This window comes from Oncorhynchus mykiss, chromosome 3, assembly GCF_057628025.1.
Source record: "Oncorhynchus mykiss isolate SJ-2025 chromosome 3, ASM5762802v1, whole genome shotgun sequence".
In the NCBI taxonomy this organism is placed as follows: Eukaryota; Metazoa; Chordata; class Actinopteri; order Salmoniformes; family Salmonidae; genus Oncorhynchus; species Oncorhynchus mykiss.
The window spans coordinates 69,280,886-69,425,064 of NC_143024.1; the positions used below are offsets into that span (position 1 = coordinate 69,280,886).

Here is a 144,179-nt window from a genome sequence, read left to right on the forward strand (position 1 = left end):
GTAGAATTTAACGTCTCTTTTCTAGATTTAGATCATTAGTGGGTATCGGCTTAATTCTTCTGCATGCATTATTTGGTCATTTACATTGTACGCAGAGGATATTTTGCAGAATTCTGCATGCAGTCTCAATTTGGTGTCTCATTTTGTGAATTCTTGGTTGGTGAGTGGACCCCAGACCTCCCAACCATAAAGGGCAATGAGTTCTATAACTGATTCAAGTATTTTTTGCCAGATCCTAATTGGTATGTCAGATTTTATGTTCCTTTTGATGATGGCATAGAAGGCCCTTCTTGCCTTGTCCCTCAGATCGTTCACAGCTCTGTGGAAGTTAACTGTGGCACTGATGTTTAGGCCGAGGTATGTATAGTTTTTTTTCTGTGCTCTAGAGCAACGGTGTCTAGATTTAATTTGTATTTGTGGACCTGGCAACTGGACCTTTTCTGGAACACCATTACTTTTGTCTTACTGAGATTTACTGTCAGGGCCCAGATCTGGCTGACTCTATGCAGAAGATCTAGGTGCTGCTGTAGGCCCTCCTTGGTTGGTGACAGAAGTAACAGATCATCATCAAACAGTAGACATTTGACTTCAGATTCTAGTAGGATGAGGCCGGGTGCTGCAGACTGTTCTAGTGCCCTTGCCAATTTGTTGATATACATGTTGAAGAGGGTGGGGCTTAAGCTGCATCCCTGTTTCACCCCACGGCCCTGTGGAAAGAAATGTGTGTTTTGCCCATTTTAACCCCACACTTGTTGTACATGGATTTTACAATATGTTTTCCCCCAACACCACTTTCCATCCATTTTTATAGCAGACCCTCATGCCATATTGAGTCAAAAGCTTTTTTGAAGTCAACAATGCATGAGCAGACTTTTCCTTTGTTTTGGCTGGTTTGTCAATTAGGGTGTGCAGGGTGAATATGTGGTCTGTTGTACGGTAATTTGGTTAAAGCCAATTTGACATTTGCTCAGTATTCAGACCCTTTACTCAGTACTTTGGCTGCTGGGCCCTCAGGTAATTTGTGCCTAATGTGAATTATAATGTACCTGGGGGGACCCTTGTCTGTCCTCTGACAACAGCTCCAGGGCATGCCTAGTGTTTGGGCACCAGTGTTCTAGCCACTTTGTGTTGGGGAAAATGTTTATGCTCTTGAATGTATTTGGCATTTGAGTTAATGAGGAGCACACTTTCTGCTTTTGTGTGTCCCCAGTGGATGTGTGGGGGTTGTCAGGAAAGCTATCGGGGGAGCTGACAGGGGGTCTGTTCGGTTGGTGGGTCCTGTACTGTCTGTCCCATTGTGGTGTTGAGGTTGTGGTTGTGGTCGAGGTCTGAGGTGGGCTGTTCTGCTGGCTTTTCAATCTCACAGGCACAAACATGACTCGAGTCACGTGACCACAGTAACCTCCCACTTTTAATGAAAGTGGCAGATTAATATTTTTTTCTCATCTGATATTTCGCTTAAAAGACTCACGTCACAAAAAATGAAATTTAACAATATACCACATGACTTCTTACTAGTAATACATTTATTGTTATAGAAATGTTACAAAGCATGCTCATCTGTTTTTTTTTTTTTGTGTGTCTAATTTGAGCAACAACAACAAATATTTTGGCTGGTAAAAAGAAAATCTGAGTGGCTGGTACTGTAGATTTATTTATCTAACTGCCACAGTGGCTGGTGGACCAAAAAGTTCATTTTATGCCCTGCTCACAGCTTTACCATAAAGTGAAGTGAATTCTCAACAACAAAGGATCATAATTACTTGTGTCCTGCCTGAGGCGGCTCAGATGTGAGCCACACATTTTTGTAAATATAACAAACCATGAGAAAATACCCATTCTCAATATTGATCATGTCGCATTTGACATTACATGGACTCTAGCCATGCTGACTAAAATTGTAATTATTTTTTAAGTCCGTATGGAAACTTGGACTCATGCTTCTCTTATCCATCTGCAGTTATGCTTGATAAGGTTTATTTGTCAATGTGCTTTGATATTTTGGGTTGTGAAATAAATATGGTAACATCAAAATGTATTTGTTGCATACACAGTATAGCAGATGTTATAGCAGGCGCAGCAAAATGCTTATGTTACTAGCTCCAAACAATGCAGTAAAATGTCAAACAAGTACACACATTTTTTTTTAGGCTATATATTTTTTTACAAGAAATATCAGAACTAATCCAATTAACAACCAAAATAGCACTGTAACAGTAAACCAGATGCAATCTTTACACTAGATATACTAAGAATATGTACAGCAGTAGATACTGTATATTTGTGAGCTTTGTCAAGAATCCAGTATATAAATAAATATGTGGTGTGTATAAAGTGTAACTAAAATGCAATGTCGAATGCGGTGTTTAAATACACGGTACAAAACCCCATTTCAAATGGATAGGATTGTAGGAAATTAGCATCCGGAATATAAATATTTGTGAATGTTGTGTAGACAGTATGTGAAAAGAAAAGTTATGTACAGCAGTAGTTATAGGATAAGCCTTGAATAGAATACTGTATATAAACTCAGCAAAAAAAGAAATGTCCCTTTTTCAGTACCCTGTCTTTGAAAAATAATTCGTACAAATCCAAATAAATTCAGATCTTCATTGTAAAGGGTTTTAACACTGTTTCCCATGCTTGTTCAATGAATCATAAACAATTAATGAACATGCCCCTGTGGAATGATCATTAAGACACTAACAGCTTACAGATGGTAGGCAATTAAGGTCACAGTTATGAAAACTTAGGACACTAAAGAGGCCTTTCCACTGACTCTGAAAAACACCAAAAGAAAGATGCCCAGTGTCCCTGCTCAGCTGCGTGAACGTGCCTTAGGCATGCTGCAAGGAGGCATGAGGACGGCAGATGTGGCCAGGGCAATAAATTGCATTGTCCACACTGTGAGACGCCTTTGACAGCGCTACAGGGAGACAGGACGGACAGCTGAGTGCCCTCGCAGTGGCAGACCATGTGTAACAACACCTGCACAGGATCGGTACATCCGAACATCATACCTGCAGGACAGGTACAGGATGCCAACAACAACTGCCCGAGTTACACCAGGAACGCACAATCCCTCCAGTGCTCAGACTGTCCGCAATAGGCTGAGAGCCTGGATTGAGGGCTTGTAGGCCTGTTGTAAGGCAGGTCCTCACCAGACAACACCGGCAACAAGGTCGCCTATGGGCACAAACCCACCGTCGCTGGACCAGACAGACAGGACTGGCAAAAAGTGCTCTTCATCTGACGAGTCGCGGTTTTGTCTCACCAGGTGTGATGGTCGGATTCGCGTTTATCGTCGAAGGAATGCTTCTACACCTGCATTGCTTGCTGTTTGGGGTTTTAGGCTGGGTTTCTGTACAGCACTTTGAGATATCAGCTGATGTACGAAGGGCTATATAAATACATTTGATTTTGATTTGATTTGAATGAGCGTTACACCGAGGCCTGTACTCTGGAGCGGGATCGATTTGGAGGTGTAGGGTCCGTCATGGTCTGGGGCGGTGTGTCACAGCATCATCGGACTGAGCTTGTTGTCATTGCAGGCAATCTCAACGCTGTGCGTTACAGGGAAGACATCCTCCTCCCTCATGTGGTACCCTTCCTGCAGGCTCATCCTGACATGACCCTCCAGCATGACAATGCCACCAGCCATACTGCTCGTTCTGTGCGTGATTAGGCATGCAAGACAGGAATGTGACAGTGTTCTGCCATGGCCAGCGAAGAGCCCGGATCTCAATCCCATTGAGCACATCTGGGACCTGTTGAATTGGAGGGTGAGGGCTAGGGCCATTCCCCCCAGAAATGTCTAGGAACTTGCAGGTGCCTTGGCAGAAGAGAGGGGTAACATCTCACAGCAAGAACTGGAAAATCTGGTGCAGTCCATGAGGGGATGCACTGCAGTACTTAATGCAGCCGGTTTGCCACACCAGACACTGACTGTTACTTTTGAGTTTGACCCCCCTTTGTTCAGGGACACATTATTCCATTTCTGTTAGTCACATGTCTGTGGAACTTGTTCAGTTTACAGTATGTCTCAGTTGTTGAATCTTGTAATGTTGATACAAATATTTACAAGTTAAGTGTGCTGAAAATATACGCAGTTGACAGTGAGAGGAAGTTTACATATAAAGTGTCCAGAGTTGAATTATTATTATTTATTTTATTTAACCTTTTATTTAATTAGGCAAATCAATTAATAACAAATTCTTATTTACAATGACGGCCTACCCCCTAACCCGGACGACGCTGGGTCAATTGTGCGCCACCCCTATGGGACTCCCTATCATGGCCGGTTGTGATATAGCCTGGAATCAAACCAGGGTCTGCAGTGATGCCTCTAGCACTGAGACGCAGTGCCTTAGACCGTTGCACCACTCGGGAGCCCCAATGACTATGTACAGCCGTCTCTAAGGTTCAGGACAGGGTACTACTGGTATGCTAGTGGTGACTGTTTAAGAGTGATGGCCTGGAGACAGAAGCTGTTTATCAGTCTCGGTCCCAGCTTTGCTGTATCTGTAATGTCTCTGTCTTCTAGATATAGCTGGGTGAACAGCCTGTGGCTCAGGTCCTTGATGATCTCCTTGGCCTTCCTGTTACACAGGGTGCTGTAGATATCCTGGAGGGCAGGCAGTGTGCCCGGGATGATGTGGTGGAAAAAGTACTCAGTTGTTATACTTGAGTAAAAGTATAGATACCTTAATAGGTTACTCAAGTAAAAGTGAAAGTTACCCAGTAAAATTCTAAAAGTATTTGGTTATAAATATACTTAAGTATCAAAAGTTAATGTAATTGCTCAAATATTTGTATTTTATATTATTTCACCATTATTTAACCAGGTAGGCAAGTTGAGAACAAGTTCTCATTTACAATTGTGACCTGGCCAAGATAAAGCAAAGCAGTTCGACACATACAACAACACAGTTACACATGGAGTAAAACAAACATGCAATCAATAATACAGTAGAAAAATAAGTCTATATACGATGTGAGCAAATGAGGTGAGATAAGGGAGGTAAAGGCAAAAAAAAGGCCATGGTGGCAAAGTAAATACAATATAGCAAGTAAAACACTGGAATGGTAGATTTGCAGTGGAAGAATGTGTGAAGTAGAAATATAAATAATGGGGTGCAAAGGAGCAAAAATAAATAAATACAGTAGGGGAAGAGGTAGTTGTTTGGGCTAAGTTATAGATTGGCTATGTACAGGTACAGTAATCTGTGAGCTGCTCTGACAGCTGGTGCTTAAAGCTAGTGAGGGAGATAAGTGTTTCCAGTTTCAGAGATTTTTGTAGTTCGTTCCAGTCAGTGGCAGCAGAGAACTGGAAGGAGAGGCGGCCAAAGGAAGAATTGGTATACTTAAGTATCAAAAGTAAACATAGCAAATTCCTTATATTAAGCAAAGTAGATGGCACCATTTGCTTGTTTTAAAAATGTACAGATAGCCAAAGGCACACACTCAGACATCTATACTTTTATAAACGATGCATTTGTATTTAGTGAGTCCGCCAGATCAGAGGCAGTAGGGATGGCCATGTGTTCTCTTGATGAGTGAGTGAATTCGTCCATTTTCCTGTCCTGTTAAGCATTCAAAATAGTACTTTTGGGTGTCAGGGAAAACGTATGGAGTAAAAAGTACATTCTTTTCTTTAGGAATGTAGTAAAGTAAAAGTTAAGATTCCCCCCAAAACTACTTTAGTAGTACTTTAAAGTATTTATACTTAAGTACTGGGGCTGATCTCGCCAACCTCTGGAGAGCCCTGCAGTTGCGGGCAGTGCTGTTGCCGTATCATGCGGCGTTACAGCATTTAGAAGTTTGTGAGGGTCTTAGGGGCGTTGGTCCTCAGTGATGTGCACGCCTAGGAACTGTAAGCTTTTTAGCCTCTCCATAGCGGCCCATTCGATGTGGATGGGCGATCTGTATTTAACATATGATCTGTAATACATATAATATATCTTATTCAATTAAATTTCAATTTGACACCATTGACACCAAATGTAAAACTGTTCTCTGTTTAGGCCACACGATGTCACTAAAGACTCGTGGCACTGGCTTGACAGGTTTCAGAGCATCGGAATGGGAGTCAAATGGGTGGCACAATTTCGCCTCCCTTTAGTTCTAAAGGTTCTGAGTTGCTGTAGCACTCTCTTCAAATTAAGAAACGGTGCATTCACGGAAGTACTGGTTACATAGATGGCCATATGATCCAGGAAATGAAATATATTTATCTAGTAGAGTGAAGTAGTGAACAACAGAAATGTGCATGCGTCAATTTCCAAGTGCCAAAATCCCCAGATTGACGCGTGCGCACGACAATCCCATTCTTTGTCCACCAAACGGCATTCCGGGGTGGAGACTGAGGTGCCTCGATGCTACTGTCATAACCCGACAATATTTACGAAGCTGTCAGACTTCAGATGTTTGTGTTGCTCTTTCTGAACAGGGTATGGTAAGTACGATATTAACCTATTCAAATGTATTCATTCATGCTTTCATTCAGAGTAGATGCTCACATTGTGTGTTCTGGCAGCTACACTAGCTGTGTGTGATCGGACGTTTAGCTAGCTAATCAATGAAAAAGGGTTAGCGCCATCTAGCTTGCTTGCTAGCTAGCTAGTTCGTTCAAATACAGGGTTTCTACTGTAGCGGTTGACTATGATCCATAGGAACACTCGTCAAAATATGCAATTGTTTTTATTGTGTTTCCACTGAACTACTGCATTTTTGGTTTATTTGAACCAGATAGCGCCTGACTAAGTAATAACGGTTTAGCAATATGAGTGAGACGAATGGATACGGCTGCTGTTGCTTTTAGTTATCTGTCAACCACAAGCAAATACAAAAACTAACTAGGTAATGTTAGCTACAGTACTAGGCTACTGTACAAAGATTCAAACACAAGGATGTTGGTCAGAATTATATCTGTTCATTCATTTTAGCTAAACGTTTGGTTTCTCTGACGTACATTCAGACAGTGTAAATAACAAAACAAAAGAATGGTGTCTTACAAGTCCTACGTTTGTTGTATGACTGCTTAGTTTGTGGGTAGCTTTAGGACACTGCATCCGGAGTCTGTGTATTGATTGGACACCAACCAATTAAGACTCACGATGATGTGTCCCAGAGCTAGGTTGTGGGTCTGAAAGTCTTTGTTTGAATAATCCTTTGTGAGTGTGCTGTGTCTATTCATGCAATCTGACAGTACCCACAAACTGAGAACCATGCTAATAAAACCGTACAGTTGACATGAAATTAGATGATATAACCTGGTCCCAAAACTCACATGGCATAACAACTACCATGGGAGTTAGTAAAACAACACAGACTTAGGCCAGGGTATATCACTGCTGCATTTACAGTTATTTATTTGACAGATATTTCATATAAGATATACTTCATGGTTCTTAGTATGTGGGTAATGTCAGAATTTCTCGCAGTGCAAATCTCTAGCCCTTTACCAGTTTGGCATATCTGACCAAACACTTTGACTACAAATGTATTGTCCAGACAGAGACATGTTCTACGTACTTAGGAGAAGTAGGCATTGCTCGCTGGCAGGTCACTTCATACACAAACAAAGCCATCTTATTTGCAGTGAACAAGCTGTCAGCATGTCAAAGAGAGAGAGAGCAAGTGGTATGAATGTGTTTGAAATGGCATGTGTCAACGCTGCAGTAACACACTGGGTTTGGGGGCTCCTGTGAATTCTTCACTGACCCCAGTTGCCATGGCGGCAGGTTGTTGAGCATTTACTATTTGAAGAGAGGAGGGTGGGATTGTGTTAACTGTCTCCCCTTCTCTATCCTTGACCCCGGTAGGGCTTCCTGGGAACCAGGGACCACTAAGTTATGAAGCTCTTTCCTTCCAGACCTTCCCTGTACTCCAGTTACTGTCACAGCCTAATCTTTACCCGCTGCTGCTCTCCCAACCACCATCTCTGCTGTCCCAACCACCATCTCTGCTCAGCCTGGTACTAGCAGCTTGACTCACTTCATCACAAAGAAGAAAAAAAAGGAAAGAGAGAGGGAGAAGAGATCCCTCCCCAGCTGCCATCCAGACACACATGGTGCATAGCTGCCATTCTCTAGGCTCCATCTATCCCCATGACCTGGCCTCCAGCTAGCTCCTGGCACACATGACATAGCCTAGCCTAGCCCAGGGCCTGCCCAAGGGATATAAATAGGCAGCATCCAGCTAGTGTGTGGAGTGTGCACTTGTTTCCTTTTTTTCCCGGGTCATACACACGCCTAGTAGGGGTCACACCCATTTGTTTTCTGTCTTCCCTCTGCCTGGAGCAGTGGTAATTAGTGGTGGGACCGAGGAGAGAGTGACGAGGCAGAGACCATGGAGGTCAATATGGAGTATTGTCTGGCCCAGGTGGTGCAGAAAGACCTGGGGCGGAAGGTGCAGGTGGGACAGGAGCTCATAGATTACATCGCGGATAAGGAGAAGTCCCAGGACCTGGAGCAAGACCAGACAGCTCTGGACAGGATGGTGGACGGCATCGCTACCACCTGGGTCAACTCCTCCAATTTCAAGGTAAGGAGGGTATTCATACCCCTTGATGTATTCCTTATTTTGTTGTGTTACAGCCTGAAATGAAAATGTGTTAAATAAAAAAAATTCTGTAACTAGGACACTCAAAAACACTCAATGTCGTATTGGTAAGCAACTGCAGTGTATATTTGGCTTTGTGTTTTAGGTTAATGTCCTGCTGAAAGGTGAATTTGTCTCCCAATGTCTGTTTGATAGCAGACTGAATCAGGGTTATGCCAGTGCTTACCTCTATTCTGTTTCTTTTTATCCTGAAACTCCCTAGTCCTTGCCGATGACAAGCGTACCCATAAAATGATGCAGCCACCATTGTGCTTGAAAATATGGAGAGTGGAACTCAGTAATATGTTGTATTGGATTTGCCCCCAACATAACACTTTGTATTCAGGACATAAAGTTAATTTCTTTGCCATGTTTTTTGCAGTTTTACTTTTGTGCCTTATTTCAATCAGGAGGCATGTATAATACTATTTTTATTCTGTACAGTCTTCCTTCTTTTCACTCTATAATTTAGGTTAGTTTTGTGGAGTAACTATAATGTTGTTGATCCATCCTTTTCTCCTATCACAGCCATTAAACTCTGTAACTGTTTTAAAGTCACCATTGGCCTCATGGAGAAATTCCTGAGCAGTGTCTTCCTTTCCGGCAACTGAATTAGTAAGGACGCCTGTATCTTTGTAGTGATTGGGTGTATCGATACTTTGAACTTCAAAAGTGTAGTTGATAACTTAACCATGTTCAAAGGGCTATTAATGTCTGCTTTTTTTTATTGCTACCCATCTACCAATAGGTTCCCTTCTTTGCAAGGCATTGGAAAACCTCCCTGGTCTTTGGTTGAATCAGTGTTTGAAATTCACTGCTTTACTGAGGGACCTTACAGATAATTGTATGTTTGGGGTACAGAAATCAGGTAATCATTCAAAAATCATGTTAAACACTATTATTGTAGGGGCCTCCCGAGTGGTGCAGGGGGGGGGGCTTTACTTGTCCTATCGCGCTCTAGCGGCGGGCCGGGTGCCTACAGGCTGACTTCGGTCGTCAGCGAATGGTGTTTCCTTCGACACATTGGTGCGGCTGGCTTCTGGATTAAGCAGGCGGTGTTAATAAAAAGAGCAGTTTGGCGGTTCATGTTTTAGAGGACGCATGACTAGACCTTTGCCTCTCCTGAGCCCGTTGGGGAGTTGCAGCGATTTTTTTATTTTTTATTTTTTTATTTTTTTTATTTCACCTTTATTTAACCAGGTAGGCTAGTTGAGAACAAGTTCTCATTTACAACTGCGACCTGGCCAAGATAAAGCATAGCAGTGTGAACAGACAACAGAGTTACACATGGAGTAAACAATAAACAAGTCAATAACACAGTAGGAAAAAAAAAGAGTATATACAGTGGGGCAAAAAAGTATTTAGTCAGCCACCAATTGTGCAAGTTCTCCCACTCAAAAAGATGAGAGGCCTGTAATTTGTCATAGGTACACTTCAACTATGACAGACAAAATGAGAAAAGAAATCCAGAAAATCACATTGTAGGATTTTTAATGAATTTATCTGCAAATTATGGTGGAAAATAAGTATTTGGTCAATAACAAAAGTTTATCTCAATACTTTGTTATATACCCTTTGTTGCTGGTATTTTGGCCCATTCCTCCATGCAGATCTCCTCTAGAGCAGTGATGTTTTGGGGCTGTTGCTGGGCAACACGGACTTTCAACTCCCTTCAAAGATTTTCTATGGGGTTGAGATCTGGAGACTGGCTAGGCCACTCCAGGACCTTGAAATGCTTCCTACAAAGCCACTCCTTCGTTGCCCGGGCGGTGTGTTTGGGATCATTGTCATGCTGAAAGACCCAGCCAAGTTTCATCTTCAATGCCCTTGCTGCTGGAAGGAGGTTTTCACTCAATCTCACGATACATGGCCCCATTCATTCTTTCCTTTACACGGATCGGTCGTCCTGGTCCCTTTGCAGAAAGACAGCCCCAAAGCATGATGTTTGCACCCCCATGCTTCACAGTAGGTATGGTGTTCTTTGGATGCAACTCAGCATTCTTTGTCCTCCAAACACGACGAGTTGAGTTTTTACCAAAAAGTTATATTTTGGTTATCATATGGTCAGATGAATTCTCCCAATCTTCTTCTGGATCATCCAAATGCTCTCTAGCAAACTTCAGACGGGCCTGGACATGTACTGGCTTAAGCAGGGGGACACGTCTGGCACTGCAGGATTTGAGTCCCTGGCGGCGTAGTGTGTTACTGATGGTAGGCTTTGTTACTTTGGTCCCAGCTCTCTGCAGGTCATTCACTAGGTCGCCCCGTGTGGTTCTGGGATTTTTGCTCACCGTTCTTGTGATCATTTTGACCCCACGGGGTGAGATCTTGCGTGGAGCCCCAGATCGAGGGAGATTATCAGTGGTCTTGCATGTCTTCCATTTCCTAATAATTGCTCCCACAGTTGATTTCTTCAAACCAAGCTGCTTACCTATTGCAGATTCAGTCTTCCCAGCCTGGTGCAGGTCTACAATTTTGTTTCTGGTGTCCTTTGACAACTCTTTGGTCTTGGCTATAGTGGAGTTTGGAGTGTGACTGTTTGAGGTTGTGGACAGGTGTCTTTTATACTGATAACAAGTTCAAACAGGTGCCATTAATACAGGTAACGAGTGGAGGACAGAGGAGCCTCTTAAAGAGGAAGTTACAGGTCTGTGAGAGCCAGAAATCTTGCTTGTTTGTAGGTGACCAAATACTTATTTTCCACCATAATTTGCAAATAAATTCATTAAAAATCCTACAATGTGATTTTCTGGATTTTTTTTCTAATTTTGTCTGTCATAGTTGAAGTGTACCTATGACAAATTACAGGCCTCTCTCATCTTTTTAAGTGGGAGAACTTGCGCAATTGGTGGCTGACTAAATACTTTTTTGCCCCACTGTACATTGTGTGCAAAAGGCATGAGGAGGTTGGCGAATAATTACAATTAGCACATTAACACTGGAGTGATAAATCATCAGATGGTCATGTGCAGGTAGAGATACTGGTGTGCAAAAGAGCAGAAAAGTAAATAAATAAAAACAGTATGGGGATGAGGTAGGTAGATTGGGTGGGCTATTTACAGATGAACCATGTACAGCTGCAGCGATCGGTTAGCTGCTCAGATAGCAGATGTTTGAAGTTGGTGAGGGAGATAAAAGTCTCCAACTTCAACGATTTTTGCAATTCGTTCCAGTCACAGGCAGCAGAGAACTGGAAGGAAAGGTGGTCAAATGAGGTGTTGGCTTTAGGGATGATCAGTGATATACACCTGCTGGAGCGAGTGCTACGGGTGGGTGTTGCCATCGTGACCAGTGAACTGAGATAAAGCGGAGCTTTACCTAGCATGGACTTGTAGATGACCTGGAGCCAGTGGTTCTGGCGACGAATATGGGAGGGAGGGCCAGCCGACTAGAGCATACAGGTCGCAGTGGTGGGTGGTATAAGGTGCTTTAGTGACAAAACAGATGGCACTGTGATAAACTGCATCCAGTTTGCTGAGTAGAGTATTGGAAGCTATTTTGTAGATGACATCGCCGAAGTCGAGGATCGGTAGGATAGTCAGTTTTACTAGGGTAAGTTTGGCGGCGTGAGACAAACTCGCAATTGGATATCACCCCTTTGTTAAATTGGGGAGAAAAGGGGGGGGGGGGGTAGTAGAGTGAGTCCATGTGACCTGTTAAGCACATTACACTTGAACTAATTTAGGCTTGCCATAGCACTTAATACTTATTGACTCAAGACATTTCAGCGTTTCATTTTTAATTCATTTGTAAAAAATAAACACAATTCCACTTTGACATTATGGGGTATTGTGTGTAGGTCAGTGACACAAAATCTCAATTGAATCCATTTTAAATTCAGGCTGTAACACAACAGAATGTGGAAAAATTCAAGCGGTGTGAATACTTTCTGAATGCACTGTACAGTTAGAGAGAAGCTAGATAGCTCCATGTCTGTCATCACGTAGAGATATGAAGGATTTCATGAGTGTAGCTAGCTACATGTCATCGTTCAATAGAGAGAGATATCAGTCACTGGAGATATTGAGAGTAGAGTATTGATATTGACTATTGGATGTTCTTATAGGCACTATAGTATTGCCAGCCTAATCTCGGGAGTTGATAGGCTTGAAGTCATAAACAGCGCAATGCTTGAAGCATTGCGAAGAGCTGCTGGCAAACGCAGGGAAGTGCTGTTTGAATGAATGCTTACGAGCCTGCTGCTGCGTACCATCGCTCTGTCAGACTGCTCTATCAAATATCAAATCATAGACTTAATTATAATATAATAAACACACAGAAATACGAGCCTTAGGTCATTAATATGGTCAAATCCGGAAACTTTTATTTAGAAAACAAAATGTTTATTCTTTCAGTGAAATACGGAACCGTTACGTATTTTATAGAAAGGGTGGCAACCCTAAGTCTAAATATTGCTGTTACATTGTACAACCTTCAATGTTATGTCATAATTACGTAAAATTCTGGCACATTAATTACAGTCTTTGTCAGGAAGAAATGGTCTTCACACAGTTCGCAACGAGCCAGGCTGCCCAATCTGCTGCATATTACCTGACGTGAATGTGCTTTTGTTAAATCATCACCCGTTTGGCGAAGTAGGCTGTCATTCAATGATAAATTAACAGGCACCACATTGATTATATTCAACGCAGGACAAGCTAGTTAAACTAGTAATATCATCAACCATGTGTAGTTAACTAGTGTTTATGTTAAGATTGATTGTTTTTTACAAGATATGTGTAATGCTAGCTAGCAACTTACCTTGGCTCCTTGCTGCACTCGCATAACAGGTGATCAGCCTGCTACGCAGTTTCCTCGTGGATTGCAATGTAATTGGCCATAATCGTCGTCCAAAAAGGCAGATTTACCGATTGTTATAACTTGAAATCGGCCCTAATTAATTGGCCATGCCGATTAATCGGTCGACCTCTAATTGAGAGTAGGGCTGTTGCGTTGACGGTATTACTGCCACGCTGACGGTCACGAGTCATGAAAGCAGTCAAATTAGGCTTTTCCAAGCGCTGATGCTGCTCATGGGCATTCGTAGCCTACCAAACTTGCTAACTGCCTCGTTCTCTACATTCTATTGTCCCTCTAATCACTCTGACATCAATGCAAATGTGTTCAAAAATCGAATCAAACACTCCATGAGCGCAACATTTCTATAGGCTATGCAATTGTGTGAGAGAACTGAGTGATGGCCTCTACTAAAAAGAGGATCCCATCAGCTTTCTATTGGCTAGGCCTACTTTTCAGCTTTCCTAATATTAAGCACATTTTTAATCTTTACAACTGGAGTATAGCCTACTAGGCTGGCATGAAAATGAAAATAGTCGTTGATTCGCTAATTAAAGTGCATAAATGCCATGTAAAATAAAAAGTAATAATGCCACAAAATTCTAAGCAAATCTTGTCTGCTAAATTAACTAGTGTAGCCCAGATCAGGACCTAACATAAGGACAACTCAGAGTATGCTATTCTGTTCTTCTGAAATAGACGACATGCTTCTTTATACCTATCTAAAATAAATAATGGATTTATTGTGAAGGTGTTCCAAAGGTCTGCGTCAGTGGCTTGTAGGAGATGCTAAATGTGTTTGCTAATTAACGGTCAATTACCGGGAGGCCGACATTTATTAGCTTGACAATCACCAGCTGACTAAATTTTGTGACCGCCACAGCCCTATGTGAGAGCATCAAATGGATGCAGGCTGAAGGGCTTGCTTTCAAGAGATGATTCAGGGGAATTGGACAGTTAGAGCAAGGAAAATAAGTTAAGAGAGGTTTTACTGGTTGGTCAGACTGTCCAATATCCTTTGTCCTAAGGCTGTCGTGGAGCATGTTCAGTTGGTACAGAGTAGGCTAATGGCATCGATCCTGTGTTGGAATTCGAACATTGGCCTGTTGGTTTTCAGAGGTCAGAGTAAATTTGCCATGTCATCCGAGTAATTCAATAGTCACCAACATAATCACGCTTTTCAGATGAAAGATTGGAATGGACATCTTTTTTTGGGGGGGGGAAGCACACTTTCATTTCAGATAGTTGGACACATTTGATGATACTTTTATGTGCTCTGAGAACAATTTATGTTAGCATTAATGCTGATTTGTAAAGGAAGCATCTTCGATTAAGTGGTGTCATTAAGTTTAATGACATGAATCCACAAACATGATTAAAACATGAATGTCATATATTATGCTGCTGTCCCATAAGATATCCGCTCCAAAGCAGATCTTAACAGGGTAGTGGTTTAAAATCTCCTCCTTACCATGCATGTTTTTTTACAGCAATTAACTGGCCTATGTATGTAGCATATGTTATGTGCCTGGGACAAACGGACGAACTCCACTGAATTAGAATGGCAGTACGCACATTTTACCTGAATCCTTCCTTCCCAATTCTCGAAGAATCACTTCTCCTGAATAACGTGAGATGCATTGCACCTTAACATAAACTGAATCGTTCCCCTTCAAAAACAGATATTCATACAAAAATGATTACATAGGCCTATGACTTAACTATCACAATTGTGAGGACATCAACAGGCCAATTTATCAATGTGCCTTTTCTTTCCCATCTGTCTGTGTTGATATTTCCTGGTATTATTTACAAAGCTGGTGATTTCTTGTTGTGATACGTAGTTTATTGTATGCTGGTACCGCAGATCTCTATCTAAACAAAGCCATACTTGCCCTGGCCTACATAGTTTAGTTGGATTCAGACATTTGTGTCTGCCCTGTTTTGCACCCTTGCAGTCTCTGTGTTTAGCTGTTTCTGCCTCAGGCCCTCTGAGCTGGTAAACTAAGGCAGAGCACTAGAAGGTGGTCTTTAGGACCTGAAAGCTGTGTTGAAAAAGAGAGAGTCCTAATTGGAGATGCCCTGGCCTGGCTACTGCTAGGATGAAGGGGCTCCATAGAGGTTTAGTGATGACTAAGTGAGAGGGGTTCAGGCATGGGGCTCCACAGGTCCTAAGAGGGTTGTAATCACTTTTTAATTGCAGCCCAGACGTACCGCAATCCATATTGATCCTTCACAGTGATGACACTAGTGCAGTGTCACAGGTTAAAAGTTGGAAGTCTTCATTGTCTGGTAGTGTAATGATTTATCTGCTGTGCCTCTGAACAGCATGCCAGGCAGTGGCTGTGCTTCGGAGCGATGCTTGCCTGGATGCAGACTGCGGTTAATGGGCCCAGTAATGTGGAAAGTATTTGGGTAGAACCAGAGAGAGTCTGTGTATGGGGCATTCTCCATAAATGGAGAATTGGGGTAGATGCCTGAGAACATTTTAAGGTCAGACTAAGTAGTGCAGGCTTTATGGTCACTGACATCTCCCAATACATTGCCCTGTAGCCTAACCAAAGAATATCCACAGCTTTTCACTTTGAACACATTGACTGATCCTCAAACCTAGAACTAGGCCTATATCTGGTCCTGTCGTCACTACAGGCCTGTTGTGTTACGGTGCGTGAATGAGGACCCAAAAGCGAATTAACTTAAACAGAGCTTCTTTAATTACCAAACATAGGTAGGCTCAGACGGACCGGCAGATTCCGACAGGACAAGACAAGGTTACAGCAAACATGACGACAGTCTGGTTCAGGCATGAAACACAACAAACAAGAATCCGACAAGGACAGGAGCAGAAACAGAGAGAGATATAGGGACCTAATCAGAGGGAAAAAGGGAACAGGTGGGAAAAGGGGTGACGAGGTGGTTAGGAGGAGACAAGGCACAGCTGGGGGAAAGAGGGGGAGAAAAGGTAACCTAACAACGACCAGCAGAGGGAGACAGGGTGAAGGGAAAGGACAGAGACAAGACACAACATGACAGTACCCCCCCACTCACCGAGCGCCTCCTGGCGCACTCGAGGAGGAAACCTGGCGGCAACGGAGGAAATCCTCGATCAGCGCACGGTCCAGCACGTCCCGAGAGGGAATAGGAAGCGGCCTGAGACGGCCGGCAGGAGGAGAGTTACCGGACTTAGTCTGCGCGCAGACCGAACAAGCAGCCACGAAACGACGCGTGTCATGCTCCCGGGTGGGCCACCAAAAACGCTGGCGAATGGAAGCAAGCGTCCCCCGAACGCCAGGGTGGCCGGCTAACTTGGCAGAGTGAGCCCACTGAAGAACGGCCAGACGAGTAGGAACGGGAACGAAAAGAAGGTTCCTAGGACAAGCGCGCGGCGACGGAGTGTGAGTGAGCGCTTGCTTTACCTGCCTCTCAATTCCCCAGACAGTCAACCCGACAACACGCCCCTCAGGGAGAATCCCCTCGGGGTCAGTGGAGGCTACTGAAGAACTGAAGAGACGAGACAAAGCATCAGGCTTGGTGTTCTTAGAGCCCGGACGATAAGAAATCACGAACTCGAAACGAGCGAAAAACAGCGCCCAACGCGCCTGACGCGCATTAAGTCGTTTGGCAGAACGGATGTACTCAAGGTTCCTATGGTCAGTCCAAACGACAAAAGGAACGGTCGCCCCCTCCAACCACTGTCGCCATTCGCCTAGGGCTAACCGGATGGCGAGCAGTTCGCGGTTACCCACATCATAGTTACGTTCCGACGGCGACAGGCGATGAGAAAAATACGCGCATGGGTGGACCTTGTCGTCAGAGAGGGAGCGCTGAGAAAGAATGGCTCCCACGCCCACCTCTGACGCGTCAACCTCGACAACGAACTGTCTAGAGACGTCAGGTGTAACAAGGATAGGAGCGGATGTAAAACGATTCTTGAGGAGATCAAAAGCTCCCTGGGCGGAAACGGACCACTTAAAGCACGTCTTGACAGAAGTAAGGGCTGTGAGAGGAGCTGCCACCTGACCGAAATTACGGATGAAACGACGATAGAAGTTCGCGAAGCCGAGAAAGCGCTGCAGCTCGACGCGTGACTTAGGGACGGGCCAATCAATGACAGCTTGGACCTTAGCGGGATCCATCTTAATGCCTTCAGCGGAAATAACAGAACCGAGAAATGTGACGGAGGAGGCATGAAAAGTGCACTTCTCAGCCTTCACAAAAAGACAATTCTCTAAAAGGCGCTGGAGGACACGTCGAACGTGCTGAACATGAATCTGGAGTGACGGTGAAAAAATCAGGATATCGTCAAGGTAAACGAAAACAAAGATGTTCAGCATATCTCTCAGGACATCATTGACTAATGCCTGAAAGACAGCTGGAGCGTTAGCGAGGCCGAAAGGAAGAACCCGGTATTCAAAGTGCCCTAACGGAGTGTTAAACGCCGTCTTCCACTCGTCCCCCTCCCTGATGCGCACGAGATGGTAAGCGTTACGAAGGTCCAACTTAGTGAAAAACCTGGCTCCCTGCAGGATCTCGAAGGCTGAAGACATAAGAGGAAGCGGATAACGATTCTTCACTGTTATGTCATTCAGCCCTCGATAATCTATGCAGGGGCGCAGAGACCCGTCCTTCTTCTTGACAAAAAAAACCCCGCTCCGGCGGGAGAGGAGGAGGGGACTATGGTACCGGCGTCAAGAGCTACAGACAAATAATCTTCGAGAGCCTTACGTTCGGGAGCCGACAGAGAGTATAGTCTACCCCGGGGGGGGGGTGGTTCCCGGAAGGAGATCAATACTACAATCATACGACCGGTGTGGAGGAAGAGAGGTGGCCCTGGACCGACTGAACACCGTGCGCAGATCGTGATATTCCTCCGGCACCCCTGTCAAATCACCAGGCTCCTCCTGTGAAGAAGAGACAGAGGAAACAGGAGGGATAGCAGGCATTAAACATTTCACATGACAAGAGACGTTCCAGGAGAGGATAGAATTACTAGACCAATTAATGGAAGGATTATGACAAACTAGCCAGGGATGGCCCAAAACAACAGGTGTAAAAGGTGAACGAAAAATTAAAAAAGAAATGGTTTCACTATGATTACCAGAAACAGTGAGGGTTAAAGGTAGCGTCTCACGCTGAATCCTGGGGAGAGGACTACCATCCAGGGCGAACAAGGCCGTGGGCTCCTTTAACTGTCTGAGAGGAATGTCATGTTCCCGAGCCCAGGTCTCGTCCATAAAACAGCCCTCCGCCCCAGAGTCTATTAAGGCACTGCAGGAAGCTGACGAACCGGTCCAGCGTAGATGGACCGACAAGGTAGTGCAGGATCTTGAAGGAGAGACAGGAGTAGTAGCGCTCACCAGTAGCCCTCCGCTTACTGATGAGCTCTGGCCTTTTACTGGACATGAAGTGACAAAATGACCAGCGGAACCGCAATAGAGACAGAGGCGGTTGGTGATTCTCCGTTCCCTCTCCTTAGTCGAGATGCGGATACCTCCCAGCTGCATGGGCTCAGCACCCGAGCCGGCAGAGGAAGATGGTAGTGATGCGGAGAGGGGGGCAACGGAGAACGCGAGCTCCTTTCCACGAGCTCGGTGACGAAGATCAACCCGTCGCTCAATGCGAATAGCGAGTTCAATCAAGGAATCCACGCTGGAAGGAACCTCCCGGGAGAGAATCTCATCCTTTACCTCTGCGCGGAGACCCTCCAGAAAACGAGCGAGCAAAGCCGGCTCGTTCCAGCCACTGGAGGCAGCAAGAGTGCGAAACTCAATAGAGTAGTCTGTTATGGATCGATTACCTTGACATAGGGAAGACAGGGCCCTGGAAGCCTCCTCCCCAAAAACAGATCGATCAAAAACCCGTATCATCTCCTCCTTAAAGTCCTGATACTGGTTAGTACACTCAGCCCTTGCCTCCCAGATTGCCGTGCCCCACTCACGAGCCCGTCCAATAAGGAGAGATATGACGTAGGCGACACGAGCAGTGCTCCTGGAGAAAGTGTAGGGCTGGAGAGAAAACACAATATCACACTGGGTGAGGAACGAGCGGCATTCAGTGGGCTCCCCAGAGTAACACGGCGGGTTATTGATTCTGGGCTCCGGAGATTCGAAAGCCCTGGAAGTGGCCGGTGGATCGAGGCGGAGATGGTGAACCTGTTCTGTGAGGTTGGAGACTTGGGTGGCCAGGGTCTCAACGGCATGTCGAGCAGCAGACAATTCCTGCTCGTGTCTGCCTAGCATCGCTCCCTGGATCCCGACGGCTGAGTGGAGAGGATCCGAAGTCGCTGGGTCCATTCTTGGTCGGATTCTTCTGTTACGGTGCGTGAATGAGGACCCAAAAGCGAATTAACTTAAACAGAGCTTCTTTAATTACCAAACATAGGTAGGCTCAGACGGACCGGCAGATTCCGACAGGACAAGACAAGGTTACAGCAAACATGACGACAGTCTGGTTCAGGCATGAAACACAACAAACAAGAATCTGACAAGGACAGGAGCAGAAACAGAGAGAGATATAGGGACCTAATCAGAGGGAAAAAGGGAACAGGTGGGAAAAGGGGTGACGAGGTGGTTAGGAGGAGACAAGGCACAGCTGGGGGAAAGAGGGGGAGAAAAGGTAACCTAACAACGACCAGCAGAGGGAGACAGGGTGAAGGGAAAGGACAGAGACAAGACACAACATGACAGTACATGACATGTTGTTTGTCTCTGTTGAATGGATCAAGATAATATATAATGGAATGAACAAGTGGCATACTCTCCAATCCCTCATGGAAGAATAGTGAATCTCCTGCTCTTCTACATGTAGCCTAGTCCTAGCCCGCCTACGTAGTAACTGACACTGCACTAGCTTAGTGTGTGATGTGTGTGGAATTACTGTAGTAGTAGTACTGTAGTATTTAGTCAAAGATTTTTGTAACTAAACCAAGATAGACCACAGCTTGTCGTTTCCAATGGGAACAAATTAGTCATAGTGGGTATAACAAGCAAGGAGGTGGGCAGAGCCAAGCACGCGCTAGCGATTATCCTATTGGCTCGTTCTAGTATGCATCTGCATATTTCTGTTAGGGAACGCCTACTCTGTGAAGTGTGCATGTGCAATAACTCAATTCGCCTTTGCACTCCTAAACAGGGCAATTTTTAATAACTTTTGCAAAGGGTAAAGTCTACAAAATGTAGTCCACTTTGTTCATAGCAGATTTTAGTTTTGGGTACAGAAAACTGTATTGAGATCCAAATGTTTAATCGATGACAAAATGTCCAGAATGTCGGCCAAAATCCATCTCGTTCCATCTACTCCCACTGCCCGCCATATTTGGTAGTGAGTGGAAACGCCAACCGGATGCTTCACATTTATACATCCGCTGAAATATCTGTCTCATTGTTCGGTCTGTGATTTTAGTCCTTCATTTGGCAGACTGTCCCATTAAGACTTACAGGGAGGGCAGGGATAACAACAGTACATGTCTGTACTCTCAGCTCACAGTGGACATCATCATGATTTGTACATATGTAATGAGGACATACAGGCTAACAACCGAGGGAGAGCTGTGATCAGTGTGCTAGTAGTTGACATTTCCTTTCTCACAATGGTTTCTCTGCTGCAGTCTTTCTTTTCATGTCTCTGCCATACAAGGGTGTGTCTGTAGACCCATCAGCCTTGCCTCACTTCAACTCTAAAACAACATTTAACATGTAATGGCAGACCTAATGATAGTTTAATGATGCAGGTGTGTCTGATGTTGAATACATATCACAAAAATGGGAGCAGTATTTTTCAAAGGCATATTACACTGCCATTATAGCAGCTAATCCTGAGGTTTCTCCAGGCAAGATGAATGTGTGTCTAATGTCTGTGCACTGTGGCCTGTCAGAACATAGGCCTGCTTGCGGTACTGTGTGTTTATGTTTGGTACAGTGCTTGCTGGCCCTGCTCTCCTGCTTGTCTGGCGCTGCAGTATCCCTTGAGGCATCCAGACTCAGGATCACGTCTTCTGCAGCAATCGCCATCTGATTCTGCCCTGCTCCAATCCACCAAAGCACACTAAACCCCTCCACCAAAACACACTAAACCCCTCCACCAAAACACACCAAACTCCTGTAGCTCTATTTAAATCTGTTTTGTTACCCAAAGCAGCAGCTTACGCAGATTCTATAGCTCAGGAAATAATACTCAACCCCAAGCTCAGCAAAATAGAACCTAAGCTCTTGCCTTTGTCTCACATTTTTGCCACTTCTAAATCTGAGCAGGATAGGGCTACTCTCTCTCTCTTACTTCTCTCAGCCATCAATCTGCCACTCACACTGTAGCACACCGTAACCCTGGGAAACCAGGTAAGCTGGGCCGTCTCTCTGACCAAATCAATGACCTCACAGAATCAGCTGTTTTGATGAGGCTTGAAGAAACCAGTTAGACAACTCCGCCTCAATGTCTCCACACAGCCTTCTTAACTCTCCTACCCTCCCCATGTCTCAGTAGATGGTTCAATGGTCCTCTTTCTCTAGCCTCACTCCCTCTCTCTCCCTCTTTCCCAATAACTATTTTTCTTTACCTTTCTTTTTCTCCCTCTCTCTCTCTTTCTCTGCCTTTGTCACTCCCTTTCTCTTTCTCCCATGACTCGCTCTTTCCCTATACCTCTCTCTCTCTTTCTGTCTGGTTCAGAGACACCCCAGCAAGAACCCTGTCTCTCTAGATTGGGCTGAAGCCTTGTCACCCTGTGCCAGGGTGTTTGTGAAGTCTCTGTCTGCACCGAGGCACAGAGCCTTGTGACACTGAGGTGCCCTATAGGCCCTGGTCAAAAGTAGTGCACAGCAGGGAATATGATGCCATTTGGGACAAATGCCCTGTTTCTTACAGGCTGCAGCAGCGAGAGAGAGGTTGTCTCACTAGCTGGTGTAGTCCTGTCCTCTGGCTGGAGGAGTCCTGTGTGTCGCCCCCACTGTCCCTCTCTCCTCTGAGGATGATGGCCATCTGCCAGAAGAGAAGAGGACAGAGGGCACAAATCTCACAAAACCATTATAGTGGCTGGCTGATATTGGCTTTGTTGCTGTACTGACATGATATACAGTATGCAGTGTCAAAATCAGGATAAGCCAATAAGCCCTGTGGCTACATTGAAGGTGTATTAGCATTAAGTTGTCACTGAAGAGGTCACCTAAATCATACAAACCTGAGGCAAACTGGCACTGGTCCAACGCATCCTCAAACCATATTCTATGTATACAACTAGTTCCTCAATAATATGTTCTGCTAATTGCGCAATGCTGCTTGTCCAATGTAGCCTCAAACCATATTCTATGTTCTACATACTTCCTCTGTCAGTATATTCTGCATTGCTAATCCAGTACTGCTACTTGTCTTTCCCCTGGGGATGTTCTTTTATGATAGATGGCATTTGTCATGGAAAGCTGCTCCTTCGTTTAGCTCAGCTGCCCCACTTGTCTTCAGGTGGTGAGAGGCAAGGAGATGAACATGTCCCTTGTTTGAGTGATGGGAGCAGTAAATCCAGTCCAGTAAGCCTCGACCCTTTCCCCAAAGCCTGTGCTAATGCTCTGGTCTTAATTCACCTTGTATGATATGTACTGTACAGAGCAACACAGAACTATGTGTGGCGTACTGGCTTGTTTGTCACTGTAATATGATGCACTCTGTACAGCACAGCAGCAAGCCCAGCCTTTTCTTCTTGGAAACCTGACTGACTGACTAGCTGACTGACTGACTGTTGAAGCTAGCACTACTGTGGGACAGGTATGACTGTAGGGTTCAGTACTGAAACATCTCAGGGGTCATGTCAACCCACTGAGGAGGACTTTGTGCCGGTAGAACCAAGACAAACACAAGCCTGTGTTAAACGTTAATCCAAAATATTTCCTTGTTATGTTTTGCGAAGCCTTAGGAATGCACAGAGCCCCAGTGTAAGGATTAGGCAGAGGAAGTCTGAGTGGACAGTCTCTCTCCGTGTTCTTCTTGTAATGTAGTGTAGCTATTTATTTGGTGCAAACAGCCGTTAGACTGTAAACACTGATGTGCGGTTGGAGGGAGCACAAGGCTGCAGTCAGTGATGTTTACAGGGGGGGGTTAGGTGTTCTATCTTAGCTTCCTGTCCTCTGCTCTGGGCCTCCACACGACCTCCACACACTGTCTGTCTTTCTGTCGTCCCCCCCCCCCCCATCTGAGCCAATGCACTATTGGAAGACTGCCATCTACCTCCTTGTTCTCTTGTGAGATTCCTCTTAACCCTGTCTGAGACTAGCCCCCATATGGCAGTCCTTCTGCATCGTATTTCATTTCTTTAGCTAGCTACATTCTGTCCTTGTTCTCTGAACTGAAGTCATTGGATGGATGATCATATTGTATCTTGCTCCAGCGTGTTTGTGTCTGCATCCATGATCATATGTGTGTGTGTGTGTGTGAGTGTGCAGTTAACCTAAGTGCCTGTTCGTGTGCTGTGCAGCAGGTTTTAATGCCGGTGCTGCTGCGGTAGTGGTGTTTTTAAGGCGGCAGCGCTGTACTGTGGTGATGTGGAGCGCCAGCGAGAGCACTTCCGGGCTGGCAGCAGGGCAGCTCCATGATGGGGTTGACACAGAGGGGAGGAGAATGGGATAGCATGGGGAGAAAGGGGACTGGAGTATGTCTTAATGAACTGATACTGGACTGCTAGTGTGTGTGTGTGTGTCTTCTCCTCTCTTTGGCTGCCTGCCAGCTCCCCTTTTCTCTCCCTCCCCTCTGTCTTCTCTTGTTAACCCTGTCAAGGCATCATCTCTAGGCTAAACACAACCCAGAGTCATGACAAGCTCTTTGTTGTCAGTGTCCCTGCTGCAGTCTCATCTGTGTCCTGTTGGGCTGCATCTCTGCTTTGTCTGTCACTCTTTGTACTGTTGATATTTCATTTGGGCTGTTATTTAATCTGTGGGGTAGTTTATTTGTCGAGTTAGGCAGCATTGCACATCTCAATCCCAGGCATGCTTACATTTTCCTTATACGTTGCATTTTTTCTGTGTATTCGGTGGTTGTGTCAAAGCATTATGCTGGAGGGAAAGAAAACCAATTTTGAAAAGTAAGCAAACATTCAATGTTATCACTCTTAAAATTCTTAACCTAGTTCACCAGCAGGTGAAATATGGGATCTCTGTGGCAACCAGACAAAAGAGATGGGAAAGGATAGGCATTAACTCACTCAGTCCTGCCCTCAGATGCTCATTAGAGCCCTTTCAGAGATGATTGGGGAACATTTGATCATATTATTCATCAGGCCAATTAGAGAAAGGTTTGGTTTCCTGTGAGATTTATCTAAGATGATAGGCCTATTTCTCTAATTAAAGGTAGGTAGGATATATGTAACATATGGATTTTCATTAGTATACACACAAAGTCCCAATGCAAAGTTAGACCTGACTTTACTTTCTCAAGTTGTTACATAAAAACGATCAGAATGCCAGAAAGTGTTTTTGCAGCGTTTGACATAATATGGAGTACCCGGAAACGTCAAATACAGTGCATTCGGAAGTATTCAGACCCTTTTTGACTTTTTCCACATTTTGTTACGCTACAGCCTTATTCTAAAATGGATTAAATCATTCCCCCCCCCCCCCCCCCCCCCCCATCAATCTACACACAATACCCTATAATGACAAAGTAAAAAAAGGTTGTTAAACATTTTAGCAAAATTATTAAAAATAGAAAACTGATATCACATTTACATAAGTATTCAGAACCTTTAATCAGTACTTTGTTGAAGCACCTTTGGCAGTGATTACAGCCTCGTCTTCTTGGGTATGACGCTACAAGCTTGGCACACCTGTATTTGTGAAGTTTCTCTCATTGTTCTCTGCAGATCCTCTCAAGCTCTGTCAGGTTGGATGGGGAGTGTCGCTGCACAGCTATTTTAGTATTTAAATTACTATTATTATTATTATTATTATTATTAAAATGTAGAGCATTTGATTGCTAAATCTGGGAGTGAGTGAAGTGATAGTAATGGGAAACTGGTTGAATTTCCAATGTGTTTTGTTTTGAGTCAGTGAGGCTTCTGACCATGCTGTACAGTTCTCCATCAGGCCCTTTGTTGAGCGGAGAGAGAACCTTTGAGTGTAGCTGCTGTCCATAGTGCTGCAGTCCGTCAAGACTCAATATGACTCAAGCACAGCTGAAGGTGCCCGTTGACCATCTAATAGTATTTTCGACCCCTCTGTATCAGAGACTTCTAAATTCTGACACTGTACAATATAATCCCTGTTTATATGAGAAATGTACTGTACCTTCTGTTTTATAATACTGTCTGGTCTTGGTCAGTATCCGTGCTGCAGAATTCTGTATGTTTTGCAGTTGACCAATGGCTTTCTTGGGTAGACCAAACGAAGAGCATTACAGTAGGGAAGCCTTCTTGTAATCAAAGCATGGATGAGTCTCTCTGTAATCAGCCTGAGAGAGAAACGGCCGCATCATGACAATGTTCCTCAGGTGGTAAAAAGCTATTTTGGTCACATTCCTAATGTGTGTGTGATGAAATTTAATTCAGAATCTAAAATAACAACTAGGTTTTTTGCCTGGTGAATTGCCTGTGAATTCAAATGTGTGGCTAGATAAATAAATAAATAAAACATTCTCTCTGTGCTTTGGCTCCAACAATAAGTACCTCGATCTTGTCTTGATTTAGCTGGAGGAAGTTGTGAGCCATCCAAGTATTTAAATCACTAATACGGTTTATTAATTTATCCGTAGAGCTAAAATCCTCTGGTGACACAGAAATATAAAGTTGTGTATCGTCTCTGTAGCAGTGAAAATCAATGCTGTGCTTTCTGATAACGCTGCCAAGGGGTAACATATAAACTGAACAGTGCCGGACGCAAAATCGAACTTTGGAACGCCAGGTGATATGTATTTTCTCTGAGTTATGTTCACCAAGGGTGACAAACTCTTGACCGATTTAAATAGGTCCTAAACCAATTTAGAACTTGACCGGGTAGGCCACCCACCTGTCCAGTCTGAGTACAAGGACAGAGAGCTGTTTGGCATCTGTGTTGGTCCTAAGATAATTTACCACTTTAACTAAGGCTGTCTCTGTAGTGTGGTGGGCACAAAAATCTGATTGGAATTGTAAAAAAATACAGTTGGCATTTAAAACATTTAGCTGTTGCTAGCGTCCCACCTGGCCATCATCCGGGGAAATTGCAGAGCGCCAAATTCAAAAACAGAAATAATCATAATAAAAATTCAAAAAACATACAAGTGTTATACATCGGCTTAAATATGAACTTCTTGTTAATCCAACTGTTGTGTCAGATTTCAAAAAGGCTTTACGGCAAAAGCATACCATACGATTATCTGAGGACAGCGCCCAGCACACACAACATTACAAACAGTTACCAGCCAAGTACAGGAGTAACAACAGTCGAAAATGGCGACAAAGTTAATAACTTACCTTTGATGATCTTCAGATGGTTGCACTCACATGACTCCCAGTTACCCAATAAATGTTTATTCTGTTCGATAAAGTCCCTCTTTATATCCAAAAACCTCTGTTTTATTTGGTGCGTTTTGTTCAGTAATCCAATGGCTCCAAGGCGGTCACAACAGGCAGGTGAAAAATCCCCAAAGTATCAGTTAAGGTCGTAGAAACATGTCAAACGATGTTTATAATCAATCCTCAGGTTGTTTTTAGTCATAATAATCAATAATATTTCAACCGGACAATAGCTTTGTCAATATAAATGAAAAACAAGAAAGGTGCGCTCTCGGTCGCACGTAGTAAACAGCTCTGGGACACTGCAGGGTCCACTCATTCAAAGTGGTCTTACTCTCTCATTTTTCAGAATACAAGCCTGAAACAATTTCTAAAGACTGTTGACATCTAGTGGAAGCCATAGGAAGTGAATTTGAGTCCTAAGTCAATGGATACTGTAATGGCATTCAATAGAAAACTACAAACATAAAAAAAATACCACTTCCTGGATGGATTTTTCTCAGGTTTTCGCCTGCCATATCAGTTCTGTTGTACTCACAGACATTATTTTAACAGTTTTGGAAACTTTAGTGTTTTCTATTCAAACCTATATGCATATCCTAGCTTCTGAGGCTGAGTAGCAGGCAGTTTACTTTGGGCACACTTTTCATCCGGAGGTGAAAATAGTGCCCCCTACCCTAGTGAGGTTAAGAATGGAAGGTTGGAGATTGGCCAAAAATTGCTGAACGCTGAAGAATCAAGATTACTTTTCTTCAGAGGGGGTTTCACCATAGCTGGGGGTTTTTGCAGTGGAGAAAGTGCCTTTGAACACTAACAATAGCTTTCACTTCTTCAGATATGCAATTCATTTTTTTTATAAGAAGGTGGTGAGGATAGGATCCAGAAGGCAGGTAGAAGGCTTAAGTTGTGATATCACTTTCCTGAGCATGTCTGTGTCAACCAGGGAAAATAAATCTGTAGTCTGCTCTGCCTTTCTGCAATTTCTCTTTAATTGATTAGTTTCCTCACTCATCCAAGGGGCTCTCCCCTTTTGGATGTGGCCTTTTTCAACTTTACTGGAGCCATGGCATCAATGCTTGCCCTTTAATTTGCTATTAAAGTTATCAACTAAATCAACACGAGGAAGGCAAAATAGGGGATGGAGTATTGTTCATACACTCAGTAAAATCTGTAGCAACTTCAGAGGTAAGATAGCGTTTCTTAATAATGCGTTCAGTATTACCCTGTGCTATGGGCAACATGGTAGTACAAAATACACAGTGGTGATCAGATAAAGCAACATCAACAATAGAGGATATGTCAATAGAAAGCCCCTTGGTAATAACCAGGTCCAAAGTAATGCCGCGGTTATGGGTTGGCCCAGTAACATGTTGGGAGAAAGTCCATAGTAGAGGTCGACCGATTATGATTTTTCAATGCCGATACCGATTATTGGAGGACCAAAAAAGCCGATACCGATTAATCGGACATTTAAAAAAAAAAAGTTTATTTATTTGTAATAATGACAATTACAACAATACTGAATTAATACTTATTTTAACTTAATATAATACATCAGTAAAATCAATTTAGCCTCAAATAAATAATGAAACACGTTCAATTTGGTTTAAATAATGCAAAAACAAAGTGTTGAAGAAGAAAGTAAAAGTGCAATATGTGCCATGTAAGAAAGAAAACATTTAAGTTCCTTGCTCAGAACATGAGAACATATGAAAGCTGGTGGTTCCTTTTAACATGAGTCTACAATATTCCCAGGTAAGAGGTTTTAGGTTGTAGTTATTATAGGAATTATAGGACTATTTCCCTCTATACCATTTGTATTTCATTAACCTTTGACTATTGAATGTTCTTATAGGCACTTTAGTATTGCCAGTGTAACAGTATAGCCTCCGTCCCTCTCCTCGCTCCTCCCTGGGCTCGAACCAGCAACACAATGACAATTAGTGAGCGCTAACTAGTTAGCCATTTCACTTCGGTTACACAAGCCTCATCTCGGGAGTTGATAGGCTTGAAGTCATTAACAGCGCAATGCTTGACGCACAAGAGCTGCTGGCAAAATGCACGAAAGTGCTGTTTGAATGAATGTTTACGCGCCTGCTTCTGCCTACCACCGCTCAGTCAGATACTTAGATACTTGTATGCTTGTATGCTCAGTCAGATTATATGCAATGCAGGACATAATATCTAGTAATATCATCAACCATGTGTAGTTAACTAGTGATTATGATTGATTGTTTTTTTTATAAGATAAGTTTAATGCTAGCTAGCAACTTACCTTGGCTTACTGCATTCGTGTAACAGGCAGTCTCCTTGTGGAGTGCAACGAGAGAGAGGCAGGTCGTTATTGCGTTGGACTAGTTAACTGTAAGGTTGCAAGATTGGATCCCCCGAGCTGACAAGGTGAAAATTTGTCGTTCTGCCCCTGAACGAGGCAGTTAACCCACTGTTCCTAGGCCGTCATTGAAAATAAGAATGTGTTCTGAACTGACTTGCCTAGTTAAATAAAGGTATAAAAATATCGGCAAATCCACGCCCAAAAATACCGATTTCCGATTGTTATGAAAACTTGAAATCGGCCCTAATTAATCAGTCATTCTGATTAATCGGTCGACCTCTAGTCCATAGAGCTCAAAAGATTAATAAATTCAATGGGCTTTGTCGACAAATATTTAAATCGCCCCACACAATGATTTTATCAAGGACAATAGACAATAGTTCATCTAAATCAGTAAAGAAAGTGGGGTAGTACCTGGTGACCTATACAGGGTTATGGCCAGCACTGGTGGCCGACATTTAAACAGTATAGCATAATTCTCAAAATACCCAAAGACGCCGATTGAAATGTCCTTACAGCTGAGAGCATTATTAACAATAGAGGCTGTCCCCCCGCCTTTTTCCCTTTTCTGATAGAGTATGAGAAGCTGTAGTCCGGGGGAGGCTTCAATAAGAGAAGCACTACAGTCTGAAGACAGCCATGTTTCAGTGAGAAACATGCAATCAACTTTGTGCTCAGGAATGAGGTAATTCACGAGAAAGGTTTTACTTGTGATTGCTCGAACATTTAAAAGAGCCATATTCAATGAGTGTGGGCTACTCTGCCCCTGGGGCATCTGCCTCAAGGTAACGTATAGAATAGCTACCAAATTATTAACTTTACAAGCATTTTTTCTGACAGTCTCCAATCTTTCATAATGGTAACAGATGACAGTTTGTATAAACTTACTAGAAGGCTGCGTTAAAGGAACATAAATTAGGTTACTCATCATGTCTACAGGAGTTGATATGCTTTCCAAGTCCTCTGTTGCTTATTCTGACAGGGAGAACTGGAGCACTTCCAGACCCTGTCCGTCAGTCTCTAAAACAGTTTCGATGTTGCTGGAAATAATACTGGAACCCCTGCGGTTGGGGTGAATCCGGTCTCTTTTTTTAAGAAGTGCTGGTTGCTCCCACAGCAAATCAAAGTTGTCACAAAAAGAGACATTCCTGTCGTTGCAAACTTTCTTCAGTAAGTGTTCAGGGCAAAGAGTCGGCTGAAATGTTCCGAATCCCTTCGGCAGCCTGAAATAATTATTTTCTTCCCTGTGCTAGCGAGGGTGTTTAAAAAAAAAAAAAGTTTATAGTCTTCCCTCAGTTCCACAGATGACCTAAAACGTAGGTCGTTAACCTATGAGCGTGACGATAGTTTCAGTATTGGAGTAGTTGGCCAGAAACGTGGGCAAGTGGCTGTTGATGTCATGGACATGGGCTCCTGGATGACCGTGGACCTTGTTCGGTCCACAGATCGTAGGCAGGCCAAAATCTCTCACCTTCGAGCTTCCCACAATGATGGTGATCGTGCTGGAATCCGATGGGGAAGCAACCTTCTGAACTGCGGTGGGTGTGGGGGAGGGTGCCACTGGGAGGCCGCCGGCTGTTGGTATACACCAAGGATCTGTGCTGACTCCCGGAGCTGGTAGGTCCATCTCAAGCGGGGCAAAGCTGTTTGATAGCTGGATCGGATCTTCTCAGGTAGGCCGCGGAGTTGATTTTGAACATCTGTCTGTTAGATTGGGACAGATCAACGCCGCCTGACTTATTGACAGCTTTGCTACAGGAGGCATTTAAAACTGAGATTGGGTTTGCCTGGGTTACAGCAAGGTCGGTGTACTTAGAAAGCAGGTCATCTTTTTCTCCCAGCCGAGCTAACAGCCGGAGGATCTCTTTCCTAAACTGCTTGATGGTGGTGCATTTAGGGCAGACAAATCCCTGTCCATCCAGTTCCACCTTCATCTTGATCTTGTGATTGTGTGGAAATCCTCTCCCACCTGAAGTATTTCTGCCCAGACGTGGATAACACCGGTGGGCTAGCGCTGCTAGCATTAGCCTGCTCCGTTTTGAGGATGACAAGTAGCAGTTAGCTGCTAAACAGGAATCCGGGACACAAACTTGCTGACCGCGTCGCGGAATCTGTAGCAGTACGAACTTTAGCTATGATTTAAAAACTATTTCATAAAAATAAAACATACTGAGTGTAGACAGTACACTGTTCTGTTCTGTGCTTTGATGATGTCTGAAGGTTATCTTGGGTATATCTTGTCTAAGTCATCGGTATTCAAACTTTGCTACAGGACAGGTGACACTCTCCCTGACATTCTGCTTCTCTGTCGATGTTTGAGTGACGAGGATCTGTCAGTGTCAATCAATCACTCCAGCCAGACTTTGATGTTTTCTTTTCTCTCTGTCCTCTCTTCTTGTGATGAACAATACATCTGTCTGACTTGTGTGCTCAGCACACTCCAATGTGTTTTCTTAGGCTTTGTGGCAGCCTCTCCTTTAGCAATTGGATTACCACAGCATTGCATAGGGCTAGGCTGGTCTGCTTTGAAGTAGAAACCAGGCCCTAACAGACTCAATAAGCAGACTGGCTGTCTCTGAACCTGCTCTGTCACCGATAAACAGGATTATAGTGGAGAAGGGCCTGTCAAGGCTGCACTTCCTGAGATACTGATTCTTCTGAAGACCCCTTGGGCATAGATCCATGCAAATTGTTATTGACCCTTTGTGCAGATTAGATGTTTCTATTCAAATGGTTTTTAGGAGAACAGCTTCTGTTAATCCTCTGGATTCTGCCCTATCATTTTCCTGTGTATCTATTCTATCTATATCACATTGTCAGAATTGTTCCGTTTTGCCCAGTCAGCCTTACTGAGGAAGTGAGTACAGGTTAGGCTAGAGCTGCTGTGTCATGGCAGCTCTACATAGCTAGCACCACTGTTCTGCTGATCGACAACAATATGATACTGTAACTGTACCACCATTCTACTGATCAACTCACATCTACATCCTTATAGGGTTATAGGTGAAGGGAAGTGTGCTGGAGGTTCTGCAGCACCCCTGATAAATGGAAATGCATTTTGCCGAAGTTATAGAATTACTATTGTCAGTTCAGAAAAATGAAATAGTTCAGGATACAGCAGGAGTAGGCCTATAATTTATCCACAGATGATCAATAGCTTGTTTTTTGTAAATTGCCTAGCTGTGGATTGTGTGTAGCCCAATCACAAGGCATATAGGCTGAGAACTTGCGGCAAATCTGTCAGTAAACAGCATGCTGCCAAAACAGGCCAAATCTGTCAGTAAACCTTCATGCTGCCAAAACAGGCCAAATCTGTCAGTAAACCTTCATGCTGCCAAAACAGGCCAAATATGTCAGTAAACAGCATGCTGTCAAAACAGGCCAAATCTGTCAGTAAACAGCATGCTGCCAAAACAGGCCAAATCTGTCAGTAAACAGCATGCTGTCAAAACAGGCCAAATCTGTCAGTAAACAGCATGCTGCCAAAACAGGCCAAATCTGTCAGTAAACAGCATGCTGCCAAAACAGGCCAGATCTGTCAGTAAACAGCATGCTGCCAAAACAGGCCAGATCTGTCAGTAAACAGCATGCTGCCAAAACAGGCCAAATCTGCCAGTAAACAGCATGCTGCCAAAACAGGCCAGATCTGTCAGTAAACAGCATGCTGCCAAAACAGGCCAAATCTGTCAGTAAACAGCATGCTGCCAAAACAGGCCAGATCTGTCAGTAAACAGCATGCTGCCAAAACAGGCCAAATCTGTCAGTAAACAGCATGCTGCCAAAACAGGCCAAATCTGTGGGAAAACACAGATTGGAAAGCAAATGGCTCCTGCTGAAAATAGAAGACAAACATACCAAATATGTTATCAACTTCCAAATAGGCCTATTGAGCGAACAGCATTGTTTTACAAAGTTAAACGAGAGAGAGGCTTTTTACACACAGGCTGAGTGAGCCTTGCATCCTTGGGTGAATCAGAGGAACTGGAAAGCTTTTTGAGGACTAATTTCTTCCTCATATTGTCCAGTATGTGTGTCTCCACACACCTAGGCCTAGGCTATTTATGGATTCAAGACAGGGTTGTTGTTATTGATCTCAGATTCTCAAAATGAAATGCGTTCATAAAAAGCCAACTTTTTCCCGGACCCGAGGCTACAAAAAAATTCCCCATGTGTGCAACTTCTGCAAGTGTCTCTACGCAAAAGTGATGATAGTGTGCCATGCAATGCTTTATTATAAAGGTGGGGGTGTTTTCAGGCATTCCGGTACCTCCCAACTTACAAGCACTGGAGAGAATGCAACACCTTAGCAAGCACCTACACCAATTAATATATGTCTGAGGAACACATCTCAAACACTCTTCATGTGTTAGAAACACAAAAGTGAAGATGGTGACCGGTCTCCTCTCCCTGACCCATGCTCTGTAATCCAATCATTCAGAGTGATGACTTTACATGGGTTGCACAGGCCCATAGCCTCTCTTGAAGATGGAATACGTTCTCTTAAATGAGTACTACAGTATGCATTATGCTTATCTGGACCTGATGGACAGGCTGAGTGTTATTTACACTGAATTCATGGTTTAAGTTACATAACAGTATGAGTGTGTACTGTAGCTCCTAGCTAGCATATTTGCAATTGTTTCAACGGCTCTGGTTAAATGAGCTGGTGCTCCATGTGCAAACAGTTATGCCTAAATCCTTTATGAGTGACCTTTAACCCTGAGGTCAGTGGCTATCAGCGTGCAAATTGATTTAACAACTCATGGTGTAATTGTAACAACATACAAGAACTCAAAGTCCTTTTCTTCACCTGACCTAGAATTCCTTACAATCAAATGCCGACCGTATTATCTCCCAAGAGAACTCTCCTCGCTTATCGTCACAGCCGTGTTTATCCCCCCACAAGCGGATACCAAAACGGCCATCAAGGAACTACACTGGACTTCATGCAAACTGGAAACCATATATCCTGAGGATGCATTTATTGTAGCTGGGGATTTTAACAAAATTCTATCAGCATATCGAATCCAGTACACGAGTGAGTAACACACTCAACCACTGTTACTCTAACTTCCGCGATCTGACACATCTGACCATGACTCCATCTTGTTGCTCCCCTCCTATAGGCAGAAACTAAAACAGGAAGCGCCCGTGCTTAGGTTTATCCAACGCTGGTCTGGCCAATCGGATTCCACGCTTCAAGATTGCTTCGATCACGTGGACTGGGATATGTTCCGGGTAGCCTCAGACAATAACGTTGATGTATACGCTGACTCAGTGAGCGAATTTATAAGGAAAAGTATAGGAGATGTTGTACCCACTGTGACTATTAAAACCTTCCCTAACCAGAAACCATGGATACATGGCAGCATTTGCGCAAAACTGAAAGCGTGTACCATCGCATTTAATCATGGCAAGGCAACTGGAAACATGGCCAAATACAAACAGTGTAGTTATTCTCTGCGTAAGGCAATCAAACAAGCAAAGCGTCATTATAGAGACAAAGTGAAGTTGCAATTTAATGGCTCAAACACGAGACGTATGTGGCAGGGTCTACAGACAATCACGGATTACAAAAATAAAACCAGCCCTGTCGCAGACATCGTCTTCCTCCGAGACAAATTAAACAACTTCTTTGAGGACAATACAGTGCCATCGACACGGCCCGCTACCAAAGACTGTGGGCTCTCCTTCTCTGTAGCCGATGTGAGTAAAACATTTAAACGTGTTAACCCTCGCAAGGCTGCCGGCCCAGACGGCATCCCTAGCCGCGTCCTCACAGCATGCGTAGACTTGCTGGCTGGTGTGTTTACGGACATATTCAATCAATCCCTATCCCAGTCTGCTGTTCCCACATGCTTCAAGATGGCCACCATTGTTCCTGTTCCCAAGAAAGCTAAGGTAACTGAACTAAATTACTATTGTCCCGTAGCACTCACTTCTGTCATCATGAAGTGCTTTGAGAGACTAGTCAAGGATCATATCACCTCCACCTTACCTGTCACCCTAGACTCCAATTTGCTTACCGCCCCAATAGGTCCACAGACGATGCAATCGCCATCACACTGCACACTGCCCTATCCCATCTAAACAAATACAAATAAATACAGTGCCTTGCGAAAGTATTCGGCCCCCTTGAACTTTGCGACCTTTTGCCACATTTCAGGCTTCAAATATAAAGATATAAAACTGTATTTTTTTGTGAAGAATCAACAACAAGTGGGACACAATCATGAAGTTGAACAACATTTATTGGATATTTCAAACTTTTTTAACAAATCAAAAACTGAAAAATTGGGCGTGCAAAATTATTCAGCCCCCTTAAGTTAATACTTTGTAGCGCCACCCTTTGCTGCGATTACAGCTGTAAGTCGCTTGGGGTATGTCTCTATCAGTTTTGCACATCGAGAGACATTCCATTCCTCCTTGCAAAACAGCTCGAGCTCAGTGAGGTTGGATGGAGAGCATTTGTGAACAGCAGTTTTCAGTTCTTTCCACAGATTCTCGATTGGATTCAGGTCTGGACGTTGACTTGGCCATTCTAACACCTGGATATGTTTATTTTTGAACCATTCCATTGTAGATTTGGCTTTATGTTTTGGATCATTGTCTTGTTGGAAGACAAATCTCCGTCCCAGTCTCAGGTCTTTTGCAGACTCCATCAGGTTTTCTTCCAGAATGGTCCTGTATTTGGCTCCATCCATCTTCCCATCAATTTTAACCATCTTCCCTGTCCCTGCTGAAGAAAAGCAGGCCCAAACCATGATGCTGCCACCACCATGTTTGACAGTGGGGATGGTGTGTTCAGGGTGATGAGCTGTGTTGCTTTTACGCCAAACATAACGTTTTGCATTGTTGCCAAAAAGTTCAATTTTGGTTTCATCTGACCAGAGCACCTTCTTCCACATGTTTGGTGTGTCTCCCAGGTGGCTTGTGGCAAACTTTAAACGACACTTTTTATGGATATCTTTAAGAAATGGCTTTCTTCTTGCCACTCTTCCATAAAGGCCAGATTTGTGCAATATACGACTGATTGTTGTCCTATGGACAGAGTCTCCCACCTCAGCTGTAGATCTCTGCAGTTCATCCAGAGTGATCATGGGCCTCTTGGCTGCATCTCTGATCAGTCTTCTCCTTGTATGAGCTGAAAGTTTAGAGGGACGGCCAGGTCTTGGTAGATTTGCAGTGGTCTGATACTCCTTCCATTTCAATATTATCGCTTGCACAGTGCTCCTTGGGATGTTTAAAGCTTGGGAAATATTTTTGTATCCAAATCCGGCTTTAAACTTCTTCACAACAGTATCTCGGACCTGCCTGGTGTGTTCCTTGTTCTTCATGATGCTCTCTGCGCTTTTAACGGACCTCTGAGACTATCACAGTGCAGGTGCGTTTATACGGAGACTTGATTACACACAGGTGGATTGTATTTATCATCATTAGTCATTTAGGTCAACATTGGATCATTCAGAGATCCTCACTGAACTTCTGGAGAGAGTTTGCTGCACTGAAAGTAAAGGGGCTGAATAATTTTGCACGCCCAATTTTTCAGTTTTTGATTTGTTAAAAAAGTTGGAAATATCCAATAAATGTCGTTCCACTTCATGATTGTGTCCCACTTGTTGTTGATTCTTCACAAAAAAATACAGTTTTATATCTTTGTTTGAAGCTTGAAATGTGGCAAAAGGTCGCAAAGTTCAAGGGGGCCGAATACTTTCGCAAGGCACTGTACCTATGTAAGAATGCTGTTCATTGACTACAGCTCAGCATTCAACACCATAGTACCCTCCAAACTCATAATTAAGCTTGAGACCCTGGGTCTCGATCCCACCCTGTGCAACTGGGTCCTGGACTTCATGACAGGCTACCCCCAGGTGGTGAAGGTAGGAAACAACTTCTCCACTCCGCTAGCACTGGGTCCCCACAAGGGTGCGTTCACAGCCCTCTCCTGTATTCCTTGTTCACCCACGACTGTGTGGCCATGCACGTTTTAAGTTCCTCGGTGTACATATCACCGACAAACTGAAATGGTCCACGCACAGACAGTGTGGTGAAGAAGGCTCAACAGATACTGCTGCACTGTTGGATCTAGAAGCATAAGCATTTCGCTACACTCGCAATAACATCTGCTAACCATGTGTATGTGACCAATAACATTTGATTTGATCTATTGATATTCAGAGTTGGGATTCCCCCAAATGTTTGCCCTTTACCACCTTATCCCACTGACCTCAGACATACAGTGGGGCAAAAAATATTTAGTCAGCCACCAATTGTGCAAGTTCTCCCACTTAAAAAGATGAGAGAGGCTTGTAATTTTCATCATAGGTACACTTCAACTATGACAGACAAAATGAGAAGAAAAATCCAGAAAATCACATTGTAGGATTTTTTATGAATTCATTTGCAAATTATGGTGGAAAATAAGTATTTGGTCACCTACAAACAAGCAAGATTTCTGGCTCTCACAGACCTGTAACTTCTTCTTTAAGAGGCTCCTCTGTCCTCCACTTACCTGTATTAATGGCACCTGTTTGAATTTGTTATCAGTATAAAAGACACCTGTCCACAACCTCAAACAGAAAATTACAGGCCTCATCTTTTTAAGTGGGAGAACTTGCACAATTGGTGGCTGACTAAATACTTTTTTGCCCCACTGTAAGTGAAACAGTTTCTTACAAGGCAGGGTATTTTGGCTATTTAGGGAAACACAGACGGGTGCCTGAGGTCCCTGTCCTTGTCTCTCTCAAAGTGAAAGCCCCCCGCTGCCGTGTGCCATTCTGACTTACAGAGACTACACACTGAGGAAACACACAAACACATGGACATACTTGACACACACACACACACACACACGGGTAAGTCTATGTCAGAGAAAAGGAAATGGCCTGCCTCCCCTATAAGGACGGGGTGTGGACGTTTGTGGTAATTCTGCCTGCCCCTCCTGTCTTCTGTTATGGGTTGGTCTTAGCTAGTCAGGGCTTCATTCCTGCCCTTCTGTCTCTACAGGTAGCCACAACCTCATTCTTTACCTTCTAATAGCATTCTGAAAGATAGCAATCTCAAAGGTTTCCCCTAGCTACTAACCACACGATACCAGCAAGACCCAAACAGTTAGGCTACAACAGTTAGCCCATCTTCTCCATGAAAGAGACTTCTTTGTTCAAGAACATGAATGGTGTTCGTTTGTGGAAGGTTGATCAAATATGTCCCCTGTTCTCTTCTTGTTTGTTTCCATGGGCTAGCCAATGCTTAGCCTATTTAATGGCTTGGGCCAAACTTGAGGGAGTCTCTTTTTTGACCCATTTTACCTGCAAAACTAGTCACTTTAAGACAAGTCCTCCCAGAGAAGAGGGAGTCCGATCAGGCTGTAGATCCCAGATTTCTGTCATGTAGTGTCAAACATCACAAATTAGCTGCTTCCTGTTTGTCATCATGTTGCAGACTGATGCCCTTTTCTATCCTGTAGGACAGGCCTGTCCCGTTACTGGCACTGTGCTTCCGCTGTCCGTGTGTGTGCGGGTGTGCGTTTGTGTATCTATCCCTGTGCATGTGTGTGGTCACTCTGTCCTCAGCCCACGTCGACCCAGCCTGGCCCTACCCTGCCCTGCCCCGTCTGGTGATGGTGTGTCATTTTCACTCACTGACTCTGCCTCTGCCCAAAGAATAGGCTTGGAGGGGGAGAAGACAAAGGGCTAGGGGAGGGCAAGCGGTGAACCTGCTGAGTAAAACATCAGCTGCCACTAGGGTTGCAAAGGGTCGTAAACTTTCCAGTAAATTTCCAGATTATCCCCCGGAATCTTTCATGGAAATGTTGCTTAAATTCATCAAAAAAGAGAGCTTATAACAGTGAACCTTTTTTGTGGGATACACATAAGGCAATTCTAGATCTTGTGGCATATTTTGGTTGAACTATCCCCAAACTATCCCCAATTCGATGGAATTGCAACCTTCTGCATGCACAGTGCATTCTTCCATCACTTGCTTCACATGTAAAGTTGATTCTCAAGATCTTGCATGCTAATGAGATGCTATTGAGCTCACACTACTACACTGTCTGAGCCAAGGACTATGTGCTTTCTGGTAAGTTTTGATTACAATACTGGATGGGGTGAATATAATTTATATAGTGAATAGTAGCCTACAGCAAAGTGTTTAAATCATTTCTAACTTGTTAACAATTTATGCTAGTTAGTTTTTTGCTACCATGTGGGTTTTAGCTTGCTTGAGCCTGCTAACTGAGGAGTGTTAATTCACCTGTTTCCATACTTGTTTAATTTTAAAACATTTTTCTTATTAAGGAGTTGTTTAATGTAACTACTTAACTATTTATCTGTACATGGAATTTTTATTTTTAGATTTAAAAAAATATATATTTTCTCATCTTTATAGGAAAATGCCACCGGCACTATCTGATGTGCGGAGACATTTCACTGCAGCTAATGTAGAAGGAAAAGCTGTGTACATTTGCAAATACTGTGCCAAATCATATGTGAAGAATGCAACAAAGATGCAGAATCATCTGGCCAAGTGCATAAAGTTCCCTCAGTGCTCACAACAAGCAATCTCTGACAAAAGCCCCTCTACTTCTATTCGAGGTGAAAATGGTAGCAACAGCTGATGGTCCTCCTGGAATCATGTTTTTTTTAACTCAATGGGGTCAAAGAAATGTCTCAGAGAAATGCTGGGACAACAGACACACCGGTCTCTACATTGCAGATGAGCTGAAGGCAGTCATCAATGACCTTGGACCACAGAAAGTATTTGCACTGGTGACAGACAATGCTGCGAACATGAAGGCTGCTTGGTCTGAAGTGGAGGAATCCTACCTTCACATCACACCCATTGGCTGTGCTGCTCATGCATTGAATCTGCTCTTCAAGGACATCATGGCACTGAAAACAATGGATACACTCTACAAGAGAGCCAAGGAAATGGTTCGGTATGTGAATGGTCATCAAGTTATGGCAGCAATCTACCTCACCAAGCAAAATTAGAAGATTAAGAGCACCACATTGAAGCTGCCCAGCAACACCCGTTTGGTGTTTGACAGTCTCCTGGAGGGGAAGGAGTCTCTCCAAGAAATGGTCATATCACAGTCTGCCGATATGAACAGCCCCATCAAGAGGATCCTCCTGGATGATGTATTTTGGGAGAGAGTGGTAAGCAGCCTGAAACTCCTGAAACCTATAGCAGTAGCCATTGCACGGATTGAGGGAGACAATGCCATTCTGTCTGATGTTCAGACTCTGCTTGCAGATGTAAGAGAAAAAAACCGTACTGCCCTCTTCACTGTTGCTCCAAGCAGAGGAAACTGCAGTTCTGAAATGCATCAAAAAGTGTAAAGACTTCTGCCTGAAGCCCATACACGCCACAGCAAACATGTTGGACCCCAAGTGTGTTGGCAAGAGCATCCTATCTGGTGCAGAGATCAACAAGGCCTATGGTGTCATCACTACTGTGTCTCGCCACCTTTGCCTGGATGAGGGCAAGGTTCTTGGCAGTCTGGCGAAGTACACTTCCAAGCAAGGGCTTTGGGATGGAGATGCAATATGGCAGTTGTGCCAACATATCTCATCAGCCACCTGGTGGAAGGGACTTTGTGGATCTGAGGCTCTTTCCCCTGTTGCCTCGATCATCTTCCAAATCCCACCAACATCAGCCGCCTCAGAGCGCAAGTGGTCTTTGTTTGGGAACACACACACCAAAGCACACAACAGGCTGACCAATACAAGGGTTGAAAAATTGGTGGCCATCCAGGCAATTTTGAGGCTTTTTTGAGCCTGACAACGAGCCACCCTCAACAAGGTTGGAAAGTGACAGTGAAGATGAGGTCTCAGTCTGATGTTCAAGAGGTGGACATTGAGGAGGTCCAGGGAGAAGACATGGAAGCCTGAGAGGAAGACAACCAAAGCTTTAGTTTCTAGACTATCATTTTACAGATGTTGAAAATGTATTTGGGAGATGCGATGGATCATTGGAATCATTCAATATTCCCTTTTGGTTCAGTGAAATCATAATTAGTTCAGTTCAATTCATAACTAAATAGTTTTTTTATTTCTATTGGAAGGATTTAATAATTTGCAATTGTCTACTTATGATAAGGTTTATGTTTCGGTCTTCATGTGATATGGTAAATATATCCAATGCAAAAAAACATCTACATTTAAATGGTATTAATGTTGCATATATTCCTGTTAATTCCCATGGAAGTTTTCCACCTCTGAATATTCCCCAAAATGTGCAACCCTAGCTGCCGTGTGTGTGTGAGTTGTGTTTGACGTGTTGTCAGAGGCTAGCCTTTAACTCAGCTTTTCATTTATCCTGCGCTCATACACCGACAGATTGTCATGGAGGAGCATAATACTTGTTACGCAATAATGTTCGCCTAACAAACCTGCAAATCCTCTCTATCGTCACTTCATCATAACGGTGTATTTTTTACATAGTGTCAGTATGTTGTGTGGTCACGTTGCTACGCATCCTGCCTGCAGTAACCGGTCCCATGCTCACCTCCAGAACATCAGAACACTGGTCCCTTACACACTGTTTGCCTAAAAACACCAGACTATCAGAACATTGATGTCCCATGGTTTGGGCCTAATACATAGAAATAGATGGAGTGTTTATATTCATCTCTATGGCCTCTCTCTTATAACTCTCTACCTATGCCTCCAGCACCCATCTCTATACTGAACTATGTGAGATGGAGGAGGTGTGGGGAATGTAACTCGTGGATGGTAGTGAGCTGTCTAACAGGCTAGTGTTAGTTCTGTAGGGATGGTTGTACAGCCTCAGGCAGGAGCAGCGATGTGGCCTTTACTAGATGCAGTAATGTGGAGGTGTGGAGACACACAGAGCCAGGGCTAAAGCCTCTGCACACACGCAGATACACACACCGCTTATCTGGAAGTCCTGTCCCATGTAGTATCTCATCTCGATCTGAGATGTGACCATAACACAGCACTAGGGAATGGCTGAGTCTAGTGAATATGCATATAGGGCCAAAGCATGAAGAATACACGTTGGAGCTTAAGTTCAGGCCGAACCGTCGGCCTTTAGACCCTAAGTCTACTATGTCCAGTAAACGATAAATACCAGAGCTATAGCCGTAGTACCTCCTGTAGTGCTGCATTCAGCAGAGAGAAGATATGATGGGTAGGCTACTCATCTCTATATAACTGGAGGAGGAGACTCTTATTTCACGGTTTTCACTTCAGGAATTCAAGCATTAACAGGGGTAGTCAGGGAGCATCATATGTGTAAAGTGGACTGGAAATACTGGTGTGTGTGTGTTTATGTTTCGTGTTTACTTGTTGTTGTTTTTTACCCTACTTTAGGACTGCTCTCCCTCAGGCTCCTGAGTACTGCCTGCTGACTAGAATACCTATTGCTGAGTCACTGTGCTAGGCTGCTGGGAACAACACACACAGTAGCTGTAGCATAATATTATCAGGATCACTCACTACCAGCCCCAAGCACTGGTCTAGGACCAGTCCAGTCAACCCCCAGTTCTGACTCCAACCATGGTAGTGCTAAGAACACAAAACTGATCCAGAATCAGCTGCTAAACCTTTGATATGAGGGAGGGAAGGAGGGTCAGGCATCCAGAGTAATGACAGGGTGCTATGTGTTAGGTAACTATGGTGTAGCTCTGCCTCTGGGCTCTGTCTGTCCGGACAGGGACAGGTTGTCTAACTGGCTGGCTGGCTGTCCTCTCCTCTCCTCCAGCCATTCAACCACTCAGCCCAGCTGTTCCCCTGACTCATGGAAAATCACTGCAGTGAGAGCCCACAGTGTGTGTGTGGGGGGTGGGGGTACGTGCATATGAATCTGCATTACATCCATTCCTGTCTGATCTAATATGTACTTCTACTGTCTCAGCAGACAAGGGAGGGAGGTCACTGTGTGTGTGTGTGTAGTTTGTCAAGCTACTGGAAGTAAAATAAAAGAGAATGGGCTTTGCCATGATTAAATCTAAGCCTGGTCAAGCCACATCAGAGGAGTGGGGAGAATCCTTCTTTTCCATGGCTCACAGGGATGAATAGCAAACATGTTTGAGTGAATGAGATGTCATTAAGTGTCCATTGTAATACAGATTGGCTGATGGATTTTGGCACGAGGAAACTGTCTATTAATGGAGAACACATATAGCTGGCTATACCGAGCTAGCCCTACTGGCTGGCTATACCGAGCTAGCCCTACTGGCTGGCTATACCGAGCTAGCCCTACTGGCTGGCTATACCGAGCTAGCCCTACTGGCTGGCTATACCGAGCTAGCCCTACTGGCTGGCTATACCGAGCTAGCCCTACTGGCTGGCTATACCGAGCTAGCCCTACTGGCTGGCTATACCGAGCTAGCCCTACTGGCTGGCTATACCGAGCTAGCCCTACTGGCTGGCTATACTGAGCTAGCCCTACTGGCTGGCTATACCGAGCTAGCCCTACTGGCTGGGGCCGCTTGCTTTGTGTGGCATGTCTTCATGCTAGTAGGATGGGCATGTACTCCTCTGATGTCCCCATCCTTGTTTATCTCTGACAGCCATTCAACCACTGTGTGTAGGACTGTAGGTGCTGTTTGTCATATAATTGTCTGAGTCATTTGTCCTCTTGGCAAGTGATGCCACTGTATGCTAGAGATGGCTACAGCATACAGTGCTGTAGAGAGAGCTGCAGGTTTAATGGGGACGTGGGTCCCACAGCGACTGAGCTGAGCTTATTTTTACCAGCGTGTCATCAGACAGGATGGCCACCAGCCTCAATATCCTGTAGCATATATCTCTGGGTGGGTATCCATACTCTGCTACTCGCTAGTTAGCCAAGGTGGGACAGACAGACAGGTCTGGGAATTGTCTAATTGTGTTGTAGGTCAGAATTGATTTGGGCTGGCGGGAGAGTGTACATTCTGCCTGTATTTATTCTTCATCACCACCTCCTGTGAACTTTTAAAACAAACAAGATAAAGAAAGTGTTGACTAAAAGTAGAACGGTAGACCCAGTCAGTCTGCCAGCTTGTCTCAGAACATCAACATTCCCCTGGTGAAAGTCACAGAGGGGAAATGACAGAGAAGGCCATGTTGAAATGAAGTGTAGAGTATTCATGATGATAGGACAAATCCCTACTATGTTTACCAGCCCTGAGCCAGGGGGAAACAGGAGGGGGTAGCCATCTGTCTGTCTGAAGGGACCAGGGAGCGGGAGGGGTCTGTCTCTCAGACTGGGGGTGGAGACTAGAGAGAGGATGCACACACACACACATACCCACACACACACTACCAACAGGCAGGAAGGGGGCACTGCAGCAGCCATCCTCCATCCGCCTCTCCCCCTGATGACCCTGCCTCCCGGTACTATTGGCCAACACCCAAGTCTGACATTGTGTGTGTCTGTGTGTAGATGAATACAGGGAGAGTGTGCATATGAGTGTAATCATACGCTTTTGACCGCAATGGGGTAAGCAGATTCTGGGGTGAGTAGTTTCTGTCCATAGAGGGAATCTAAATTCTGCTCTGAGAAGACACTAAATGTGGTTGAAATCAGAGCTGCAGTTTGGGGCTCTTTTTAAGGTCTGACTCACTGTACTGTTGTCCTCTCCTCTGGCCACCCAGTTTTAGTTCTCTCCTCCAGGCCTTTTGTTTCAGGCTTGTCATCAGTATAATTACTGTAATTCCCATTTGTCTGCGCCTGGGAACAAAGGATCAGGATTATACCCCCAGAGGAGACATGCCTGCTGCTGGTAGTGTTCAAGTAAACTTTAACCAGTCTGTAGCCTAAATTGAGGAAAGGATATTTTGTTAAAGTTGTGCAGTATAAGGAAGCTGACTGTTTACTGTTAAATTGGATAACATGGACCAGGGTTCCCCAATATTTATTCAGTTATTTATTTTATTAATGGACATAAGACTTAAAACACCAGCCAATCAGCACCAAATTATAAACTTTTTTCCCCCGAAATATTCCCGAACATAATAAAGGTTTAAAATTATTATTTTAGTCAAACGTTAAATCTATTTTTAGGTTTTTTGTGGTCAATTTACAGTCAGCTATTTTTTTGTAATTAAGTAATGGCCGCCTGACCATCGGCTGAAGAAAAAAATCGACCCGTGGCCGAATCAAGTTGATGATCCCTGAAGCTGTAATGATGTCTGGAAAATCCTGCATTTCTCACACAGACCAGTAGATGCCAGTATTCTTCAATGCAGCTGGGATCCTTGGTCAGTGTGGCATGTTATTTACAAGATTAGGTTCCAAAAATTGCACCATGGACTGAGCGAGCTCAGGTGATGCTTATGTGTCGTTATGGTGTTAGCAGGGCTACTCTCACTAGACGTTCATTGAGCAGCTCCCTCACCCCATGACAAGGAAAGTTGAATACATTGGGGGGGCAGTGCGCTTAGCTTACATCAGCCATGGTTTTTCCCATGGTGGGTGGCAATTCTTTAAATAATTTTTCTATGGCAGTGCTGTACTAAAGTTTAATAGGTCAACATTACGAAGGTTTCAGAGCAGCAGCATCAACCATTGTTCTGTTATGAGCAGATCAAGTGAGGATATTTCAGTTTACCCACAATCCTTTGCAAAAGTAATTTGCATACGGAACTCAATCTGAAGGTGGGGGAAATTGTTCGTTTTAGTATAATAATGTTGGTAAAAAAATGACATTATGATATTGTAATTTCTATGTGGCTTTTCATATTTTGTCATTTTGTATTTTTATATTTATTAAAAATGTCCCTCTTGTGTTTTCCAGGTGGCTTTGCTAGGTATAGACCTTTTATCTGCCTTAGTGACAAGGTTACAGGACCGATTTAGGAACCATGTGGGAACAGGTAAGATTGTCATTTTATTATTTAAAAAATATAACTTTCTTCATGGTTAAATTAGTTCAAATATAAATAGGTTTAGGTTTCTAGACAAAATGTCTGACTAAAAAAACTGTGTTGTATCCCTGCATAGACTAGACTATTGAGCTTCATTGGATTTTTAACTCTTTGTTCACACCTTTAGATAACAATGCTACCTCTTTCCCTGTCTGTTCTTCTCTTCTCTGTGTCTCCATCTCTCTCCTGTGTCTCTAGTACTGGCCAGTCTGATAGATCGTCTGGGTGATTCCAAAGACCAAGTCAGAGACCAAGATCAAATCCTGCTGCTGAAGATCATGGAGCAGGCTGCCTCCCCACAGGTACACACACACACACACACACACACACACACACACACACACACACACACACACACACACACACACACACACACACACACACACACACACACACACACACACACACACACACAGACACACACAGACACAGATGAGTTATTGACAAACCAGGATCATAGGATTCCCTGGCTTTCTCGTTGTGATACTACAGTACTATCAAAGGTCAATCTTACGATCTCAAATTGATAAATTCCAAGTTTATTGATTTCTGAATCCCTAGTACTCTTTGATTCCTGACTCGATTGTATGTTAATTTATATGACCCTGATCCATGATAACATTTTTAAAAAAGTGATTGATTGTTGACCTGGTACAAATATCCTGACCTCTCCTCCCTAGTATGTTTGGGACAGAATGCTGGGAGGCTTCAAACACAAGAACAACAGGACCAGAGAGGGAGCGTGCCTTTGTCTCATCTCAACTCTCAACATGTAAGACTGCCTGGCCTCTCAATCACCCATCTTTGAATCTGTTTTTCCTTCCTATACACCAGATGTGTATTACAGCTCTCAGCTGATTTATTTTAACATTGCTGATGTTTTTTGTCATTAGTGCGTAATGGACAGGGTATAAGTATCTGATAGCAATGGACATTTTGCTGACTGCCAAGAGTATGGATGAGCCTTGATTTAAAATGTGACAATATTATCTGATGTGTATCATAGAGAACTATACAATGATATTATGGTAAGGTCTTTATAGTCAGGAGTCTTTATTTTGTTGTGATGCTATAGCTAATGCTTACCTAATGATGTCATTGACATCCTCTGTCTTTGTTCTTCCAGGTACGGAGCCCAAGGCCTAACCCTCAGTAAAATAGTCCCTCACATATGTAATCTTCTAGGAGATCCCACCAGTCAGGTATGTACAGCCTATTTGTGTCCCAGTCTGTTTGCTGTGTCATGAATCAGTTTATTACATTGCTGGCCAGGGAGAGAGAGAGTTCTAGCACAGACAAAGGAGTCGACTGCAGCAGCATTTTACCATAGGGACATGGAGCCCCCTAGTGGCTATACAGAGATGTACAACCATACAACATGACAGTGCCATCTGCTGGTGGAGGCAGGTTAAATGTTTATCTACAGTTACTGTTTTAAGAGCATTAGACATATACTAGTGGGCGTATAAACATCTGTGGAACGTTTTCAAGTAATATGGTTGAAACAGGGTTTATATAAGTGAATGATAATTGCATTCTCCAGCTAGTTCTAACAGACAGTTGATCCAGTCTAAGAACGCTAAGATTGCCTTTTGAACCTTACCCCCGTTGTCCTCAGGTGAGAGACGCAGCTATGGGCTGCCTGGTGGAGATCTACAGACACGTGGGGGAGAGGGTGAGGATGGACCTTAGCAAGAAGGGCCTGCCACAGTCACGGTACGATGGACCTCCTGTCTCTGTGTGTGTGTGTGTGTGTGTGTGTCCGTCCTCTCTCTCGCTCACATTCCCCCTCATCACTATTCATACTTCTTTCTCCCTCTTCCACCCCTCTTACTGTACCGAGTGTGTAAATGGGTCAGGTATAGTGCTGATTCAGCAGCCTTCCCAGCACAAGGCGTTAGGGTGTTAGGTTGTGATCATAGTTAAAAACACAGAAGCAGAATAAAGTAATTTTATTTCTTAGGTGAAAAACAATGTGCATTGATCAGGTAAACACTTCCCAGAGTGGGAGGCGGTGTGTGTATGGAGGGTAGGACACACACCTCAGCCCCACCCCCAGGTTATTGTGCAAATACTGTAGCCAACAACAAAGGAAAAGAGGGGTGTGGTCTAATTTAAAGGCCTCTTCCATTTCATCTTAAAGTGCTTATTGTACACGTTCTCTGATCCTTTCAACAGCCTACAGAACACTGTAGACCAGAACACTGTCAAAACACTGTAGACCAGAACCCTGTAGACCAGAACACTGTCAAAACACTGTAGACCAGAACCCTGTAGACCAGAACACTGTAGACCAGAACACTGTCAAAATACTGTAGACCAGAACATTGTAGACCAGAACACTGTCAAGACACTGTAGACCAGAACCCAGTAGACCAGAACCCTGTCAAAACACTGTAGACCAGAACACTATCAAAACACTGTAGACCAGAACACTGTCAAAACACTGTAGACCAGAACCCTGTAGACCAGAACACTGTAGACCAGAACACTGTCAAAATACTGTAGACCAGAACATTGTAGACCAGAACACTGTCAAGACACTGTAGACCAGAACCCAGTAGACCAGAACACTGTCAAAACACTGTAGACCAGAACCCTGTCAAAACACTGTAGACCAGAACACTATCAAAACACTGTAGACCAGAACACTGTCAAAACACTGTAGACCAGAACACTGTCAAAACACTGTACACCAGAACACTGTAGACCAGAACACTATCAAAACACTGTAGACCAGAACACTGTAGACCAGAACACTATCAAAACACTGTAGACCAGAACACTGTAGACCAGAACACTATCAAAACACTGTAGACCAGAACACTGTCAAAACACTGTAGACCAGAACCCTGTAGACCAGAACACTGTCAAAACACTGTAGACCAGAACACTGTCAAAACACTGTAGACCAGAACACTGTAGACCAGAACACTGTCAAAACACTGTAGACCAGAACACTGTCAGAACACTGTAGAGCAGAACACTGTCAACACACTGTAGACCAGAACACTGTAGACCAGAACACTGTAGGCCAGAACACTGTAGACCAGAACACTGTCAAAACACTGTACACCAGAACACTGTAGACCAGAACACTGTCAAAACACTGTAGACCAGAACACTGTCAAAACACTGTAGACCAGAACACTGTCAAAACACTGTAGACCAGAACACTGTAGACCAGAACACTGTCAAAACACTGTAGACCAGAACACTGTCAAAACACTGTACACCAGAACACTGTAGACCAGAACACTGTCAAAACACTGTAGACCAGAACACTGTAGACCAGAACACTATCAAAACACTGTAGACCAGAACACTGTCAAAACACTGTAGACCAGAACACTGTCAAAACACTGTAGACCAGAACACTGTCAAAACACTGTAGACCAGAACACTGTAGACCAGAACACTATCAAAACACTGTAGACCAGAACACTGTCAAAACACTGTAGACCAGAACACTGTCAAAACACTGTAGACCAGAACTCTGTCAAAACACTGTAGACCAGAACACTGTCAAAACACTGTAGACCAGAACACTGTCAAAACACTGTAGACCAGAACACTGTCAAAACACTGTAGACCAGAACACTGTCAAAACACTGTAGACCAGAACCCTGTAGACCAGAACACTGTCAAAACACTGTAGACCAGAACCCTGTAGACCAGAACACTGTCAAAACACTGTAGACCAGAACACTGTCAAAACACTGTAGACCAGAACACTGTCAAAACACTGTAGACCAGAACACTGTCAAAACACTGTAGACCAGAACACTGTCAAAACACTGTAGACCAGAACACTGTCAAAACACTGTAGACCAGAACACTGTCAAAACACTGTAGACCAGAACATTGTCAAAACACTGTAGACCAGAACACTGTAGACCAGAACACTGTAGACCAGAACACTGTCAAAACACTGTAGACCAGAACACTGTCAAAACACTGTAGACCAGAACACTGTCAAAACACTGTAGACCAGAACACTGTAGACCAGAACACTGTCAGAACACTGTAGACCAGAACACTGTAGACCAGAACACTGTCAAATCACTGTAGACCAGAACACTGTCAAAACACTGTAGACCAGAACACTGTCAAAACACTGTAGACCAGAACACTATCAAAACACTGTAGACCAGAACACTGTAGACCAGAACACTGTAGACCAGAACACTGTAGACCAGAACCCTGTAGACCAGAACACTGTCAAAACACTGTAGACCAGAACACTGTTAAAAACACTGTAGACCAGAACACTGTCAAAACACTGTAGACCAGAACACTGTCAAATCACTGTAGACCAGAACACGGTCAAAACACTGTAGACCAGAACCCTGTAGACCAGAACACTGTAGACCAGAACACTGTAGACCAGAACACTGTCAAAACACTGTAGACCAGAACACTGTAGACCAGAACACTGTAGACCAGAACACTGTCAAAACACTGTAGACCAGAACACTGTCAAAACACTGTAGACCAGAACACTGTCAAAACACTGTAGACCAGAACACTGTAGACCAGAACACTGTCAAAACACTGTAGACCAGAACACTGTAGACCAGAACACTGTCAAAACACTGTAGACCAGAACCCTGTAGACCAGAACACTGTCAAAACACTGTAGACCAGAACCCTGTAGACCAGAACACTGTTAAAACACTGTAGACCAGAACCCTGTAGACCAGAACACTGTTAAAACACTGTAGACCAGAACCCTGTAGACCAGAACCCTGTAGACCAGAACCCTGTAGACCAGAACCCTGTAGACCAGAACCCTGTAGACCAGAACACTGTCAAAACACTGTAGACCAGAACACTGTCAAAACACTGTAGACCAGAACACTGTCAAAACACTGTAGACCAGAACACTGTCAAAACACTGTAGACCAGAACACTGTCAAAACACTGTAGACCAGAACACTGTCAAAACACTGTAGACCAGAACACTGTCAAAACACTGTAGACCAGAACCCTGTAGACCAGAACACTGTCAAAACACTGTAGACCAGAACACTGTCAAAACACTGTAGACCAGAACACTGTCAAAACACTGTAGACCAGAACACTGTCAAAACACTGTAGACCAGAACACTGTCAAAACACTGTAGACCAGAACACTGTCAAAACACTGTAGACCAGAACACTGTCAAAACACTGTAGACCAGAACACTGTCAAAACACTGTAGACCAGAACATTGTCAAAACACTGTAGACCAGAACACTGTAGACCAGAACACTGTCAAAACACTGTAGACCAGAACACTGTCAAAACACTGTAGACCAGAACACTGTCAAAACACTGTAGACCAGAACACTGTAGACCAGAACACTGTCAGAACACTGTAGACCAGAACACTGTAGACCAGAACACTGTCAAATCACTGTAGACCAGAACACTGTCAAAACACTGTAGACCAGAACACTGTCTCAACACTGTAGACCAGAACACTATCAAAACACTGTAGACCAGAACACTGTAGACCAGAACACTGTAGACCAGAACACTGTAGACCAGAACACTGTAGACCAGAACACTGTCAAAACACTGTAGACCAGAACCCTGTAGACCAGAACACTGTCAAAACACTGTAGACCAGAACCCTGTAGACCAGAACACTGTCAAAACACTGTAGACCAGAACACTGTCAAAACACTGTAGACCAGAACACTGTCAAATCACTGTAGACCAGAACACTGTAGACCAGAACCCTGTAGACCAGAACACTGTAGACCAGAACACTGTCAAAACACTGTAGACCAGAACACTGTAGACCAGAACACTGTAGACCAGAACACTGTCAAAACACTGTAGACCAGAACACTGTAGACCAGAACACTGTCAAAACACTGTAGACCAGAACACTGTAGACCAGAACACTGTCAAAACACTGTAGACCAGAACCCTGTAGACCAGAACACTGTCAAAACACTGTAGACCAGAACCCTGTAGACCAGAACACTGTTAAAACACTGTAGACCAGAACCCTGTAGACCAGAACACTGTTAAAACACTGTAGACCAGAACCCTGTAGACCAGAACCCTGTAGACCAAAACACTGTAGACCAGAACCCTGTAGACCAGAACACTGTAGACCAGAACACTGTAGACCAGAACACTGTCAAAACACTGTAGACCAGAACACTATCAAATCACTGTAGACCAGAACACTGTCAAATCACTGTAGACCAGAACACTGTCAAAACACTGTAGACCAGAACACTGTAGACCAGAACACTGTAGACCAGAACACTGTCAAAACACTGTAGACCAGAACACTGTCAAAGCACTGTAGACCAGAACACTGTCAAAACACTGTAGACCAGAACACTGTCAAAACACTGTAGACCAGAACACTGTAGACCAGAACACTGTAGACCAGAACACTGTCAAAACACTGTAGACCAGAACACTGTAGACCAGAACACTGTCAAAACACTGTAGACCAGAACCCTGTAGACCAGAACACTGTCAAAACACTGTAGACCAGAACCCTGTAGACCAGAACACTGTCAAAACACTGTAGACCAGAACACTGTTAAAACACTGTAGACCAGAACCCTGTAGACCAGAACACTGTCAAAACACTGTAGACCAGAACCCTGTAGACCAGAACACTGTTAAAACACTGTAGACCAGAACCCTGTAGACCAGAACCCTGTAGACCAAAACACTGTAGACCAGAACCCTGTAGACCAGAACACTGTCAAAACACTGTAGACCAGAACACTGTCAAAACTGTGTAGACCAGAACACTGTAGACCAGAACCCTGTAGAAATGCCCCTGTAGGCCAGAACCCTGTAGACCAGACCAATGTGGAGGAGGTGTTGGTCTCGTGTAAAGGAAACAACCTAGGCTAAATTATCTGTTGATATCAAGTGTTAGATGTGTTTCATTCAAGATCACTGTATAACACTGACAATACAGAATCATTCAATCAAAAGTGCATTCTGAAAATGATCGTCTCACTTTTCTGCAGTGCCTCCCTGAAAGCTGATCATTTCATTTGTCCCTAGTGTCCAGCTATCCACATAAAGCCTCATATCCTCTGGTAGCCTCAGACCATAACCCCAGAATGGCTGTCTAGTGTCTTCTATCAGTGGTCATAATCTACTGATCCCCCTCCACGAGCTCTGCCCTGGCCTGCAGCGTTTAATAAAGGAACACTCCTCCATAACCACTAGCTAGCTAGCTGCCCTTTCACTGTGGCTGTCAGACCTCCAATTAGTGAAGCACCATGGGCAATATATAACGTTACCGCTGCCGCACCAGCCTGCCTGTGGATTGGCTGTAGGGAAGGGATAGAGTGTGGTAGCCAGACGTCAGTCTTTATTGAATGAATCCATACACCAATACACTTGTTATTGGATTAGACCATCCACTGTATCGTGATGCCTCATTGGAGAACAGCTACTGAGGAGAGCTTGGATAGCCTGCGATAGGCTAATTTTGGCCACAGAGGCTCTTGAGTTGCCCTTGAAGTCTCTCAGTGATATGATACCAAGTGATACCACCGTATTTAATCATGATGGTAGTGGGTGTGACGGGGACAATTGTGATGACTCAGCCTGGCCTCCAGCTAAGTGCCTGCATGGTTGAGTGGGGAAGGGAAGCAGATTGATTCATTCCCATTTGTCTCTGTGGTTCGAGAGTTAAAGGGGAACATCTGTTCTGACCGAGCCATCTGTCTCTCTGATCTCCCCCCTAGCAGTTTACTGCTGCCATTTTTGGTCCTTGTATTAGTTATCATACCACTCTTCATTGTTTTAGCTAGTATTGCAAAACTATTTCCCAGACCCAAAGGGAAGAGATGCCTTTTTATAAAGGGAACGTGAAGAGGGTAAGCTTATTTGGTCTCCCTTTAGGAGTGCTTCCTCTGCCCATGATTAGATTTGGTCTGGGGTGTAGGCCAGGGTGGGTGCTGAGTCTCTCTTGTGGCCACCTGTGCCCTCCTCCTGTCTGTAGTCACACTCTCAATCCATTTACTCCAAGAGATCCATGAGCAATTACAATGGAGATTAGTTAGATCCAGTTAAATACTAACTAAGCCTTCATATCCATATGTTCAGAGGAGATTCCTCCTGCCAAATACCTTGTATTTATTTGATTCAACATTTTTAATAAAGCTTTGAATACATCAGTCTTCAACAGTTATATATAATGAATGTGATTTAAAGTCACTGTCCAGTGAAAATCTCACTTTTAAAATTCAAATAAGATTCTGTTACCCACATAATGTTGTTGACTCATCCTATTTTGTGTCCAAAGCATAAATTGGAGAAAAAAACACCTAAAAAAAAAACACCTAAAAATTGTGTCTCAAAAATGCTTACCATTTCCTCATAGAGGATGATGTCATCCTCCTGAGGAGGAGCAGCTGGCCAATCAGCGATCTACTCTGATTAATATTTTGTATGAATTGCTATTAGCCCACACCATTCTGTTTTGGGGTGTGACCACATCAGGGTTTCCGTTAGCCGGTAATTGTTGTCTTTTTGGTCATAAAAAAATATAATGAAAAGCTGATTAAATAAAAATGTTGCCAGCCAAAATGACTGGGAGAAAAACAAAGCACTCCAAACAAAAGACAATGAAAACATTTATACTTGTAAATGATGATTATGAAATAAACCAAAACTTGTTTCTCAGAAGTGAACTCTACAATGTTTCTCTCTGAGAACGAGAACGGTAAATGACTGTATGCCTAATTAGTAATACAATGCACTTCTAGAGTGACAGGACAAAACAGAAACAGTTATGTCGAGGGGATGGAGACCTGCAAAGCAATGAGTCAGAAAGGAATGTAACCAAATGATGGGTATTAACAGGTACTGTACATTTACTATGTGTGACATGTAATGGGGAATTTGTCAAAATAAACAATCAATCAAGAACAAACAATTCACATGAAATAATGAATGCACAAAATTGACAGGAGACAGCTGAGTGGATTCTGGAGCACTGAGCGCATGCATTCTGGAGAGAGACGGGTCTGTAGGCTATTTTCGCCTCACACCCCTCCCCTTCTTCTTGTCTCAACATTTTAAATGATACTCAAGACACATTATATTCACACATATTTCACACGTAACTCAATAATCAACTAGGCTTTTTGCCACTCGCCCTGCCTATGAAAGACTACCTCAAATGCCATTTCTCTCCTGTTCTATTGGTTTTCATATCAACAGTTCTTTCATTGTCTAGAAGACAAATGTAAAAAGGGTGACAATCCTAGTCACAGTAGCAACCCATCCTAGTTGTTGCATCTTTAAATTCACCCTCTTTCTGAGTTTTCTAGCTGAGATTTTCACCTCTGTCATATACTGCTTGCATCAGGTGTGCTTTTTAGAATGGTGTTTTCCCTTTTCCACGCGAATCACATTTTGGCAAATGTTTGAAAATGACTTTTTATTCGCTGCTTCCTTACAGGAGTTGCATGTTTTGTTAAGATGAATTGCATAATGGAAATTTGATTTGTGTCATGCGGAGAACTGCCAGTGGACGCTCTGTGTTACACACCCAACGCATAAGTGTCCGGTAAATGTGTCTAATGGCCGGTAAATTAAAATCTTCCCGGTCACGTTGTCTGGCGTCATATCTTCTTAACGGAAACCCTGGACCACACCATTCCAACACAGAAAAGCAGCTTTTTAAAGTACTTAATAAAAAATAAATGGAAGGAAAACAATTTCACTCATATTGTAGTTAATTAATTATAGGTTATATTTAATAGAAATCTGGAAACACTGGACAGTTACTTTAAATAACCTATGTTGCACACAGTGTGAGAATGTTAAATGGACAAAATTAGAATGACAAACTGCCATCTGTGGGAAAAGGGGATATTGAATTAGAACTGCTTGCGAGGCCCCTTTATACTATACCAAGTATACCAAACATTAAGAACACCTTCCTAATATTGAGTTGCACTCCCCCTTTTGCCCTCAGAACAGCCTCAATTTGTCCAGTCTTGGACTCTACAAGGTGTCCAAAGCATTCCACAGTGATGCTGGCCCATCTCGACTCCAATGCTTCCCACAGTTGTGTCAAGTTGGCTGGATGTCTTTTGGGTGGAAAAACCCAGCAGCGTTGCAGTTCTTGACACATACCGGTGCGCTTGGCACCTACTACCATACCCCATTCAAAGCCACTTAAATATTTTGTCTTGTCCATTCACCTTCTAAATGGCACACATACACTATCCATGTCTCAATTGTCTCGAGGCTTACATTTAAAAAAATGTACACTGATTTGAAGTTGATTTACCAAGTGACATCAATAAGGGATCATAGCTTTCACCTGGATTCACCTGGTCAGTATGTTATGGAAAGAGCAGGTGTTCTTAATGTTTGGTATAGACAGTATATGTGTATGTGAATATAATGAGAGATGCAAATTGTGTAAAATTGCATCCGAGTGTAAAAGGATTTAGCTGCCTACTAGACACGTTCTTGTTAAGTGCATCTATGCAGCATTTTCCCTATTTGACACCAAATATGTTCCCTGGCTCATTTTATCAGTGTAATGCAGTGATGATAAACCCTAAATCTGTAGTACATCATACAGTACATCTATACATGTTGTTGATTTGAGTTTGCAGAGAACTGTAGCTTAGAAATATCTGTCGTAAACATTTAGTTAGTTAGCGACCGCTCTCAACACAGCAGCTGAGTCACTTTTTGTGTTTGAACTGATGTCTCTGGGACTGTCAGTGACTGATTATCCCTGTTCACTAAATAACACATTCTTTAGATGAGATGGAGAGGATCTGTGTAAGTATGAGTCAGCAGTAATTCTCCAAGTGCTGCAGGCTGCTTTTGACTTACAGGTACAATATGGATACAGAGACACTGACAGAAACACGTATGTGACTCTTCCCCACTGTAAGGGGAGATAATCGTTATTATGTAGAATGGGGAACTTAGATAGAATGTAATACAATTTTATCAGTCCTGCCTTCAGGTTTCTACTCTACATTCTCCTGGCCACGGTCATTCCAAACATCCATTCTACCTATTAAATGATCAACTGCCAGTTTTATTTGATCTATTTTAGGGGTGGGAATTGCCAGCGACCTCACGATACGCTATTATCACAATACTAACACTAACATTCAGAAGTTTGGGGTCACTTAGAAATGCCTTTGTCTTTGAAAGAAAAGTACAATTTTAAAATACATCAAATTGATCAGAAATACAGTGTAGACATTGTTAATGTTGTAAATGGCTATTGTTGCTGGAAACGGCTGCCCCGGTGCACAACTGAGCAAGAAGACAAGTACATTAGTGTCTAGTTTGAGAAACAGACGCCTCACAAGTCCTCAAATGGCAGCTTCATTAAATAGCACCCGCAAAACACCAGTCTCAATGTCAACAGTGAAGAGGTGACTCTGGGATGCCGACCTTCTAGGCAGAGTTGCAAAGTAAAAGCCATATCTCAGACTGGCCAATAAAAAGAAAAGATTAAGATGGGCAAAATAACACAGACACTGAACAGAAGAAATCTGCCTAGAAGGCCAGCATCCCAGAGTCGCCTCTTCACTGTTGACATTGAGACTGGTGTTTTGCGGGTACTATTTAATAAAGCTACCAGTTGAGGACTTGTGAGATGTCTGTTTCTTAAACTAGACACACTAATGCACTTGTCCTCTTGCTCAGTTGTGCACCAGGGCCTCCCACTCCTCTATTCTGGTTAGAGCCAGTTTGCGTTGTTCTGTGAAGGGAGTAGTACACAGCGTTGTATGAGAACTTCAGTTTCTTGGCAATTTCTCGCATGGAATAGCCTTCATTTCTCAGAACAAGAATAAACTGACGAGTTTCAGAAGAAAGGTCTTTGTTTCTGGCCATTTGAAGCCTGTAATCGAACCCACAAATGCTGATGCTCCAGATACTCAACTAGTCTAAAGAAGGCCTGTTTTATTGCTTCTTTAATCAGAAGAACAGTTTTCAGCTGTGCTAACATAGTTGCAACCAGCTACAATAGTCATTTACAACATTAACAATATCTACACTGTATTTCTGATCAATTTGATGCATTTTAATGGACAACATTTTTCTAAGTGACCCCAAACTTTTGAACCGTGGTGTAGATGCCGATACGATATGTATTGCGATTCTCACGATTCTTTATATATTGCGATTAGATACTTAGAGTTTTATTGCGATTTGATGTTCCAAACATATTGCTCACCATATATCTGCAGTAGAGGGACCAGAGAGCCATAAGAAAATTAAGCTTTGATCTGTCATTGAAATAAATGTGCGGAAAACAAATTGGCTCCCTATTTAAAAAGAAGATGGGGAACACGCTAGGAAGGAAAAATACCTGAGTTTTGGTGCAGGTACAGCCAACTTGTGAAACAACAATTCTATTCCGATATTGTCAAAATCATACGATATAGAGTCAAGAATAACATCCCAATATGTAACTGCATTGAGTTTCTTCCCCCCGTCCCTAGTCTATTTTTGGTCTAGTTTGGCTCTCCACTCTTCTGAGCAGGCCAGGGGGAAATGTTCTCTCTGACAGGTGGAGATCAATACAGTCCGTTGAATCGGTGAGTCTCGGCGATTCATCTTCCTGTCACTCTCTCTGTTTCCTGACCTGTTTTCTCTCTCTTCTTTTCTCTTCCTTCCTTTCCTCAATCTCTTAGGTTGAATATAACCCTCTAACTCATCTTTTGGTTGAATATAACCCTCTAACTCTCCTTTTGCAGGTTGAATGTAATCTTCAGCCGATTTGATGAAGTCCAAAGATCTGGGAACATGATCCCATCCTCAGGTTCAGGTGAGTGATGCAGCTGTTGATTCATGGTTATTACCATGGCTTCTCGAGGTGTTTGTCTATGATTGCTTCCTGTGTTCCTCTCTCGTTCCTGTTCCTGTGTATTTTGTATGCGCTTCTCGTTTCTGGAACTATTTGAAGGACTCCACATACGGTGTTATTGGCTGATATTGACTAAGCTGAAAGCAGTTTCTCATAAAGCTATAGGGCTCTGCAGTGATGGCAATGAGGAGATCTACCCCATCTCTCTCTGTCTTACACGTGACTCTGTCTCTGTAGGCTGGATATTTAGGCACATTTTGATTTGGGCTGTTTGTCTGTCTTAGTTTTTGTTGTTCTCATCTGTGTGAGAGAACTAGGCCAGCAGCTACAGTGCATTGCGAAAGTATTCGGCCCCCTTGAACTTTGCGACCTTTTGCCACATTTCAGGCTTCAAACATAAAGATATAAAACTGTATTTTTTTGTGAAGAATCAACAACAAGTGGGACACAATCATGAAGTGGAACGACATTTATTGGATATTTCAAACGTTTTTAACAAATCAAAAACTGAAAAATTGGGCGTGCAAAATTATTCAGCCCCCTTAAGTTAATACTTTGTAGCGCCACCTTTTGCTGCGATTACAGCTGTAAGTCACTTGGGGTATGTCTCTATTAGTTTTGCACATCAAGAGACTGACATTTTTTCCCATTCCTTCCTTGCAAAACAGCTCGAGCTCAGTGAGGTTGGATGGAGAGCATTTGTGAACAGCAGTTTTCAGTTCTTTCCACAGATTCTCGATTGGATTCAGGTCTGGACTTTGACTTGGCCATTCTAACACCTGGATATGTTTATTTTTGAACCATTCCATTGTAGATTTTGCTTTATGTTTTGGATCATTGTCTTGTTGGAAGACAAATCTCCGTCCCAGTCTCAGGTCTTTTGCAGACTCCATCAGGTTTTCTTCCAGAATGGTCCTGTATTTGGCTCCATCCATCTTCCCATCAATTTGAACCATCTTCCCTGTCCCTGCTGAAGAAAAGCAGGCCCAAACCATGATGCTGCCACCACCATGTTTGACAGTGGGGATGATGTGTTCAGGGTGATGAGCTGTGTTGCTTTTACGCCAAACAGAAAGTTTTGCATTGTTGCCAAAAAGTTCAATTTTGGTTTCATCTGACCAGAGCACCTTCTTCCACATGTTTGGTGTGTCTCCCAGGTGGCTTGTGGAAAACTTTAAACAACACTTTTTATGGATATCTTTAAGAAATGTCTTTCTTCTTGCCACTCTTCCATAAAGGCCAGATTTGTGCAATATACGACTGATTGTTGTCCGATGGACAGAGTCTCCCACCTCAGCTGTAGATCTCTGCAGTTCATCCAGAGTGATCATGGGCCTCTTGGCTGCATCTCTGATCAGTCTTCTCCTTGTATGAGCTGAAAGTTTAGAGGGACGGTCAGGTCTTGGTAGATTTGTAGTGGTCTGATACTCCTTCCATTTCAATATTATCGCTTGCACAGTGCTCCTTGGGATGTTTAAAGCTTGGGAAATATTTTTGTATCCAAATCCGGCTTTAAACTTCTTCACAACAGTATCTCGGACCTGCCTGGTGTGTTCCTTGTTCTTCATGATGCTCTCTGCGCTTTTAACGGACCTCTGAGACTATCACAGTGCAGGTGCTTTTATACGGAGACTTGATTACTCTCAGGTGGATTGTATTTATCATCATTAGTCATTTAGGTCAACATTGGATCATTCAGAGATCCTCACTGAACTTCTGGAGAGAGTTTGCTGCACTGAAAGTAAATGGGCTGAAAAATTTTGCACGCCCAATTTTTCAGTGTTTGATTTGTTAAAAAAGTTTAAAATATCCAATAAATGTCGTTCCACTTCATGATTGTGTCCCACTTGTTGTTGATTCTTCACAAAAAAATACAGTTTTATATCTTTATGTTTGAAGCCTGAAATGTGGCAAAAGGTCGCAAAGTTCAAGGGGGCCGAATACTTTCGCAATGCACTGTATGCTTAGAAATGGAGTTCCTCTCTCCTACGGTTGTATTCTCACTCACTCCTCAATCGTTCCTCAGCTTTCTCTCTTCCCTCTCTCTCACCACTTGTTTTCCGTCCTCTCCTTCCTCCCCCTTGCTGTTTGCACCTTTGTGGCCTGGCTGTCTCCTGCCCATGTTAGGTCCACTCAGCCATCATGCCAGTGTGTGGGTTAGTGTGTTAGTGAGAGGAGGCCTGAGGGCCAGATGGACATCCTTGGGCTTGAGTGGAGGAGTTTCCCCACAGAAGGGCAGGCTCCTCTGGGCCTCAGATGTCGCATTCCCTCAGTGTTTGCGTGTGTGCGCGTAAGACTGTTCTTGTGTGTTTCATAGAAATGTCGGTGTTCACTGTCGGTGTATAAGCAGAGCTGGGAGTTCTCTTTGCAGTGTCATGGGCAATGGCTCGCTGACTCCATCACATTCTAGCTGACTGGGTGTAGTGTTTGTCTGCAGGACAGGTAGAATGGCTGAGCTGAGGAGAACTGTGGAAGCTGCTCAGCATTTAGGAACTATTTTCCATGCCCTCAGTAACTTCTCCCTCAAGGACAATTACTATGGACTTTACTGAGAGACAACACATCTATCATGGCAATCTACCCACCCTGAGAAGTAGCCCAGTAAATATATTATATTTAAGTTAACCATACGTTTTCTGTTTTATTGTGCATCACAGCACTAACAATCCACCATGTCTGCTTTTGCTCAGTGTTGATCAGAGTCCAACTTTACAAAGGGAGGAAACCGTTCAAGGACACCTCTCTCGGTGTAAGGGCTTTGTTGCTTCACCCCCTCACTATTTAAACTCATATTTCCAGATTACTTTCAGGCTCACACGGTTTTGATGACATTTTCATTGGAAAAGGAAAAGTAATAGATGATTCATTCCATGACACTTATTAAACTGTTCATTATGTACTTGGGGCTGTCGTTTTGTTCTCCCCTAACGCTTCTGCTCAAATTAGGCGATGACTAAGATTTTCCCCTTAGCTTGCAACAAGGAGCTCAGCTCTCCACTCTGAGGGAAATAGTTTCTGTGGGGAAGTAAATAGCAGAGGACAGGAGTGCAGTCAACAGAACACAACATGTAATGAGGGCCTTTTTGTTGTAGAGACGTGGGTCATATTCATTATGCACCAAACAGACTGAAACCGGGAGGGACTACCTGAACTTGGCCAATAAGAGATGCTTGTTGTTGTTGCAATGTGTTCTAATGAGTACTGCCATGGCCCTGTGCTGTGCAGCGTTGTGTGGGCCCGCTAGCCGTTGCCTGGAGACACAGATTGGGGTCAGAATGCTCTCAGCTAGTCAGTGAACTGAAGGAGTAGCTGTTCCTTTCCTTCGGACGAGATTAACCTCAGCCTCTCCTCAACCAGCTGTATCACCCCAAAGGAACACAGTAGACATGTGGCTAATGGACTGAAACCCAAGGAAAGGGCATTGATTGTTTGTTGGAGTCGTTATAAATAATGTTCTGAATTGCATGCCCAAACATTTGTCTCCCTCTCCCTGGGCCAGTTTGGTTAGAGCAAGGAGACTGAGTACTTCTTCTACTGTCAGGAGAAAACGTATACAATATCTCCCTCCACAAGAGTACACTTCAGAAACCTATTGAATTGAATCTCTATCTCTAGTCGTAATATGTATTCCCCAAAAGGGCATACATATGCTGCAAGTAGACCATGCTCCAGTTCAGTTGACATGAACTAGGAGCTTTAGCAATGAATCGTCCTTGGATAGAGAGATGATGGAATATGATATTTGGACTGTCCTGACTCCTGAGGTGTCAGCACTGGGCTTTCCTCCTCGAGAGGTGAAAGGTTGTGATATGTAGGGCGCTTGGCTGCTTTCTGATTGTGGCCTGGAATCTCATAAAAACGTACAGTGATGTCACATTGCTACATTATGATTTGGCCTAACTCTCCAGATGACTCTTGCAGAAGGCTTCTAGGTACTGTTGATGATACACTAATGAGATAAAGATACAGACAGAGCAGCCATCTATTGACTCAGTTTGTGCTGCTTGTCGTGCTGTATGTTCACCCTCCATGAGGTCTCTGTTACATCTCATGCCAAAGTGGTAGGAGAAATGTTTTTCAGCTGAAAGCCCAAATGTTACTCCTCTGCAAAATGAGGGGGCCACTGCAGCCTGAGCCTCTTGTTCTGGTGAGGGAGAGGTATGGCAACGGTATCGGGTGCAGTAGTCACAAGACTAGAACAGGATGAAGGAAAGGGAGGGGATGGAGAGAGGAGAACAGGGAGAGAGAGAGAGACACACGCAGACGTAAAGCAACATTCTCCCTGACTGTTCACTCTTCTCTCTGCGTGGAAGGAAGGAAGGAAGGCTTTGCACTATGACAGCCGGGGAAGGTAAGAGCATGAATGGACTGGACTCTTTAATGTCAAGGGCAGAACACACTGGACTCTGGTTCAGGTGCTAATGGTTGTAGAGCTTTTCCTTCCATCTTTCTCTCTTTCCTCTCTCTCTCTCCTGGCCTATTTAGAGTTGCTACTGGGGGGGGGGCAGTGTTTTGCAAGGGGGGGCAGTGTTTTGCAAGGGAGAGAAAATCATATTAACCCTTTTCCTATTTATTTTGTGTCTTTCTTATGAGACAATGTACCAGTTTGAGATTGTATGCTCAGTTCATATTGTCCAGATGATGGGCTGTTGTATTCCAGCACTCTGATTAGAGAAGGATTTGTTGTTATTTACTATGTGAGCCATTCTGACTCTGGGAGTTGTTATTATGATAAAACAGACCACTGTTTTGGTGTGTAGTTTTATGTAGCCTATATCACACTGCTAACATTTCAAACATTGTGTTTCACGCCTCTCTGCCTCCCTGCAGTTTTAATGTAGGAACTGTTTCGCCCCCTCAGCCTGCTGCTTCACGAGTCTGTTGGGTTCTGCTGTTTTGGCGATGCTGCGTCATCGGTCACGGCTCAATCTCACTGTACCTGTGCCTAACCTCAGATCATCCTGTTCAATAAGCAGTGTTGAGGGCACTTTAACTAACATGTGTTTAATAGCCTACCTCAGGTAAAGATCTCTTATTGAGATCTCCTCCAAGATGTCCCTCTCCCTCTTCACAACAGGAGGCTGCAGTGCCCCCAACACTTTATGACGTCTGTGTAAAACCGTTTTTGTTTATTTTTGTTGCAGGACATTTCTAGAAGTCATATACATAATGCAGTGAGAGGACTGAAGGATGGCTCTCATTGGAGTGTTATTAATAACTGCCTGCGTGATGGGCCTGAGCCAAGTCACTGTGAATTATGCTGGAATTATAATGTGTCAGCTGGTGCTTTGGTTAGAAAGCATCCTTGTTGTGTTAAATCCTTGGGGTTCCATGGTACGTTAGCTCATGTTAAGACTGTTTGTCTCCTACACGGTCCTGTGGGTGTGTGTGTGTGTGTGTGTGTGTTATATTAAACACTGCAGACTGGAGATGGCCTGCTTGTCTTTCCCACAAGGCTCAGCTCTGAGGAAGCAGAACACCAGTTCTTGCCTTGTTGTCACAGTTAAGACCATGTACCTGTTATAATGAGTCACACGCCTCACCTTCTACTGCTAGTGTTGTGGTGCTGACTGGGAGCGCTGTGTGAGCAGCCTTCAGTGTGTGTGTGTGTGTGAGGTTCTCAAAGACCAGAGATGGAATTAAGATTCAAAAGAACTGAGGATCGCACGGTGCAAGCTGCGACACACACACACACACACACACACACACTGGATGCTGCAGCTCTGTACAGCATAAAGAAGTGTTAAGTGCTCCACACGGTCTACGCAGCGGATTGGACGGAGCTTCGTTGGTGTAGGTCTCTGCGTAGTTCTACTTACTTTTCTGCAGTGGAATTTCTGGAACGCGACGACGCAAACTGTGAAATCACTGTGGCGAGCCCTTTGAAGAGAGTCTGTTTTAATAGCTGTACTGTTATGTAAACACTAGAGTTCAGTCAGTTTTGTGCTGAGTCTGACGGTGTTGGACCTGGTGCGTTGACCTGCTCAGGTAAGATGGCTCACCGCGGTCTCTGTCTTTCCTCCCTGTGGTGACGGAAGACGGCAGGTTGAATTTAGTGCTGTTTTCTGCTCTCTTAAAATGCCACAACCACCCAATGGCCCAAACAGCTCTGCACTTAACAGTGGTCAGTGACTCATAAGTTGTTTGTTGTGTGTGTTTGTGACTGGGTAACTTCATGGGGCTGGCTGTCATGCATCAGGTCAAGCTGCTTTGTACCCTGTCGTGAAAGCTTTGTGTTTGTTCCCTGATTCAGAAGATATTTGGAAGGAAAAGCTTAGCTCATATTTTCATCCAGCAGCTTTTTGATCAAAGCTTCCTCTGTCAGACACGCTAGACTACGGCCGGGCAATACATAACCACACAGTTGATCCTCGGTCCTCCCTGGAAGAATCCATCTTGTCTGTTGTGACAGAGAGCTGAAAGCTGCTATGAATTTCAGACGGGGTTGGTCAATATTATGGTGAAATGAGAAGATTAGATGTACACAGGCAATCTGATCTTTTGACTTCCGATTTATACCACCTCCATATGTGGATCTGAATCCTAATACAAAGCCGATCCTCCAAATGCAACCTCTGTCTGGACGCTCGGATCAGATTTATGTTCCTCTGAAGTGGTTTTTATGCACATGACCTGCTGTTACCACGACAACCAAATCAAATCAATCAAATGTTACATGCTTTGTAAACAACAGGTGTTGACTAAAAGTAAAACGCTTACTGACAGGTCCTGTTCCAACAATTCAAGTTAAAGATTATGACAATTGAAATAGTGACACAAGGAATAAATAAACAGTGAATAACAATAACGAGTAAAAAATAACATGGCTATATACGGGGAGTGCTGAGTCGATGTGCAGTGGTACGAGGTAACAACCACCCCAAAACATAAAGGAACAGTGACAGGATATGATCACTACATCTGTTTGCTACATCAAGATGCTGCATCAGAGTGAATGTGCACATTTTATATGGGTCACGTTCCAGTTACTGGGACAGAGTACCATTCCAGTGCTGGTCACTGGGGCAGAGTACCATTCCAGTGCTGGTCACTGGGGCAGAGTACCATTCCAGTGCTGGTCACTGGGGCAGAGTACCATTCCAGTGCTGGTCACTGGGGCAGAGTACCATTCCAGTGCTGGTCACTGGGGCAGAGTACCATTCCAGTGCTGGTCACTGGGGCAGAGTACCATTCCAGTGCTGGTCACTGGGGCAGAGTACCATTCCAGTGCTGGTCACGGGGGCAGAGTACCATTCCAGTGCTGGTCACTGGGGCAGAGTGGGGGTGGTGGCAGGGTGTACATAACTTAGACCCTAGACGTGTGTGTGTGTGTGTGTGTGTGTGTGTGTGTGTGTGTGTGTGTGTGTGAGTGAGTGTGAAGGGTGGACGAAACACCAGAGGCCTGGTGAGAATAACCTGTACCCATTCATCGTCTTCCAAATGCCAGTGCTAGTATGTAAGAGAAGTAGCCTACGTGCCCACGGGGATAAAAGAGAGAGTTCAAGGACAGAGTGAAGCTCTGTTCATTCAAACCAACCATTTGTTATGGCTTTTATTCTCTCAGACTCCCTATCATATCCCCATCACTGTTGTTGGGAAATGTGATGCATAAATATGGACATGCATGTTGTTCATTAGATAAGAGATACAACTGTTGGTTTTGATAAGATGGATCTTGAATGTTGTATTATGTTTTTGATTCCAGAGACCGAGTAAGCGAGACTGAAATCACTTACCATAAACAAACTGTGTGAATGTCCCTGTTGTCCACTTCATTCTCTGTCCATCAGGGTGCCAACCAAGTGGATTCTGTGAATAGCAATCTGCCCACGTGGACCTTGTAATGAATGAATGGATGTCTTTGAGGTTTGTGTAAGGGTTACAGGACCTACTTGCCAGGGCATGGGCGGCTCTGCCAAAGCTTAACTAAAGGTTTGCCACCCATCGGGGGAAACAGTCAGTGCATGTGCACCAACTGGGTTTTTGCTTGGCCTACTAATCTGGTCTTCAGACAGTTTTCATCAAGTATGTTTGTTGTTGTCTGCTGTAACAGTGTTGGTTTTCAAAAAACTCTCCCGGCTTCAGTGTTCATTTGATCGGACTGTGTGTGATGTGACTTGTGTGTCTCAAATGCAAAACAAGCAGTTGCTACGTGTACAGTCTTAACAGCAGCAGTCAATGCACTGTGACTCTCTTTCTCTGCTCATCCCTCTGCTGCCTGCTCAGAGGAAATGGCTTCTGATACATAAGATACGGCCTCATTGCCTTCGTATCATCACCTCTCTGCTCTCTGCCATCAGAAATAAATGAAGCTCTGAGTCTTTAATTCAGTTGCACATTAACTATTGGAGCCCTAAGACAGTCACATTAACTAGCTGTTGAATGTCATTAGCTGAACTCTGCTCTGCTCTGCTGCCACTACAGTCATGTTTATGCTTCCTACAGGGAGATAACGGGAAATGAATGCCTTAGACATTAGGGGGGTGCATGAGACAAATTATCAGATATATATCCGGCCGCATCCTAACAAATGAGATGAACATAGAAAGGTATTATACAAAGAACGCTAGGACTATAATTTCACTGCGTTATGTTGCTGAAGCTATGGCTGGGCCAGTCAGACCCCTAGGTGAAAAGTTGATGCACTGACCGACAGACCGAACAAGGGAGACAGAACGACAGACAGAACAAGGGAGACAGAACGACAGACAGAACAAGGGAGGGAGACAGACAGACAGGACAAGGGAGACAGACAGACAGACAGAACACGGGAGACAGACAGAACACGGGAGACAGACAGACAGACAGAACACGGGAGACAGACAGACAGAACACGGGAGCCAGACAGACAGACAGAACACGGGAGACAGACAGAACACGGGAGACAGACAGAACACGGGAGACAGACAGAACACGGGAGACAGACAGAACACGGGAGACAGACAGAACACGGGAGACAGACAGAACACGGGAGACAGACAGAACACGGGAGACAGACAGAACACGGGAGACAGACAGAACACGGGAGACAGACAGAACACGGGAGACAGACAGAACACGGGAGACAGACAGAACACGGGAGACAGACAGAACACGGGAGACAGACAGAACACGGGAGACAGACAGACGGACAGAACAAGGGAGCCAGACGGACAGAACAAGGGAGCCAGACGGACAGAACAAGGGAGCCAGACGGACAGAACAAGGGAGCCAGACGGACAGAACAAGGGAGCCAGACGGACAGAACAAGGGAGCCAGACGGACAGAACAAGGGAGCCAGACGGACAGAACATGGGAGAGAGACGGACAGAACAAGGGAGGGAGACGGACAGAACAAGGGAGAGAGACGGACAGAACAAGGGAGAGAGACAGACAGAACAAGGGAGAGAGACAGACAGAACAAGGGAGAGAGACAGACAGAACAAGGGAGAGAGACAGACAGAACAAGGGAGAGAGACAGACAGAACAAGGGAGACGGACAACAAGGGAGACGGACAACAAGGGAGACGGACAGACAGACAGAACAAGGGAGACGGACAACAAGGGAGAGACAGACAGACAGACAGAACAAGGGAGGCTGACAGACAGAACAAGGGAGACAGACAGACAGAACAAGGGAGACAGACAGACAGAACAAGGGAGACAGACAGACAGAACAAGGGAGACAGACAGACAGAACAAGGGAGACAGACAGACAGAACAAGGGAGCCAGACGGACAGAACAAGGGAGCCAGACGGACAGAACAAGGGAGCCAGACGGACAGAACATGGGAGAGAGACGGACAGAACAAGGGAGGGAGACGGACACAACAAGGGAGACAGACAGACAGACAGAGACAGACAGAACAAGGGAGAGAGACAGACAGAACAAGGGAGAGAGACAGACAGAACAAGGGAGAGAGACAGACAGAACAAGGGAGACGGACAACAAGGGAGACGGACAACAAGGGAGACGGACAGACAGACAGAACAAGGGAGACGGACAACAAGGGAGAGACAGACAGACAGACAGAACAAGGGAGGCTGACAGACAGAACAAGGGAGACAGACAGACAGAACAAGGGAGACAGACAGACAGAACAAGGGAGACAGACAGACAGAACAAGGGAGACAGACAGACAGAACAAGGGAGACAGACAGACAGAACAAGGGAGACAGACAGACAGAACAAGGGAGACAGACAGACAGAACAAGGGAGACAGACAGACAGAACAAGGGAGACAGACAGACAGAACAAGGGAGACAGACAGACAGAACGACAGAACAAGGGAGACAGACAGAACAAGGGAGACATACAGACAGAACGACAGAACAAGGGAGACATACAGACAGAACGACAGAACAAGGGAGACAGACAGAACAAGGGAGACATACAGACACAGACAGACAGAACAAGGGAGACAGACAGACACAGACAGACAGAACAAGGGAGACAGACAGACACAGACAGACAGAACAAGGGAGAGAGTGACTGGCTACTGTGAAGTTTGACTTCTGGGTGTTTAGTTATAATGAGGTCATATAGCCCAGGCCATTGAAATGGCTGCAGTGTGTCTCACAGTACAAATGTGTCTCTGTGCTGTGATAACATTTCCCCCCCAAAATGGCCATTGTTTGTTTTCTGTCCATGGTATTTTAGAGCCTGTGTTTTTTTTCTTCCCCCTTTCAGATCTGCCCTTTTCGTGTCCCATTTGTCATAGCAGAGTCTGAACCCAAGCATTTAGTGTACTGCCCGTGTCTGAACTAGGCCTGGACTTAAATCTTTTTTGTTGAATGTTTTTCGCGAATGTCATGGTTCAGAATAAATTCTATGTTGTCTGGACTTGAAGAGATAACTAAGCATTTCCCCTAACCCTGACTGTTAGGATGCTGTTGCCTGCTTTGTAGCCCCAGTCAGTCTGTCCACCACCATCTTTTGTGTCCAGCAGTTACATTGTAAAGTAATCTTCTGCTCCCTTCAAATCCCCCATACAACCCTAAAACACACATATTTGAGAGAAGCTAGTTTTGTCCTGCTTAAGGGTACAACGGTAGAATTGATAGGTGACATCATGACAGTAGTACACAACCTGCCAATAACATTTTATTTGTCACATGCTTCATAAACAACCGGTGTAGACTAACAGTGAAATTCTTACTTACGGCCCTTCCCCATAATGCAGAGAGAGAAAATAGAAAAACAACAACACTACCGTTAAGTTTGGGTTCACTTAGAAATGTCCCTGTTTTTGAAAAAAATCACTTTTTTTTGTCCATTAAAAAACATCAAATTGATCTGAAATACTGTGTAGACATGGTTAATTTTGTAAATTACTATTGTATCTGGAAATGGCAGATTTTTTTTGTGTAATATCTACACAGGTGTACAGAGGCCCATTATCAGCAACCATCACTCCTGTGTTCCAATGGCACGTTGTTTTAGCTAATCCAAGTTTATCATTTTAAAAGGCTAATTGATTATTAGAAAACCCTTTGCAATTATGTTAGCACAGCTGAAACTGTTGTTCTGATTAAAGAACCAATAAAACTGGCCTTTAGACTAGTTGAGTATCTGGAGCACCAGCATTTGTGGGTTCAATTACAGGCTCAAAATGGCCAGAAACAAATAACTTTCTTCTGAAACTCGTCAGTATATTCTTGTTCTGAGAAATGAAGGCTTTTCCATGCAAGATATTGCCAAGAAACTGAAGATCTCGTACAATTCTGTGTACTATTCCTTTCACAGAACAGCTCAAACTGGCTCTAACCAGAAAATAAAGATGAGTGGGAGGCCTTGGTGCGCAACTGAACAAGAGGACAAGTACATTAGTGTCTAGTTTGAGAAACAGACGTCTCACAAGTCCTCAACTGGCAGCTTCATTAAATAGTACCCGCCAAACACCAGTCTCAACGTCAATAGTGAAGAGGCGACTCCGGGATGCCGACCTTCTAGGCAGAGTTGCAAAGAAACAGCCATATCTCAGACTGGCCAATAAAAATTAAATATTAAGATGGGCAAATAACACAGACACTGACAGAGGAACTCTGCCTAGAAGACGAGCATCACGAAGTCACCACTTCACTGTTGACATTGAGACTGGTGTTTTGCGGGTACTATTTAATGAAGCTGCCAGTTGAGGACTTGAATGAGTAAACAGATGTCTCACAAGGGGGTTTTCTTTATTTTAATATTTTCTACATTGTAGAGTTATGAAATAACACATATGTAATCATGTAGTAACCTAAAAAGTGTTCAATCAAAATATATTTGAGATACTTCAAAGTAGCCACCCTTTGCCTTGATGACAGCTTTGCACACTCTTGACATTCTCTCAACCAGCTTCATGAGGTAGTCCCCTGGAATGCATTTCAATTAACAGGTGTGCCTTGTTAAAAGTTAATTTGTGGAATTAATTTCCTTAATGTGTTTGAGCCAGTTAGTTGTGTTGTGACGAGTTAGGGGTGGTATACAGACGATAGCCCTATTTGGTAAAAGACCAAGTCCATATTATGGCAAGAACAGCTCAAATAAGCAAAGAGAAACGACAGTCCATCATTACTTTAAGACATGAAGGTCGGTCAATCCGGAAAATGTTGCAGTCTCAAAAACCATCAAGCGCTATGATGAAACTGTCTCTCATGAGGACCACCACAGGTAAGGAAGACCCAGAGTTACCTCTTCTGCAGAGGATAAGTTCATTAGTATAACTGCCCCTCAGATTGCAGCCCAAATAAATACTGCACAGAGTTCAAGTAACAGACACATATCAACATCAACTGTTCAGAGGAGACTGCTGTTGGGGCGGTATGTGAATTGGAGAGGGTCCAGGGTGTCTGGGATGATAGTGTTGATGTGAGCCATGACCGGCCTTTCAAAGCATTTCATGGCTACAGATGTGAGTGCAACGGGGCCATAGTCATTTAGACATGTTACCTTGGCGTTCTTGGGCACAAGGACTATGGTGGTCTGCTTGAACTATGTAGGTATTACATACTGGGTCAGGGAGAGGTTGAAAATGTCAGAGGCCTTTGCTTGCGTTTCTTAAGCTGAGGAGATGTACTTTACGATGAGAGCCAGCACTCTGTTGACTTTACCACAGTCTCGTCTACAGCACTAAACATTTACCCTTTACTTGGCCACACTTTAGGATGAATGCTTTGCCTCTGCTCTTTTTCAGCGGTTGCTCATTTCTGTCTGCTCACCCTGGCAACCATGTTGGCAATCACCAATCATGGCCCTTAAGTAGGAGAGACCCCACTGGGATGGCAGCTCCTTGGGGACAGAATTAGTCTACCTTCCGGAGGACAGCATTTTTACTTTGTTGGCAGTCTAACACCCAGCTAGGCTAGAATTAATGAATAGGTAATGTCAAGCACAGAAGGGCCTTCATTAATGATCTGTGGTTTCTTATTGAAAGGAGTGGAGAGTTTTTGTGCTCTCTTATCATTGGCTGACCAGGCAGAGTTTGACCAGGCAGAAGAGCTCTGGTCCTCTGTGACACAGGCTCAACCAAGAGTCTCAGTGGTTTGTCACAGCTGATTTATGGTTACTTTACCATTGTAACAGAGTGAATGTGAGCTCTTCCCATAGCGGCCTTTCAAGGAATGATATCAAGAAAGAGAACTCTATTCTCTTCTTCCCTCTCTTTTCCTAGTCCCAATATTAGATTCACATGTATTTCAAATCTCTGCATTATAGGGAAGAAAATTGTCAAATGCTTTAGTCATGGTTATTATTATTCAGTGCTGCATGAGGTACAGTTAAAGTGGGAAGTTTACATATACTTAGGTTGTATATTAGGAGTCATTAAAACTACTTTTTCAACCACTCCACACATTTCTTGTTAACAAACTATAGTTTTGGCAAGTCGGTTAGGACATCTACTTTGTGCATGACACAAGTAATTTTTCCAACAATTGTTTGCAGACAGATTATTTCACTGTATCACAATTCCAGTGGGTCAGAAGTTTACATACACTAAGTTGACTGTGCCTTTAAACAGCTTGGACAATTCCTGAAAATGATGTCATGGCTTTAGAAGCTTCTGATAGGCTAATTGACATCATTTGAGTCAATTGGAGGTGTACCTGTGGATGTATTTCAAGGCCTACCTTCAAACTCAGTGACTCTTTGCCTGACGAATCAAAAGGAATCAGCCAAGACCGCAGAAAACAAATTGTAGACCTCCACAAGTCTGGTTCATCCTTGGGAGCAATTTCCAAATGCCTGAAGGTACCATGTTCATCTGTACAAACAATAGTATGCAAGTAAAAACACCATGGGACCACGCAGTCATCATACTGCTCAGGAAGGAGACGTGTTTTGTCTCCTAGAGATGAACGTGCTTTGGTGCGAGAAATTAAATTCAATCCCAGAACAACAGCAAAGGACCTTGTAAAGATGCTGGAGGAAACGGGTGCAAAGTAGCTATATATCTACAGTAAAATGAGTCCTATATCGACATAACCTGAAAGGCAGCTCAGTAAGGAAGGAGCCACTGCTCCAAAACCGCCATAAAAAAGCCAGACTACGGTTTGAAACTGCACATGGGGACAAAGATTGTGCTTTTTGGAGAAATGTCCTCTGGTCTGATGAAACAAAAATAGAACTGTTTGGCCATAATGACCATTGTTATGTTTGGAGGAAAAAGGGGGAGGCTTGCAAGCCGAAGAACACCATCCCAACCATGAAGCACGGGGGTGACAGCATCATGTTGTGGGGGTGCTTTGCTGCAGGAGGGACTGGTGCACTTCACAAAATAGATGGCATCATGAGACAGGAAAATTATGTGGCTCTATTGAAGCAACATCTCAAGACATCAGACAGGAAGTTAAAGCTTGGTCGCAAATGGGTCTTCCACATGGACAATGGCCCCAAGCATACTTCCAAAGTTGTGGCAAAATGGCTTAAGGGCAACAGGTCAAGGTATTGGAGTGGCCATCACAAAGCCCAAGTTAAACAATTTAAAGGCAATGCTACCAAATACTGAGTGTATGTAAACTTCTGACCAACTGGGAATATGATGAAAGAAATATAAGATGAAATACATTTTCTCTCTACTATTATTCTGACATTTCACATTCTTCAAATAAAGTGGTGATCCTAACTGACCTAAGACAGGGAATTTTTACTAGGATTAAATGTCAGGAATTGTGAAAAACTGAGTTTAAATGTATTTGGCTAAGGTGTATGTAAACTTCCGACTTCAACTGTATATGTGTGTATACAGTGTGTATGCGTTTGTGTGTGCCTAAAGAGTAGCGAGGGATGGGGGCGATTGTTTTGGCTGAGCAGTCCCTGTTTGCTCTTTATAGTCGTCAACATTTTGAGATATCACTAATGACATTGCTATTTGTGCTGAACCATTAGCCTCTAGCCCTCATACTTCTCTAAACTGCTGGCTAGAGTGTCAGGTTCGCAGACTGACAGACCAACCTGTGGGAATGAGTTGGTGAAATCAATGCTGTATAGCGAACTCCTATGGTCATTGCCATGCCAAGACAGCACAATCAAATCTGGGACCAGGCTAATCTGGCCTGGGAGGAGCTAAATAAAATATATTGTGTCAGGGTGTCTTTAGTTTCTCCCGCAGTTTAGGACAGACAGAAGAAAAGCATCTTGTGAGTTAAACAATCCCCAAAATATGAATCTGTGGCCCAGGGACTACCAGTGCTGCCTGCACTGCAGTTAGGATGCTGGGTGGGGAGTGAAATTAGGATTCTCATCTGCTTCTGCAGTCGCTGGAGCCTGCAGCTAGTGGACACATTATGTAGTGTGCTGTACTCTGTGCTTATGACAGTGACCCTCAGTGAGTTCTTATGACAGTTTTTGTCATGCTGTCCTTACAGTAATCATAACATGAGAATGGCCCACCATTACCTCATTAGTCCTCTCATAGAATGTCATAATAACCAGTTTATCTTGGCAGGGCAATCACTTCCCCCTCTCTCTACCTTCATCATCCTATCTTTGTTTCTTCTCCATTCTCTGTTTCCTCCATCTCCTCTCTCTATCTTTAGAACTCTGTTCAGAACAGTACATTGTCAACCAAGTTTCAGTAACATTCCTGAAGTCTGAGAACTGTGAGCTATTTTGGTCCTTCTGAACTGTCTCGCCTGTCTTATTTTCTCTTCCATGTAGTTGTCTGGCTCTAGCTAGCAGTTTCCTGCACAATATTGTTTTATAGCTAGATTCCAGCAGCAGTCAGAATGGGGTCAGGGATGTTTAACAGTGGAAGAGAGAGGATGCATCCTAAATGACACCCTATCCCCTTTTAGGGGGCTCCCAAGTGGTGCAGCGCTCTAAGGCACTGCATCTCAGTGCAAGAGGCATCACTACAGTACCTGGTTCGAATCCAGGCTGCACCACATCCCAGAGGGCGGCGCACAATTGGCCCAGCGTTGTCTGGGTTTGGCCGGGGTGGGCCGTCACTGTAAATAAGAATTTGTTCATAACTGACTTGCCTAGTTATATAAAGGTTAAAAAAAAATGTAAAAATGTAAAGGCATACTTTAAATTTATTTTTATTTAATCTTTATTTAACTACATCGGAAATATGGTGCCATTTGGAACCCAGTCAGAGACTGTTGCAGTGCGGCGGACACTTGAACCGTTGAACTTCCTGAAGGATACAGACCACAGTCAGACAACTTCCTATGAAGATAGATCGGGCCGAACAATGATGTGAATGTGTCTCTATGGGGGCAGATAATGCAGTGTTTCACCTCAACCAGCAGAGGGAGCCAGAGAGGACAACCTCTCTCCATGACATTACCACCTATTATACTTCCTCTATCATCAATGACACTTATGAACTTACCTGTCTGCTACACCACTCTCTTCCTTTGAGAGTTCAGCACAGGAAATATGTAATACTCTGCACATTTATACAGTAGCCCACATACAGGGCACACAGTAGCCTACATACAGGACTGTCCAGCTTACAGTAATCATATCACTGGACAGAGCAGGCATGATCTCATCGAGCCATGTGGATCACTAACACGACCCCTGCTCTGCCACGGGCACCAAGCTCACAGCTAACAACCAGGCTACTGCCCCCAGAGTTGGCAGATGTGTGTGTGTGTGTGTGTTCCCGTAGGGCATGTGTCTCAGTCGCATGTCTCTGCAGGCTTTGTTAATTGGTCCCTATGTGTGTATAAATCAGCTCGACATTTGTGTCAGCGTTTGATCAAGTGCTGCTCCTGACTGCTCTGATCAATAAACTAAATGCAGCATCGTGTTTTGCTCTTTCACTAAAGGTGTTTCGGTTAATTGCCTTGCTGTTTAGAGCTGGTATTTACCTCGGTTATCTCATAAGTCTTGTGCTCAAATTCTGTGAAATTCATCATGGATCTCAGGAATGTTTCTATTTCAGCTCTCTAAAACCTCTGCAGATAATTTAACGATCAGTAAAAAAACGGATGGAAGATGCTCACTCAATGACATTACTGCTAGCAAAGGATTGTTCCATCCCACATGCGACAGTCCCCTCCCTGTCTCTGGTATCGTCATGTTACTGGCCTCAGTGGAAAGCAAATGGAAAGTGCGCCGCCAATAAGATGGACGTCGTTGGACGAAGCTGACATTAGTATTGAGCCTTTTCACATGCTGCAGTCTCCTCCTGATGTCTTTGGTACAATAATGCTAATCTCAGTTCTCACGGTATTGACTAATTTTGTCATAACGATAATGCTAGCCCCCACACTCAACACATAATTCACTGGAGAGCCGGGGGTTTAATAACTAGTGTATCCTCACTGTCCAAGTAATAAAGCACTGCGGTGAGTATGTATACATGAGAGAGATGTTTTATACGACCAGTATGTGCTTCATGTTCACCACCTTTCTCCAGATAAACGAAAAGTGGATGGATACAGTGAGACTCAAGGGACAAACTATGTATCATTCCAGCAGCTTGCGTGAGGCAAGCTTTTGTTATGTTGGAACCAAAGCTTCTTATCTCTGGGTGGGTGAGATGGTGACAGTGTGATTACTGCGTTTCACAGCATGCTAACCAGGCTTCAGGGGACAATAAAGCCCACATAATGTTGAGCTCTCATAGTGTTATGGTGCGGCGCCAAACACAGTGCAAATAATTAATTTACATGTCATTCCTATGCATTTATGCAGTGTAAATAACAGCGGTGGGACTATAAACAGTGTTTGTCCAAGACAAATGACCACCAGGCTAGGTTTCTTTGGTTTTTCCTCACCCAACGCCCTGTATAAACAATGATTGGTCTGAGATGACATCACAGGTGCTGGCCCCTCCCCCCCTTTCTGTGGTCGAGAGTCAGTGTCCCTATGGACATGTCACACCATGCTGGCACTGCAGGAGCTGCCAGTATCCTCCTGCTGCACACACACACACACACTGCTGTTTTTGACAGCTAACCCTTGGCCAGAAGGGCTTAAGCTGGTCTAGCACCGTGTCATCAGAGCTGCACGCGTCATGCAGACACACACACACTGATGCAGAAGCCTGGTTGGGGAAATCTTTAGTGAGTGTGCCATAAATCATGCTGCTGAGGAAGCTGGTGTGTAAGAAGATCTGTGCCTGTAAGAACCTGCTGCTATTATCTCTTCCTGTGGTGTTTCTCTCTCTCTCTCTCCACCATTCCCCTCACACTATCTACCGACATTTCTACAAATGTTTTCCTCCTCTCTCCCCCAATTGATCTGCCTTTCTCAAATGTCTCTCTCTCTGTCTGTCTGTCTGTCTCTCTGTCTCTGATAGATGTATCAGTTTCATGGTAATTCCAGGTTAGCAGTCTAATGGAGGGATGGAGGGTTGTGAGAGGAGGATGAGGGGGACATGGAGGAAAATCGGAGTGGTGAACGGGGCGTTTCTGTCTGTGCCTGTTGCTTTGTTTATGGAGCTATTTGTCTTTTAGTGTGAGTGGTGTCTTGTTTTGCTATCTTTCAGAATGATCACTACTATTGTGATTTGTACAGACTAGACTATATTAGTTCAGACTCTGATGGCCTATTGTATGTTTGGTTTGTTCCTAAAAATGGTTTATTGTTGTCAATTGTGGGCATTTGTTTTACGTGCTGAGACCTATAGCTTTGAGATTATTTTCTGTAATGAAAAGCGCTACACTTGTTAAATTATTATTATTATTATTATTATATTGATGCCTGCTCTAAAATAATGCTGGCTTGGTCGAGGCATATCTCCCGGATCATATTTTCCCTGTATTCATAATCCCTCGTGTAAACTGGAAAACTGGAGAGGTGACAGAACGGCTTGTATTTGTGTAACAGTGACAATCCAGATGACATGGACTAGCTACACTCAGCACTGCAGATGACATGGACTAGCTACACTCAGCACTGCAGATGACATGGACTAGCTACACTCAGCACTGCAGATGACATGGGCTAGCTACACTCAGCACTGCAGATGACATGGGCTAGCTACACTCACTCAGCACTGCAGATGACATGGGCTAGCTACACTCACTCAGCACTGCAGATGACATGGGCTAGCTACACTCACTCAGCACTGCAGATGACATGGACTAGCTACACTCACTCAGCACTGCAGATGACATGGGCTAGCTACACTCACTCAGCACTGCAGATGACATGGGCTAGCTACACTCAGTACTGCAGATGACATGGACTAGCTACACTCAGCACTGCAGATGACATGGGCTAGCTACACTCACTCAGCACTGCAGATGACATGGGCTAGCTACACTCACGCAGCACTGCAGATGACATGGGCTAGCTACACTCACGCAGCACTGCAGATGACATGGACTAGCTACACTCAGTACTGCAGATGACATGGGCTAGCTACACTCACTCAGCACTGCAGATTACATGGGCTAGCTACACTCAGCACTGCAGATGACATGGGCTAGCTACACTCAGCACTGCAGATGACATGGGCTAGCTACACTCAGCACTGCAGATGACATGGGCTAGCTACACTCACTCAGCACTGCAGATTACATGGGCTAGCTACACTCAGCACTGCAGATGACATGGGCTAGCTACACTCAGCACTGCAGATGACATGGGCTAGCTACACTCAGCACTGCAGATGACATGGGCTAGCTACACTCACTCAGCACTGCAGATGACATGGGCTAGCTACACTCACTCAGCACTGCAGATGACATGGGCTAGCTACACTCACTCAGCACTGCAGATAACATGGGCTAGCTACACTCAGCACTGCAGATGACTTGGGCTAGCTACACTCAGCACTGCAGATGACTTGGGCTAGCTACACTCAGCACTGCAGATGGCTGGGTTCAGGCACGCACACTCTCAGCCCAAAGAACAGGGTCGTCGAACTTTCAATAAATTCCCTGTTTTTCCAGAAATCCTAGTCTTCCGTAGGCACAAAACATTAGAAAACTGTCAGAAAACCGAGTGAAACTGGGACGTACTGGGGTAGCTGTCCAATAGAAAATGTTTGTTTTCGGTTCCCTGTGGTGTGTCCTAATGAACATGGTCGCAAATGCAGAGAATATGACATCAAAATGGATGAACACCACTTCTTCTCACTCTCCCCTGGCAGATAAGAACTTTGATGATGAGGACTCTGTGGACGGGGGCCGGTCCTCCTCCTCTGCATCGTCCTCCAAGGCGCCCCCCAGTGGTAGGAGGGCTGTAGCTGCGGCTTCTGTCCGCAGGCCCAGCTCTGCCACCGGACCCGGCAAGATCTCTGCTAAAGATGCTGCTGCAGGTGCTGTTGATGAGGAGGACTTCATCAAGGCTTTTGAAGAGGTTCCTACTATCCAGGTAACCTGCACAGATAGGCGTGACGTGTGTGTGTGTGGGTTTACAGTTGGAATTGCCGTCAACCCCAGTCTGACTCCTGTCCTTGTCTTTCTGTACATCTCCAGATCCACTCCAACAGAGATATGGAGGACAATCTCTCCAAGGTTCGGGAGGTTCTATCTGACGACAAAAACGACTGGGAGCACAGAGTCGTCGCCGTAAGGACCACACACACAAATGATCCGTCTCTAAATGAACGTTTCAGCACCTCGTACTGTAAATTCTTGCAGTAAGACACGATGTTTGTAGCGTATTATAGTTCTTTGTGTTTCCTTTTTTTTTTCTAGCTGAAGAAGGTGCGTTCTCTGCTCCTGGCTGGAGCGCTGGACTATGATAGTTTCCCTCAGCAGCTCCGTCTGCTGGAGGCCCCTCTCAAGCTGTCAGCTAAAGACCTGAGGTCCCAGGTGGTACGAGAGGCCTGCATCACACTGGGGTAAGGACCTGCAGACAAAACCGCTTTCAACCTCAAGTCTTCCACACCAAGTAGAGTTAACTACACTGTTGAACCTATCTGTTCCAAGAGGTGCTATCTCAGACTCGGGTTGAGTAAAGGTTGACCAGAGAGATGATTTAGAGATGTAGCAGCTCAGTGAAATGCCTCAGTGAAGGGGTTACATTAACATGAGGAAAGCGACCTGGTCTCGCCTGGTCTGTCAGTCCATCAACCCGGATACTCTTTATATGTGGATCTTTGCTCTCCGCTCTATCGCTCATCATCACTACCACATTAGGAGCACATCACTGATTGACAGTTAACCACTCTGAGTTTGGACAACTTGTAGGCTGCTACTGCTTCATATCTAAGTACGGGTACACTAGTCTAGAGGCTCAAATCAAATGTATCTGTGGAGATTTGAAAACTGATTGATTATTGATTTGATATCTTGAATCTCTCCCATCTCCTCTTCAGATACCTGTCCACGTTGCTGGGAAACAAGTTTGACCACTGTGCAGAGACCCTGATGCCCACACTGCTCAACCTGGTGCCCAACAGTGCCAAGGTGATGGCCACGTCTGGCATGGCAGCCATACGTCTCATCCTCAGGGTGAGTACTGTACACACACATATTCACGGGCAATCATATATGTCAGTGACCGACAGTGGATGAGTGTGATTCATGCATTTTCTACTGTAAAATAAATCATTTCCTGATGTATTTATTATTCAGTTGGAATGATGTCTAGTTGCAAAATGTTGTTAAGGCACTGGGAGGTGTGAAATAAGCTGTATTGGATGATGTCTGGGACCTCCTCTTCTCTTCCAGCACACACACTACTCACGTCTCATCCCCATCATCACTAGTAACTGCACGTCCAAATCAGTGGCCGTCCGAAGGTAACAACTCGGACTTTCTGTGTGATATTACTTTGTGTGAAAATCTTCTAGCGTTTCCTGAGGTTTCCCTTATAATGTGTTAACTCTCATCATGTCTTCTCTCTGCAGGCGCAGTTATGAGTTCCTAGAGCTGTTATTACTGGAGTGGCAGACACACACACTGGAGAGGTAAACACACACCCTTTCAGCATTCACCCTGCATGCTAATACTATTTATCCAGGACATAAACACTAACAACAGACTGTAGCATGCTTGTCTGCTTTTCTGCTCAGGATCCAACCGGTATTTGTGTTTGTGTACAGATGTAGGATCTTAATTTGATCTTCCTGTTGCAGGAGAACTGCAATGCAGGATATTTAAAACATGTAATGTATTTGAGGTTTAAAAAGGCTTCTGAAGTTCATAATTTTCACTTAGAAATTTCCCTTACGAAAATCATATCAACCCCTACAAAAATATAAATGTAATTATAATCCACATAATAATTCACATTTCCTGTTGGTGCTGCGCTCTAGATTTCCCTCTTTCCGCTCCTACTCTCCTCTCTCCTCACTTCTCTTCTACTCTCTGCCGTGTGACATTTACTGTAAGTAGTTGGGTGTTGGTTGACTGGGCGACTGATGATCCCTAGTTAAATTGATGATGCTGGAGGGCTGGAACAAGCCATCACCATCAGAATCTCGACGGAGCGTCCCCAGTGGTTGCCACGACAACCCTGCTGAGATTTTAAAAAGCATGTAGAAAGCGTGCTATGTGGTCACTTTTCCCCCGTGGAGAAGGAGAGTGGAGAAGAGAAGAAGAGAGGAGTGTATACTGAAGTCTCCGGGGAAATGAGGAAGTCTGTGTGTCCTCTCCATTGGTGTAGTTGTGGTTTCCTGGCTGCTGTACCTGAAGTTGTCTCTGTCATGTTTCCCTACTGCCCCACCAGGCACGTGGCTGTTCTGACTGAAACCATCAAGAAAGGGATCCATGATGCTGACTCAGAGGCCAGATCGGTCGCGAGAAAGTAAGTTTTTCTGGGGGGGTTGTTTATTTTTGTAAATGAGTCAGAATTTGTCTTCAAGTCTTAGCAGTTCACGACCGACACAAATGGATGACGATATGGAATAATATGCCGTCTGTCTGTGTCTCTGATTTTCCTACTAGTGATCATTTGAAAAAGTATTAATGCTTCTGGATTTTTATTTACAAAGCATTGTTTCATATGTCACTTTCTCCAGCGGTGATGTGCAGTATATATTCAAAAGTATGTGGACACTCACTCAAATGAGTGGATTCGGCTATTTTAGCCACACCCGTTGCTGACAGGTGTATAGAATCGAGCATACAGCCATGCAATCTCCATAGACAAACATTGGCAGTAGAATGGCCTTACTGAAGAGCTCAGTGACTTTCAACGTGGCACCGTCATAGGATGCCACCTTTCCAACAAACCAGTTTGTCAGCCGAGTGCTGAAGTGTGTAGTGCGTAAAAAATTATCTGTTCTCGGTTGCAACATTTGCCACGCGCAATGCCATGCGTTGGCTGGAGTGGTGTAAAGCTTGCTGCAATTGGACTCTGGAGCAGTGGAAACGCGTTCTCTGGTGTGATGAATCACGCTTCACCATCTGGCAGTCCGACAGACGAATCTGGGTTTGGCGATGCCAGGCGAACGCTATCTGCCCGAATGCATAGTGCCAACCGTAAAGTTTGGTGGAGGAGGAATAATGGTCTGAGGCTGTTTTTCATGGTTCGGGCTAGGCCACTTAGTTCCAGTGAAGGGAAATCTTAACGCTATAGCATACAATGACATTCTAGACGATTCTGTGCTTCCAACTTTGTGGCAACAGTTTGGGGAAGGCTCTTTCCAGTTTCAGCATGACAATGCCCCCGTGCACAAAGCGAGGTCCATGCAGAAAGTTTTGTCAAGATCTGGTTTGGAAGAACTTGACTGGCCTGCACAGAGCCCTGAGCTTAACCCCATCGAACACCTTTGGGATGAATTGGAACACAGACTGCGAGCCAGGCCTCATCGCCCAACATCAATGCCCGACCTTACTAATGCTCTTGTGGCTGAATGGAAGCCACCGCAGCAATGTTCCAACATCTAGTGGAAAATCTTCCCAGAAAAGTGGAGGCTGTTACAGCAGCAAAGGGGGACCAACTCCATATTAATGCCCATGATTTTAGAATGAAATGTTCGACAAGCAGGTGTCCACATACTTTTGGTCATGTAGTTTATTCAGAGTCAGGTGTGCTGTCATATGAGTCATGTGCTGACAGTTATGTTCATCTACTTAAACAAGGGGCTGTGACGTCTGTGACCTTCATGTGACCTCTGACCTTTCTCCCCCCTCCCTCACCCATAGGTGTTATTGGGGTTTCCATGGCCACTACAGCCGGGAGGCGGAGCATCTGTTCCAGGCCCTGGAGTCAACCTATCAGAAGGCTCTGCAGTCTCACCTGAAGAGTTCTGACAGTGTCGTGTCTCTCCCCCAATCAGACCGCTCATCCTCCTCCTCACAGGAGAGCCTCAAGTAAGATATCCCCTCTCCTTCCTCCCGTCATCCATCCACCCTTTCCTCCATTTCTGTGAAATGTTGCCATGATTCATAAGGATGTGTGGAAAGAAATTTAAAAGGGTATTTAACATTGATTTGAAGATGGCACTAATGGATATGTCTACCTCATGCACAGCAATTATTATCAGATTAGGAAACCACTGGGAGTGATTTTATTGGTTGATCCAATTTAATCATCCTCCTCTGCTTTTTGACCATTGATCTCATATACCATGATTCACCAGCACAGTGTTTGTTATGATGAGACCGGGGTTGGGATTTGGACAGAGTGATGTCATTTTACCCTTAAGACTGAGGATATGTTTTCTGCCTGATCACCAGAGGGGTCTGAGCCCTGTACTAATGTCCAGACCTTTGCCTATGACTTTGTCTTGTTTTGACAGTTTGATGCACAGCGATGCTGGGCTGTTTGTCATAAATCTGTTTGTTAACCTCATGGTGGTGTGTCCTTCTGTCTCAGTCGGCCCCTGTCTGTCAAGAGTGCCATAGGAGGCAGCATGACAAGAGGTAAGAGTACTACTAAAATACATTTGTAATTTCTCAAAGTGTGTGGTTTATTCCATGTCACCATTTTATATGTTTTTATAATCAGTTGATATTTCAACCTCACCCCCATGGCAGGTAAGATGTTGAGTTCCAGGGTGAACTCCAACTCCGGCGGTTCCCTTCAGCGTTCCCGTAGTGATGTCGACGTGAACGCCGCGGCCAGCGCCAAGTCACGCCTGATCACCGTGCCCTCCGCTTCTCCCTTCAGCTCAGCAGCTACCCTGCCCCCAGGCTCCTACGCCTCACTAGGTAAAACACACACTACCCCCTCCCCTCCCTCCCCAGGTCCATCTATACCAGGCTCTAACTACCCCACACACACCACACCAGACTATATTTCAAAATGTCATGGTCACAGGATGTCAGTTCTGGAACAGCCATTTCTCAAAGTCTCCACGTTGTCTTAATTATGTTATTTAGAAGAAATATTAATCTGAAAACCACTGGTTTTTATGGCCAGAGTGGATATGTTAATTCATGTGATGTTGTTAGTAAGACATCGTTAAGCTGTGCTCTGAAGAGAAACATACAAATAGGCCAGAAGTTTGTCTGTAAACTAATTAAACTAAACATGACAAATGGCTGCCTATATTCACTGCCTATATTCACAAGTTATGGCTACTGACCTTAATGATGAACAACCCACCCCCCCAAAAAAAGAAAATTGGCGCAGTTTGATACTGAAGCGTGCTGCAATCCAGATGCTGTCCCTCTGTTCTTGCCCTAACACGTCCCTGTGGAGTGTACTCTGCTTGCAGTCCATTACCAATGAGACCTCTTTCTCCCGCTCACTCACCTCTCTTTCACTCCTGCCTCTCTCTGTCACCGCTATCTCTCTCCTTCCCCACCCCTCCTCTGTCTCTCTCTCCTCTCTCTCTCTCCTGCCTAACTGGTACTGATGTCTAACTATACCTCTTCTTCCACTTGCTCCACCCCCCCCTCCGCTTTGCTTTATGCTCAAAAGATGGCACACCCGGTAAAATTGATACTGGTAAGATTGTGTGTTTGTGTTCCTTGTCTGTCGGGGACTGGGCCCCCTCCCTTCTGTCTGTCCTCTTTTCCGTGTTGTCTACACACTAACTTAACCCATAGTGCACTACTACATCATTCTGACCTCTTCGTCTGGTATATCTGGTAGGTCTGCATGTTTGACCAATACGGTAATAATAATTGATTACTGACGACAGACATGGTTAGATAGCTATCTGCAGTCAACACAGCACACCACGACACTTCTCCTCCCTCGCACGTTATACACAACTAATTTTGTTATCCTCCTAAGTCGTTGTCCTTTACATTTTGTACTGTTTATTAGTGATTAGTGAAGGGAAAGGACCCTGTGATATTTGTGTAAAGGTGAATGTTGCATGCAGGGAAACTCGCCCACCCTGTGGTCTGTCTGTGTGTGAGTGGTCTGAGTTAGGGGTCAGAGGTCGTTGGGGTTTAGTCTTGCCTACTTCTCAAGCTGATCGTCTACCTCTTGGTTTTCTATATTTAGTCCCCTGTGTCTACTCTTTTATTATCTACAGTGCCTTGCGAAAGTATTCGGCCCCCTTGAACTTTGCGACCTTTTGCCACATTTCAGGCTTCAAACATAAAGATATAAAACTGTATTTTTTTGTGAAGAATCAACAACAAGTGGGACACAATCATGAAGTGGAACGACATTTATTGGATATTTCAAACTTTTTTAACAAATCAAAAACTGAAAAATTGGGCGTGCAAAATTATTCAGCCCCTTTACTTTCAGAGCAGCAAACTCTCTCCAGAAGTTCAGTGAGGATCTCTGAATGATCCAATGTTGACCTAAATGACTAATGATGATAAATACAATCCACCTGTGTGTAATCAAGTCTCCGTATAAATGCACCTGCACTGTGATAGTCTCAGAGGTCCGTTAAAAGCGCAGAGAGCATCATGAAGAACAACGAACACACCAGGCAGGTCCGAGATACTGTTGTGAAGAAGTTTAAAGCCGGATTTGGATACAAAAAGATTTCCCAAGCTTTAAACATCCCAAGGAGCACTGTGCAAGCAATAATATTGAAATGGAAGGAGTATCAGACCACTGCAAATCTACCAAGACCTGGCCGTCCCTCTAAACTTTCAGCTCATACAAGGAGAAGACTGATCAGAGATGCAGCCAAGAGGCCCATGATCACTCTGGATGAACTGCAGAGATCTACAGCTGAGGTGGGAGACTCTGTCCATAGGACAACAATCAGTCGTATATTGCACAAATCTGGCCTTTATGGAAGAGTGGCAAGAAGAAAGCCATTTCTTAAAGATATCCATAAAAAGTGTTGTTTAAAGTTTGCCACAAGCCACCTGGGAGACACACCAAACATGTGGAAGAAGGTGCTCTGGTCAGATGAAACCAAAATGTAACTTTTTGGCAACAATGCAAAACGTTATGTTTGGCGTAAAAGCAACACAGCTGAACACACCATCCCCACTGTCAAACATGGTGGTGGCAGCATCATGGTTTGGGCCTGCTTTTCTTCAGCAGGGACAGGGAAGATGGTTAAAATTGATGGGAAGATGGATGGAGCCAAATACAGGACCATTCTGGAAGAAAACCTGATGGAGTCTGCAAAAGACCTGAGACTGGGACGGAGATTTGTCTTCCAACAAGACAATGATCCAAAACATAAAGCAAAATCTACAATGGAATGGTTCAAAAATAAACATATCCAGGTGTTAGAATGGCCAAGTCAAAGTCCAGACCTGAATCCAATCGAGAATCTGTGGAAAGAACTGAAAACTGCTGTTCACAAATGCTCTCCATCAAACCTCACTGAGCTCGAGCTGTTTTGCAAGGAGGAATGGGAAAACATTTCAGTCTCTCGATGTGCAAAACTGATAGAGACATACCCCAAGCGACTTACAGCTGTAATCGCAGCAAAAGGTGGCGCTACAAAGTATTAACTTAAGGGGGCTGAATAATTTTGCACGCCCAATTTTTCAGTTTTTGATTTGTTAAAAAAGTTTGAAATATCCAATAAACGTTGTTCCACTTCAAGATTGTGTCCCACTTGTTGTTGATTCTTCACAAAAAAATACAGTTTTATATCTTTATGTTTGAAGCCTGAAATGTGGCAAAAGGTCGCAAAGTTCAAGGGGGCCGAATACTTTCGCAAGGCACTGTACATGTCACTGAGACTTTCTAGACCCAAAGTTTGATGTTTGTTTAAAGAAAGGGCTGTCCCCTATCCTGTTGTGTAATGCGGTTGTTCTAGAATCTAGTGCAACATTTTCTGACAAAGGAGGACCTCGCCTATCAAACATCTTCCATTGAAAATAAAGTCATAGCTTCCGCCCACATTCTAACAAAGCGCTTGTGAAGACTGTCTGAAAGTAAGAGTTATTATTGGCTAAGGTGTTCCTTAATCTAGGGACAAGTTCCTGCTGTTGTGGAAAGAGATCACTTTCTCAGCGTCAGTCTGTGTTGTCCTAGCTTTTAGGAATATTACATGGCTGGATTGCAAGTATGATGATGCTAGAGACATTTTATGTGGGATTTTGCTAACGAATATCATACATTGTGTATAATATGCACAGTTTGACATGCTCCAAAACAAAGTGTGTTGGGTCATGATGTTACTAGTTGCTTTAGACAAACCTTACTCGGTCCTCCCGAGTGGCGCAGCAGTCTAAGGCACTGATCTGGGTTTGACCGGGAGAACCATGAGGTGGTGCACAATTGTCCCAGAGTCGTCCGGGTTAGGGGAGGGTTTGCCCGCCCGGGATGTCCTTGTCTCATCACGCTCTAGCGGCTCCTGTGGCGTGCCGGCCGCATGCACGCTGACACGGTCACCAGTTGCACATTGGTACGGCTGGCTTCTGGGTTAAGCGAGCAGTGTGTCAAGAAGCTGTGGCTTGGCAGGGTCGCGTTTCGGAGGATGCATGGCTCTCGACCTTTGCCTCTTCTGAGTCAGTACGGGAGTTGGAGCGATGGGACAAGACTGTAACTACCACGAAATTGGGGAGAAAAAGGAGTAAAAATTACCCACAAAAACTGTAATAAAAAAGCAAAACCAAGACAAACCTTTCTCAGATCCAATGCATGTTTGATGGAGCCCTTGAGTGAGAATGTGGTCTTTGTGGGAATCTTTTGTTTGTTTCTCCCTATATCTGTGTTTCAGAACACTCTCTCTCCTCAGCCAGGTCTTTTGTCACCATCTATCTGTTTATAGTAGTTTCTTTCAGTGTTTTGTGTTTTGATGAACAGCTTCCTGGATACAGTATAATTTGTAGTGTAGTCTCTTCAACTCTCTCACTAACTCTGTGTGTTTGTCCATCTCTCCCTGTGTGTTTGTCCATCTCTCCCTGTGTGTGTGTCCATCTCTCCCTGTGTGTGTGTCCATCTCTCCCTGTGTGTGTGTTGTTGTCTCCAGGCCGTGTGCGTACGAGGAGAACAAGCTCCGGCAATGCTGTCGGAGCCAGCGCTACTGTGACTGACAGCAGGGGGCGCAGCCGAGCCAAAATGATGTCCCAGTCCCAGCGTGAGTATACACACACGCACACATTGTCAGCAAAATCTCTCCCTCACTGCATACTGTCTGAACTCAAGGAAGCCAGTCCACATTGTCATCTCCAGTCTCTTTCATGTAAACCCTCAGTATGACGTTTAACCTGCCTGCTGTGAGGTCATACTAGGTTCTCCTTCAGTTTCTCTCGTCAGTCTGTGTGATGTTTTACCTCATGTACTTCAGCATCCTGAAGGAACTTGGAGCCACTGTTATTACTGCGCCCACAAGATGTATTTGTGTCTTGTGTGTGGTTTTTCTCTCTCTGTGTCTGTGAAGACTTGAGGGGCTTCAATGATTATTGCACGTGTAACATGACATGCACAGTTAACATCTGACCCAGTGCATGCTGGGTAAACACTACTTCCTGTCACATTGACCGTTTTTATTTTCACGTCCTGTTCTGCCGCTCGCTACCATAACAACCACAGGATCCAGATCTGCTAACCCCACTGGGGGTGGTAAGGCCCGAACTTCATCCAATCAGAGTAAAGCGTCCAGTTCTTAGTCCCACCCCTTCATCCTCTGCAGATCTCTGCATGTCAATCAACTCATTCTTTTAGTTTTTAGACTCATCACGTCATACCAGCATGCTCCATTCAACTCAAGTGTCTGTATTATATATATATTTTTTTAATAGTCTCACAAGCTGTTTGGAGTTTGCATTGTCGAATACGTGGTTCCTTCCGCACTGCCTTATTATCTTAAATTGTTGATTGTTAATTTTGGTTGTTAATATTGGTTTTCGTCCAATGTTGTTTATATTGGTTGTTGTCCAATGTCGTTAATATTGGTGGTTGTCTATGTCCTCTGAACTGTTGTCGTCGTTGTTGTTGTTGTAATCACTGGTTTGTTTTCCCAAAGCCCAGTTACAAACTGGATTTAACCCCATCTTGTTTGTCCTGCAACTGTTAATTATCTGTTTGTCTGTCACTATTTATCTCATCAAAGCTGAAACTCCATGCCTATGTTATCCGCCTTGTAGGATATACAGAGAATATCTTTGTCCCAAAGCACTCTAAACACATTGTATGTGCACAGTTGGTAAGAGTGTGGCGCTAGCAAAGCCAAGGTCGTGGGTTCAATTCTCACTGGGATCACATACACATATTATGGACTCACTGTACTGTACTTTAGATAAGTGTCTGCTAGGTGTTATTACCACAATAAAAGCAACATATGCCTTTAGAAACATTGAAGTAATGAAACATCCCCAGAAAGAGGGAGGCAGAGCATGAAGGAATTCAGCTTTGAGCCGTGACAGAACCTTCCCAGCATGCCATGGAGAGGTGCGTCACTCACTGTGACCCATCATATCTTGTCTGAAAGGGTGTAATGTCCCACTCTCTCTGACTGTGGGTCCTGTGTGTTATCCTTGCTGCAGCTGGCAGTCGCTCCAGTTCCCCTGGCAAGCTGCTGGGCCACTCGTCTGGGTACGGGAGGATCAGCAGGCCCCCCTCAGCCTCCAGCACCCCTGCAGACAAGAGGAGCAAGGTCCCCCGCAGCCAGGGCTGCAGTAGAGATTCCTCTCCCAACAGGCTGGGCCTAGGTAAGGGACAGTTATATCACAATATCAGCATCATGCAAGTAAACCCAACATAGGGCATTCATGCACTCTATACACTAGGAAAAATACATTTGTCATTTGCTAACAACGCACGTAGTAACTAAGTAACTGCTTTAATAAACAGTGTGTTATATAACCTACACACCGGATGCACATGCATAGCATACAGCACATGCATAGTCAATGCACAATGTATGAGTCACATACACATATTTAGTAGATGTTATTGCGGGTGTAATGCTTGATAAATAATAATACCACACCGATGATATCGGCCCAACGTCCTCATTGCACACTCCCATCTATCTAGTGATAACAGTATATACAGCACACCAAGAGTGTACTGTATACATGATCTATACATGATCTAGGTTTCCTGGTCATAAACACAAAACAAGGAAACACAAACACAGAAGATAAGCCTTGAACAAGGGACCCCCATAGTACTATTATGAAGTACCAATGGACCTTTTGCACTCAAATAATGGATGAAAAAATGCTGAATAGCCAAAGTCAAGGCCCCTTGTAGAGGGTGAATGGTAAGAGTTTGTCTTTCAGCTCCTTCAGACTATAACTGTCTGTCTAGGTTAGCAGCTAAGTAGAACTGTGTTTTGGGAGGGTCTCATCTTGGTTGTGTTTGTTAGCATCTTCCAGGCGTGTCACATCAATGGGGTGGTGCCGCCTCTTTCAGGAAAGTGGATGAGCCTCTGTAGGGCTAGCCTGGTCATCAGCAGCCCAGCTTATGTCCTTCCAGTCAGTCTGAGTCACTGGCTCTTCTCTGACTCTCTGTCCTATCGCTGTGATTGATTGGTCTGTGTATTTCTTCAATGCCAGGGCTGACCAACCAGCTCTCTCCATCTTGGCTTGTTATCAGTGTGCTGTCTGAGGTCACCCTCTTGTTTGTCTGTCAGTCTGTTGTGAACAATACCATCGTCTGAGTTGGGAAGGGTGCCTTTTTTTCTATCTGTCCATGGATGAGATTGAAACATTCTGGACACACACAATGATCAATTACATGTTGCAATGAAAGTTTTCCATTGATATGTAGTTGGTTTTCTTCTTGTCGTCTTTTTTCATCATATGTTTTGTATTTTTATGATAACAACAACTGAATTTAACTGTTTGTCTTTTATTTTCTTTGGCGATTTGACCGGATCTTTTTATACCCTCTTAAAAATATTTTATTTGTTGTTGTTTATCTTTTTTTGTTTTGTATGTGTAACTCTGTTGTAAGCTACGGTCATACCTTAAGTCTTTTCACAGACCAACTAAAAAAATAATAATTCAAAACTGACTTGCGCTAACGTAAGTGTTTAAAATCTAACCTGATGTCCAGCATACTCCAACCCAGCACCACGCCCCAGAGTCCTCCTACCCCTCACCCCACTCTCCCCCCAGTCTCCAACCCCAGCGCCACCCCCGGCCTCACCTCACTAACCCCAAACCTGTGTTCTACCGTCCTACTGACAGCCAGGCTGTGTGGTAAAGCTCTTGTTCCTGGTACTCCTCTCTCCTCCTACCACACGCTAGCAAGGAGCCGTATCCCCCGGCCCAGCATGAGTCAGGGCTGCAGCAGGGACACATCTAGGGAAAGCAGCCGAGACACCAGCCCTGCTCGGGGCTTCAAGCCTCTTGGTGAGTACCACAACCAACCGGACACCAGGAAGCCTCTTGGAAGCAGCAAGGCCCACTAGTACATACCCCTCAGTCTCTTAGTCCCCCTCCTCTAGACCCCTACTCTCTGTTCCAGCCTCTCTACACCCCAGGACATCTAGATAGAAGATCCCACTCGAGAACTAAGGGGTGTAGACCTCTCCTTTTGCCTGTTCTGATCTAGTCTGCATGCACTAACCCTCTCAAAGGTTCTGGAATATAATCACTGCACTGTCTTCTGTCTGTTTTGTTGGGAATGCTCCAAATGTTATCCTATATAAATACGTTTCTGTGTCTTTGAATGTGTAATAAATTAACCACCAAAAGATCACAATTTTTTCTCCAATCACTTAGGCCCAATCATTTATCGTACATATCTCATAATAAATCTAAATCAAGAGGCAGAGAAAAAAGGCAGTGACTACAGTAAACAGTTTACTGTATGCATCATCGTATTCAATGTCCAGAGCTGACCCGCTTCTCCGCTCTTTCCTGTGTTGCTGTCACATCACAGGAAATGACACAACTTTGTCACTGCTTTGTCATGGGAGAGGGGGAAAAAGCAACAAAATTGTGTGACAAAGCGGGATGCATACCACTCCTAACCTTTGACTGTTGTAGATGTGGGCAGCAGGAAGCCTAGCAGTTAGAGCATTGGGCCAGTAACCGAAAGGTTGCTAGTTTGAATCCCCGAGCTGACTAGGTTAAATCTGCCCATGAGCAAGGCACTTAACCCGATTTGCTCCAGGGTTGCCGTGGGATATGCAAAAAAACACCCTTCCATTTCACAACACACACTTGTACATGTGTGAAACAGGACAAATATAAGCACCCCCTGTTTGGCTGGTTGGTCATAGCTATAGTAGCTGAATGCAGCCAGGCGCTGAGCCTTAGTCATCTACAGAGGACGGTACCTGTCTTGTATGTGTCACTAACCCCGCTGGTGTCACTCACCCGTCCTGTCCCTTGCAGCCTCCCGACGTACCTCCCGCTCTACCAGCGCCTTATCCACGGCTGACCCCCACAGCCAGTCAGGTGACCTGCATGCCCCACACCTTTCTCCGTCCCCCATATTAGTGACAATGCCAGCATGTGTCCATACATAGTACTGTGAGGGCTGTGCCCACCCTGCTGTGCCCACCCTGCTGTGCCCACCCTGAGGAAACATTTATTCCAACTTTTCAAGCTTGTAATGGTCTTTTCTTTTAATTGACAAGAAGATTTTTCATATTATGTGCTGTGGTCATCTGCTTCAATGTGTTTTGTGATTTTATTTTAAAATGCTTGTGTTTCATACTGCGTAATCATGATATCCCCACCTATATAATTTTCTCCTTGTTATTGACTTTTTGGACGTTGTATAATGTATTTGTACTTAATACAATAAAGTATCTATTAGATTTGTTTTATTTTCCCGTCGGCAAGTGTCAGTGGGGTTATTTTTTCTTCATTTTTCATGAGGTGTTTCAAACAAGTCATTCTGTGGTGATTTCTGTTGGTGGTTGGTGCCTCTTCAACTTTATTTCAGCATAATTTTTTTCATTTATCAGTCAAACTTTTTGGTGTTTTTCATTTCCAAGCCTTTTGGTGTTTTTTATTTCCAAGCTTTTTGGTGTTTTTCATCTTCAAACTTTTTGGTGTTTTTCATTTTCAAGCTTTTTGGTGTTTTCATGCCAAACTCTTTAATTTCTTTGCCCTGTAAACCCCATCATATCTTACCTGAGATTTGATTACCGTATTCTGACGTAAGTCCCTGACAGCAATTCCAATGGCTTTCTCCTCTGTTTCCTCTACCCCTCTCCCCTCTCTTCCCTCCCCCAGACCGATTTGGTTTGATCCACCAGGCCCGCATTTCTGCCTCGGTGAACGCCATGAGAGTCCTCAACACTGGCACTGAGGTGGAGGCTGCTGTGGCTGACGCACTGGTAAGTCACCAATCAACTCTTACTAGTTGCCAGTTCTGAAGACATCACTACCGTTTGTCTCAAGATAGAGTGTCAGTTAATGGCCGAGGGACTCCCAGGAGGTTTTGCCTGTTTTGCATTTGGCAGAAAATAACTGCATTAAGAAGTCATGAAATCATCAAGAGTGCTTGTGTTTGTTTGTGTATGACTATCAGAATATCCAGTGGGCTCCAAAATTACTGGCACCCATGACTGGCAATGCACAAACAATACTTAAAAAAATATAAACAATATAACTATAGAGAGAAACTCAAAATACCAACGTGAAAAATACTGTACTTTATTAATGTTTCCAACAAAATAATTTATTGATTTAATTAAAAATCACTGTCTTCCAAATCAAGGTTTCACAATTAATGGCACCCTTAAAGATTATTGTAAATAACATTACCAAAATTAAACCAGGAATTAAATTCCACTTATTTAAGTGTATCTAAGTGTTAAGGAACTATATTGAGCCATTACATCACTTCCTGTTTCACTAGGGTATAAAAATGAGGTAACACACATGCAATATCCCTTTGTCATCCAACACCATCAAGAAAAGAAAAGAACTGGCAGTTCAAAAGGGACAGATGGTCGTAGACCTTCATAAATCTGGTAATGGCTACAAGAAGATTCAAACGATTGAATATAACACTGAGCACTGTCGGGGCAATTATTTAAACATTTAAAAGATATGGAACAGTTGAAAACCTCACGGGTAGAAGACGCAAATGCATTTTTCCCCCCAGGATAGGGAGGAGGATCGCGAGAGAAATGCTACAAAATCCCCAAGAATCACTGTGAAAGAATTGCTGGCCTTGGTGGCGTCTTAAATCACCAGATTTAAAAAAGCACTGTCAGACACAACACTATCAGACACAACACTATCAGACACAACACTATCAGACACAACACTATCAGACACAACACTATCAGACACAACCACAGGCTCTTTGGAAGGGTTGCCAGATGAAAGCCCTTAATGACCCCAAGACACAGACGCAAGCGCTTGGAGTTTGCCAAACGTAATTTAAATTATGACTGGAAGAAGGTGCTCTGGTCAGATGAGACCAAAATTGAACGTTTTGGTCAGATACAGCATCGGCATGTTTGGCGTCAAAACAAAGATGCATACAAGGAGAGGCATCTCATACCCATGGTGAAATATGGTGGTGGGTCAGTGATGTTTTGGGGCTGTTTTAATTTCAGAGGTCCAGGGGCACTGGTTAAGACTGATGGCATAATGAACTCCACCAAGTACCAGGCAATTTTGGCTGACAATCTGGTTGCCTCTGCCAGAAGACTGGATCTTGGCCGTATGTGGACTTTCCAACAAGACAATGACACAAAACATACCTCAAGATCCACACAGAAATGGTTCTGTGACCACAAAATCAATGTTCTGCCATGGTCATCTCACTGGCCGGACCTCAATCCAGTCGAACACCTGTGGGCTGAGTTGAAGAGGGCAGTTGATGAGCGCAAACCCAAGAATGTGAAGGATCTGCATAGAGGAATGGTCCAAAATCCCTCCAAATGTGTTCCTTAACTTTGTCAAACATTATAGGAAAAGACCATGCTGTTATCCTTGCCAGAGGTGGTGGCACTAAGTACTAAATGAGGAGTTCCAATAATTATGAAACCTTGATTTTGGTGAAATGTATTTTGTAGGATTTTGGTGGGTTCCATTGAAACATGAAAAAGGTAGAGTATTTCTCACATGTTGGTATTTTGAGTTTATCTCTATAATTATATTGTTTATATTCTTTTAAGTATTGTTTGTGTATTGCCAGTCAGGGGTGCCAGTAATTTTGGAGCCCACTGTATATGGGGGATAAACTTAGACTGCAAGTAATTCAACATGGCTAAAGTGTAGAGAAAAACATTTTAAAATGGCTTCTCTTACTCACCAGCAGGACTGCACTCATGTTTTCCCTTCTTGACAGTTCACCTCTTTTCTTCTTTCCTCATTGGTTATCTTTAACTTCAGTTATTAGGAGACTCCAGAAATAAGGTAATTGTCCAATTTGTGTACCGTTTGTATATTCATTCTATTCACTAATCAACAAAGATTATACATGCAAAATATTAGCACTAAATGTTGCCCTTGGGCCTAACTGGCAGATTTGATTTATTATTCAATAAAATCTCCCATATTATGATTAACAGTATGCATTCTTATAACACAATTTAATAATCTCATTACATGTCCACCATCAATCATGATAAATCAACAGTTGGAACAAATTGCAATACCTCATTCATTGTGCATCGTAGCTCATCGAATCCTACATCATGGCTGAGTTTGAGTGACCAAGCTTTTCCTACAGAGTTTTAGTCTGTCTGTCCCACTTTTCTCCTGTTCCTATGACCTGTGAACTCACCATTAACCCATCCCTCCCCATTCCCCTCCCAACAGCGGAAGCCTATGAGGCGGCGCTATGAGTCTCCTGGTATCTACTCTGACGATGACGCTAACAGTGATGCGTCCAGCGCCTGCTCGGAACGGTCGTACGGCTCCCGGAACGGAGGTATGTGGTCCTGTGTTAGTTGGTAAGAACGTGGCACTAGCAACACAAAGGTAGTGGTTCGATTCCCACTAGATGTACATATGCTAAAATGTACGTACTCACGTTGGATAAAAGCGTCTGCTAAATTGTATATATTGTCATTATCTAGGTATCCCTCACTACCTGCGTCAGACAGAGGATGTGGCAGAGGTACTCAACCACTGTGCCAGCTCCAATTGGTCTGAGAGGAAGGAGGGACTGCTGGGACTGCAGAACCTGCTGAAGAGTCAAAGAATACTCAGGTCAGCCCAGGGCAGGGGGGGGGGGTGGACCTTTTACAAAGGAATCTATAAGGATAAAGTAAGGGTTTGTGTTTATAATGTAGAGTTTGGAGAAGGTATAGTTTGTGTTTAGAGTGTTGTGCCTGCTGTGTTCGTTCATATTTCATGGTCATTTCCTTTTTGAAAATGTCCAACTTTTGAAGAGGCGAGCAGGTCAAGGGTCCTGCGATGGGTTTCTTTTTATAGCTTTCCTTAATTGGGGAAGAAATGACTTTGTGAGCAGCCTGCAGGTATAAAGCCGCCTGTCAGATGGTGCAGTTAAAGATTAATTTCAGACAAAGCAGTATCACTGTCGGCTCTCTCTTAGTTTCCCTGTCAGGCCACCAGCATTCTGTATCCTGAAGAAGGCGCTTTACGTCAAGCCTCTCTGATGTCTGTGTGTGCCTATGTTTATTGATGTGTGCCGGCGGATGCTGTTGTGTGTTGCAGCCGGGTGGAGCTGAAGAGACTCTGTGAAATCTTCACCAGGATGTTCGCAGATCCACACAGCAAGGTAGGTGACAGGATGTTCAGCTGTTTGAACATTTCATATCAATACAATGATACTCACTCATAGCTTCTACTTTTGAAATCCAAAAACCCATTGCTTAGCAGTGATTTGTCTGAAAACTAATTGAGTGTGTTTTGTTGCATGGCCTGCTTTGGTGTGGATTTTAACAACAGAGAGTAAGTGTGTGTTTTTAATCTCAGTTTTCTACTATACAGACACTTATTGCCTGTGTTGTTACTTATAAAGATGATATGTTATCAGTTGTTGATGGTAGCGGTGTGTGTGTGTGTGTACGTGTGTGTGTGTGTGTTCCTCAGGTGTTCAGTATGTTTCTAGAGACTCTGGTAGACTTTATCCTGGTGCACAGAGAGGACCTGCAGGACTGGCTGTTCGTCCTGCTCACCCAGCTACTGAAGAAGATGGGAGCTGACCTGCTGGGGTCTGTCCAGGCCAAGGTTCAGAAGGCTCTGGACATCACCAGGTATGGATTCCCCCCTCCGATAACATCTCAAACCATTTTTACACTATCATGCCGACCCAAACCAAACTGTGTTGACTTGGATATTTTCTTTTTTACAGTCCTTTTCAGCACTGTTCTAGCGACTATGGTGGATTTGTAACTAGGCCAGCTCATTACAGCTGTTTTTGGTTCAGTTGTGTGAAAATACCATTTTGAGTTTAATTTCACTCATTTAATTTAGTAACTAATATTGTTTTCTGTTTTGTTCTTCTCAGGGAGTCTTTTCCGTTTGATCAGCAGTTTAACATCCTGATGAGATTCATTGTGGATCAGACACAGACACCCAACCTCAAGGTACAGTATGCAGAGAAGGTCACATAACTAGATCATTCCCTGTTTGTTTTGGGGGTTGGCTCTGGGTCTAACAATTTAAGATTTCATATGCCAGTAACTACAGTACAATGGTGATATTGTCAAACATTTTAAAAGTAAACTTGCTAAATGCCTGTGTGTATCGTGAAGCTAAACCATGTGTGTATCGTGAAGCTAAACCATGTGTGTATCGTGAAGCTAAACCATGTGTGTATCGTGAAGCTAAACCATGTGTGTATCGTGAAGCTAAACCATGTGTGTATCGTGAAGCTAAACCATGTGTGTATCGTGAAGCTAAACCATGTGTGTATCGTGAAGCTAAACCATGTGTGTATCGTGAAGCTAAACCATGTGTGTATCGTGAAGGTAAACCATGTGTGTATCGTGAAGCTAAACCATGTGTGTATCGTGAAGCTAAACCATGTGTGTATCGTGAAGCTAAACCATGTGTGTATCGTGAAGCTAAACCATGTGTGTATCGTGAAGCTAAACCATGTGTGTATCGTGAAACTCAACCATGTGTGTATCGTGAAGCTCAACCATGTGTGTATCGTGAAGCTCAACCATGTGTGTATCGTGTAGCTCAACCATGTGTGTATCGTGAAGCTCAACCATGTGTGTATCGTGAAGCTAAACCATGTGTGTATGGTGAAGCTAAACCATGTGTGTATCGTGAAGCTAAACCATGTGTGTATCGTGAAGCTCAACCATGTGTGTATCACACAGGTGAAGGTAGCCATCCTGAAGTACATAGAGTCACTGGGAAGACAGATGGATCCTACAGACTTTGTCAACTCCAGTGAAACGCGACTGGCTGTATCTCGCATCATTACGTGGACCACAGAACCCAAGAGCTCTGACGTCAGGAAGGTATGTCTCAGTGGGAAGTAGGAACTACTACTTAATGTAGGTATCTGCTGCAATAGGTGCTGTGGTCCCTATGGTCTGCTCTATAAGGACTAGCTGAACCACATGCTGTCCAGGCAGAAAGCCATGCGAATACTGCACTGCTAATAGTACAGCAGCTGGATTAGCCTACTTCCTCAAACAAATTCAGCTTGAACTGTTTTTTATTATATATTCACTTGGATTAAGTGTGTTATCATTTGTTGATAAATCTTAAACTCAGAACCCGTCCTTTTAGAGGAAATGCATTCAATAGTTGTTCAATGTTATCGATATTAAGATCTAGTTATGTACTGTAGCTGTCCATCCAGTGGGTTTCACCTCCTTCGTTTGTATTTGTTGATGTTCTAAGCGGTTGTTAATGATGCCATGTGCCACCAGGAATGACCTTAGCAGACACTATCTCCCTGTGCTGAGGCAGGACGTTCCAAATTAAGTCCTCAACTAGCTAGTGTTTTAACACAAGGCGTATCTCACGCAGTAGGGTACTAAAAACAGGTAGACTCAAAATGACCTTTGACGGTGGGGGAAATATATATATTTTTTTATGCTTTTTATTGTTTTATAATAGAAACAAACTTTATATACCTTAACTGCATCCCACAGGAGGACCCGGCATACAGCTATAACCACGTCTAGGTTTATAGTAGTGTACTACTATAAACATCTGCTTTCCTTTGTCAAAACTACAATACCCATAATTCTACCCCCCTGCCACTGTGCCCCAGACCCTTCATAACTGGGTGGTGGAGGAGCTATCAGGCAGGTCCGGTACTGCAGCCTTACTGGAGGGGCACCTGGAAGAGAGGTGTAAGCAGGTAGTGGCTCATCAACCAATCACTGTCCAATGCCAAGCACGCTCCGCCCGCCGAGCCGCACCGACACCAAACTGCCTCAACGAGTGGGAAACGATCTCAAGTGTGGCCTCTCCCACCTCATCTTTACCCTCTCTAGCCCTTTCTATCGCTCGCTCTAACCTGCAGTAGCTATGCCTTGCGACTTTGATTGTGGATAAATGGACTGGTTTGAGAGTGAAAATACTTTTGTTGGCCAACAAAACACTACTACAACACTTAACAGTATTTATGTAAGGACTGTGAGAATGGATTGTTGCTTTGTTTTTTTGAAGTGAGAGTTCTACCGGCTGATGTCGTTGCTAAATAACAATGTGAAAACTTGACTGCTGTTTTTTCGTCTTCTGTTCTCCGAACACATTTGTCTGTTCTGAACCACATTAACACCCTGTCCATATGCATGCTAACATGGTCGTTTGTAGTAGAATGAATCACTTGATTTAACATTGTGCTTATTAAGGGAATGTCTCAGTCCTTGTTGGAAGCAATATCTGACCTGCTAGAAGCATGATGTCTCTTACCGCAACATATAATGGACTATATTATAGCAATAGTTGCAAAAACGTGTTTGATAAAGTGACTAACGGTTACGCAGTACTGTTTTAGTCAGCATATAACACTACTCACTGTGTTCCAAACCTCCCACTGGTAGGGATACCTGACAACAGACGTAGCTCTTAGTGGAGCAAAGGGCTTCCCTGTAGGGCTTCCCTGTAGGAATACATAAATACATAACCCACTATTGACTATTATGTCTGTACCCTACATCCCAAAGGAAGCCCACCTAACACACTATTTACTGTAACTATCCCCTCTTCCCCCTACTGTATGTACCTATCCCCTCTGCTCCCTACTGTATGTACCTATCCCCTCTGCCCCCTACTGTAAGTACCTATCCCCTCTGCCCCTACTGTATGTACCTATCCCCTCTGCTCCCTACTGTATGTACTTATCCCCTCTGCTCCCTACTGTATGTACCTAACCCCTCTGCCCCCTACTGTATGTACCTATCTCCTCTGCTCCCTACTGTATGTACCTATCCCCTCTGCTCCCGACTGTATGTACCTATCCCCTCTGCTCCCTACTGTATGTACCTATCCCCTCTGCCCCCTACTGTATGTACCTATCCCCTCTGCCCCCTACTGTATGTACCTGCTCCCTACTGTATGTACCTATCCCCTCTGCCCCCTACTGTATGTACCTATCCCCTCTGCCCCCTACTGTATGTACCTATCCCCTCTGCCCCCTACTGTATGTACCTATCTCCTCTGCTCCCTACTGTATGTACCTATCCCCTCTGCTCCCGACTGTATGTACCTATCCCCTCTGCTCCCTACTGTATGTACCTATCCCCTCTGCCCCCTACTGTATGTACCTATCCCCTCTGCCCCCTACTGTATGTACCTATCCCCTCTGCTCCCTACTGTATGTACCTATCCCCTCTGCTCCCTACTGTATGTACCTATCCCCTCTGCTCCCTACTGTATGTACCTGCTCCCTACTGTATGTACCTATCCCCTCTGCTCCCTACTGTATGTACTTATCCCCTCTTCCCCCTACTGTATGTACCTATCCCCTCTGCTCCCTACTGTATGTACATATCCCCTCTGCTCCCTACTGTATGTACCTATCCCCTCTGCCCCCTACTGTATGTACCTATCCCCTCTGCTCCCTACTGTATGTACCTATCCCCTCTGCTCCTTACTGTATGTAACTATCCCCTCTGCCCCCTACTGTATGTAACTATCCCCTCTGCTCCCTACTGTATGTACCTATCCCCTCTGCCCTGTCCTGTATGTACCTATCCCCTCTTCCCCTGTCCTGTATGTACCTATCCCCTCTGCTCCTTACTGTATGTAACTATCCCCTCTGCTCCCTACTGTATGTACCTATCCCCTCTGCCCTGTCCTGTATGTACCTATCCCCTCTTCCCCTGTCCTGTATGTACCTATCCCCTCTGCTCCTTACTGTATGTAACTATCCCCTCTGCTCCTTACTGTATGTAACTATCCCCTCTGCTCCCTACTGTATGTACCTATCCCCTCTGCTCCCTACTGTATGTACCTATCCCCTCTGCCCCCTACTGTATGTACTTATCCCCTCTGCTCCCTACTCTATGTACCTATCCCCTCTGCTCCCTACTGTATGTACCTATCCCCTCTTCTCCCGACTGTATGTACTTATCCCCTCTGCTCCCTACTGTATGTACCTATCCCCTCTGCTCCCTACTGTATGTACCTATCCCCTCTTCTCCCGGCTGTATGTACCTATCCCCTCTGCCCCCGACTGTATTAACCTATCCCCTCTGCCCCCCAGGTAGTCCATAACCCCACTATTGACTACTGTATGTCCCTCTGTCCTCTACCCCCCAGGTAGTCCGTAACCCCACTATTGACTACTGTATGTCCCTCTGTCCTCTGCCCCCCAGGCGGCCCAGGTGGTGCTGATTTCTCTGTTTGAGCTGAACACCCCGGAGTTCACCATGCTGCTGGGAGCCCTGCCCAAGACCTTCCAGGACGGGGCCACCAAGCTGCTCCACAACCACCTCAAGAACTCCAGCAACACCAGCAGCGTGGTAAAGGAATACAACCAGGAATATAAGATGTGTTTTACACTAGCAGCCATGTCAATTTTAGTGGGGTGATTTGAAAGATTGAGCTTTTGAACCTATTTCTGAGGTAGACTAGTTAATTCACTTGTATGTGATCCAATGGTTTCATTCTATTTGGTCATGATCTTCGATATTAACTTTTGTAAGTTATGAACTTGTTTTTCTCTTTCTATTTCTCAGAGTTCTCCCAGCAACACTATTGGGCGGACCCCACCCCGCCACACCCCCAGCCGGACCAGCCCCCTCACCTCTCCGACCAACTGCTCCCATGGCGGGCTGTCTCCGAGGTACGTACCTCCCTTTTCTCTGACCTTTATCTACAGGGATAGTGTCATTGTGTCTCCTAATGCATGGCTAAACCACGGAGCGCTGGTTGATGGCTTGTTCTTCTTCACCATGCATTCTAATCCTCTTCCCTTGTTAATGCATGCCTACCTCTAACCTCAACTCAGATCAGACTAGTTTCTTTTTCTCTTTTTTCCTCCCTCTGCTGCACTCTTCCCTTCTTCTTTCTCTCTTTTTCCTTCTTTCTCTCTTCTCTGCGTGTGTGATCCCTTGTGTTGTTGCCCCCACCTTGCCCCGTTCTCTCCCTCCTCCTTCTGTCCGTCCTTCCCTCGTGGCCGTGCTGTGCTGTGGCCACAGTCGGTTGTGGGGTGGGTGTTGGAGTGGCGATGGGCTGTCTAAGCACCCCCCTCCCCCTCATCCTCCTCCGCCTCCCTCCACCCCCTCTGGCCCCGCCCTCAGGGTCCTCCGCAGAGCGTACTCTCCCAGGTAACACTCCTAGGGGGCGGGGCCCCAGGAGGGGCGGGACTGGAAGTCCTCCCAATTTTGCTCGACCAATAGGGATTACTTGCTTCAAGTCTCATGTTACATTATGGCATCCAGTCTTCTCTGGATAGTTATCTCTCCCTTCTTAGTTATAGTGTCACGCCAATCATCGATGGTCAGAGCTGCATCCAAAATACATATTTTACCTACAGCAATGAAGCCCTTGCATGGTATAAGACTAATACAACTAGTCTCTTCGTATGAGTATTTGTCTCTGTGTTTGTTTTTGTTCTTACCACCCTGTATATAACCCCTCACTCACCCCTGTCGTCCTCTGTCTCAGTATGTTGGAGTATGACACAGAGAACATGAACTCTGATGAGATATACAGCTCCCTGCGAGGGGTCACAGAGGCCATCCAGAGTTTCAGCTATCGCAGCCAGGAGGACCTCAACGAACCAAGAGGGAAGAGGGACGATGCTGTGAGTCATTACCTCAGCTCTGGAAATTAAACTGACTGACTGACTGATGTTGAGGAAGGAAAGGGACATCAACGAGAAGCACATTACAAAATAGCTCATTATTAAATCAAGAGTAGAATTTAGGCTAATCTGTTGCTTCCTGTTTCTTCCTCCCTGGTTATCATAGCCATTTTCACATGCATGAGTAACAATCAATCACATTAATCTATAAAGCTATTTTTACATCAAAACTTGTCATCTATAAGACCTCAAAACTGACTACAACTATGTTTCTTTTCTTTCTCTCTCTTCAGGTGGGGCGTGAAGGTGTGGCGTCCTCCCCAGGCTCGGATGCCCGTTTGGGGCTGGATGTGGTGGAGGGTGGGCGTACGGCCTTGGATAACAAGACCTCCCTCCTCAACACTCCGTCTCCCCGCTCCTTCTCCGGGCCGCGGGCCAGGGAGTTCGCCCCCTACGGCTATGGGGACACCATCACCTCATCCTACGACAAGAGTGCCCTAAAGGAGGCCGTGTTCGACGATGACGTGGAACAGTTCAGAGACTGTGAGTCACCTTTGACCTCTGCTTGACCCTTAACCCTGTGACGCCACCTCCATGTTGACCAACTCTGATCCATCCTGTATTGTCATGACATGTGGCTTCTTCAGGTTTTGGCAACACAAAGGAAGACTAGGTTTAGCTCATTCTAGTGTTACATGGTGGCTGATGAAAAACATTGGGAATAGGATAGCCCTCTATCTGCAGTGAATAGTGAGTCGGCTGGCTATAGTCAGTCCTCCTCCCTCCTGATTGTCTACCTTCCTCCTCTCCCCCTCCCTCCCTCCCACTACAGGCCGTCGGCAGGACGGCAGTGGTGAGAACAAGATGGTGCTGCCTAAGGGCTTTGCTCCGGGTAAAGACTCACTACTCTGACTGTTTTTTCTTATTTTCTTTCTAAAGTGTTTCATTGCTGTTTCCATTGCCATCCATTTCAATGTCTTGAGTGATTTCCTGTCACTTTTGCTGTGTTCATGGGGATACTAGCTTGCTAAGTATGCCTGAGGGGTGTATGGGCCATACCACTCACCCAGTGCTCCTCTCTGTCCTCTCCTCAGGTTCCCAGGACCACTCAGACCTTGTGGCAGATCTTCTGAAGGAGCTGTCCAATCACAACGAGCGTGTGGATGAGCGTAAGGGGGCCTTGGTGGAGCTGCTGAAGATCACACGAGAGGACAGCCTGGCTGTGTGGGACGAACACTTCAAGACCATCCTCCTACTGCTCCTGGAGACACTGGGAGATAAAGACGTAGGGATCCTATACTCCTGCAGCTCTGATAATGCACATCACTGCTATTTCAAAGGTTTTACTTGCAGTGATTGTGTCAAACACATGCATACAGAATAACTAGACAGCAGCTGTACTACCAAATAGCTTGTTTATTAAGCTGCTACCTTGAAAGCCTTGCTACGGGTTAAAGGTTTTTGTTTGGCTGTGGGTGTGTGTGGTGGGCATGCATGGCTCCAGGAAGGCTGTACAGTATGTGTATATTTGGAGGTTTAATGGACACTCATTCTTCCTCTTCCCTCCATATAGCACACCATCCGGGCCCTGGCTCTGCGGGTACTGAAGGAGATCCTGAGAAACCAACCGGCCCGCTTCAAGAACTATGCAGAACTCACCATCATGAAGACCCTGGAGGCACACAAAGACTCCCACAAGGAGGTACAATTCCTTTTATTCTTTACATTATTGCTCTATAGCCATTTACTCAATAGGCATCTGAAAAAGCAAGGGTGTCCCCCCCCATGCCTCGGTACTAGGACCTGTCCTGTTCTCTCTGTACACAGCATATACAAAGGCATTATGAGTGATCTCTTCCCTCTCTGTCTAGGTGGTGCGGGCAGCGGAGGAGGCTGCCTCCACCCTAGCCGGCTCCATCCACCCAGAGCAGTGTATCAAGGTGCTGTGTCCCATCGTCCAGACGGCTGACTACCCCATCAACCTGGCTGCCATCAAGATGCAGACCAAGGTGATCGAACGCATCACCAAGGAGTCCCTCCACCAGCTGCTGCCTGACATCATACCAGGACTACTGCAGGTGAGAATCTGGTCCTGTTTGGCATTATGAGTGTTTGGTAAGAGTGTACTGTACGTGTGTGTGTTCACTGATTTCTGCTTGTGAATGTGTGTGTGTGCACTCTTGTTTCTCTGTCTGTATTTCCTTCTGGCAGCCAGTCCATTAATACTGATCGTCGTAAATCTGTTCCCAGGGCTATGACAACACGGAGAGTAGTGTTCGCAAAGCCAGTGTGTTCTGTCTGGTGGCCATCTACTCCGTGATTGGAGAAGAGCTCAAACCACACCTGCAGCTACTCACAGGCAGCAAGGTACACTTCCCACCACTGTCATGTTCTCAATCAGCATCTCAAAGTCCTGACTGACAGACACACACCACACACCAGTGTTCATTTTGGCAGCTATTTTAGATTTAGATGTTGTCTTAGTCACATTTGAGTAATTTCATCATTCTTAGTTTGTTATTATCAGTCGAGTAAAACTGGATCATTTTAGACATATTTTAGTCAATGCATTTTCCATTGAATAATTCATATTTACTTCCATCATGTGCATATTCAGCCTTATCCAACTAGGCCTACTACTACATACCCTGCAATTAGGTGGCAAAATTGCTATTGTGGCATAGCCATGATTAACAATACTACAACGCCTTGATTACAGGTTAAACAATTTACAGCTCAGATTTTCTCCCCAGCATAACCATTGGAATGGGGGTAAATAGTGAAAAGGGGAGAATCTAAGATATATTTTTATTTAACATTTATTTAACTAGGTAAGTCAGTTAAGAACAAATTCTTATTTTCAATGATGGCCTAGGAACAGTGGGTTAACTGCCTTGTTCATGGGCAGAACGACAGATTTTTACCTTGTCAGCTTGGGGATTCAATCTTGCAAACTTTCGGTTACTAGTCCAACGCGCTAACCACTAGGCTACCTTCCTCCCCATATATACACTACCGTTCAAAAGTTTGGGGTCACTTAGAAATGTCCTTGTTTTTTAAAGAAAAACACTTTTTTTTTGTCCATTTAAAATAACATAAAATTGATCAGAAATACAGTGTAGACATTGTTCATATTTTTTGTCAATTGGACGAAGCTTTGCGTTCTTCCACGTGTGTCGTGTGGAAGGAAATTTGCAACACAAACTATTTATTTATTTATTTATTTTAGGCCTATATTTATTTTGTTTGTAACTATAGTTTAAGTGTTTTCTATTTACCTTTTTTAGATTTTATACATTCATATATTATATTTTGTTACATGCTTAATTGAAAATGTGCACAAAGGTTCTAAATAAAAGGATAAATAATCAAATATGAGTAAGTACCTTTTATTTGTTGAGTATAATTCAAAATGTAATAAGAAATATGTGGTCATTTTATATTTGAATTTACAGAAAATGTGCTATATCGTGATATCATTATCTGGATATGAAATGACCTATATCTGGATATGAGATTTTGGCTATATCGCCCAGCCGTAGTGTTACTTGCCTCGAAGCGAACATAGAAGTAATTTAGCTCGTCTGGTATGCTCGTGTCACTGGACAGCTCTCAATAGTTTGCACGCCGTGCTACATCCGACGAGCGTCGGAGCCGGTGTAGTATGATTCGATCTTAGTTCTGTATTGACGCTTTGCCTGTTTGATGGTTCATCTGAGGGCGTTGCGGGATTTCTTATAAGCTTCCGGGTTAGAGTCCCGCTCCTTGAAAGCAGCAGATCTACCCTTTAGCTCATTGCGGATGTTGCCTGTAATCCATGACTTCTAGTTGGGGTGTTTAGTCCAAGAGTCCTTAGCTTGGTGATGAGCTTTGAGGGTGCTATGGTGTTGAACTCTGAGCTGTACTCAATGAACAGCATTCTCACGTAGGTGTTCCTTTTGTCCAGGTGTGAAAGGGCAGTGTAGAGTGCAATAGAGATTTCTGTGGGGACGACGTCATCAATGCACTTATTGATGAAGCCAGTGACTGATGGGGTGTACTCCTCGATGCCATCGGAAGAATCCCAGAGCATATTCCAGTCTGTGCTGGCAAAACAGTCCTGTAGTTTAGCATCTGCTTCATCTGACCACTTTTTTATTGACTGAGTCACTGGTGCTTCCTGCTTTAATTTTTGCTTGTAAGCAGGAATCGGGAGGATAGAATTATGGTCAGATTTGCCAACCGGAGGGCGAGGGAGAGTTTTGTTCGCGTCTCTGTGTGTGGAGTAAAGGTGCTCTTGAGTTTTTTCCCCTCTGGTTGCACATTTAACATGCTGGTAGAAATGAGGTATAACAGATTTAAGTTTCCCTGCATTAAAGTCCCTGGCCACTAGGAGCGCTGCCTCTGGATTAGCATTTTCCTGTTTGCTTATTGCGGTATACAGCTCATTGAGTGCAGTCTTAGTGCCAGCAGTGGTCTGTAGTTCGCCTCTGGTTTCGACTTGTTTGCTCTATGGTGTGTTGTTGAGAGGGTCATTTTTGCCCCACGTTCCATCTGCGGGGGCCTGTGTCCTTGGGTTGCATAAGGGTACAGGACTGGAGTTTGTCAGGGTTGTACTCATTAGGGAACACGTAAAACGTTGTGCAAAGGAAACATTTAATTAGTGTTTAATTACTAATTAAATTCCTGGTATTTGAATTTCAGTTTACTTCCGAATTGACGATGCCATTATTATTTCTCTTACCACTTCTCCCTGCTCCACCATGATAATAACTATGTTTTAACATATAATATTCTTCTTGCAGATGAAGCTGCTGAACTTGTACATCAAGAGGGCCCAGACGACCAACAGCAACAGCAGCAGTTCCTCGGATGTGTCCTCACACAGCTAGCTGTAGGAGGGATCTGCCTGTCTATACTTTGCATCTGAATTAGGGGATATGGTGTGTGTCCTAAATGGCATCCTATTCCCTAAATAGGCCACTACATTTGGGCTCTGGTCAAAAGTAGTGCACTATATAGTGAATGTTATGTCATTTGGGACATAGTCATACAGTAACAGTCAAAAGTTTGGACACACCTACTCATTCAATGGTTTGTCTTTATTTTTACTATTTTCTATATTGTAGAATAATAGTGAAGACATCAAAACTATGCAATAACACATATGGAATCATGTAGTAACCAAAAAAGTGTTCAACAAATCAAAATTAATTTTAGATTGTTCAAAATAGACACCTTTTGCCTTGATGACAGCTTTGTACATTCTTAGTATTTTCTTAACCAGCTTCATAAAGAATGCTTTTCCAACAGTCTTGAAGGAGTTCCCACGTATGCTGAGCACTTGTTGGCTGCTTTTCCTTCACTCTGTGGTCCAACTCATCCCAAACCATCTCAATTGGGTTGAGGTCATGTGATTGTGGAGGCCAGGTCAAGTTCTTGAAATTTTCCACATTGACTGACCTTCATGTCTAAAAGTAAGGATGGACTGTCGTTTCTTTGATGATTATATTTGAGCCCATAATATGGGCTTGGTCTTTTACCAAATAGGGCTATCTTCTGTATACCAACCCTACCTTGTCACAACACAACTGATTGGCACAAACGCATTATAAAGGAAAGAAATTCCAGAAATGTACTTTTAACAAGGCACACCTGTTAATTGAAATGCATTCCAGGTGACTACCTCATGAAGCTGGTTGAGATAATGCCAATTGTGTGCAAAGCTGTCAAGGCAAAGGGTGGCTACTTTGAACAATCTCAAATATAAAGTATCTTTTTTGGTTACTACATGATTCCATATGTGTTATTTCATAGATTTGATGTCTTCACTATTATTCTACAATGTAGAAAATATAAAAAATAATGAAAAACCCTTGAATGAGTAGGTGTGTCCAAACTTTTGACTGGTACCGTAGTTGTGCCTCTTCCAGACCTCTCCATTCCTGAGATTCTCTCTCCTTCACCACGGTGGATTCCTCCGGATGACCCTCTGCATCAATCACAACTTTTGCTCCCGGCCTTTTCTTTATTTTCTCTCCAGTGAACTTGTCCTTTCATTTGTCATCGAATTTCTTTCTCCCGTTTTGTCAATTTTTTAAATTGTTTATATATATGTGAGGTCTGGGTATAGGGTGGTTTAACGCTTTTTAAATTCTCTATAAGAACGAATGGGGGTCAAGCTACTGTACATCTACGGCAACACTCTATTTCACTGACATTTTTCATAATGTAACTTTGGATGCTTATTTGGTTGAGCATTCAAAAAGTAACAGGAGGGGAAAGGCAAAACCAGGAGTTATGATATGGTCTAATAACAATGATATATAATAGCAAATAATGCCCTGAAATTGATTCAGAAGAAAAGAAAAAAGCATCCCTTTAAAATGCAGTTGTACTGTAGTTGGACGAATGAATTCCTTCACATTTAACAAGGAAGGCCAATTGAGGTCGGAATACCTCTTTTCCATGGGGGACCACATGGCATTCAGTTTGTGATAAACTAAGAATCATATGGCTGGCCCAGTGATGATACAAAGCCCTGATATAAACCAGGTTGAAGACTTGTGTTTGGGAACATTGAAAACCAAATATGGCAGCAATTGAAATTAGTAGAATGAGTAGTAATCTCACGTTTTTCTTTATAAACTGAGGGATGATGTTATGAAATCCTATAAAAAGTGTTAGAAGAAATGTTTGAACATTTTAATTTGAACATTTTAAGTTAGCCAATTATGAAGCCTCACTTACGCCCAAGTAGGCAAACGTTATGTTTTATTATTATCTATTCGTTTGTGAGAAATTACGGCGGAAACATTGTCAGAGACCAATTTGCAGCTAATAGCTTGGTTCTAACCTGAGAAATAAATACTGTATTAAATAAAAATACAGTAAAATACATTTGATAAAATGTACATTTTTTTCAACACAAAATGATCACTAAAATGTAAAGCTGTTCAAAATGTTTTAACTTTTTTTTTGTGAAATAAGGATAGAGAGAAAGATGCAACTGTGTTTCTGTCTAACTCGTAATAAATTATGGTTAACTCCATTTGGATTTGTCAAATAAAGAACATTATTTAGGGAAGAAAAGACAATAATACATAAAAATAAAAAAAATCAAGTGAAATTTAATGGATCCCTCCCAACTCCTAAAATTAGAATGAGTGTTCTCAACCTACTTAATGACCATGTTGCTAATGATGTCAGACACTGAATGAATGGGCCATTATCAGTCATGACAACAAACAATCCAGTGTCACATTTATTTATTCCCCCCTTTTTCCACCTGTGTAGCCAGATTATGGCATTTAACTTGTTAACCGTGACGCTGCTTATAACGTGTACTTGTCTGATAAGTAAAAACCCTACACTTGTAGATAATGCGAAAGTTACATGCTCGGTTTCGGAAGGAGATCAGTGCATTCATTGAGACAGAATCTAAAGAAACTACAGGCTGGTTTCCCAGACACAGATTAATTCTAGTCCTGGATTAGAAACTATTCTCAATACAGAATATCAATTGGAAGTGTGTTTATAATCTTAATCTGTGTCCAGGAAACCGGCCCTACCAGGCCTTATGTTCATTTTCCTAAATAATGTTTGGATCACTTGTACTGTTGAAAGGAGAGGATGGATGTACATACAGAAGTTCTCAGATCTTAAAAATGTGAAACCATTACCCCATGAACTACACTCAACAGGCTTGCAAACAGATACAATCATATTCACCATGATGATGCAAATATAAGTTGTTTATAATAATACAGTATTACACACACCTTCCCTTCACCTAACTACAGCTTCTGCAATAAAGAAAATACCATGATGAGCAAACTAAGTATTTTGTACATAAGTTTTGATCAATCACCGCTTCGCAACTTTCATGAAATGAAATAAAAAGGTTGGCTGTCTCACTTTGTTGCTCGTTAGCGAATTAGCTTGCATGTTTTTGGGCACACATCCAATTTGTGCTGCCTCAAATCGATGGGTCCTGTTTTGGCTGTTGAAGTGCACTTGTAACCTCATCAGTTTGGCCAGCCTTTACAACAATTAAGTTATTATTTTGGTAGGGGAGGAAGACACCTGGCTGCAATACACTCACTGAGTTCTGTAAATTGACCAAAACATAACAGTCTCTGTTTGCCCTAAACAATTATGTACACTGTACAGGGCATAACCGGCTCAAAATGCCAAGCAGACATGCACTGTAAAAGCATCCTAGTTCTCCTTTAGTAAAGTACTACATATTTGGGCATGTGGCTTTATAAGGTACGCTGTGTGTGTGCCTTGGTACTTTAGTACAGTATCTGGCAACGATTCCCATCTGCTTAACAGTTTCAAATCGCAAAATAAATGTTTTTGTTTTCAAATGGGGCCCATCATCCTTTTACAAGTATGTTAATTGTATTTAATTGTGTGTAAGGGAGAAAGCCAGTCATTTTGGTACAGACATAAAGTACTTTATTGGCTGATGACTCATGAAGATCTGGCTCATTTACAGTCCACATGACCTACTGATTGATGATGGTATTCCTAGAAATCTGTTCACTATGCATGTTATTATTTGTGTTTGTTTTGTCATGTAAGATTCATATCTGTATTTATATAATTGTTTTATTTAGATTTTCATGACAACTTGTACAGAAGGGTTTCGTTAACATCCACCTGTGATAGATGATTTGCAACAATGTACATTTGTTTGCTCTAGAAATAAACAACCATGAAAGTTGATTCACCTTTTTATAATATACTTTATGTAGGTTGGTCTTTGTATATTTAGTTGATCCACTTTGACTCAATGTATCAGCAGCATTGTTTGCAGTTGGATTTCTCAGTCTCCCATTCATTTACAGAGTTGAGTGCCAAGGTGTGCTTAGTTCTTCCGTCTAAATATTAACCAGCCGTGTTAGCCACATGTTTTTGTTACATGAAGATAGATCTGACTGTGCTTGTCATTAAGAAAAAAAGATTTGATTTTAGGCTACCACTACCAACGGGGCAGGGGAGGTGGGTCAGTGATTGTATCCCAAATGGCACCCTATTCCCTCCATAGTGCACTACTTTTGACCACAGCAATATGGGCCCGGGTCAAAAGTAGTGCTCTATATTGGGAATAGGGTGCCATTTGGGTTACAAACGGTAAGTCCCAGTCTGCTTCTCAAAGGTCATGTAAGGTATCCTAATAAAGTGAAAGTAATGTCATAGCGGGTATATAAGCCTGTAGCATGGTGCTGGCCAGCAAATGTCTGAGAGAGCTAGCAGACCTACCTGTGGAAGTGACAGATAAGGGTGCCATATCCTATTCCCATTCTCTGTTTCTGGGGATACCATAGACGCTGCACTGGAAAACATGTTGTTTTGGCACAACCAGCCCAAGCACTACCATCAGCATTCAACTGCAAGTTATATTCGGTAAGTGGACATCTCCAATCGGGAAACGTTTGTATTTTTAGGAGACGTTTTTATCATCAAAAAAGTTTTATGCAATAGAGAAAAACGTGACTTTTTTTCTTAAATGCTTTATTTGAAGGGGACTGAAATCAACAATAATTGTTTATTAGTGCACTAAGGCCATGACACCCTTGACTTTTTAAACTTGTTTTACCCATTTCACTGTTATCACACTTGAGTCTTGCTTGCATGAACTTTGGCCGAGGCCTTGCAAATTGACCTATTCCAATTTATTTCAGGAATAAATATAATGTACACATCATATGCCTAAATAATTTTGTGCAATGTGATTATGCATCATACAAGTTGTTGTTTTTTACCTACTTTTGCACCTTGGCCAAGAGGTGCTGATGAGATCAATCTCTGGCTGACCATAAAGAAGCCTCTGACTTATTTGTGATTTGATAAATCTTCTAATGATCAACCACAACTCTACCTCCCCTCTTTTTCTGCTCTCTCGAGATATTTTGTCACCTTTCTTGAAACACGATGAGGAATGATACGCAACAGATAATGGTGCCAAACTGTCTCCTTTTCAATATGTTCTCTGTGCAGCAACCTCGCCCGCTGTAAAACAGCAGGATGAAACACTGACTTATCTAAACCAAGGTAGCTATCTTTCTTTATTACTAAATGCACATGTTGTTGGATGGGATTGAAGAACTCATTTCATTGAGTGTAGGCCCACTCAGAAGAACATTCTCCCTCAGCACAGATAAAATGTGGAATAAACATCCCTCTTAAACAATACAACTGCATCACGCACAACTTCAAGCTCATCTTTAGGCAAAGGAAGTTAATGTATTGGTCATAATCTCTCTCTTGTATATGTTTATATGATATTACTATTCCACAGAAGCACTTGCTTGCTAGGATGGATATTGTAACAGTAAAGATTTGCAGTTTACAATTGGCAGGCTCAACCATAATGTGGTTGAAAACCTTTGGGGGGTACTGCAAGGGCTCTCTAGAGGCACCACCTGACTTTTTAAAGTTAAAAAAAAAGAAAAGGTGTTGAATTGAATACATTCCTATTCCTACACTGCCCCTTTATATGATTAATTTATTTCACATTTTTCCATTTTAATCAAGTTTGTTTTAATGTTTTAAAATGTAGGTCAGTCCTACGAAATTCGTATGGTTAACAGAAAACTAGTGTAGTATACAGGTATAAGCAGCAAATGTTTAAAGGTAGATTAATTGTATTGTGTATGTATTTTTGACTTTCATGTATCCTATTCCCTGACCTTTTTTTATTTATCTGTTTATGGATCCTCCATTTCCTGGAACTGTCAACACACAGGTGACTCCTCAATCCTGTTCTTTCCACTTCAGGGTTTGGGCAGGTGCCATCTTTGAAGACTTGGTAGTATCATCCAACTTCTCCCCTTCTGAACTTAGACACCACTACACACACCACTCAGTTCAGCTTACCCTACAACACACCAGCTTCATCACACAACACATCACTTACCTTCTAGTCGTGTTATTTGCTCTTTTTGCAAATGTTTATCTTACGTACAATTCTGCTTTCTGGGACAATTCTGCTCTCTGGGACAATTCTGCTCTCTGGGACAATTCTGCTCTCTGGGACAATTCTGCTCTCTGGGACAATTCTGCTCTCTGGGACAATTCTGCTCTCTGGGACAATTCTGCTCTCTGGGACAATTCTGCTCTCTGGGACAATTCTGCTCTCTGGGACAATTCTGCTCTCTGGGACAATTCTGCTCTCTGGGACAATTCTGCTCTCTGGGACAATTCTGCTTTCTGGGACAATTCTGCTTTCTGGGACTTGTAAAGTTTTCAACATTGTTGAAATGTAAATCAAGAGTGTTTTATCTTATAGCAGGAAATTAGGACAATCCTTTGTTTATATCTTCAGTAAGACACGTTTTGTTTGTTGTAAATAATAAGAATAACACCCATTAGTACAACTCAAGTTGCCACTGTTTGTACATTTTGTTGCAGGTTGTTATAATATGTTGGATCTATGTTTGTTTGTCTATGTGAATTAAATTATGGGAGACGAGTTTGAAATTCAATGGTAATAGATAAAGGTATGTCAATCAAATGACTTTCTTTAAAACAAAGGCTGATATGCATATACAAAAATGAAGTCATTTGATTGAATTTAGACGTGTCTGAATACACAGCTTCATCCACTTGAAAGTTCCGTGTCGTCAGGCTGTCAGGAAAGGACCGTCAGATTTCGGTTGTGCTCAATGAAGCAATCTAACAACACTAGAATGGAACAGGTGGCACTTGGAAAAACATATGACATGTTGGTCTGTCTCTGGCCTTGGGCTCTGGGCAGTCATGCCTGAGTCTCTCTGTGTAATAGCCTGAAATGAACGGAAACAGGTTGGTTTTACAGGTTGTTCATGTTACAATTTGTTTTATCATCTTAGTAGGTTTAAAAGTGTGCAATTAACTTAATACCAATGCAACCGCGGGGAGAAACATGAACTGATGTCCTTTTGTATGTGTGGAAACAATAATAAAGTATGTTATCTACTCTGTTGTTACCTGTCCAGACCAGCGGTTTAAACATTCAACGCTGTATGTATGTGCTCTGCAAAAAGTTGTCAAATGGTGACATTTCAAATGGCTACTATTGATTCCTCACTAATGTCTTAATAGCACTCATAGATGTTTTTATCCCACAACAAATAATTGCGATATAAAGGCAGTTATCTACTTCACAACAATCAGACATAATGGACTCCGATGGCTTTAAAGCCGGAATCCTTAATGGCGAAACATTCATCGGACATCATCGCGCGGTGTATTTTTATTTTACCATGCTGCGCGACGCTCCTTAGTTCGGCAACAATAGCGATGGTGGTGGGGCAGCCAGTGGCGCTGTTTCCCCCTTCTGCGGATTCCATCTTTAACGGCAGCATGATCTCCCTTGATATGTTTTTACTCTGTGGGAATCTGTAGGCTGTTCTTTTAAGTGTTACTCGTATGAGCTGAAGCCAAGGGTGATGAAATCCATAGAATTTCCACTCCTTTAATGCTGCCTGACGAAATTATCTGTAAATGTTTTTTCTGGGGGATTGTGTGTAGCTTTTCGCACTTTGCCGAACGTCATGGTGATTGGCCACATGCGAGGCTGCCTTGCTTAGGCACTGTGCTCTGTACTAATGCTTTGTCCTGCTTGTCCACAGAGCATTGTGCATGTGGTGTTTCACGACTGCCACCTGCAGTACACAGAACATCAGCAGCTGGAGGAATGAAAATGGAACATACCGGGGACAGGATCCTGGATATAGGTGAGTCTGGTTGCCTGCAGACCAGTGTCGTGTCTTTACTATCATTAAATGAAGACTTATAGTTTTTATCAAAGATTCTCTGTAATTAGTATTACGCGATTAAACTGATTAATCATGTAACTGTAATTAACTAGGAAGTCGGGGCACCAAGGAAAATATTCAGATTACAAAGTTATAATTTCCTAATAACTTTTCAGATATTTTATATCTGATCAATTAGTCTTCGAATTAATTAATTATTTACTTTACCTCACGTTAGTCTCATTCCAAACGTCGTAAATTGTTGGTTATCTGCACCCAGGCTTCACTATGAGTCATCCATACGTCAATTGTCTTAAATCATTTATTTATTAACTAACTAAACAATCACAGAAGTGCACACACAAACAAACAAAGTAAATATGGTTACAAGAAATTATAGGGAAATGTGCCCTAGTGGGCTAAACCGGCATCGCGGCTTGGTGGACAAAAGGGGGAGTGGGGGTCAGCTGAGAAGTCACGACAGAGTTGATAATTATAACAATTGAAATGCTAATCCTTTGCACATGAACGCTCACTCATTCGGGAACAATTGCAATCAATATATATATTTACGCTCAGTGTGTCGTCTTGATCGCTGTTGAAAAGTTTGTTTCTTTTGTAGAATTGTCCGTCTCTGTCTGTCGTGGTTAGAGGGGATAGTTCAGAGCGACATTCATTCATGTTGTTGTAGACTGGATGTTTCGGTGGTTGTCGTTCTTCGCGTTCAATGATACCGAATTCCTAGCTGCAGACTAGTAATTAATATCAAAGACTTGTTCTTATTCTGTCGGTATTGATAGTCTAAGAGTTTAACCACGTGGTATGGTTAAAATATTCAGCAATGGTCTGCAACCTTCGTCCTCTCATAATGGAGAAAAACATGGTCTAGTGAGAACTTCTCAAAGTTGGGGTTTTATTCGGAATTGCAGAAAAGGGGCAGTCACAGGATGCCTGACCCTAACTGGGCTCATGGGCGGTCCTCTGATTCAGTTCAACTCAAAAGGGAATTGGAGTTTCCTTCATTAAACAGTCCAAAATCACATTACACAATTTTACAAACAGTATCATACTCACTCATTCATCTTATACAACAATTAGATGTAAATCTCATATCTGAGGCTATTATATAAACAGCGTTATGGTAATGTGGCCGCACCGTCTCCCATGAGCCTCACCAAAATGTAACAAACGGACCAGTTCGTAGCTGGATTCTTCGCCGATCTTTTATACCTTCTCCGGAACATAAATGTTGTTCGGGCCTCAAGTTCTGTGAGGTGGAAGAAATTCCTTTGTTCTCTATGAAAATTCACTCTGTCGTTATACTGTGTGGCCATGAGGCAGGGTCTTCTCAGGAATTTACGACCTCTCTGACCACAGCAGCCTAGTTGAAGGTGGCAGGGAGAGGGTGATGGGGCTTGCTGTACCCAAAGAGGGCAACGTCATGACACCAGAGAACGTCTTAAGTCTGACCACAGTCTATGTTTGATAATTGACCTTTGATATCTGAGGATTTCTACATTACCTTTTGTATCAACTTTATAACAGGTCTGATGTTGAAGTGTAATTACTATTCAGTTATTAGGTATTTATCATTTTAACTAGTAATTTCTAAGTAACTACCTGGTAAAAGGCGGGGTGTAAAATAGAGCGTTACAATTCCTTCTTGCCTGCTGTGATTGACTGATTGTTTCATTGACTGATTTATTGATTGTGTCCAGATATTCCTCTCTCTGTGGGTGTCGTAAACCCTCGTGCCCACTCGCCGCAGCACAACACTGTAAAGTTTCTCTGGGATCCTGTCAAGAACACATCCGTCTTCATTCAGGTAACACGGTCAAATAACTTTATTTTCCCTGCTTTCTAGCTTATTTGGGTCGAGAGGTGGAATTGGGATTAAAGTAAAATCACGTTGACATATAAAATGTTTTTTTAAAGGTGAATTTAAGGAATTTCTAAAGTATTTGTGAGTTCCCACTTCCCAGAGTGACTGATTTCCAATCCCACACGTCTCTTGCATTTGAAACTCTAATTACCATATAGAATGACTCATGGATTGTGTATGTTGTATGTTTGTTTGTGTGCAGGTCAACTGCATTAGCACCGAGTTAACCCCTAGGAAGCATGGTGGGGAGAAGGGAGTGCCCTTCCGTAATCCAGATAGACACCTTCACTCCGAACAAGCACAGAGAGTACCTGGAGCATGTGCATTTCTCCAGCTGTCAGGTCGAGGTCTTCAAGGTAAAGGGGCTCTTAGTGGGTGTGGGTGGGAGCTATTTGTTCATTTATTTTCTTTCTGTACTTAACTAATGTTTTCTTGTCTTTTCTTGAAGACAAAAGGTGCTGATTGCAAACTGAAGACTGACAGGGGAAAGATTGATTAAAAAAAGTCCTAACTTGCCACACTCTTGATAAGTGCTTATTGTTCCAGAACAAATAGTTATTGTTTTCTACTAACCTGGTTTTGGTTTCTTGGATTTCCCACCAATGTCTGTGTCAGACTACAATCACAATGTCCTAGTAAAACATGAACCAGACTTGCCTCGCTCTCTGCCAGGACCATCTTATTTGAGAGCGTTCTGCCTCTTTTGTTTCAGTGTTCCCTTTGGCTTGATGCCCCAAATCTCGGTAGCACTAACTGCACTCCTTTCCCAGCCTACCACAGCTCCCCTACTTCATGTAGCTTCACTGAAAGGTAAAACTAAAGTTTCAAGTTTTGTTAGTCAAATGTACAAGATACACATGGTACACATTGTAAATACACCGTCCAATGAAATGCTTACTTTCAGGTTCCTTCTCGACAGTGCAACAACATTAAGAAGTAATAAAATATAAGAATACGAACATAAAGTAAATGGCTCAGTAGAATAGAACAATCTTTTTTTTTTTTTTATGCTCTTTACTTGTCAGTGTTCCAAACGGGACATTATTTGTATTTTTACCTAAACATCCAAAGGCCATCAGATAGAATTCATAGCAAGCAGACTCATAGCAAACTGTGTAGAGTAGATTGAGATTAGCTTTAAAACTACACACTTTCCTCTATGCCCAATGGCAAAATGTGTATTATTGCTGGAAATTAGCTTTAAAACAGCAACAGTATCTCTCAGCATTACGGAGATTAGTTTTAAAACTGCAATGTTTTCTCTTTCCCCCATGGCATTTTTTTATTTTTATTGCAGGAAGTAAGCATAAGTATAATACAGGAAGAAAGAATTTATAGTCCAATAATTACATGTGTTTTGGGGAAGGGGGGATTGGGAGGCAAGTGTTTAAATTGTGCAGTATTTAATTAGCAATAATAATAAGAGTCTGGTAGCAGCAGGTGTGTACGTGCGTGCGTGTGTGTGTCTGCACACATTTTACTATACTTGTGAGAAACCAGAAGTAGTCACAAGAATAGTAAACCAACTAGAATTCAGAGAAGTGAGGAGGCTATTTTAGGCTTAGGTGTTAGGTTTAGGGTTAGAATTATTGTGGATGTGGGTTGTGACTGTGAGTGAGTGCATGTGTGCTAACGCCTTTCGTGTCTGGATGTATCTATTTGCATCTTTGGCAGTTCAGTTGCACAACCCATTTTGCAAAGAATCCTTAAGTAGGAATCCTTATGCCAAACGCCACGACCCCACTTACGCTTCTTCTCCATAATGAGTCTGGATATGATCTCCTCCCCGACTACTTCTCAAATACAAGCACATTTAAGCTGTTCTAATTGGTCCCAGAAACCGATGAATTGGGCCAGAGCCTTAACACACATGGGTAAAGCTGCATTTCAGAAATAGTAATTGGCTTTGAAACGATCCAAATGCTGATGACTTGTTTTGTACAATGCCCCTCACTTTGATGTCAGCAGAAAGGACTTCTGCGGTGATAGTCAACGACTGAATGTATGTAGCGATAAATGGATTTAGGGAGGGAGGGCGGAATAAAATTCAGTATGATTCGTCAGGCAAATAAATGTAAGACAAGGTCTCAGTTCAGCCAAATTAGATCCTCCGTTATCTACCGTCCAATCCATTGGAACTGTCTATTTGCACTAGTCCGATCAGCACAAATCATTACTCAATGACCTAACTCTTGTTCTCTTCCCCGTTTGTGTTACACTTTACTTTTATAGCAACAGCTCTCCAATCCAGCAGGGGGAGCTGATTCTGTCTGGCTGCTCTTCTGAGTAAGTAACAGCAGGAGTAGTATTAATGCCATTGCTCTCATCTCTTATCTTTTTAGGTGATTGTTTGGAGACGAAGGGCAGTCAGTGGGTGCTATAGCTAGTTATTTCAATGGCTCTTCTTCTTTTTGACATGTAGCACCTTGTGCCATCGTCCTCACCGCAGGACCCGCTGCAGTGGCTTCAGTGTCACAGGTTCCCGCCTTTCTGTAGTATCATCTCCACTTTCTCAGGTACTCTATAGTGTGTGTGTGCTCATTTTTAAAGTGGGCTGCTCATTTGATGACTACACGACTTTGCCGAGAAGCTGTTTAAGTACCAGCCCATCGCGGTACGCTTGGACAGCCTAGGGTGTAGGTGCAAGCTTGTGGCGCTGATATTCGGCAGTCTCGGCCAGGTACACAGGCTTGCAGTGCGCGGGCTCCAAATTGCAGGCCTGATAAAAACTAGGGCAAAGCAATTGGCTAGGTACTGCTCTCTTTCAGCTGTCGTGGGCAGCCTAGCTGTTTGGAGAAGGTGCTTTCTGTACCTGTGCCATGCATACAGGGACCTTTTGAAATGTTTGAATTTTATTTTTGTACATTTGATTGGTGGATTCAAATAAAGTATTTAAAGTGTGTGTGTGATTCATCTAATTTAAGACTCAACCTACTGTTAGTTTGTTCCTGTACACTGTTGTTGGTTTTTATTTATTGATGAGACCATTTTGTGTGTGTTTCTATCAGTGAGTAGTGATGAGGGTGGGGATCAGTGAGGAGTGCTAGCCAGGTTTTGAGGTCGTCATGTTGTTAGGTTAACCACATCCTGAGGCCCTCGGTTGGTTGTTTGTCCCTCTGTACCCTGGTCTGGTAGGGAACAGGGGTATGTAGGCCTATGGATTCAGGATCAACTCTCGCTCAGGCCTGGCTGTTATGGCCACGGCTGTTTCCATGCACTTGATTATGATGTCCAGTTACTGATTGACTGATAGATATTTGGGGTCTCTAAGCTCTGGGGCAACATAGCAGAAGGGCCCTTCTATACATAACACTGTATAATACTGTGAAGTAGATGATACTATCAGCATCAACCGAAACCCAGATGAAGGCAGCCATCTGTCAAAATGTTGGTTAATTCATTAATAAATCAATTGAATCGGAGCAATAGAATGTGTGGCGACCTTCTTTTCTTTCTAACTACCAGAATCATACCAATAGAGAGAAAGACACAGTATGTCATTTTAATCACATAACAAACGTCTTTCTCAGATGGTGCAGAACTTCACTGAGGAAACAAGCTTTGTTATCAGCACTCTAAAATGTCATATATTTCCCTCACTTAATAGCACAGAACATCATCTAGATATGCAATTTTGAAATATATTTTTTAAAGTCTAATAGTTTTTCCTGATTGTCTTCTAATTGCAGATGAAAATAATGATGGCTACCATGTTGTGTTGAAGTGACTAGAGGAAAGTTCTGGAGTGGATGGTTTAAGATCACTGTCCAAGTGTCTGGAACCTATAGGTCTTATTGAGGAGCATTAGACTTTGTAACATTAAATGGTGCAATTCTATAGATTGTTCATAGCTCACCCTATATATCATTTTCTTTTCTGATTCATTTTGATGAGATGTGTAATTAGTTTATAAAACATGGTTAATTATAAATACCTTTATTACTCCTGCAAAATTGACATGTTTTTTAAGTCAATACTATGAAGATCAATATAAAATCACTCTTAAGTCATGTTTGTCAAATGTATCATGAAGTGCTGTTCAAAGACATCCCAAATACTTTATACTAGATTGGCCTTCCTTTGGTACAATCTATAGTTTTTGATTTGTTTGATGTTACGTATTAGAAGGCAAACATTATTTTCTGCAGTATCTGTACAGTAAATTGAGTGGGGTCTGTGAGAGCAAAATTACAAGATTATGTTATAGGATCAAATGGTTGTTTTATGTAATCTAAGGGTGGTTCGTCAACCAGCCATCGTTAATATTCTGTGCTTTCCTTATTAATATGTTTTGAATAAAGTAATATCCTGATTGGTGATTGACCTTGTCACTCCTCATTATTGATTAGAATTTCCACGACAGGACTGTTTTGTTGGAGTCACTAAAGTATTCATTCTCATATTCAAGATTTCATCTTCAAATCATCATATCTTTCCTATCCACATGGTGTGTGTTTATTCAAAAGCGCCTTGTTTTTTATACTAATGTTTCAAAAGTGATGTAAAGTATTTTGTTTGCTTCGTACCAGAATTGCTTTAACGATTTAAATATTTGAGCTAAAAGAATCCAGACAAACATTTCAGCCTCCAATACAGAACTACAGATAAGGCAAATTTCCAAATAATATAGATGTAATAGCTTTATAATGTTTAGCTAATGATTCTATTCTGCTTCTGTTATTTATCTCCCATTTTATGTAACATTTTATGTACAGCATATCAGTTCTTCCACATATATGTCCTGAAATGTAAATGGTTAATATTGTCCAACATGTTAAGGTAACTATTACCGCCCCAATGTTTCAAGTTCATCATACATTCCAATCGTACATTTGGACTTGACTGCGATGATGTGATTTCACTCTACATAAAATATTTTTCACTGCTCTGTACTATTCTTCTGAGTTCAGTTTACTCTTCAATTAAGAACAAAAAAACTATGTCACATGAGCACTACAATGCCTACTCCACCCATACTCTTCCAAGGTTCTACAGCACACAGCTTTGGGCTACTACAGTAGCTACAGTGCCTTGCACTGTAAGTATTCATCCCCTTTGGTGTTTTTCCTATTTTGTTGCATTACAACCTGTAATTTAAATAGATTTTTATTTGGATTTCATGTAATGAACATACACAAAATAGTCCAAATTAGTGAAGAGAAAAAAGAACAAAAAATGTTAAAAAATATACAAAATAAAAAACTGAAAAGTGGTGCGTGAATATGTATTCGCCCCCTTTGCTATGAAGCCCCTAAATAAGATCTGGTGCAACCAATTACCTTCAGTAGTCACACAATTTGTTAAAGTCCACCTGTGTGCAATCTAAGTGTCACATGATCTGTCACATGATCTCAGTATATATACCTGTTCTGAAAGGCCCCAGAGTCTGCAACACCACTACGCAAGGGGCACCACCAAGCAAGCGGCACCATGAAGATCAAGGAGCTCTCCAAACAGGTCAGGGACAAAGTTGTGGAGAAGTACAGATCAGGATTGGGTTATAAAAAAATATCCAAAACCTTGAACCTCCCACGGAGCACCATTAAATCCATTATTAAAAAATGGAAAGAATATGGCACCACAACAAACCTGCCAAGAGAGGGCCGCCCAGCAAAACTCACAGACCAGGCAAGGAGAGCATCAAAGAGACCAAAGATAACCCTGAAGGAGCTGCAAAGCTCCACAGCGGAGATTGGAGTATCTGTCCGTAGGATCACTTTAAGCCGTTTCCTCCACAGAGCTGGGCTTTACGGAAGAGTGGCCAGAAAAAAAGCAATTGCTTAAAGAAAAAAATAAGCAAACACGTTTGGTGTTCGCCAAAAGGCATGTGGGAGACTCCCAAAACATTTGGAAGAAGGTACTCTGGTCAGACAAGACTAAAATGTATTTTTTTGGCCCTCAAGGAAAATGCTATGTCTGGTGCAAACCCAACACCTCTCATCACCCTGAGAACACCATCCCCACAGTCAAGCATGGTGGTGGCAGCATCATGCTATGGGGATGTTTTTCATCGGCAGGGACTGGGAAACTGGTCAGAATTGAAGGAATGATGGATGGCGCTAAATACAGGGAAATTCTTGAGGGAAACATGATTCAGTCTTCAAGAGATTTGGGACTGGGACGGAGGTTCACCTTCCAGCAGGACAATGACCCCAAGCATACTGCTAAAGCAACACTTGAGTGTTTAAGGGGAAACATTTAAATGTCTTGGAATGGCCTAGTCAAAGCCCAGACCTCAATCCATTTGAGAATCTGTGGTATGACTTAAAGATTGCTGTACACCAGTGTAACCCATCTAACTTGAAGGAGCTGGAGCAGTTCTGCCTTGAAGAATGGGCAACAATCCCAGTGGCTAGATGTGCCAAGCTTATAGAGACATACCCCAAGAGACTTGCAGCTGTAATTGCTGCAAAAGGTTGCTCTATGAAGTATTGACTTTGGGGGGGGGGGGGGGGGAGTAGTTAAGCACGCTCAAGTTTGTCTAATTTCTTGTTTGTTTCACAATAAAAATATTTTGCATCTTCAAAGTGGTAGGCATGTTTGTGTCAATCAAATGATACAAACCCCCAGGTTTTTCCAGGTTGTAAGGCAACAAAATAGGAAGAAGGTCAAGGTGAATACTTTCACAAGCCACTGTATGTTGGTCTATTGTATATCAAACAAAACTGACAGACTGCCCCCAAGTGGTAAAGGTATGAAACAACATCTCCACTTCTCTGATCCTCAACACTGGGGCCCCACAAGGGTGAGTGCTCAGCCTCCTCCTGTACTCCCTGTTCACCCATGACTGCGTGGCCTTGCACACCTCCAACTCAATCATCAAGTTTGCAGACGACACAACAGTAGTATGCTTGATTACCAACAACGACGAGACAGCCTACAGGGAGGAGGTGAGGGCACTTGAGTGTGGTGTCAGGAAAACGACCTCTCACTCAACGTCAACAAACAAAGGAGAGGATTGTGGACTTCAGGAAACAGCAGAGGGAGCACATCGACAGGACAGCAGTGGAGAAGGTGGAAGGTTTTAAGTTCCTCGGCGTACACATCACGGACAAACTAAAATGGTCCACCCAGACAGACAGTGTGGGGAAGAAGGCGCAACAGCGCCTCTAACTCAGGAGGCCGAACAAATTTGACTTGTCACCTAAAACCCTCACAAACGTTTACAGATGAACAATTGAGAGCATCCTGTAGGGCTGTATCACCGCCTGGTACGGCAACTGTTGTTTTGCACACATGGTCCTGTTTTATCAAAATGCTGTGCTGATCAATGGGCAGTTCATTACCTCTGTGAAATGAACATGTATACTGAAAAAATATATAAATGCAACATGTAATGTTTTGGTCCCATGTTTCATGAGCTGAAATAAAAGATCCCAGAAATGTTCCATATGCACAAAAAGCTTATTTCTCTCAAATGTTGTGCACAAATTTGTTTACATCCCTCATAGTGGGCATTTTTCCTTTGCCAAGATAATCCATCCACCTGACAGGTTTGGCATATCAAGAAGCTGATTAAACAGCATGATCATTTCACAGATTCACCTTGTGCTGGCAACAAACGGCCACTCTATGTGCAGTTTTGTCACATGACTACATTAAAAGATACAGTAGGCTTTATATTTAAATCAAATTGAAATCAATTTCACGTTCAATAAATGTAATTTATTTTGCTAATTGTAGGCTACTGTATCTAATGTTTGCCTCAATTTCATGATGTGTAGGCCTAACAACGTGCTCAATGATGTTCCAAATATTTGATTTAGTGCATAGCCTAAGCATTAGAATAATCCGCCTCAATATTTGCAGCCATAGATGATAATTTATTTCTAGGAGCTGATCCGTCGTATCTAATGTTAAGGTAAGATTTGAATGGAGAACACTGATCTGAGAGCAGTGCTGCCTTTCTTTGGATCCTAACAGTATCGACACATGCTTTAAAGACGCACTCATTGAACGTTCTCTGTACGTGGTGTTTTGAGAAACGTGAGTTCTTCGACCGTTATAGAAACAATGAATCGTTAAAATCGTCTGCACATCTATCACTCCAGTGTTTAATTGTTAAATTGTAATTACTTCGCCACTACGGCCTATTTAGTGCTTACCTCACCTGTACACACTGTATATAGATGTTTTATTATTGTGTTATTGACGGTATGTTTGTTAATTCCATGTGTAACTCTGTGTTGTTGTTTGTGTCGCACTGCTCTGCTTTATCTTGGCCAGGTCATAGTTGTAAATGAGAACTTGTTCTCAACTGGCCTACCTGGTTAAATATAGGTAAAATAAAAAACACTTGTAAGCTTTCCATCGCTATTGGGAAAATTGCCCTGGCTATTACGTCATAGACATGGCTATTTGCATTTATACAAAACATATGGACTCTCCCTTTAAAGAGGGGAGGGGGATGAGGTTTTGTTTCCGCGGAAAATGCTCTGAATTTGTAAAGAGGAAACTGAGGAAAGGGATTGCCCAGAGGAGACAGACAGTGAAAGCCCACCCTGCACGCAGTTTCACTATAATGTAACACATAATCATTTAAAATACCTATTTTAACTAAGTCTTTGAAAATCTTTTATATTTCTATATTAGTGTTCCATTGAATTTGTGCACAACAATTACTTATTGTTTTACACTAATTCAGTTAAATCAGATGTTTGCCAGACTGTCTTCTCCGTGAGTTTAGCTATTTGTATGTCTTCTGTGTATCCTCCCAGATCTTTTTCCTCCTTTTGACAAAATCTATTCAGCACTATTCAGCAAAACCTAATTTTGCTTACTGGGTTCAGATCTTTGGGAACACACTGAAAAGTAACTTGACACTCACTGTTGGTCAGTCACTGCAAATTTGGATTAAAATGGCATGAAGCCAGCTACAGTGTCTAGCCAGTTCCATGGTAAAAAATCTGGTATAGTGGTGTGGTTCTCGGTAATGGCTGGACAGATCATAACGAGAGGAGGAGAGTGTGTTGTGTACCTCCAAGTTGATTTGCACATTTTCATCGACATTGGTGTTTTATTGGCTTACTGTAGATATGATGGTAGGGAGATTTTAATATTGAGCTTCAACCAATGCCAAACAACTATAATGATGGCATATGTTATAAACAAAATAATCTAATGCATTTAATATAGATTAGATTTACAACAAACTGCAGGTCCAACTACTAAAAGCACAGGTCAGGGTGCACTTGTATAACACGGGAGTTGTGAAAGAGTAGGTGGATGGTCTAAGGCAGTGATGGGCAACTGTTGGCCCCCTTTTGTAGGCCAGTGGACCGTTTGCGGAAAATACTTTTTTTTTTAATGTTAGATGGGGGGGGGGGGCATTGTTTTATGTTAGGAACTCAGTCGGGGTCTCACCTACTGTTGACTGTTAGAATAATAGAATACACAAGGTGCAATTTTGAAATTTGGTTGTGCGTCAGCAGTCACTCAATTAGCCCATGTCAGCATTTTTAAAATTAGATTGGTAAATTAGTCTACCGGCCAGCTATCTAACCTTGTAGTAAGCATGGTCGAATTACCGACCGGGGTGAGTCACATTGATAATCAGCTATCATATTAAAAACTGCAAACATTTGCCGCCACCCTATGGCAAAATGTGTAGAATTTGCAGGAAATTAGCTGTAAAATCGCACATTTTTCTCTCCGCCCCATGGCAAAATGAGTAGAATTGCATGAAATTAGTTATACAATTGCTAAATCTTCTCTCAGCCCCCTGACAAAATTGGTAGAATTGCCGGAAATGAACTTTAAAACAAAAAATAAATGTTTCTTGCAAGGTAGGTGGATGGTCTGTTATGCAGACCCACTAGCCACTGCGACCCCTCATGGTGAGTTCTGTTTTTCGGTGGCCCCCACCCCCATCAAAGATGCCCATCTCTGGTCTAAGGGCCCTCATTAGGTATTGGGATGTTGACTATTCACTGTTTTCTTCACCCCTGACATAACTTTCCAGTTCCTCTGTAGCAGTGAGGTCAGTCTGGTCAAAAGGGGTACAGAGAGAGGGAGTACCAGAACCAGACAACTTGGTAACAATACCACTTTGTGTAGGACCGGCCATCGGTTATCAACCTTTTCCGTTCCGGGGTCCATCGAATCACTATCAAAAGCTCTTGAGGACCACCATTCTGTATTTTTTTACATAAAATATCTAGTCTGTCTAATTTAGTCAATTTTATCAGTGAATGTGACAGATTAAAGGCTTACTATTATTATTGTAATAAACAATTTGCATTGTGAAAAACAATGTAAAATTGCTTATAATACCATTAATACTCCCAGCTGATTTTATCATTTTTTTATATAAATTCGCTGGGCTACAGTAACAATTTGAGTTGTACCTGATGATCCGTTTACACTACTCATTTGTGTTTTACATTACGTGTATGAAGTATTTTATAACTTTATCACCATAGAATTACATACAGAGTAAATTATAGGATATATGGTTATTACAGAGTATTCCTGGACTGCATTTGTAGTCACAAAACAAAGTTCAAATTAGTCATACGATCAGGTTTCATGGTACGTTATTGAGCAGCAGACAGTAGGCTGTTCTCTCACCAATGTCCCCAACTTGGCTTTCAGCTTCGTCCAGCATGCAAGTCCTGTAGCTGGTTCCGATCCTGTGACCAGGGTAGGAGGACTAAGAATGATCCACAATAATGGTCTGAGCTTTCAGCTTCAAGGTTGTAGGCTATGTTTGCTGGGTTTGTCTGCATTTGAATACATTTCAAGTAGATCCCTACTCTGGATTTCCATATAATTTGTGTAGAGAAAATTTGGATAGGGCACAGTACACGTTTCAAGTTTATTATTCTTATGTATGGGATAGGCTTGGTATACATTGTCAACAAAATGCTTACTTGCAGGTTCCATCTCGACAATACAACAACAATAAGAAATAGTAAAAAATAAGAATATTAACTTAAATGTACAGGTGGACATACATCATGGACATATCCTCTCCTTTCAACTCAATAGCATAGAAGAAAAGGAGAAGACAGAGAGGACCACTTCGGACTATTGAGATACACCCCAAGTGAAGTTTCGTTTCAACTGAAATGCTCCGAATGTTTAAGGAGGAACCCGAGAAAAGGGATTGCCCAGAGAAGACCGCTAAAGCCCACCCCGGCACGCAGTTTCAGTATTACACACAATCGTTTAAAATAAAAATGTTAATTAACAAAGTCTTTGAAAATCTTTCATATTTCGATAATAGTGTTCGATTGAATTTGTCAACAACAACTTCATATTTTACACTAATTCAGTGAAGTCAGATGTTTGCCATCAGACCGCCCTCTCCGTGACATTATTTGAGTCTTCTGAATCCTTCCAGATCTTTCTCTCAAAAAAATATTTTCAGCACCAGACCATCGTTTCTTCTCACCACAAAGACCAGCAAACTATGTCATGTTGAAAGCTGTCATCAAAACTATAATCACGAGTGGTAAGTTTGCATTACGTTTTACATTATAAGAAAGCATCCAATATAATTATAATTTACATAAAATATGTTTTATGTTCAGTCTGATATCGATCCTCATTTGACATCGACGAGCCCGCGCACGTAGGTTATCCATTATCTGGATGTCAAATTTCTATAGGCCTATTATTATTAATGACATTAAAACGTCCGTTGGAACCGATTGTCGTGTATTATGGAAATCAAGGACATGTTGCAGATTGAACTACAGTAGCCTAACATATAGTGCGAAAACTACAAGAAAAGTGTTACACTACACTCTTGGGGAAAAAAGGTGCTATCTAGAACCTTAAAGGGTTCCTCAGCTGTCCCCATTGGAGAACCCTTTGAAGAAACTTTTTTGGTTCAATGTAGAACCCTTTCTACAGAGGCTTCTTCATGGAGTTTTTACATTTTATATAATTAAAGCCACAACCCTGAATTTGTGTTTCAGCTTTATGCAACCCCACCACTTGTTTACTCCCGCTATTAAATTAAGCAAGGTGGAGCTGAATCCCGGTAGTAGGCCTATGTAATGAAATATTTTTGTCCACATTCAATTTTCCACAGCCAACAACACCTGTAAGCAACAGCAAAATCAGACAATCCCATAGTAGAATAGTTTACCAATTAGATTGTTCAACCTGTTCCATTCTATGCAGGGCAACCCCTAGCATTTTTTGGGGCCCTAAGCAAGATTTTGTTGGCGTGCAAAACCTTGTGTAACGGCTCTCATATGGCTAATCGATGAAGGACTCAGTGCTGTTCTCTTTCACAGTTAATTCTCCATCAAAGTTGAACAACTCTTTGCTGATTCTGCAAATACATACATGTACACTTCAGAATACTGCAAACCCACCAAGCAATCTCCATCAAAGTTTAACAACTCTGGCTCCATGCTGCGTGATCTTGCTCACATACAGTACCAGTCAAAAGTTTGGACACACCTACTCATTCAAGGTTTTTTTTTAAATGTTACTATTTTCAACATTGTAGAATAATAGTGAAGACATCAAAACTATTAAATAACAAATATGGAATCATGTAGTGACCAACAAAGTGTTAAATAAATCAAAATATATTTAATATTTAAGATTCTTCAAAATAGCCACCCTTTGCCTTGATGTCAGCTTTGCACACTCTTGGCATTCTCATCCAGCTTCACCTGTCATTTCCTTTCCAACAGTCTTGAAGGAGTTCTCACATATGCTGAGCACTTGTTTGCTGCTTTTCCTTCACTCTGCTGTCCAACTCATCCCAAACCATCTCAATTGGGTTGAGATCGGGTGATTGTGGAGGCTAGGTCATCTGATGCAGCACTCCATCACACCTCCTCCTCAGTCATATAGCCCTTACACAGCCTGGAGGTGTGTTGGGTCATTAACCTGTTGGAAAAAAATAATAGTCCCACCAAGCGCAAACCAGATGGGATGGCGTATCGCTGCAGAATGCTGTGGTAGGCATGCTGGTTAAGTGTGCCTTGAATTCAAAATAAATCACAGACAGTGTCACCAGCAAAGCACCATCACACCTCCTCCTACATGCTTCACGGTGGGAACCACACAGGCAGAGATCATCCATTCATCTACTCTGCATCTCACAAAGACACGGCGGTTGGAACCAAAAATCTCTAATTTGGACTCATCAGACCAAAGGGCAGATTTCCACCGGTCTAATGTCCATTGCTCAGGTTTCTTGGCCCAAGCAAGTATTTTTTTCTTATTGGTGTCCTTTAGTAGTGGTTTCTTTGCAGGAATTCGACCATGAAAGCCTGACTCAAACAGTCTCCTCTGAACAGTTGATGTTGAGTTGTGTTTGTTAGTTGAAATCTGTGAAGCATTTATTTGGGCTGCAATTTTTGAGGGTGGTAACTCTAATCAACTTATCCTCTGCAGCAGAGGTAACTCTGGGTCTTCCTGTGGCGGTCCTCATGAGAGACAGTTTCATCATAGGGCTTGATGGTTTTTGCGACTGCACTTGAAGCATCTTTCAAAGTTCTTGAAATGTTCCGTATGGACTGACCTTCATGTCTTAAAGTAATGATGGACTGTTGCTTCTCTTTGCTTATTTGAGCTGTTCTGGCTACAATATGGACTTGGTCTTTTATAGAAGCCAAATAGGGTTGGCTTCTGTATACCACCCCTACCTTGTCACAACACAACTGATTGGATCAAATGCATTAAGAAGGAAAGAAATTCCTCAAATTAACTTTTAACAAGGCACACCTGTTAATTGAAATGCATTCCAGGTGACTACCTCATGAAGCTGGTTGCAAGAATGCCAAGAGTGTGCAAAGCTGTCATCAAGGCAAAGGGTGGCTACTTTTAAGAATCTCAAATATAAAATATATTTTGATTTGTTTAACACTTTTTTGATTACTACATGATTCCATATGTGTTATTTAATAGTTTTGATGTCTTCACTATTATTCTACAATGTAGAAAATAGTAAAAATAAAAACACTTGTAAGCTGACGTGGCTTATCGAGGGACTGTCAGTGACTGACATAACATGAGGAAAACTGCTGATTCACAACCAAATTGCAAACTTGCACCATGTGTATTCTACTATTCTAACTCTCAACAGTAAATTGAGACCCCGAGTTGTAGGCGTGACCTTATTCTTACCGGAAAAAATACGGCAAACCAAAAACCCCTCTGCTCTCTGCGCCTGACTCCGCACCCACCACTCCTAGCTACGTAACATGTCCTTGTATTAGTTGTATAAGTAATACAGTGTGCTATACAACAAAAACAGTTTCTACATACAGTGCCTTCAGGAAGTATTCATACCCCTTGACTTATTCCACATTTTGTTGTGTTACAGCCTGAATCCAAAATGGATTAGATTTTTCTCTCACCCATCTTAACACAATACCCCATAATGATAAAGTGAAAAAATGTTTTTAGAAACGTTTGCAATTTTATTGAAGTCAAAACTGTAACTCGGCCACTCAGGAACATTCACTGTCTTCTTGGTAAGCAACTCCAGTGTTGATTTGGCCTTGTGTTTTAGGTAAATTGTCCTACTGAAACGTGAATTGATCTCCCAGTGTCTGGTGGAAAGCAGACTGAACCAGATTTTTCTCTAGGATTTTGCCTGTACTTAGCTCCATTCCGTTTATTATTTATCATGAAAACTCACCGGTCCTTCACAATTACAAGCATACTCATAGCATGATGCAACCACCACTATGCTTGAAAATATGGAGAGTGGTACTCAATAAAACGTGGTATTGGATTTCGCCCAAGCAAACAGGATACATGTTTTGTTATTTTCTGCAGGCATCCTTCTTTTCCCTCTGTCTATTAGGTTAGTATTGTGGAGTAACTACAATGTTTTAAATTTGGGGACAGGTCGAAAAGCATTAGACATTTATGGCAATTTAGCTAGTTAGCTTGCACTTTCGAGCTCATTTGTCCTATTTAGCTAGCTTTCTGTTTCTAGTTAATTTTTCCTGGGATATAAACATTGAGTTGTTATTTTACCTGAAATGCACAAGGTTCTCTACTCCGAAAAATGTAATCCACACATAAACCGGTCAACCGAATCGTTTCTAGTCATCTCTTCTCCTTCCAGGCTTTTTCATCTTTGAATTTATATGGTGATTGGCATCGAAACTTTCATAGTATTACCATGACGACTGGCAACACAGTTCGTCTTTCAATCACCCATGTGGGTATAACCAATGAGGAGATGGCACGTGGGTACCTGCTTCTATAAACCAATGAGGAGATAGGAGAGGCAGGACTTGCATCGCGATCTGCGTCAGAAATAGAAAGGACTTCTATTTTAGCCCTTGGCAACGCAGACGCTCGTTGACCCGCGTGAGGAGTGTGGGTGCAATGATTGAATAACATACATTTCTACATTTATTTTGCAGCCACATGCGCGAGCGGTGTAGTCAGGGTATTAGGCTAACGGCCACTGACGTTTGATTTTGTAAATAGCCCCCCCCCCCCTCCCACACACACACTCACACACACAAAAAAGCTATAACCTGCTCCTTCCCTGACTTTTCCTAAATGTTTGAGTTTTACATTGCCCGTTTGTCAGAATGTTTATATCACAAACAGAAAACTTTTTTCCCCACACCTATTCTGAACCTAACCCGCCAAGACGATGCAGTGTAGGACATTGATACCCAGCTAGGTGCTAATGTGTATCTCTCTCCTCACTGAATGAATGACAAATTAATGAATGGGTGTTAATTGTGCACGTTACTTCACAATTTAATTTAAATTAGGCCTGACTGAATGATAAGAAGGGTGAAGAGGTTAATTTAATTTAGAAAGACAATAGTGTAATGATTAGTTTGTGTTATGCCTATTTATCAACTTTGGTGCTCATGTTTATAACAAATAATTTAACCGCGCGCCTTGCAGATTGATACTTTTTCGTTTTACTTTAAAGAGAATGGTAGTGACTGTTTTATTTACTATGATGCTATTACTAATTAGATCTATTGTAAGTGAAATGAAAACATGCTACCTGTTGCAGGAGGCCTTTAGAATAATGCAAGTTGATGAGCAAGGCGAAACAATTGATGTCAGTCAGCCAGACCCATCAAAACTACAACTAAAATGTACTGAAACTCATTTCTCTTATAATAATAAGAGTTAGCGTATAGACACGATTAAATTGACAGTAGTCTGATGAGTGACATTATCAGTTGTCAAATTATACATGAAGAGATCTTATTTGACAGATGCAGGGAAAGGAGCATTACTTTATCAAATCCTCCTTCAGTCACATGCAGGTAAAACATTTTGATTTCTATGTAGTATCAGAAAGAGCATATTCTGCAGTTTCTATGACACTTACTTTGTCAAGTAGCTCTCAAAATTCAAGAGATGCAGCTCTATTTTCAAATGTCACTTTTTCCAAGAATATCTGTGCTGTCCATGCTTTCATTAATTGACCACTAGCAGTGGCAGCAATGCTCTGGCTGCTAAGCAGACTAGTAACATAATAAACATACAATTCTCCATTCTGTTATCTTTTAAATACATTTTCTTATTTCCACAATGTTTGCTTTAAACCTGCCAAAACAAATGTATAATGGACTTCTTTGTGATGGACTCGTTTTTACATAAAGCCTAGAGCAGGGGTATTCAACTCTTTCCCTATGATGGACCGGAGCCTGCTGGTGTTCTGCTCTTACCTGATAATGAATTGCACACCCCTGGTGTCCCATGTCTAAATCAGTCCCTGATTATAGGGGAACAATTAAAAAATGCAGGCCAGAGTTGAGGTCCAGAGTTGAGTTTGAGGGGTCTAGAGTAACATAAACTAATGAAAATGCTATTATGTTCTTTGAAATAATAGTTTTTTAGTTTTCTAATGTTACCTGAGACCTTTTTAAAGACAACCAAATAATTATTCTTTCAATAGCATATATGAAATGTTATTATTAGACTGTTATAATGTTGATGGGTCATTGACTGGAAGTGTGGAAAATTAGGACTTTTTTCACTAGGACATTGTAGAATTATACAAACATATCCTTGACTATCTAAAAACAATAACTATTGTTATATTTTTACATGGATATATTTAGACTAATATTTCTTCATGATATTCATGTTTTATAATTAATTGTTTATGCACTATTTATCAAGTCTTGGTACTTATGTTTGCGTACCTTGCAGGTTGGTATGCATCTGACGCGTATGCTAAATGGGACACCTGGCAACCTTCTCAACGTTCTCTAGCGGGCACTAATAGGCTAAAATGCCAGGTGGTTCTAGTGTTAAGTGCTATTATTGCACACAGAGTCCATGCAACTTATTAGTTGACTTGTTAAGCACATTTTTACTCCTGAATGTAGTATTGCTATAAAAAGAGGGTGGAATGTTTATTGACTCAAGACATTTCAGCTTTTCATTTTAAAACATTTCGAAAAACATAATTCCACTTTGACAGTATGGGGTTATTGTGTGTATGCCAGTGACAAAAAATCTCAATTGAATTATGCGCTTTAGCGATTGCCAATGGTGTTGAATGCATAAGGAAGACTGGGGCTATGTACCCAGGGCTAAGTGTAGCCTACATTATATTCACAGTACATAATCCTTGGTTGGCTGAATGCCAGTGGAACATTTCTTTTGGACATTCAAGTCATCAATATGTTGCTAACTTATGTTTAGACTTTAGAGTTTGTGATCTAGCTATTGATTAGCCCAATCCGGTAAATGTAGATGGGAAACCCCAAGCCTATTTATTTATAGCTGCTGTGCTGCATCAGGTGATAATGCTTATTGCTAAATAGCACACCTTTTTAATTTTTTTTTATTTATTTCACCTTTATTTAACCAGGTAGGCTAGTTGAGAACAAGTTCTCATTTACAACTGCGACCTAGCCAAGATAAAGCAAAGCAGCGTGACACAGACAACAACACAGAGTTACACATGGAGTAAACTATAAACAAGCCAATAGCACAATAAACAAGTCAATGACACAGTCGAAAAAATAAAGTCTATATACAGTGTGTGCAAAAGGCATGAGGAGGTAGGCCAAAGGAGCGAATAATTACAATTTAGCAGATTAACACTGGAGTGATAAATGAGCAGATGACGATGTGCAAGTAGAGATACTGGTGTGCAAGAGAGCAGAAAAGTAAATAAAATAAAAACAGTATGGGGATGAGGTAGGTAGATTGGGTGGGCTATTTACAGATGAACCATGTACAGCTGCAGCGATCGGTTAGCTGCCCAGATAGCTGATGTTTAAAGTTAGTGAGGGAAATAAAATTGTCCAACTTCAGCGATTTTTGCAATTCGTTCCAGTCACTGGCAGCAGAGACCTGGAAGGAAAGGCGGCCAAATGAGGTGTTGGCTTTGGGGATGATCAGTGAGATATACCTGCTGGAACGTGTGCTACGAGTGGGTGTTGTTATTGACCAGTGAAATGAGATAAGGCGGAGCTTTACCTAGCATAGACTTATAGATGACCTGGAGCCAGTGGGTCTGGCGATGAATATGTAGCGAGGGCCAGCCGGTTAGAGCATACAGGTCGCAGTGGTGGGTGGTATAAGGGGATTTGGTAACAAAATGGATGGCACTGTGATAGACTGCATCCATTTTGCTGAGTAGAGTATTGGAAGCTATTTTGTAGATGACATTGCCGAAGTCGAGGATCGGTAGGATAGTCAGTTTTACTAGGGTAAGTTTGGTGGCGTGAGTGAAGGAGGCTTTGTTGCGAAATAGGAATCCGATTCTAGATTTGATTTTGGATTGGAGATGTTTAATATGAGTCTGGAAGGAGAGTTTGCAGTCTAACCAGACACCTAGGTATTTATACAGTGCCTTGCGAAAGTATTCGGCCCCCTTGAACTTTGCAACCTTTTGCCACATTTCAGGCTTCAAACATAAAGATATAAAACTGTATTTTTTTGTGAAGAATCAACAACAAGTGGGACACAATCATGAAGTGGAACGACATTTATTGGATATTTCAAACTTTTTAAACAAATCAAAAACTGAAAAATTGGGCGTGCAAAATTATTCAGCCCCCTTAAGTTAATACTTTGTAGCGCCACCTTTTGCTGCGATTACAGCTGTAAGTCGCTTGGAGTATGTCTCTATCAGTTTTGCACATCGAGAGACTGACATTTTTTCCCATTCCTCCTTGCAAAACAGCTCGAGCTCAGTGAGGTTGGATGGAGAGCATTTGTGAACAGCAGTTTTCAGTTCTTTCCACAGATTCTCGATTGGATTCAGGTCTGGACTTTGACTTGGCCATTCTAACACCTGGATATGTTTATTTTTGAACCATTCCATTGTAGATTTTGCTTTATGTTTTGGATCATTGTCTTGTTGGAAGACAAATCTCCGTCCCAGTCTCAGGTCTTTTGCAGACTCCATCAGGTTTTCTTCCAGAATGGTCCTGTATTTGGCTCCATCCATCTTCCCATCAATTTTAACCATCTTCCCTGTCCCTGCTGAAGAAAAGCAGGCCCAAACCATGATGCTGCCACCAACATGTTTGACAGTGGGGATGGTGTGTTCAGGGTGATGAGCTGTGTTGCTTTTATGCCAAACATAACGTTTTGCATTGTTGCCAAAAAGTTCAATTTTGGTTTCATCTGACCAGAGCACCTTCTTCCACATGTTTGGTGTGTCTCCCAGGTGGCTTGTGGCAAACTTTAAACGACACTTTTTATGGATATCTTTAAGAAATGGCTTTCTTCTTGCCACTCTTCCATAAAGGCCAGATTTGTGCAATATACTACTGATTGTTGTCCTATGGACAGAGTCTCCCACCTCAGCTGTAGATCTCTGCAGTTCATCCAGAGTGATCATGGGCCTCTTGGCTGCATCTCTGATCAGTCTTCTCCTTGTATGAGCTGAAAGTTTAGAGGGACGGCCAGGTCTTGGTAGATTTGCAGTGGTCTGATACTCCTTCCATTTCAATATTAGCGCTTGCACAGTGCTCCTTGGGATGTTTAAAGCTTGGGAAATCTTTTTGTATCCAAATCCGACTTTAAACTTCTTCACAACAGTATCTCGGACCTGCCTGGTGTGTTCCTTGTTCTTCATGATGCTCTCTGTGCTTTTAACGGACCTCTGAGACTATCACAGTGCAGGTGCATTTATACGGAGACTTGATTACACACAGGTGGATTGTATTTATCATCATTAGTCATTTAGGTCAACATTGGATCATTCAGAGATCCTCACTGAACTTCTGGAGAGAGTTTGCTGCACTGAAAGTAAAGGGGCTGAATAATTTTGCACGCCCAATTTTTCAGTTTTTGATTTGTTAAAAAAGTTTGAAATATCCAATAAATGTCGTTCCACTTCATGATTGTGTCCCACTTGTTGTTGATTCTTCACAAAAAAATACAGTTTTATATCTTTATGTTTGAAGCCTGAAATGTGGCAAAAGGTCGCAAAGTTCAAGGGGGCCGAATACTTTGGCAAGGCACTGTAGTTGTCCACACATTCTAGGTCGGAACCGTCCAGGGTGGTGATGCTAGTCGGGTGGGCGGGTGTGGGCAGCGAACGGTTGAAAAGCATGCATTTGGTTTTACTAGCGTTTAAGAGCAGTTGGAGGCCACAGAAGGAGTGATGAATGGCATTGACGCTCGTTTGGAGGTTAGTTAGCACAGTGTCCAAGGAAGGGCCAGAAGTATACAGAATGGTGCCGTCTGCGTAGAAGTGGATCATGGAATCGCCCGCAGCAAGAGCGTCATCATTGATATATACAGAGAAAAGAGTCGGCCTGAGAATTGAACACTGTGGTACCCCCATAGAGACTGCCAGAGGTCCAGACAACAGGCCCTCCGATTTGACACAGTGAACTCTTTCTGCAAAGTAGTTGGTGAACCAAGCGAGGCAGTCATTAGAAAAACCAAGGCTATTGAGTCTGGAATACGGTGATTGACAGAGTCGAAAGCCTTGGCCAGGTCGATGAAGACGGCTGCACAGTACTGTCTTTTATCAATGGCGGTTATGATATCGTTTAGTACCCTGAGCGTGGCTGAGGTGCACTCGTGACCGGCTCGGAAACCGGATTGCACAGCGGAGAAGGTACAGTGGGATTTGAAATGTTCAGTGATCTGTTTATTAACTTGGCTTTTGAAGACTTTAGATAGGCAGGGCAGGATATAGGTATGTAACAGTTTGGGTCTAGGGTGTCACCCCCTTTGAAGAGGGGGGTGACCGCGGCAGCTTTCCAATCTTTAGGGATCTCGGACGATACGAAAGACAGGTTGAACAGGCTGGTAATAGGGGTTGCAACAATGGCGGCGGATAGTTTTAGAAAGAGAGGGTCCAGATTGTCTAGCCCAGCTGATTTGTACGGGTCCAGGTTTTGTCCAGGGGGGGGTGGGCTGTTGGCCGGGGTTGGAGTTGGAGTTGTTGGCCGGGGTTGGAGTAGCCAGGAGGAAGGCATGGCCAGCCGTTGAGAAATGCTTATTGAAAGTTTTGACTTTCATGGAATTATCGGTGGTGACCGTGTTACCTAGCCTCAGTGCAGTGGGCAGCTGGGAGGAGGTGCTCTTGTTCTCCATGGGCTTTACAGTGTCCAAAACTTTTTGGAGTTAGAGCTACAGGATGCAAATTTCTGATTGAAAAAGCTAGCCTTTGCTTTCCTGACTGACTGCGTGTATTGATTCCTGACTTCCCTGAACAGCGGCATATCGCGGGGACTATTCAATGCTATTGCAGTCCGCCACAGGATGTTTTTGTGCTGGTCAAGGGCAGTCAGTTCTGGAGTGAACTAAGGGCTATATCTGTTCTTAGTTCTGCATTTTTTGAATGGGGCATGCTTATCTAAGATGGTGAGGGAATTACTTTTAAAGAATGACCAGGCATCCTCAACTGACAGGATGAGGTCAATATCCTTCCAGGATACCCGGGCCAGGTCGATTAGAAAGGCCTGCTCGCATAAGTGTTTTAGGGAGCATTTGATAGTGATGAGGGGTGGTCTTTTGACCGCAGACCCATTAAGGATGCAAGCAATGAGGCAGTGATCGCTGAGATCCTGATTAACAACAGCAGGGGTATATTTAGAGGGCAAGTTGGTTAGGATGATATCTATGAGGGTGCCCATGTTTACGGATTTAGGATTGTACCTGGTGGGTTCCTTGGTGATTTGTGTGAGATTGAGGGCATCTAGCTTAGATTGTAGGATGGCCGGGGTGTTAAGCATATCCCAGTTTAGGTCACCTAACAGAACGAACTCTGAAGCTCGATGGGGGGCGATCAATTCACAAATGGTGTCCAGGGCACAGCTGGGAGCGGAGGGGGGTCGGTAGCAGGCGGCAACAGTGAGAGACTTATTTCTGGAGAGATTAATTTAAAAGTTCGAACTGTTTGGGTATAGACCTGGAAAGTATGACAGAACTTTGCAGGCTATCTCTGCAATATATTGCAACTCCTCCCCCTTTGGCAGTTTTATTTTGATGGAAAATGTTATAGTTGGGTATGCAAATCTCAGAATTTTTGGTGGCCTTCCTAAGCCAGGATTCAGACACGGCAAGGACATCAGGGTTGGCGGAGTGTGCTAAAGCAGTGAGTAAAACAAACTTAGGTAGGAGGCTTCTGATGTTGACATGCATGAAACCAAGCCTTTTTCGATCACAGAAGTCAACAAATGAGGGTGCCTGGGGACACGCAGGGCCTGGGTTTACCTCCACATCACCCGAGGAACAGAGGAAGAGTAGGATGAGGGTACGGCTAAAGGCTATCAAAACTGGTTGCCTAGAGCATTGGGGACAAAGAATAAAAGGAGCGATTTCTGGGCGTGGTAGAATATATTCGGCGCATAATGTGCAGACGAGTATGGTGGGGTGCGGATACAGCGGAGATAAGCCCAGGCACTGAGTGATGATAAGAGAGGTTGTATCTCTGGACATGCTGGTTATAATGGGTGAGGTCACCGCATGTGTGGGAGGTGGGACAAAGGAGGTATCAGAGGTATGATGAGTGGAACTAGGGGCTCCATTGTAAACTAAAACAATGATAACTAACCTAAACAACAGTATACAAGGCATTTTGACGTTTGAGAGAGACATACAGCGAGGCATAAAGTAATCACAGGTGTTGATTGGGAGAGCTAGCTAAGACAACAACGGGTGAGACAACAACAGCTAATCAGCTTAAACAACAACAACAGGTAAAATGGCGATGATTGAGCAGAGAGGGTTGGTTAACTACACACAGAGCCTGAGTTTGCGGCTGGGGCCGACAAATAAACAGAATGGAGTACCGTGATTGATGAACAGTCCAGCAGGCATCAGCTATGTAGCCAAGTGATCATAGGGTCCTGCCTGATAATATTGACAAATATGTTTTTGGGAGCATTTTATGTTTAAGATGTCAGCATAATTTTATTTGAATTCATTTTGGAGTAGAATGTCCTTATAAAAAGTCACCAAAACTGACTTTCTCACTGTCATTATCCCCCCAAAATGACATAATTAATTGAAATGACCATTGAACAGCATTAGGTATTCATTATTTGTTTCTTTGGGATCATTAGAACTGCATATTTGTACCATTTTGGGTTTTTTTCTTAGACACCCAACTCCCTTCTTTTGTGATTTGCAGACCACGGCTACATCTTGTCTTACACAGAGTAGCTGCTAGTTGGCCTACATTCAGAGCCTGAATCTAAACTGAATTGTTTCATTTAACTTTGTTTGACCTCGTGATTTTATCTGTTCATTGAAACTGTTTGTGCCTCGGGCATTATTCAAAACGAATTTGGAAGTGATTGGATCAGCAAGTGTGCACCACCTTAGTTACAATGTTTGTGATGGTATCCTTTTACAGTTTCATGATAATATATTCTTGCCCTCCTTGTTTTATGTTTACAGCAACACGGCAGCACAGCCTTTATGCAGGTATGGTGAAGACAGAAAGAAATTGGGTAAATCAAGTTTTGTTGGTTTAATTCTGAATCTCTCTGGCCTATTCAATGGGTGACTATACTGAATTTTGTGTAATGGAATATAATGTCACAATATTTTTCAGCTTCTCTATAAGTTTGACTGAAGAACCACTTCAGTGAAAAGGATTCAATGGATTTCAGTATGGCTGAACAAGTCGAAATCAAGGTATATAACAAATAATTTTTGTCAGAAACAGAAACACCAAAACTACATTCAGAATCTGGGGTTGTCTTTCAATTTTTTTTCTGCTTGGTTTATACAGTATACACATCGGTTATGTTCTGCTTGTGGTCATAGCTTTAGATGGGATAAAACACTGTTAAATCAGCTGTCAATAATCTTATTGTTAACATCCATATACAGTGGCTTATACATTTGAATGAAATGTGACTATTTTATTTCAGAATGAAGATGACAAACCAACTGACCTGCCAGATGAGATTAAGGATTGGAATAAACATCATGTGAAACAATGGGCTCTCAACGAGGCTTGTGTGGATGGTGAATCTGCAAATATCTTGCTTCAGCAGAACATTAATGGGCCCAGTCTTTTACTTTTAGAAAAATCTGATTTACTAGAGGTGGGTGTCACACTGGGGCCTGCAAAGTTGATCATTCACAAGAGGGATGAACATTTGAAATTTAAGAAAGAGCAGTTGAGTAGCCCAACAACAAATCAGTCTGGGAGACCGTGCAAGCCGTACCCTTTTCATCGACACCATGATGCCTGCAGATACAAGGCGAACAGCGTTCTTGATGTAACAGAATCCGGTGCATCAGACTATATCGAACCCTGTCATGAATATAAAGGATACATCCATATGTCAGAGGCAGCTGTGGAGAGCAAAATGGAAAAGTTCACTGATGAGGTTATTCGATTTGCAGCAGCCTGCATGAATAGCCGCACTAATGGCACCATACATTTTGGAGTTGGTGACAAGCCAGACTTTGTTCATGGGCAAGTTTTGGGAGTTAGCGTCCCGGACAAAGAGGCATATGTCAATGCTCTGCCACAAGCCATTGAGGGTCATTTTGAGTATAGACATATCCAGACAGCCAAGATGTGCATCAAACCACCTCGATTTGTTGAGGTTCTCAATCCTGATATGACATCCTCAGAGAAGTATGTGATAGAAGTGGACATTGTGCCAGACTTTGTGATCTGTCAAGAGAACTTCTATCACGTTTTCCACTTGGATACAAGGAAATCAAAGAGGAAGTCCAAAAGCAAAGAAACAGAGAAAGAGGAGAAAAAACTCTTCTTCATTCGTGATCACAGCAGCAGCAGGGATCTCCTTGCACTAACCACTTTTGCCAAGCCAAAGGAAGAATACAATAGGTTTCTCGACGATGTGCCACAGCTGTCACTGCTAAGAAAACAGGCGGAGGAAAATCGCCTTAGTGTGGTTAAAAGAAGTGTCCAGGGCTCCAGACTAAGTGAAATGATAACAGGTGGATCCCAATCCTTAGACAAGTCCCACTTTGAGCGGTATTTGATAGTGACAAACAAATCACATTTAGTTCAATTGGAATCCCTGGGATTTATTCCTGAACTAAACCCAACTGCTGTTTTGGACTTTGACCCTGAGTCGGCAAAACATGGATTGATGAAGCACTTTGAAGACCAGAGTACAATAAATATCCACTTGCCAGTACAATATAAAATCACAGAGGCTGTCGAGGACATTGCTAGCAAGCTAAAACTGACTCGAAACACCAGCTGGATCCTCTGCAATGGGGGTATCGAAAGAGAGAGACCCTCAGATGTAGATGACTGGTTAATAGAGAAAGGAGCGTCTGTACGAAATGTGATTTCATTTCTGTGTCGGAAAGATGTGCTACCACACAAGAGATTCCTGGTTATTTTTATATTGCTATCTACTGTGAGTGAGAAAATGGACCCTCTGCTTGAGACCTTCAGCACATTCTGGCAGGAGCTCAGAGGAACAGAGCAAATACTTTGCATCTGTGAAAATGAAGAAGCATTCACCTGCTGGAGGGACCTGATTGAATCCCGCTATGGATTAGACATTAAAGCAAGATCAATATATCAGCTCAGTTTTGCTGA

General features: G+C 43.2%; 2 protein-coding genes and 1 non-coding gene across 53 annotated transcripts in view; 2 read left to right on the top strand and 1 right to left on the bottom strand.

The window, feature by feature from the left end:
* The first annotated feature begins 6,119 nt into the window (after nucleotides 1-6,119).
* On the top strand, nucleotides 6,120-112,342 carry clasp1a (cytoplasmic linker associated protein 1a). 50 transcript variants are annotated; one of them, XM_036974753.2, is made up of 44 exons: nucleotides 6,120-6,454; nucleotides 7,824-8,544; nucleotides 45,943-46,021; nucleotides 46,271-46,374; nucleotides 46,753-46,844; nucleotides 47,199-47,274; nucleotides 47,691-47,788; nucleotides 58,802-58,872; nucleotides 79,431-79,654; nucleotides 79,759-79,851; nucleotides 79,981-80,126; nucleotides 80,604-80,739; nucleotides 80,959-81,029; nucleotides 81,138-81,197; nucleotides 81,959-82,036; nucleotides 83,380-83,547; nucleotides 84,053-84,099; nucleotides 84,214-84,387; nucleotides 85,103-85,129; nucleotides 88,536-88,643; nucleotides 89,099-89,155; nucleotides 90,052-90,216; nucleotides 91,705-91,869; nucleotides 92,860-92,922; nucleotides 93,709-93,812; nucleotides 95,827-95,850; nucleotides 96,256-96,367; nucleotides 96,516-96,648; nucleotides 97,117-97,180; nucleotides 97,495-97,658; nucleotides 97,913-97,991; nucleotides 98,736-98,879; nucleotides 99,644-99,733; nucleotides 102,198-102,344; nucleotides 102,561-102,667; nucleotides 103,023-103,151; nucleotides 103,492-103,630; nucleotides 103,924-104,173; nucleotides 104,463-104,522; nucleotides 104,725-104,915; nucleotides 105,204-105,332; nucleotides 105,502-105,708; nucleotides 105,881-105,997; nucleotides 108,415-112,342. In XM_036974753.2, exons 2-44 carry the CDS (start codon nucleotides 8,350-8,352, stop codon nucleotides 108,499-108,501), a joined length of 4,974 nt encoding a protein of 1,657 aa, XP_036830648.2. In that variant the 5' UTR covers nucleotides 6,120-6,454; nucleotides 7,824-8,349; the 3' UTR covers nucleotides 108,502-112,342. The 50 variants fall into 50 exon arrangements, with proteins under 50 accessions (XP_036830648.2, XP_090086136.1, XP_090086133.1 ...); XM_090230010.1 differs by having other exon boundaries at nucleotides 91,765-91,869; XM_090230007.1 differs by having other exon boundaries at nucleotides 89,099-89,128.
* On the bottom strand, nucleotides 45,436-45,560 carry LOC118964377 (U4atac minor spliceosomal RNA). The gene has a single exon (XR_005051425.1). It is a non-coding gene; the product is annotated as a U4atac minor spliceosomal RNA (small nuclear RNA).
* A 16,955-nt stretch (nucleotides 112,343-129,297) lies between the features above and the next one.
* The window catches only part of LOC110520283 (sterile alpha motif domain-containing protein 9), a 20,103-nt gene continuing 5,221 nt past the window's right edge, over nucleotides 129,298-144,179 (top strand). The window contains exons 1-4 of one of the 2 annotated variants that reach the window (XM_021597472.3): nucleotides 129,298-129,695; nucleotides 142,037-142,063; nucleotides 142,194-142,276; nucleotides 142,516-144,179. The exon at nucleotides 142,516-144,179 is cut by the window's right edge and continues 5,221 nt beyond it. In XM_021597472.3, the coding sequence (XP_021453147.2) occupies nucleotides 142,241-142,276; nucleotides 142,516-144,179 (1,700 nt within the window). In that variant the 5' untranslated portion in view covers nucleotides 129,298-129,695; nucleotides 142,037-142,063; nucleotides 142,194-142,240. Of the gene's footprint in view, nucleotides 129,696-142,036; nucleotides 142,090-142,193; nucleotides 142,277-142,515 lie in introns of both variants that reach the window. The other variant, XM_021597471.3, reaches the window with a different exon arrangement.

Coding starts and splice junctions, on each gene's coding strand:
- clasp1a (XM_036974753.2), top strand. CDS start 8,350: ATGGAGGTCAATATGGAGTATTGTCTGGCCCAGGTGGTGCAGAAAGAC. Junction 46,375..46,752: donor AGCAGGCTGCCTCCCCACAG/GTACACACACAC, acceptor TCTCCTCCCTAG/TATGTTTGGGACAGAATGCT. Junction 103,631..103,923: donor GAGGGAAGAGGGACGATGCT/GTGAGTCATTAC, acceptor CTCTCTCTTCAG/GTGGGGCGTGAAGGTGTGGC.